The following is a 144,179-nucleotide window of genomic DNA, read 5'->3' as shown; positions in this document are numbered from 1 at the left end:
CCCTAGGTACTGGACCTTTGGTTTCAGCAGGTGACACTTCGATGGTTTCACCTTCAGGCCATAGCCTGCCAGGGCTTCGAACACCTCGGCCAGGTGTTTGAGATGGTCCTCGTAGGTCTTCGAATAGACGATCACGTCGTCCAGGTAAAGGAGGACCGTCTCGAAGTTTCGGTGCCCTAGACAGCATTCCATCAGCCGCTGGAAGGTCCCTGGTGCGTTGCAGAGCCCGAAAGGCATACAGTTGAACTCACTCAGTCCCATCGGGGTGGTGAAGGCGGTCTTCTCCTTGTCAGCTTCTGCCACAGGAACCTGCCAGTACCCGCTAGTAAGGTCCAAAGTAGAAAAGAAGTTAGCTGATTTTAGTGCGGCTAAAGACTCCACTATTCTAGGCAGCGGATATGCGTCTTTGTGGGTGATACGGTTGATTTGTCTATAGTCGACGCACATTCTCATGGTGCCGTCTTTCTTTTTCACCAGAACCAAGGGGGCTGTCCAGGGGCTACAGCTGTCTCTAATGACCCCAGCTTCTTTCATCTCTCTTAGCATGCCCTTTGCGTTCTGATAATGTGCAGGGGGTACAGGTCTGTGTCTTTCTTTTATTGGTGGGTGGCTCCCTGTGGGGATGTGGTGTTCTATCCCCTTTACTCTGCCGAAGTCTAGCGGGTGCTTACTAAAGACTCTCTCGTACTCCTGTACCACCCGGTAGACTCCTTGTTTTTGGTGCAGGGGAGTGGAGTCAGCACCCACATGGAGTTTCTGGCACCAGTCCTCCTTTTGTTTCTGGGAGCCATTACCCTCCGCCTGAGGAGATGGAGGCAAGGGTTCCACGGCCCTGATAGCTTTGTGTTCGACCACAAACAGCTTGGCGAGTGTAGCGTACCTGGGTAAGTGTACCTCCCTCTCCCCAATGTTGAGGATGCGGACGGGCACCCTCCCATGACGGACATCAACCACCCCCCGGGCTGTCAAAATGGTGGGCCTGTTGTCTGAGTACACGGGTTCTACCATGGCTTGGTAGTCTCTACCTCTCAACCCGATTGCAGTCCGACACCAGATCATCATTTCACTTTTGGGAGGCATGGAAATGGGGAATGGGTCACTCAGTCTTACGCTACCGATCTCACCACCAGACAGTTCTACCTGCTGCCGTCTAATCAGGGCTTTTATCTCCTTGTTGAGGACTCTCTGTTGGCTGGAACTAGCATTCACCGCCACCTGTTGTAAGATTACAATTACCTCTGAAATGCAATTTTCAATCACGTTAGTACCCACAGTTATTTTAGGGTGACTTTCACGACGGTCAATGTCCACAATAATTACTCCCTGTGCCGGCAGTTCAACTTTACCAATTTTAATGGTCATCTCCGTGAACCTCATCTGCGGCACGGGTAAGCCATTACTGGCGATGATGCTCAAGTTACTGTCTGGATACCGTGTGATATCAGCATCAGTCCAATACTGCTTAAAAAGTACATAAGGGATAGTGGTTACTTGTGACCCAGTATCCAGCAAAGCACTCATGGGGATACCGTCCAGCACCACGGGTAAAACCGGGCGCCCCCCAACGTACTTATTACGCCAATTGTAAGGGCCTGGTGATCTTATGCCTGGGGGTTGGCCCTCTGCCCCAGGTTGGACCCGTTTAAATTACAGTACCTGCAAATGTGTCCGGGCTGGTTGCATCGACGGCAAATGGGCTGTCCATCCTCTGCGTAGCGGTCTGTGGGCCTCCCTCGGAACGACGGGATCCTCCTCTGTCGACGCCACGGGACATCCTCCGGACTTGAAGCCAGCTCGATGGGTCTTGACGGGTCCACTTGCAACGCCTGGACGGTCCTGGTCAACGCCGCGACGCTCCTGGTCAGCTCCTGGACTTGATGGTGCAGGTCTTTCGACGGGGCTTGGTTCAGGGCCTGTGCATCAGCCCCCACGGGATCCATAGAGGAGGGCGCCGCCTCCTGGTGGTTGGTGAGAGCAGGGCGCCGGGGGTTTATAGCGCCACTGGTTGCAGATTCACGGAGCACCCTTATGGCCCTGTCCTTAAATTGGGCAAAGGTCAGGTCGGGGTTCTGAAAGAACATGAGGCGCAGTTGGGCCCTGTGGGCGCTAGACGGCAGACCTTCTATAAATTGTTCTGTTAGCAGCTTATCCGTTTCCTGCACACTGCCAGGGTCAGTTTGTTGAATAACCCTCAGGGCTTCCTGCAGATTTAGGGCATAGTCTCTGATGCTGTCCTGTGCCCGCTGCTTACATCCATAGAACCTCATTTTAATTTCAGCGGAGGTACGTGTGTCAGAGGTACCCCGCAGCCGGGCCAGAATACCCTTCACAGTCCTTTTCTCCTCAGTGGGCCATGATTTTACCTCCCTCTGGGCTGCGCCAGTTAACTGCCCTGTTAATATGCTGACCTTCTGTTCCTCTGTCAGGGGGTAAGCCTGGAACAAACTGTACAGCCTTTCCTTAAAGTCAGTTAGGGCATGGGGCTCCCCTGAGTACTTGGGCAGCCAGGCCGCTCCAGGGATGTAGGGCAGGGAAAAGGGCATCACGGCTGCTGCAGCTACGTTGGTGGTAGTGGGGGCCTCTGTGTCCGACATCTTCCTCCCCCCTAGTCAAGCGTGGCCTACCTTCCGACGATCCTCTTCTGTAGGCCGCGGCTCCGCTGCTGCTGCTCTGGACGAGGACCTTGCGTCGCGTCCTGATGACGTCAGCGTCGCTCTCTCCCTTCCAGGACCTTGCGCAGCGTCGGTGCATGGGGCGGAGCTTCGGATCTCGCGCGGTTTTGAAGTCCACGCCCCTCTTCTTCCCGCGCGGCGTCCTGAAGATGGCGTCCGATGGCGGGAAGCAGCTGCAGATGGCGGGAAGACAGCAGAAGACGGCAGGAAACGGTCCAAGATGGCGTCTGATGGCGGGAATCGGCTCCGGATGGCGAGAAACGACTCCGGACGGCGGGAAACTTCGCCACAGGTAAGTTACAAAAGTTTTTTCAGGCACGCAGTACCCGGTGGTTGCGGGCACGAAATCCTGCCGACTACGCCAAAGCTGACTCGCCCCCTGGGCCGTGGGGCACGCGGAACCGGCAATAGGGAACGATGGGGGTAGTAGTGGCAACCCGGTTCCGTGGCTCAGGGTGGTCAGGCCAGTGGTAGTCCGTTATGTGCTATTGATTATGTCCGACTACGCCACCCGTGGATTTGCGGTCATTAGGAACCGCCGCTGCAGGGCAGACCGCTGGGGCTGATGATATATGCAGCTGGGATGGTGTGACTCCCCACGGGAAGAGTGCGGCCCCAGGGCAGTGTGGTGGATGGTGGGAGTGATGGTAGTGAGAGTCCCGGTGCCGATAGTGCTGGAGGAGCAAGGAGCACACAGACAACAAGTTGCAGTCCAGGGTCTTTACTAAAATAGGTAAACTGACCCGTAAACAGTCCCAGCTAGGAGGGGACTTGGATGTCTGAGAGTAACGGGGAAATTGGCCCTGGTCAGGGTGAGGGTGTAGGCCTACCGTGCTTTCTGCGCTCCTTCTGGCTATCTCCTCGTTATAGGGTAACAGCCCACGTTTCCGAGCTTTCCGTGTATTCTCGCCTGTGTGGCCTGCGACGTGGGTTCCTTTCTGCTCCCAGCCTTGTACGGCTTTACTGGTCCCTTCGGTTGTGGCAGGGCCTCCAGGCTTCTTAGGCCAAGGAATATACAGTCCCTTGCGGACTGGTTATCTGCTGGAGGATGTAGAATCCTCTCGGCCTCAGACACCAAAGTCTGGTAAAGTCAGTCTCTTATCTGCCAAGACAGGCTTGCTTCGCCTCTTGTCTCTGGCTTGTGGCTCTCCTCCTGCCACACTCCCTCTTAGGTGCAGTGCAACTGTCTGTCCCTGCTCTGCTCTGGGACAAGTCTCAGTGCTGAGACAGGCCATCAAGTTCTCCCTAACCCTGCCCCCAGCACCAGCTTTTATAGGGGCAGCCTGCTCCCCCTACTGGCCTGAGACAGGAGGTACTGCATGCTAATGTTCCCCTGACTAGAGAACCTCCCCCTTGCTCTCAGACACAGCTTTACTTACACTTGTGGCATCCAGGCCAGGGTGACACAATAACAAATGTCCGACTACGCCACCCGTGGATTGCGGCCAGTGGGGACCGCCGCTGCGCTGCAGACCGCTGAGGCTGATGTTGTATGCGCAGCCAGTTATGGGATAACTCCCCACGGGAGAAGTATTGCCTCAGGGCAGCTTAGTGTAGATGATGGGAGTGATGGTGTGAGCGTCCCAGTACTGATGGTGCTGGTGCGGCGATGAAACACAGAGACGTGTGGTTGCAGTTTCCAATGCTTTACTCACAGTTGTTATTTGTGTCAATCCTGCAGGCGATGACAGCCCAAGCCGTGCTGCGTCCACCAGGCAAGGGGCTCGACCAACTCCCAGGCAATTCCAGAGCGTGGCACAGGGCTCCCTTCTCTTCCCTTCTCTTGCCGTCCTCACCAGTGACCCACCTTTGTCCAGCTCCCTCGGGCCTTCTCTTGGCGAAACCTATCTCCGGTTTCCCTGACCCTATGTGGTATGCTTTCCTGGTGGATGTAGTGAGGGGTCGCACCAAGATGTGGTCACAACCTCCGGTCTTTGGCTGAGGAATCTGTTGCCTCCACCAATTTGGGTTCCGGTACCCTGCTCTGCCAACCCTTCACCCGCAATCTCCTGGGCCTATGGGGTTCCTTCTTCTCTCGTGTCTCTGGGCCTTTCTTAATGTTTTGTTCCTTGTTTCCTTTCTCTTCTGTTCCTGTTCTCTCTGCTGTTTCTTGCCTCTACTCCAGGCCCGCCTCATGGAGCTGGGCCCAGACTGAGCCACAGCTCCCTGTCAGCCCTCTCTGGCTGAACTCCTCTCTGAACTGAACTGACTGACTCTAAGATGGTGCCCACCTTATATACCTCCCTCTATGTGTGAGCCCAGGTGACTAGCAACCAATGGGCTCCTACCTATGCCCAGAGACCCACCCCTATCTGCTCCTACACCACTGGGTTTTCCTCCCCCTCCCCACTCCAGCCAGGGACTCGTGCCTGCACTTCTGTCTAGTGGGAGCACCGTTGAGCTGTCTCTCGGAAATGGGGTGTGTGTGGTGCATGCAGCTAAACGAGTCCTGGTCCACACTCCATCCTTACCCGGGAGTGGAATATCATACCTCTGGTTTGAGGTGCAATACCCCTGTAGCAGCCGAGCCCTCGGGGTGCTACATTCCCCCCTGGTAAATCACAGCACGTCCTCGGGCTGGAAAAGAGCAAAATAATTTAAACATACAAAAATTTTAGAATGCATTCGTATATAAGACATCAACTATTAACCCATCCCTTTATGGGAGGTACTCTTTTCTTAGAACGTTACTGGCATAAAACATTATAAAATACCTGGCTAATGCCACCGGAACTCTTTTATGAAACAATATATAGAACTTTTGCATTACTGTTCTAGCAGCATATTAAACTTTTCACATTAAAGCATTTTCAAGTGAAACACATTCAAAACATATTCTTGAGTTCTGGCCGCGGTGCAACTTGCGACCAGGTAAAGGTGCAACAGTCTAGTTAATCTTGAGGTAGACGTTGCAGTTTTTGTATAAAACCAGTAGGGGGCGCTTTAAGAAGCGCAACTATTTACAAGGGTGGCCGCTCTCAGTCCTCGGCCAGTGGGGATAGGGGAATGGCTGCTCACAGTCCTCAGCCTGGTTAGGGATTAGGGGCACACAGGTAACAGTCCTTTAACAGTTCCACACTAGTCCCAACGGGGCCCACACTCCAATCAGTAACAGTTCCCATACCCCGACGGGTAACTATATACAGTTCCATTTACCATTCATTAGTAACGGTGTCCTCCTGATGCTCCTTCCTCGTAATCTTCAGACCCGTCCGGGCCCTCAGGGTAGTCCATGTCTGGGAGGTACCGCAGTTCCTCCTCCGTTAGACGGTGGACATGGATGGCGTACAGTCCCTTTGCGCCCTTGTGCAGCAGGCCTTGCGGCGGGGCCTGGAGAAGGCCGCTGTTGATGACGCCCGGGGTCAGAGGGTGCGACTTTGGGCCTGGGCGCGGGCTGGTGGTGGCAGTGCCCAGCGCTGGAGGGCTCGGTTGCAGGGCTTGTTGCGGGGTCTGGAGCAGGTCGGTGTCTGCAGCGCCCGGGATTGGCGGCTCCACCAGGGGGCCCGGGAGCAGGCTGACGCTGGTAGCGTCCGGGACAGGGAGACTCCTCTTACCTGCTCCCGCGACCGCTCCTGCATCACGCGTCTTCTCCTGGCGCTGGTCGGGGCCCGCGACGGCTGGGGCACTGCCGATGCTGGGCAGCTTAGTCTGCTGCCGGTCCGCCATCTTGCTCTCCGTTCCTGGTGTCCTCCTCCCCCTGGTGGACCGTGGCCTACCTTGCGTTGATCTTCCTCCGTAGGCCGCGGCTCCGCAGTCGATCGTCGGTGTTGAGGACCTTGCGTCGCGCTCCTGTGACGTCAGCGTCGCTCCCTCTCCCTTCCAGGACCTTACGCAGCGTCAGTGCGTGGGGCGGAGCTTCGGATCTCGCGCGCTTTTGGCGTCCACACCCCTCTTCTTCCCGCGCGGCGTCCCGAAGATGGCGTCCGATGGCGGGAAGCGGCTGCTTATGGCGGGAAGACGGCAGAAGATGGTGGGAAACGACCCAAGATGGCGTCCGATGGCGGGAAACGACTCCGGACGGCGGGAAACTTCGCCACAGGTAAGTACAAAAGTCTTTTTCAGGCACGCAGTACCCGGTGGTTGCGGGCACGAAATCCTGCCGACTACGCCAAAAGTTGACGCGCCCCCTGGGCCTGTGTTGCGCAGGGAATACCCGGAGCCAGATCGCTGGGGGTTGTAGTCTCCGTGGCGGTGACCCGGTCCGTGCCCAGGGCGGTCAAACCAGTGGCAGTCTGAGTGTGATAACAAATGTCCGACTACGCCACCCGTGGATTGCGGTCAGTGGGGACCGCCGCTGCGCTGCAGACCGCTGAGGCTGATGTTGTATGCGCAGCCAGGTATGGGATAACTCCCCACGGGAGAAGTATTGCTTCAGGGCAGCTTAGTGTAGATGATGGGAGTGATGGTGTGAGCGTCCCAGTACTGATGGTGATGGTGCGGCGATGAAACACAGAGACGTGTGGTTGCAGTTTCCAATGCTTTACTCACAGTTGTTATTCGTGTCAATCCTGCAGGCAATGACTGCCCAAGCCGTGCTGCGTCCACCAGGCAAGGGGCTCGACCAACTCCCAGGCAATTCCAGAGCGTGGCACAGGGCTCCCTTCTCTTCCCTTCTCTTGCCATCCTCACCAGTGACCCACCTTTGTCCAGCTCCCTCGGGCCTTCTCTTGGCGAAACCTATCTCCGGTTTCCCTGACCCTATGTGGTATGCTTTCCTGGTGGATGTAGTGAGGGGTCGCACCAAGATGTGGTTACAACCTCCGGTCTTTGGCTGAGGAATCTGTTGCCTCCACCAATTTGGGTTCCGGTACCCTGCTCTGCCAACCCTTCACCCGCAATCTCCTGGGCCTATGGGGTTCCTTCTTCTCTCGTGTCTCTGGGCCTTTCTTAATGTTCTGTTCCTTGTTTCCTTTCTCTTCTGTTCCTGTTCTCTCTGCTATTTGTTGCCTCTACTCCAGGCCCGCCTCATGGAGCTGAGCCCAGACTGAGCCACAGCTCCCTGTCAGCCCTCTCTGGCTGAACTCCTCTCTGAACTGAACTGACTGACTGACTCTAAGATGGTGCCCACCTTATATACCTCCCTCTATGTGTGAGCCCAGGTGACTTGCAACCAATGGGCTCCTACCTATGCCCAGAGACCCACCCCTATCTGCTCCTACACCACTGGGTTTTCCTCCCCCTCCCCACTCCAGCCAGGGACAGATGCTGTCGTGCCTGCACTTCTGTCTAGTGGGAGCACCGTTGAGCTGTCCCTCGGAAATGGGGTGTGTGTGGTGCATGCAGCTAAACGAGTCCTGGTCCACACTCCATCCTTACCCGGGAGTGGAATATCACACCTCTGGTTTGAGGTGCAATACCCCTGTAGCAGCCGAGCCCTCGGGGTGCTACACTTGCATTCTGGTGTGTGATTTTTTCAGGATAAATATGAGGGTGATGACATCGTTGATGCCTCAGATGTCTCTACTGACAAATTTTGTAGCCTATTCGAATGTTCGAATGACTTCAGTTGGCAAAACCTTTATCAGCTGCCAAAGGTGGATCTGATAGTAAATCACGCCCCAGTTTGGCTACTGCATAATATAGTTTGACACCACTGTATGCTGCTTGCACAGATGCGCTAATAAATGAAGTGTCAAACTCCAGTGGGCTGCGATATCACAAATCGCACAGTGACCCTTCTATTTTTGCAGAGTTCTCTCCTTGTTTGTAGTGTATCAAGAATGAAGAAAAAGTTGTGTTATTTTGTTGTTGTACTGTCATATATAAAGGATCAATAAATTCCCTGTCACACAGACTCTAAGTCCAGCACCTCCCTATTCTGTGTACACTGTGAATTAGCAGCAATCTGCCATTTAGTGGTGGGGTTGCACATCCTCTAGCGATAATCTTCTGCTTTTAAAACACTGATTGCATTGAAACTAAAGCACACAGTCTAATAAGTGATGCATCCCTGGAATAAAGCTCTCAGCTCCTACACTTTATGCTGTTCTCAGATTAAATAGCAAAAATTTGCTAACAGAATCCCTTTAAAGAAATGTTGCACAATTAAATTTAGAACATGTGCCATGCAGGAGGCATGAGTTACTTTGCCAACTGTAAGGTAGCCAAAATGTCCCGGGCATTGTCGCTCACAAAAATTCCTAGTTGCGGTTGAAATGGAGCAGTACAGCTGAAATTTGTCGATTGATACACAGCAGCAACTTATTTGCTGTATGTTTTTTTCCCCAATGCTTTCAAGCTATAAAACCACTTGACAGCATTTTACCTTGCATGAACAAAAAGAATGAGGGTGGCGTGTGAAATCAACTCTGTGCCCTATGGCTGTTGAGGATGGAGTCATAACTGTTGAGTAGGATGCAAAGTATGTGTAGGAGGAAACAGATAACTGCTGACTAGCGGTGGAAACAGACATAGCTTCTGGTTGCAAAGTCTTCACCACCTGTTCAGGTTGCTTTGGTACAGCTCTGATTGGGCTGTGAAATTCATGTAGTGCAGTGAACTTTGGAGCTCAAAGACAAGTAGAGAGAGGGGCCCACGATCTCCTGCACTTGAGAGAACAGAGCATACACCCCTTTCTGCTAGTAATAATGGTGGTCTATGCAATCATTTCTCGAAAGGAAGTCGACTCCACTATGTGGAACAGTGACGACTGGACCACCAAAATCTTGACCAGGAGAGATTTTATTGGCCCACAAGCAGATAACTGAGAGCCTATACCTGTTTACTTCACACACAATCAGGAATGGATAAATGACAGTGTGACAGAAAAGGAGGAGGAGTAGTAATCAGAGTATGACAAGCAATAGTGGAGGACGATGAGGATGATGATGACACCAATGAGGTAGTATTTGAAAATGTGGCATGGCTGACCGAAATAAAAGTGTAAGGAGAAATGGTAGTATGACAACTTCAGGCTTGCTCTGATTGCTGGACGGCTTGCGTTTCCTCAGCTGTAGTTCCTAATCTATATGCAAATTGCCTCTTCAGAGAGGAAGAGGACTTGACCTCTATAGCGCCACCTGTTGGAAGCAGCAATCCTACAAGTCACAATCAACCATTTAACGAGTCTTGCAATATGACTTAGGATAAAAGCCAAGCCAGAGCCGGTATGTCACTCTCCACAAGGAGAAACATTACCCCTTAGACCTCATTCCTAATCTATGAGTCAGGACGTCCAATGCTTATTTTCATCTCATAGAGCCTTCAGACTGCCAAAGAATCATCTGGCAGTAATGTGAAAAAGATCTCCGAAACACAAGATAACTGCAGGTACCACTTGCCACCACTACAACCAGAGTTTTCAAGAGCTGTAGAGGTGTCATTGATGAAATTGAAATCCTGCTATATACAACGTTAGGTGTTATGGAGGCAGAGGAGGTGGACTGAGCAGAACACTGACTCAAGCTTATGGTGTCACTGTCAGAGGGAACATCATCCTGCTGTGACTAAGATGAGAGATGTAAAATATATTCCATTACGCCCTCCACTTCTTCCCCACTAATACGCTTGCCAGAGGAAAAAGAGGCAAACTGTGACCTGGGTTTCATACTACTGGTGCTGCGATAGCTAGTGCCAGCAGTGCTGATGGTGCTGCTGCTAGCAGCTTCCACATTTTTTCATGTAGTAGGGTTTTTTCAATCACATAACCATGTCTGTTGCCAGTGCCACTTTTTTGTTTACCATACATTTTGGAAACAAGTATATAATTTACAAAAAAATGTAATCACACTTTTCCAACCCTGGAAAATATGGAATCAACCAGAAAAGCTAGGTAGGGTATATGTGACAAGCAAAAAAGGCTTATACAGCCAAAGCCTGTCAGTAATATCGATATAGCATGTACTTGCCTCCAATTTGACTACTTAAACAATTGAATGTCTCAATTTTGAGTATTATTTTTTTTTAACATTTTGGGTTCAACAGATTCATTTAACATGCCCAAAAAGGACAACCTAACAACAAAGGTAGGTATTCGGCTTCGAAAATGCAACCATAACCCACAGTATAGTTGTGGAGAGCACAGTGGCCAAATTGAACTAGTAAAAACAGTTGTATTTTCTTTTGCATTTATTTAACATATTTTTTGCTTCAAATCTGTTCCCCCATTATAAACATTCTGTAACCCTAAAAAGCTATGTTGCTTGGTATGTACCAGCAGCAGGATTGTGGTGACATGTACGGTTTTTAAATTAGACTAGTAAAACAGTTATGCAGAACAATAACTTTCTTTTGTAATATATTTTTTTTAGAAATTCTCCTCCCCTTGACAAAAAATGCTGTAACTCTAAATAGTTAGATTGCTAAGAAAGAACACGCCAAGAAAGGAACTTGCTGCAACAGGTATTGAGACGTGTACTGATGTTAAACTGAACCAATACGATACCAATACAATGTTAACTTTCTTTTTAAAATTCTCCCCCTCTCCATTTCTTTGCAAAAATTTTGTAACATTAAAAAGCTACATTGCTATGTAATTACACGCCAAGAAAGGAACATACGGCAACAGCAAGCAGTATTGTCATGCAAAAATTAAAATGCAAAGATTAAAATTAAAATTGAAAAAAAATATAACACCCCACAGGTGTTTAGTAATAAGCACATGACAAGAAAAGCTAGGTATATTCACGTCCCAAAACCAAGCACCTACAACAAGCCACTGTATACGGGTGGCATGTACAGGTGTGATATTGGACTTTTACAACAAGTGTGCAAAGAAATTTTTTAACTTTTTTTTTTTAAATATGCACACTCTGTGAGGAAGACTGTTGCATTTCAATTTCTGGAATGTTGAGATTTTTCTTTGATCACTAAATTCTATACAAAAAAAGCAAAAACCGATATTATTTACATAGTTACATAGTTACATAGTTTATAAGGCCGAAAAAAGACAAGTGTCCATCCAGTTCAGCCTATTTCTTGTGCACTGCAGCTATTCCGCAGCGTTGATCCAGGGGAAGGCAAAAAAAACATGCGGTATAGGCCAATTTACATCATTGAGGAAAAATTCACTTCCTGACACCAATCTGGCAGTCAGATTAAATCCCTGGATTAATTAACTAAGCATAAGATGTCATTTTATTGTTCTCAAGAAAGGCATCCAGGCCTCTCTTGAACTCATTAAGTGAGTTGGACATCATGGCTTGTCCGTTTCACAAGCCAGGAAGCACGTTTTCTCAGACAGACAAGCCTTGGTTTCAGTGTTTTTCTTCAATAGCAAAATTAGGACTGTCGGGATGTAAACTGCCCTCCTTATTTGTAGTGCATCAAGAATGAAAAAAAATTGTGTTATTTTGATGCTGTACTGTAGTATATGAAGAATCAATCAATTCCCTGTCATATAGACTCTGCAGGTCCAACAACTCCCTATCATTGGAAACTCTGTATTATTATTCTCTGACTGTGACTACTACTCTAATTTTCTTCACCGATTCAGTAGTACACCACATCACACTCTGATTTAGGCCATGAAATCCCTTATCTGTAATGACGAGCTGTCACCCTAATCTCCTATCTCTAGGTTGTAAAGTGCTAAAATGGCTACTTCTTCCCTGGCCGTATCTTTTATATTGCCTCTGATAGTCCACCCTGATTGCAGCTATCACATCAAATGGCCTAGGATAGCCAAAGTATTATGGGCAGGCCTGTGCAGCCGTGTCTGACGTCATGTGAGTCCGCTCAATGTATGAAATGGTGCCGGGCATTTTTAATTTCGTAATCCGCGCAAATCAAACTGTAAATTGTTCGAATTCACATAGACTTGTGAATTTCAGGAAATTCATTTCAAATGCTTTCTGCTTTATTCATAAGTGGTTGCTTATTGCAAAGCTTAATTCAAGGCTAAGAGCCTTTGGTCACCTATCAGCCAGGAAAGAGACCTGACCAATTTATAGCATAGTTTTGTAAAGTTGAGGCAGGGACTGACTTCAGATATGGTCGTGACTATATGAGTGAGGCTTGAACGTCTTGGGTATATTATATTTATGGCTCCATTACCTGAAATGTTATTAAAGAAAATATTTATATTAGATGTAGCAAATCTTCTCTGATCAAAGCGACAGTCCAGTCTACTGTGGTGAGAGCTGTTAGTGGTTCCAGCACCTTCAATCCTTTTTTCAATAAACAGTTGATGGTCAAAGTTTTATATATATATAGTGCACATGTTAACAGAAAAATATATCTGAGGATCACTTTTATCCATTGACTCACCAGATTCTTTCCAGCCGCGCATTCACAATTAACACTGCCGATCTGTTTATTGCACAAATAATAAGTTAGGCAGGGACATATTTAACAAGTGGTAATCACATCTCATTGCTCAGGTACTTATAAAGACTCCTGCTTTGCCTTGCGGGCTGTGATGAAGTCACACAAACCACTGTGCTGGAGAACCGCCATCCTGTCAGTGAGACACTACTTATTCATCCTGTGCTACTCGGTACACAGAGGAGTTATTGATCACCGTCACCAGTGTCACACAGAATGTGCTATCCAGAAAGGCTTGGACCTTACCTAAAAAGTAAACTCATTTTCAAACATGCTGTAAGGATATTATGTGTTAATAGTGAGAGGAACACAAAGAGCATGTCTTTCGTTGAGGACCTGGCACGTCTATACATTACATGGCAACATCAATAAAGGGGCTGTCCCCTTTCAACATACTGTTGCCCATAGGCTAAGTGATATGTTAAAAAACAAACTGAGCTTTACTTATCCTCCCTGTGTCAAGTGCTTTGTCAACTGAGCTCTCTAGCTCAATGATTGACTGCAGACATGTCAATGTGACATTACTGCTGCAGCCCGTTAATAGAAACCGGGGCAGCAGCAAAGACATAGTACTGGACCAAGGGAGGGTAAGTAAAGCTCAATTGTTTTTTTTTAACACTAATATTATTGTATTGTTGTATTGCAGTGTATGGAACAAGCAATCAGGTGCTCATAGGATCAAGTCCCAAGTGGAGACTAAAAAAGGTAAAAAGTAAAAAAAAAAGTTAAAAATCTAAAAATAAAATTACAAATTTAAATTACGCCATTTTTCCCCCTTTAAAAAAATGACATTAAAAAGAATAAATAAATAGTCTCTTATAAAGACCGTTGTGAATGGGCTTCACATGAATCCCAAAATGGTAACCATAGGAACTTTCTGTAGGCCTTTAGCTGCCATGTCAATCTATTGAGGACCCAAAACCACCAGGACATCAATTACTTTAGGTTAAGACTGGCACAATTGAATACTCCAAGAATGAAGTGTTCAAATATGGATGGGCATACTGCATGCCTCACTAGATGTCCTTACATCTTATTTATTCCAAAATACAGGAGCACATAAAATGTGTAACATTCAAGGCATACAACCTCTAAGACAAAAAGTTGGTCATGGCTTGAAAATATTGTTAATTTTACACAAATCGTCATGTTAAAATCATTAAAATAGCACATATAAAACTTTGGAGATACATCAAAATATTAAAGAGTTAAAGAGATAATAAAACAATATAGATGGAAAAATTAATGATTATTTTATTATGATGTTAATAAAAAAAAGTTGCACAGTTGATCTATGGAGGTGAAATTATCTCCCTCAAATCTTGTAACGTTAAAAGATTTTCATAGCTTACATGAGAGATCAGCAAGAACAATCTCAGCTAAGATGAGTTTTTGGAGCAGAAATTGAGCAGAAACTCTCCAAATCCTCTTCAAAAACTAAGAACTCCTCAAAAAATGTGGAGTTTCCACTCAGTTTTGACTCAAACAACTCATCAAAAAGTCTCAGTGCGAGCACACCATTAGGCAGGAGCGTACATAGAAATAAAAAAATATATATTTGGCAGACGAGCGTACATTACAATTTTGCAGTCCTTACAATGTAATTTAGCCCCATTTGAAGCCCCTTAGTGTTCTCACACACTATAATGGCCTCCATTAACACTCCACACAGTATAATGGCCTCCGACATAGCCCTCCAGATAGTATAATGGCCTCCACACATTCCTCTACACAGTGTAATGGCCCTCGCACAACCCTCCACACAGTATAATGGCCCTGCATAGCACTCCAAATAGTATGATGGCCCCCAAATAGCCCTCCAAATAGTGTGATGGCCCCCACAAATAACTCTTCAAATAGTATGATGGTCCCCACAAATAGTCCTTCACATAGCATGATGGCTTCCACAAATAGTCCTTCACATAGTATGGTGGCCCCCCAAAATAGTCTTCCACATAATATGATGGTCCAACAAATAGCCCTCCACACAGTATAATGGCCCCCACAAATAGCCCTACACATAGTATGATGGCCCTCACAAATAGCCCTACACATAGTATGATGGCCCTCACAAATAGCCCTATACATAGTATGATGGCCCTCACAAATAGCCCTACACATAGTATGATGGCCCTCACAAATAGCCCTACACATAGTATGATGGCCCTCACAAATAGCCCTACACATAGTATGATGGCCCTCACAAATAGTCCTCCACATAGTATGATGACCTCACAAATAGGCCTCCAAATAATATGATGGCCCCCAGAAATAGCCCTCCACATAGTATGATGACCCTCTCAAATAGCTCTTCATATAGTATGATGGCAGCACAAATAGTCCTCCACATAGTATGATGGCCCCACAAATAGTCCTCCACATAGTATGATGGTCCCAGAAATAGTCCTCCACATAGTATGGTGGCCTCACAAATAGCCTTCCATGTAGTATGATGGCTTCCACAAATAGCACTCTGCATAGTATGATGGCCCCACAAATAACCCTCCACATAGTATGATGGCCACCACAAAGTACTCATTGATTAAAAAAAAAAAAGAATGATGGAGGAGGGAATGTCAGCTGATGGCTCCCTCCTCCATCATTGCTTTCAGTTGAATCTGCATCCAGGATGTGGATACAGTTGAAAGTCGGGCGCTGGCACCATGCTCCCCAGACTCACGGGCCCCGTAGTGGCTGTGTAGTCTGCGCTATTAATGGTACGCCACTGCAATCAGGGTATGTTCAGCGGCGAAATTATTTCAGGTGAAGCAGCTTCAGGAAATTGCTGGCGGTTGTTTTCCTGAGGCAGTTTTTGCTGTTGTTTTCGCGGCCCACTCTCCTGCCAGCATCCTTCACTCTCTGTTGTTGAGTATAGAGAGCGTGTAGCTATCCTGCAGAAGCCGCCTGAAGAATGAGCATGTCGTTTCTTTTAACTGCTCCAGAATTTCTGAGCCCTGAAGTGGTTAAAAGAAGTGACATAGGGACACGTTCACACGCTCAGTATTTGGTCAGTATTTTACATCTGTATTTCTAAGCCAAAATCAGGAGCGGAACAATCAGAGGAAAAGTATAATAGAAACACATCACCACTTATGCATTTTTCCCCCACGCCTGGTTTTGGCTTACAAATACTGAGGTAAAATACTGACCGAATACTGAACATGTGAATGTAGCCTTAGGCTGAACATATGCACAGCAATGTCGTTTTAACATTACGGTGCATTATGTTCATTGCTAGCGGTGCTTTTTTAGGCTGAAAGAATCTGCCTGAAAAAGATATCATGTGCACACACCCGAAGGGCTCGCTCACATAACACGGCTGAGTGCTATCCGATATGTTACTGGATAGTACTTTGACCACTTTTATACTATGGGGCAGTGCAGATCTGTTCATTTTTTCTCATTCCGATTTGGCATGAAAAAAATTTGCAGCATGCTGTGAGTGGCTCTGCAAGTTGGACCATGCTCACCCATTTACCCAATTTACGCGAACACAGACAATGGAGAAGATGGAGAAGGTAAGGTCTCCGTCTTTCTCTCATGCTAGAGAAACGAATCACAGTAAACTGACACTCGGCTCAAACTCTGACTGCGTTTGAGCTGAGTGTCATTAGCACAATCAAGACAATTCTCTGGCATGAAAGCATGATCGCTCGTGTGACCCTGGCCTAAGGCTATGTTCACATGAAGTTTTATGAAGATTTGAGGATCTGCTAAAAAATCTTCCATAATAACTGTTTCAAAACCACATAGAAAACTCTTGTTATTCATTTTTATATGGGAAATCCACTTTGCTGTCCATATGAGGAATTTTTTTTAGCATTTTTTGTTACCAAAGAGGTTTTGAATAGCATTTGCATGTAACTTCTTAGCATATCCTGATGGACTGCACTCCAAACTAGGCATTGCTAAATCAAAAGGCTGCAAAAAATACATCAGCAAACTCTTTAAAAACCTCTTCAGGAAGACAAAAACTCCTCCAAAAACTTCCAAATGGGCATATGCATACAGCGTCTTTAAGTCACTTCTGGAAATAGCCGCTGGTCTTTTCACTGAATCAGCTTATCTTGTGGTCTTGTCATCGCTTTTGCTGCGATTTAAACTAAAATTAGTGAGAAGCTTCTCTAGCAGAAGTTGCCCAAAGAACAAACATGCTACTTTTTTACCCACTATAAGGTTTTCGAACTTTGAAGCGGTTAAACAAAATAATAAAAGATGGAACAAATGCACAGCAATGACATTTTACTTTGCTGTGCACAATGTTCATTTTTTCAGTCGATTTGAGACAATTTTTTCAGGGTGAATGGTGCTGAAAAAACATTTTGTGCACATTCCCAAAAAGGAGAATTTCTTGAAGCTGTTACCACTTGAAAAATCATCGTTTCAATGTATTTTTTCAGGGGGAATCCCACTGAAAAAGATGTTGTATACATATTCCCAGAAAAGAGACTTTCCTGAAGCAGTTATCAATTGAAAACTCAGCGTTTTTGAACATCTAAAAACCGTGTGAGCAGTCTTAGCCTAAAGCTATCTTCACACTGATTTTTTTTTTCAGGAGTTCCAAACCACAAGTTTTTAAGCAGAAACCACTTTAGGAAACTATGCTTTTTTGGTGAGATTTTGGAGTAGTTTTCCTTTTAAGGCATGTTTATACGGCATCTTTTCAAGCGGATTACACCCTGAATCCACCTGAAAAAGCACTGCAAAAACTTCCCATAAAACGAACATATTGCACATAGTACTTAACAGTATAGAGTAAAAGACTCCAGCAAAGACACCTCTGGAAAATGACAGCTGGTATTTTCCTCAAATGGCTTCTCCTGGAAAAAAACAGTGGCTGCACCAACATCTAAATGACACCATGTGCACATACCTCTATTGCGTTTCCTGAAATTGTTTCGCCTAGGAAAACATAGTGGCTGCACCAACATCTAAATGATGCTCCGTGCGCTTACCCATATTGTGTTTCCTGAAATTATTTCGCCTAGGAAAGCACAGTGGCTGCGCCAACATCTAAATGACACCATGTGCACATACCCCTGTTGTGTTTCCTGAAATTGTTTCGCCTAAGAAAGCACAGTGGCTGCACCAACATCTAAGTGACGCCGTGTGCGCTTACCCATATTGTGTTTCCTGAAATTATTTTGAACTATGTTGGAAGAGTTTTTTTTCCTGATTCTTTTTTTTAAGGCTTTTGATTGGTCAGTTCCTAGTTGGCAGTAGATTCTTTCAGGAATTTTATTTTTCCACTAGGCATTTTTCAAAACATTTTCAGGAAAAGTATTATATATTTTAGAATGTCCATCAACTGATGTTCTGGTAGTCTGATAAGTTGGTATCATCTATACAACCAAATTCCATTTTCCGTGTATTATTGTGATACTTAAGGACTCTTAGAATTGGTTCTTGTCACCCTTTTAGCGGAAAGAAGAACCAAGTGCTTCCCCAATGTATTTATACCCTGTGTCAGGCCAGTTTCACACATCATTTTTTTAATTTAGAAGTAAAAAAGGATCCGTGTTCCTGGGTACCACTGCTGTTCCTACGGAGAAAGGGTTCACTTTGGGATAAACAAGGTGCGTTAACTTGATCTTAGCTCCCACTCTCCATGGCTCCCACAGCAGCCGCATGGTTACGTCTATCATACACACACATGTGGATGCTTATCTAGCAGTTTAATAAGAAGTACATTGCAAAGTACATTTCATAATATTTATGTTACAGTGTAATTTCTAATTGATTACGAAAGAACCTCACCTTAGCCTATATGTGTTTCCTTTTTATTCCAAATTATCTCTCATATTGAATGTACTACCTTGCAACAACATGTTCCAATGTTTTTTTTTATAAGACCTGCTATGCCAATCCTTATAAAACACTAAACAAATGTCAGAATCACTTAAATTCTATGGGCCATATGAAAAAGCCATGTTGATGGAATATGTAAGGGTAAATAAATGATATGACAGCTTGTGGAAGAACTACATTTTTGAAGAATCACAGTGAAACCTTAATCTGACAAATTATGAAAAGCAGATGGGAGACTGGAAGCTGGAATGTACACATAGAGAGTGGTTTATTAGCAAGAATTGGGAACAGAGGGATGGGGTGAAGAATCTGGAGTCACAGCTCTCCATTCTGCATACATTTAAATCATTTAGAAAAATCAGGTGGTGTACCATAAGCGTAAAATCAGACATTATAATATTAGTAATCAATACATTATCTAAATTATTAGGAGAATCAGGATATACATGTTTTTTAATGTGTAAGAATTTTATTTTCTGTGTGTCTGTTGGGGATAGACAAGCGGTTAGGATAAGCATCAGCACTCAACAATTGAGCCACTAAACGAAACATTGTACGGTTGGCCATATACATTCTGTAGCTGTCACATGAATAGTCATTTCCAGTACTGATATCTCTCCCAACTTTCTAATGAGCATGCAATCTCAGTTTGGCCCAGTAAACATGTTTCAATGGGGAGAGAGAAAGGCAGTAGTTTATATCCTATGGCAACGAAGGATCAGACATGTTAAAATCCATCATGTTTGATCAGGGGCGTACATAGAAATCCTGGGGCCACAGAGAAGAAGTTCTAATGACTCCCCCCCAAAAAAATATATATATATAATAAATATTCTACAGTGTCACAGAAGAGCATATATCACAACTTTTCAGCCTTTACAAAGTAATTTTCCTCCTATTGAAGCCCTAGATTCCCTTTATATTGCACTCATATAGTATGATACAAAAGTGCCTAACAAACACAGTATGATACCCCCACAGTGAATTCCTCCACAGTACTCTCCACATGCACAGTATGATGACCCTACTGTACCCCACTCCAACTCCCCCAGTAAAGTATGGTGACCCCCAACACAGTATAATCCCCCAACGGTGACCCCCACACAGCCCTCATGCAGTCTAATGGGTTTACATACAGTAGAATGGCCCCACACCTTTTCACACTGTATAAGGCCCCCACATAGCGCTCCACACAGTATGATGGACCCCACACAAACCTTCACACTGTATAATTTCTTGCATACAGTATAACGGTCCCAACATAGCCCTTGATAAAGTATAAAGGCTTCCACACAGCCCTCCAAATATTATAATGGCCCCAACATAGCCCTCCAAATATTTTAATTGACCCCACATAGCCTTCCATATAATATAATGTGCCCCACATAGCCCTCCATATAGTATAATTCACCCCATAGTCCTCCATATAGTATAATGCACTTGCCATGGTCTTTTATATAACTTAATGCACTCCCCATAGTCCTCCATATAGTATACTGCACCCCACAGTCATCTATTTAGTATAATGGACCCCCATAGTCCTCTATATAGTATAATACACTCCATATAGTCCTCCATATAGCATAATGCACCTCATAGTCCTCTATATATTATAATGCACTCCCCATAGTTATTCATACAGTATTATGGCTACCACAATGTACTCATTGTTTTAAAAAAAATACTCACCTCTCCTCCTCAAGCGCCATGCAGTGATGTCATCGTGCCCGCTGCACTGAGGCATCAGATGCAGAGGAAGAATGATGACAGATGAGGGGGGGGGACGGTGCCACCGCTGGCAATGCTCCCTCCAACTCACGGGCCCCATAGCAGCCGCGTGGCCTCTTGCCATTGGCGGTACACCATCACTGTGTTTGATACTTCCTCCAACATTTCTCATCTAGGTTCTGGCAGGCTTCTTCACACATGTTAAATCATCAATTAATTTTCAGATTTAGGAAATTTTAATCTAATGATCTAATCCTTCTGGCTGCATCTGTAGGTTAAATTTAATAATCGATCAGTAGCGCTACAAAAAGTCTAGGTCTAGGTGTGGCCAATGCCTAAGCCTAATGGATGAATTACTATGACAATGGACTGCTAGTGCATGCAATGTCCAACTGTCCCTAATATAAAACTGCAAGTGGTCATACAACTATAGGGCCCTATGGAAAAATTTGTAATAGGGTCCCACTATGTCATGACCAGCATCATTTCAGTAAACTAAGTTCAGGAAATGGACAGGGGCTGGATAACAGCTGCTAAATCTGGTATTCCAATTCTCGCGATAAGTATTTGGTGGAATTTTTGCTATTATAACCGAAAAAGAGATAAATGGCAGACCGAAAAACATTAAAGTAAAAATATATCCTTTATTGAATATAGTATTAAAAGCCGAAAAGCAGGCACAATGCTAAAAAGGTATCAGGAAAAACACATACAGTGCTGGCCAAAAGTATTGGCACCCCTGCAATTCTGTCAGATAATACTCAGTTTCTTCCTGAAAATGATTGCAATCACAAATTCTTTGGTTTTATTATCTTCATTTAATTTGCTTGCAAGGCAAAAACACAAAAGAGAATGAAGCAAAAATCAAATCATTGATCGTTTCACACAAAACTCCAAAAAAGGGCCGGACAAAAGTATTGGCACCCTCAGCCTAATACTTGGTTGCACAACCTTTAGCCAAAATAACTGCGAACAACCGCTTCCGGTAACCATCAATGAGTTTCTTACAATGCTCTGCTGGAATTGTAGACCATTCTTCTTTGGCAAACTGCTCCAGGTCCCTGATATTTGAAGGGTGCCTTCTCCAAACTGCCATTTTGAGATCTCTCCACAGGTGTTCTATGGGATTCAGATCTGGACTCATTGCTGGCCACCTTAGAAGTCTCCAGTGCTTTCTTTAAAACCATTTTATAGTGCTTTTGGAAGTGTGTTTTGGGTCATTGTCCTGCTGGAAGACCCATGACCTCTGAGGGAGACCCAGCTTTCTCACACTGGGCCCTACATTATGCTGCAAAATTTGTTGGTAGTCTTCAGACCTCATAATGCCATGCACACAGTCAAGCAGTCCAGTGCCAGAGGCAGCAAAGCAACCCCAAAACATCAGGGAACCTCCGCCATGTTTGACTGTAGGGACCGTGTTCTTTTCTTTGAATGTCTCTTTTTTTTTTCTGTACACTCTATGTTGATGCTTTTTCCCAAAAAGCTCTACTTTTGTCTCATCTGACAGAGAACATTCTTCCAAAACGTTTTAGGCTTTCTCAGGTAAGTTTTGGCAAACTCCAGCCTGGCTTTTTTATGACTCGGGGTAAGAAGTGGGGTCTTCCTGGGTATCCTACCATACAGTCCCTTTTCATTCAGACGCCGACGGATAGTAGGGGTTGACACTGTTGCACCCTCGGACTGCAGGGCAGCTTGAACTTGTTTGGATGTTAGTCGAGGTTCTCTATCCACCATCCGCACAATCTTGCGTTGAAATCTCTCGTCAATTTTTCTTTTCCGTCCACATCTAGGGAGGTTAGCCACAGTGCCATGGGCTTTAAACTTCTTGATGACACTGCGCACAACTTGTAGCCTTGAGATTGCTCATGCTTCCTCACAATTTGGTTTCTCAAGTCCTCAGACAGTTCTTTGGTCTTCTTTCTTTTCTCCATGCTCAATGTGGTACACACAAGGACACAGGACAGAGGTTGAGTCAACTTTAATCCATGTTAACTGGCTGCAAGTGTGATTTAGTTATTGCCAACACCGGTTAGGTGCCACAGGTAAGTTACAGGTGCTGTTAATTACATGAATTAGAGAAGAATCACATGATTTTTCAAAGGGTGCCAATACTTTTGTCCACCCCCTTTTTTAGGTTTGGTGTGGAATTATATCCAATTTGGCTTTAGGACAATTCTTTTTGTATTTTTTTCATTGAAGACAAATTAAATGAAGATAATAATACCAAAGAATTTGTGATTGCAATCATTTTCAGGAAGAAACTGAGTATTATCTGACAGAATTGCAGGGGTGCCAATACTTTTGGCCAGCACTGTATATAAATATATAGTTAAATACATACAGTAGTAAGAATGGCCATAATTATGTTGGTTCAAAATACAGAGTATAAAGATACCGAGTTAGGTAAAACTCCATAGGAAGGCAACAGGGGACAGGCAATGTGTCTATCCATGTAGAGTGCATAGGGGTAATAGTAATGACAAAAAGGTTTTGAAAAAAATGGGAGATAGTGATAAAATACATAGGGATGCAAAAAAAGCAAAAGGAATACTAATGAGGTATAACCCATGAAGTGATAGCTAACTCAGCAACAAAAGGGTAAAGACATACAGTGAAGGAAATACAGTGGGTATGAAAAGTATTCAGACCCCTTTAAATTTTTCACTTTTTGTTTCATTGCAACCATTTGGTAAATTCTAAAAAATTCATTTTTTTTTCTCATGAAAGTACACTCTGCACCCGATCTTGACTGAAAATAAATAGAAATGTAGACATTTGTGCAAATTTATTAAAAAAGAAAAACTGAAATATCACACGGTCATAAGTATTCAGACCCTTTGCTCAGACACTCATATTTAATTCACATGCTGTCCATTTCCTTGTGATCCTCCTTGAGATGGTTCTACTCCTTCATTGGAGTCCAGCTGTGTTTAATTAAACTGATAGGACTTGATTTGGAAAGGCACACACTTGTCTATATAAAACCTCACAGCCCACAGTGCATGTCAGACCAAATGAGAATCATGAGTTCAAAAGGAACTGCCCAAGGAGCTCAGAGACAGAATTGTGGCAAGGCTCAGATCTGGTCAAGGTTCCAAAATAATTTCTGCATTACTCAAGGTTCCTAAGTGCACAGTGGCCTCCATAATCCTTAAATGGAAGAAGTTTGAGACCACCAGAAGTCTTCCTAGACCTGGCCGTCCAGCCAAACTGAGCAATCGTAGGAGAAGAGCCTTGGTGAGAGAGGTAAAGAAGAACCCCAAGATCACCGTGGCTGAGCTCCAGAGATGCAGTAGGGAGATGGGAAAAAGTTCCACAAAGTCAACTATCACTGCAGCCCTTCACCAGTCGGGCCTTTATGGCAGAGTGGCCTGATGGAAGCTTCTCCTCAGTGCAAGACATATGAAAGCCTGCATAGAGTTTGCTCAAAAACACAACAAGGACTCTCAGACTATGAGAAATAAAATTCTCTGGTCTGATGAGAGGAAGATAGAACTTTTGGTGATAATTCTAAGCGGTATGTGTGGAGAAAACCAGGCACTGCTCATCACCTGCCCGATACAATCCTAAATTGAAACATGGTGGTGGCAGCATCATGATATGGAAGTGTTTTTCAACTGCAGGGACAGGACCTGCAGGGACAGTACCTCAGACTTTGCCAAAGGTTCACCTTCCAACAAGACAATGACCCTAAGCACACAGCTAAAATAGCAAAGGAGTGGCTTCAGAACAACTCTGTGACCATTCTTGACTGGCCCAGCCAATGCCCTGACCTAAACCCAATTGAGCATCTCTGGAGAGACCTGAAAATGGCTCTCCACCAACATTCACCATCCAACCTGAAGGAACTGGAGAGGATCTGCAAGGAAGAATGGCATAACATCCCCAAATCCAGGCGTGAAAAACTTTGTTGCATTATTCCCAAGAAGACTCATGGCTGTACTAGCTCAAAAGGGTGCTTCTACTCAGTACTGAGCAAAGGGTCTGAATATGTATGACCATGTGATACTTCAGTTTTTCTTTTTTAATAGATTCGCATAAATTTCTACTTTTCTTTTTTTTCAGTCAAGATGGGGTGCAGAATGTATTTTAATGAGAAAAAAATGAACTTTTTATAATTTACCAAATGGCTGCAATGAAACAAAGAGTGAAAAATTTAAAGGGGTCTGAATAATTTCCGTACCCACTGTAAATATTTGATTCCTTTCTGTTTTTGTAAGTTTGCCCACTGACAAAGACATGAACAGTCTATAATTTTAAGGGTAGGTTAATTTAAACATTGAGAGATAGAATATCCCCTCAAAAAATCAAGAAAATCACATTGTATAAATTAGATACATTTATTTGCATTTTGCAGTGAAAAATAAGTATTACTTGATGGCAAAACCCTTGTTGGCAAATGTGGCACCCCAGAGGGTCTGGTTGCCACAGTGGTAGTAATACCATGTCTGGGAGCAAAGCAGGAGTTTCCTGGTCAGGAACACATTACATGCAACACCTCCTGCCCCAGACCAGAAAGGGGAGGATCCTGCCCTTTATAACTGGATCTGGAGGCGGGGTTAGGGAGTCTGAGTCTAGAGTTCAGTGTGTGGAGTCAAGTAGGACACGAAGGAGTAAAGAGCCAGGGACTGGAGCTGGATTTAGCTCGTCCTGGATAGTATCCACAGAGGACCGGACGCCGGAGTCCGAGGCTGTGGGGACTGCATACCCAGCAGCAGATACCGCAGGGCAGGAGATTGCAGGTCTCCTGGCCCAACAGAAGCCTGGAGGCTCAGCCACACGAAAGGACCCGTACCGCCACAGAGGAGCGAGGAATACACAAGGCCCGAGTCGCCAGCCATACGGGTGAGCGCAGCACGTTGCACTCAGGAACGTGGGCTACAACACGACTATAAGCGGGATAGCCTAAAGAGTATAGTCAGAACGGCAGGCCTACAACTTCACCTGGCCAGGAGGACTCTAGGATTGTTCCCAGACTGATCAGGCCCTCATCACTAGCCGGTACTCCCGTTGGGGCCCATATACTTGCCAACAGTAAAGACCCTGGGACTGCACTGCAAAGACTCCGTGTTGTCACTACTGATACCTTGCACTACCACCACCATCGTCCATTCACGCTGCCCTGAAGCTCCACTCTTCCTGTGTGGAGTTACATTACCTTGCTGCACATACCACCAGCTTCAGCGGACTGCTCCGCAGCAGCGGTTTCCAATACCCGCATTCCACAGGTGGCGTAGTCGGACTATACATAACAGATATACATAAACTACCCTTAGATTGACCACCTGGGTCACGGACCGGGTCAACGCCACGGTGACTACAACCCCCAGCATCTACAGGCCCGGCTCCGGGTACCCCATGGCCCAGGGGGCGCGTCACAAGCACAGCAGTCAGACGTTTTTTGTAGTTGATGATGAGGATTGCGCAGATGTCAGGAGGAATTTTGGTCCACTCCTCTTTGCAGATCATCTCTAAATCATTACGATTTTGAGGCTGTCATTTGGCTTTAACTTCCTCCATAAGTTTTCTATGGGATTAAGGTCTTGAGACTGGCTAGGCCACTCCATGACCTTAATGTGCTTCTTTTTGACCCACTACTTTGTTGCCTTGGCTGTATGTTTTGGGTCATTGTCTTGCTGGAAGACCCAGCCACGACCCATTTTTAATGTCCTGCCGGAGGGAGGTGGTTGTCACTCAGGATTTTACGGTACATGGCTCCATCCATTCTCCCACTGATGCGGTGAAGTAGTCCTGTGCCCTTAGCAGAGAAACACCCCAAAAACATAATGTTTCCACCTCCATGCTTGACAGTAGGGATGGTGTTCTTTTGGTCATAGGCAGCATTTCTCTTCCTCCAAACACGGCGAGTTGAGTTAATGCTAAAGAGCTCAATTTTTGTCTCATCTGACCACAGCACCTTCTCCCAATAGCTCACAGAATCATCCAGGTGTTCATTGGCAAACTTCAGATGGGCCTGCACTTGTGCCTTCTTGAGCAGGGGGACCTTGCGGCCACTGCAGGATTTTAAATCTTTAAGGCATAATGTGTTACCAATGGTTTTCTTGTTGACTGTGGTCCCAGCTGCCTTGAGATCATTAACAAGTTCCCCCCGTGTAGTTTTAGGCTGATCTCTCACCTTCCTCATGATCAAGGATACCCCACGAGGTGAGATTTTGCATGGTGCACCAGATCGATGTCGATTGACAGTCATTTTGTATTTCTTCCATTTTCTTACTATTGCACCAACAGTTGTCTCCTTCTCACCCAGCATCTTACTTATGGTTTCGTAGCCCATTCCAGCTTTGTGCAGGTCTATGATCTTGTCCCTGACATCTTTACAAAGCTCTTTGGTCTTGCCCATGTTGTAGAGGTTAGAGTCTGACTGATTAATTGAGTCTGTGGACAGGAGCCTTTTATACAGGTGATTATGTAAGACAGCTGTCTTTAATGCAGGTAACGAGTTGATTAGGAGCATCTAACTGGTCTGTAGGAGCCAGAACTCATAATGGTTTGTAGGGGATCAAATACTTATTTCTCACTGCAAAATGCAAATAAATGTATCTAATTTATACAATGTGATTTTCTTGTTTTTGTTTTGCATATTCTTTCTCTCAATGTTAAAATTAACCTACCCTTAAAATTATAGACTGTTCATGTCTTTGTCAGTGGGCAAACTTACAAAAACAGCAAGGGATCAAATAATTATTTTCTTCACTGTAGTCATAGTAAACAGTTAGTACAAACCAAAATGCAACCATCTAAGAGGCAAATAATATTCACAAAACACACTCGACACGTGTTTTGCTGAGGCTTCGTCTGGGACATGAAGCCTTTTTATTGAGTTTTCAATATTTCAGAATTTCTGTAGTATTTCTGCACCTATTAGGTAAATTAGGTTACTTGGGTTTTTTTTATTTTTCATTTTGTTTTTGAGTGCGCTTTTTACAAGCGTTTTTTACTCTTTTGTTTTTGCCTCTTGTTGATATGTCATGTTTTAAATAAAGCTACTTTGCTTTTGATGTTTCCTGGTGTTTGGCTTTGACAACACTTTATTGACACAGTCATGTGTGTATTACATGCTTTTTTATTTTGTTTCCACAATGGAAACACTCTAAAAACGCATATGCATTTTTTACCTGTGGATTTTCACTAACTAATGCAATTGTACGGGTAAAATCTGCACGTAAAACTTAGCGTTCCTGCAAGAGAAATTCACATATTGTGGATTTGAAACACACACCGCAGGTCACTGTAACACTGGTGGGTGTGGACCCACTGTGCCACGGGCCGGGCTTGCACTGGAGGGACGTGACTAGGTACCTACCCGGTCTTCACTAGAGCCCCTGGCAGTGAGGATAGGCTGGTAGACACCAGGTATCACTCCAGGACAGTCCTCGGGACCGCAGCAGATGACCGGAGAATACGGGGTACAGGAGGGTAAAGACAAAGATGTGGTCAGACGGTCCGAGGTCGGGGCAGGTAGCACAGGTTCAGGATACCTAGCTTAGGTAAGGAGCAGAGAGGTCAGACAGGAAGGGTATACAAGTCGGGTCAATAATGGGAGAAACAAGGGGTGGACACTGACTGCTTGGGGCCCCTGTGCAAGAAATGTGTCTGGGCCCCCCACCTTTTATGGCGACAAAGCTACAGATGTATATATAGCCACACACACATATATACCTCTTACATAGTCTTTTTTATTATGTATATTGCCATCCCTTATTACACAGTGCCCTCTCTCGTTATGTACAGCACCGTCCCTTACATATTGGATTATCTATAGCGTCCTGTTCTTTATTACATAGCATAGTCCTCTCTTGTTAGATATATAATGCAATGACTTCTGATGTAGTATGGGTAAGCTTATTTTCTAATGGAGGAGCTTATGGACTGGTCTTCTGGTCACCGGCTGCTCCATCAGCAGTCATTTTATATCTAACAAGAGACGACTATGTAATAAAAGAGGGCACTGTGACAGTCAGAAATAACAAGAATATGCTATGTAAGGGACAGCACTGTACATAACAGCAGAGGAAGCTATAGAATAAGAGACGGCACCATATATAGCTAGAGAGGATGGTACGTAACAAAGGAGGGTGTTATACATAAAAGTTGAAACTATATAAGTAAGGATGGCGCTATACATAATAAGTGAGTACACTATATACTAAGGGACTGTGCTATACATAATAAGTGAGTACATTATATTCTAAGGGACTGTGCTATACATAGTAAGGCTACATTCCTGCATCTGTGTGCAGCGTCGGTGTGCTGCCCACTTTTACAGACGCATTCAGGATGTCCTATTCTAATCCTCAAAATCGGATCAGAACAGGACATTCTCTGACCCTCACAGATCTCATTCTCAGATCCGTGATTTTCATGGATGTGTGAATGCATCTATAAAGCTCTACGAGTTCCTGGACCATCCCATAAAAAATTCTGGCAGCACATGGACATTTCACACAAATGTGAGAATGCAGCCTAAGGGATTTTACAGATAACATTATCACTCCAAGTCACACAGTGCAGATACAGAATAATATTTACATCCAGGCACTTACCGATGACGTCTCGTCTGATCATGGGGGTGATCATTGGTCTCTCCCAGCACCCCCATCATTGCTCTCTTCCAGCATTGCTCTCTCACACACACCCATCATTGCTCTCTCCCAGCATTGCTCTCTCACAGCACACCCATCATTGCTCTCTCCCACCACCCCTATAATTGTTCTCTCCCAGCCCCATCATTGCTCTCCCCATCCCCACCATCCCCATCATTGCTCTCCCCAGCCCCACCATCCTCATCATTGCTCTCCCCATCTCCATCATTGCTCTCCCCATTCTCATCATTGCTCTTCCCATCCCCACCATAGCTCTCCCCAGCCCCATCATTGCTCTCCCCAGCCCCACTATCCTCATCATTGCTCTCCCCATCCCCACCATCCTCATCATTGCTCTCCCCAGCTCCATCATTGCTCTCCCCAGACCATCATTGCTCTCCCCAGCCCCATAATTGCTCTCCCCAGCCCCACCATCCTCATCATTGCTCTCCCCATCCCCATCATCCCCATCATTGCTCTCCCCATCCTCACCATCTTCATAATTGCTCTCCCCATCCCCACCATTGCTCTCCAGAGCCCCATCATTGCTCTCCTCATCCCCACCATCCCCATCATTGCTCTCCTCATTCCCAGCATTGCTCTCCCCAGCCCCATCATTGCTCTCCCCAGCCACACCATCCTCATCATTGCTCTCCCCATCTCCACCATCCTCATCATTGCGCTCCCCAGCCCCATCATTGCTCTCCCAAGCCCCACCATCCTCATCATTGCTCTCCCCACCTCCACCATCCTCATCATTGCTCTCCCCATCCCCACCATCCCCATCATTGCGCTCCCCAGCCCCATCATTTCTCTCCCCAGCCCCATCATTGCTCTCCCCATCATTGCTTTTCCCAGCCCCATCATTGCTCTCCCCATAATTGCTCTCTCCAGCCCCATCATTGCTATCCCCATCATTGCTCTCCCCAGCCCCATCATTGCTCTCCTCATCATTGCTCCCCTCATTATTGCTCTCCCAATCATTGCTCTCCCCATCATAATCATTGCTCTCCATCATTGCTCTCCCCAGCCCCATCATTGCTCTTCCCATCATTTCTCTCCCCATCATTGCTCTTCCCAGCCCCATCATTGCTCTCCCCAACCCCATCATTGCTCTCCTCATAATTGCTCTCCCCCACTTCCCCTCATTCTCTTGTTCCTCTCCCAGTGTATCAGTATAAAAAAAAAAACACAACTTACCTCTCACCCCGTTCCCCTGCAGCAGCATCCTCCTCATCTCCGGTAACTTTCTCCCTGACACAGGCCCGCGCTGCCTAATGACGTCATCAAGCAGCACGAGCCTGTGTCTGGGAGAAAGTGCCGGGCAGGAAGTAGAGGAGAGGACGGATCCCTCCCGCTCCGCTGCAATTTTCCTCTGGATGGCAGCGGAGCCGCATATGATGAGGGCAATCTGGCCATGGGCCCGCAGAGCCTGGGACTCCAAGAAGCAGGCCAGATTGCCCTCATCATTAGCCACCCGTCAAGGGCCCCCCTGCACCGCCGAGCCACGGTGCAGTTGCACCGGCTGCACCGGCGGTAGGTCCGCCCCTGGGAAAAACCAAACACACATGCACAAACAGGACACTAGCAGACAAACTAACTAGGAACCAACGTTCACGCCAGAAGTGGAAGGAGGGGCTGCCTAATAAAGAGCCTGCTGGCACGGTATAGGCCAGGGAGCCTAATCTCTACAGGAATCAACAGGGTTAAATTCCAGCAGAGACCGGCAATGCCCCCCTAAAGCCAAATGGAAACACATCAAGATGTAGCAGTGCTGAGTAGTGCTGCAAGAGGCAAAACTCAGTGAATCGGCCTGACATTAGGAGAAGCCACGTGGTGACCACAGTGAGTAGGAAGGTGCTGAGGAGGCTTGCGAATTACCACCATGACAGTCAGATTACTCTGAGTAAAATAGAAGTACAGTGGGCATAAGGTTTCTATTAATCCCATCCACTTTGTTGGAACAGGAAGAAAATATGTAATGTCAAAAACTCACCAAAAACTGATCATGGGCACTTAACGTTACATAACCTTACTAGAGATGAGCGGTGTTCGACTCGAACTGTTCGCCAATCTCAAATTCGAGCTGTTTTGGGCGGTGTTCGAGTCCTTTGACGAACTCGAACGATTTGCAAAAAATTCGGCTGTTCGAGGTTATGCTCGATAACTGTTCGTGCACCAAAAGCGTAACTGGATTTTTTCACAGTAATACTGTTAATCAATGTTAATAGACAGTTTCAGTGTAGAGTGGGCGGGGGGAGGGGCAGGGGATGGATCTCTGCAGAAATAATGCCGATCTCCAATTTTTTTTTCTTTCCTGCATTTACAGTGGGGAGGTGCAGTCTGTCAGCCTATGAGCAGCGCACACAAACAGCGAAGTGCTTTTTTTTCACATAAGCAAGGGCATGTGTCATTGGCTGTGTATGTCACATGTCCTTGCCCTATAAGACCCAGCCATTTTCCCCATCGCCACCATTTTCTCACTGCTGCAGCTGAGTGTTAGACGGCACCGCTGCTGCTGTGGGCGCTATACAGTATAACTGTGTGAATTGCGAGCGAATTTCCAGTTACATAGAGAGATAGGTTTAGGGAGTAGGGACTAGTTCTAATTGCAGCCCTTTTGAGGGCTAGGTTACAGCAGTTCATAGCACTTTTTGCCAGGCAGGTCTGTGCCAGTGCTGTGCAAGTGTTTTTCACAGCATTTGTCGAAATGTAGCTCAGCCAATCCTTTAGGGCCTGTAGCAGTGTCTGTTAGTCATTGGAGTAGCCTATCTGTGTTACACGCTACACACACCACCTGTGTATCTAATACCATTTTTTTACTGCATCTAAGCCAGCCAATCCTTTTGGGCCTGTAGCAGTGTCTGGTAGTCAGTGGAGTAGCCCATCTGAAGCAAGCTACACCACCTGTGTATCTAATAACAATTTTTTACTGCATCTAAGCCAGCCAATCCTTTTGGGCCTAGTAGCAGTGTCTGGTAGTCAGTGGAGTAGCCCATCTGAAGCAAGTTACACCACCTGTGTATCTAATAACAATTTTTTACTGCATCTAACCCAGTAAATCCTTTTGGGCATAGTAGCAGTGTCTCGTAGTCAGCGGAGTAGCCCACCTGTGAAGGAAGCTACACCGCCTGTGTATCTAATTCTAATTTTTTACTGCATCTAGCCCAGGCAATACTTTGGGCCTAGTAGCAGTGTCTGCTAGTCAGCAGAGTAGCCCAGCTGTTAAGCAAGCTACACCGCCTGTAGATCTAATTACAAATTTTTAACTGCATCTAGCCCAGGCAATACTTTGGGCCTAGTAGCAGTGTCTGCTAGTCAGCGGAGTATCCCAGCTGTTAAGCAAGCTACACCACCTGTGCTTTGGACACTTAATTTTTTCAAAGGAAACGCTTCGGGCCCCCAGGACACTCAGTCATGAGCATCGGGGAGGCGCCCCAAGGCAAAGGGGCTGGGACTGGGGTAGCACGCCTTGCGGCGGACCGCCAAGCTCGATCCTTATAAAAGCTTTTTAACTGCAGCAGCTTTGGTGGACGCTACTGGAGCTGGAATTACCACGGCTGCTGGAACCAGACTTGCCCTCCAATAGATCCTTGTAAAAGGATTTAAAGTGTACTCATTCAAATTACAGAGCCAATTTAAATTACAGAGCTTAGACCTGCCTCCACCGCGGGGGGTCTCAACCCACCAGCGGACAGGCACCAGTATTGGGAGAGGGGGGCTGGCCGTTAGGGTCCACCAAGGCTCTGGCACAAACCCGGCGACACGGAGGTCGCACGGGCAGGAACGGCCTGGCCGTGTCGGCTTCGCACTCCAGCGTAGTCCCTCTGCCCACTCGCACCCGTAACCTCAAAGGGATGCGCAAGCGACTTTTCTTCCCAGGGCTGTTCCCCACCCAGCAGGAACGTGGGGGAGCTCAGGTCGGCCTTCCACCGTACTCCCTTACCTCCCTCACCCTCTTTCCTTCTTCCCTTCTCCATCTAACCCCTCGGCTCTGTGGTGTCCGCTCTCCCTCCAGCTCTCTCCTTCTCACAGGTGGACTACCGCGTGTATTCACACTGTGGCGAATCTTTTGGGCCCAGGCATAAGAAGTTGTTGAGGTAATGGATAATATGTGACCCCTAAGAAACGTCCATGATGACCCATTCGAGGAAGCAACTAAACGCCTCAAATATTGAGCAGGATATGGAGCACCCCATGGGCAAACAGCGATCTATATAGTATGCTCCTTCCCAGAAGCAGCCCAATAGGCGGACACTATTCGGAGGCACAGGTAATAAGTAACCGGAACGTCCCCTCAATGTCTGTTTTGGCCATTAGGGTGCCCCTTCCCAACTTCTTGACCCGCCTAATTGCCTTGTCAAAGGAGGTACAGTATATACTACCACTATGTCTTGAAAGGAAAGTGTTCTGAATGGAATCGCCATTCTACCTAAAGATATTTCTTTTTTTAATTTTCTTGTTACGACATCTGGGTGTTGGTAGGCTGATTTTAGATTTTTACTCCAGCCTTTCTTGATTTTAGAAGGGCATGACATGCCTATATCTGTGTCTCCTCCTCCTTTTACTCCTGCACCTCTTTTCTTTTCGCATGACTATATGTACTTGTCACTTTTCTATGTGTTAGTTGTGTCTTCTGAGCAGTTTGTCAGCTTTTGGACACCTTTGAAGGTGTTTTCTATGTGTTTGCCTGCCATTGGTTTTAATGGTATTCAACGAACCATTCGACGAACTCTTTGGCGAACATGCCGGTATTCGACGAACCGAACCCAAACACTACGAGGGTGGCTCAACACTAAACCTTTCATGACTGCATGTAGCACTGTAGTGTAGACAACGGATGTTGATGTATATGATCTATGAGTCCAAAGATGTTAGTTACATTTAAAAAAAACTGCTAACTGAAAGCTAAAAAAATCGAATCATTAATTTTTATAAATAAGGAATATTTTTAATCTACAGAAAAGTTTTAGAGCAATTTTCCTAGAAAGTTAAAAATTATCTTTGGTGCCTGGAATGCAAGGTCCAGTACACAAATGTAATAATGCCAGCACTAACACTGAACCTCAGGTCACGATGGAATTTTCCATTATTGTTACATGTAATCACTGATGTAATCTTTCACAGTACCAAGCACTGTAGATTCTTATTACGTAGTTTTAGGCAAACCGGCAAATGATGGATCCAAAATTCCACTTATGACTAAGATGACACAATGACGCCAAGAGCAAGTAAAGTACAGACAGTGTCCTGGAAAATGTTAATAGATTTCATTTATTTTATTTATTACAAGAACTAATTCATACTTAATAGTAACAGGTCTATTTGGTATATAAACACACTTATGTTCCAGTGGTCATCATGGAGCAAAATAATTAAGAGTAAAATATGGATAATTGTTAATAAATAAGAATTTAGGTGTAGTAAAAAAAAATGTTAAAAAAATCAGTGGCGGATGCACTATATCAACAAAACTGTTGGAACACCTACACATTACATCTATAGGAGCTTTTCAACTTCCCTTTTTAAATTCATACACATTAATATGTACTTGGCTTCCCATATGCAGCCATAACAACTTCCACTCTTGTGGGAAGACCATCTTCAAGATTTTGGAGAGGGTCTGTGGCAATTTTTAGACATTCATCAAGAAGAGCACTTGTGAAGTCAGACTATGATGTTTGATGAGAGGGCCTGGCTCACAATTTTAGTTTTGGTTCATCCAAAATGTGTTCAATGGCGTGAGGTCAAGGCTCTGTGCAGCCAGTCAAGTTTTTCCACTTTAAACTCACCCAAACATGCCTTTATGGACCTTGCTTTGTGCACTGGGGCACCGTCATGCTGGAACAGAAGAGGCCTTCCCCAAACTATTCTCATAAAGTGGGAAGCAATAATTGTCCAAAATGACTTGGTATGCTGAAGCTTTAAGATTTAATGGATATAATTAATTGGCCTAGACAAATCCCTCAAAAACAACCCCATAGCATTGTCCCTCTTCCACTAAACTTTACTTTTGGCACAATGCAGTCAGGCAGGTAATGTTCTCTTGGCATTTACCAAATCCAAACTCATCCATCAGACTGCCATACGGAGAAGACTGGTTCATCACGCCGCAGAACATGGAAGTATGAGTTAGACAACTTCAATCATCGCCTGGCATTATGCTTGGTGATGTAAGGCCTGCATGCTGCTACTCGGCCATGAAACCCCATGCCATGAAGCTGCCAACACATAATTTTTATGCTCATTTTAATGCCAGAGGAAGTTTGGTGCTTCACAGTTATAGAGTCAGCTGAGCGTTGGTGAGTTTTATGCACTATGAGCCTCAGAACTCATCTACCCAGATCTGACATTACTTGGTCTGCTACATTGTGGCTGAATTGTTTTGGCTCCTAAACACTTACACTTTTCTTGACAGGTGATAGAAATAGGGCATATTAGGGTCTTGTGGTGTTTTCCTGACAATTTTCACTTGACATCATTATCTATTGTCAATAGAGGGATTTATCCCCCTCTCTTTTGTAGACTTTATTGACTTTCTGCTACCTATAAATTATCTCCAATAATATATTTTTATTGTTATACAGTCCTTCTGTCTGTCTCATGGGGCCACCTTACTATGTCCTTTTTAATGCATATCTAATATACTTTGTTTTTGGGAGGCGTTCTTACTGTAAGAAATTTTTTAATATGGGAACCCCATTAATCAAATGTTATGGTGAGCCCCTATTCTGCCCCTGTTCTGCCCATTTTCACTGAGCTGACTGAAACTGGCGGAAAACTCCAAATGTCACAAAATGTTTGCACAACTCCATGTTGAACAAAAATGTTGTGACTTTTCAAATCAATTTACACCAAAATTCTGGCATAATCACTTTGATGACTGAGGGCCATTGATTTCAGTGGACATTGTGCTGTGCTAAATACCCCAAGAGGTGGTGTTGTAGAATAATCAAGCACATCACGTTTCCTTATAAATAACTGATTGCTGAAGGACCAACAGGGGCTACTTTATGATCTGCCTATTGCTTACAGTGGCTGTCACTAGATTTCATAGTACAAACTGTATGCATAATTAAATACAGTCATGGCTGAAAGTGTTGGCACCCTTGAAATTGTTCCAGAAAATGAAGTATTTCTCCCAGAAAATTATTGCAATTAGATGTTTAGTTATGCACAAGTTTATTTCCTTTGTGTGTATTGGAACAATACAAAAAACTGAGGGAAAAAAGGCAAATTGGACATAATTTCACACAAAACACCCAAAATGGACAGAACAAAATTAGTGAAAAGAAAAAAAAGACGTTGAAGCTGGTGGTAGGAAGCGCTGGGATGTCAAAATGAGGGGCAAACAGTCCATGAGCTAAAATTAAAAAGTAAGCCAAAGCAGCTCACCAGTAACCCCAAAAGGGGTGAAATGTGTAAAACGCAACAGGTAAAAGAACAAAATTATTGGCACCTTTCCAAAATTGTGGGTAAACAACTTTGTTTCAAGCATGTGATGCTCATTCAAACTCAACCGTGGCAAGTAACAGATGTGGACAATATGAAAATCACACCTGCAACCAGATTAAAAGGTTAGAAATTGACTCAATCTTTGCATTGTGTGTCTGTGTCTGCCACACTAAGCATGGAGAACAGAAAGAGGAGAAGAGACCTGTCTGAGGACTTGAAAATGATCAACAATCTCAAGGTTATAAGTCCATCTCCAGAGATCCTGATGTTCCTTTGTCCACGGTGCTCAACATAATCAAAAAGTTTTACAACCCTTGACTCTGTAGCTAATCTCCCTGGATGTGAATGGCAGAAAAATGCTGACAGTTTACAACGCAGGATAGTCTAGATGGTGGATAAGAATCCCCAATCAAGTTCCAAAGAAATTCAAGCTATCCTGCAAGCTCAGAGTGCATCAGTGTCAGCACAAACTATCCATCGACATTTAATTGAAATTAAACGCTATGGCAGGAGACCCAGGAGGACCCCACTGCACACACAAAGACATAAAAAAGCTAAACTGCAGTTTGCCTAAATTTATGTGAGTAAGCCAAAATTCTTTTGGGAAAGCATCTTGTGGACAGATGAGACCAAAATAGAGCTTTTTGATAAAGCACTTCATTCTACTGTTTACTGAAAACGGAATGGGGCCTACAAAGAAAAGAACACAGTACCTACAGTTAAATATGGTGGAGGTTCAAAGATGTTTTCGGGTTGTTTTGCTGCCTCTGGCACTGGGTACCTTGACTGTTTGCACGGCATCATGAAATCTGAAGATTGCCAAAGGATTTGGGATCGTAATGTAGTGCTCAGTGTCAAAAGCTGTGTTTGCATTCAATGTCATGGGTCTTCCAGAAGGACAATGACCCCAAGCATACTTTAAGAAGCACCAAGAAATGGATGGAAGCAAAGCGGTGGAAAGTTCTGAACTAGCAAGCAATGAGTCTAGACCTAAATTTCATTGAACACCTTTGGATAAATCTTAAAATTGCTGTTGGGGGAAGGCACCCTTCAAATATGAGAGACCTGGAGCAGTTTGAAAAGAAGAGTTGTCCAAAATTCCAGTTGAGAGAAGCTTGTTGATGGTTATAGGGAGCGACTGATTGCAGTTATTTATTCCAAAGGGTGTGCAACCAAATATTAAGTTGAGGATGCCAACAATTGTGTCCAGCCCATTTTTGATGTTTTGTGTGAAATTATGTCCAATTTGCCCTTTTTCCTCTGTCTTTTGTGTTGTTCCAATACACACAAAGGAAATAAACGTGTAATTGCAATCATTTTCTGGGAGAAATACTTCATTTTCTGGAACAATTTCAAGGGAGCCAACACTTTTGCCATGACTGTAGATGTCTTAGACCTGATGAAGCTACCCCATTTACTTTGAAATTTCATGTCAGTATGGCTGGATAATCCTCTTCGAAAGTTGATAGTCTGATATTAAAATTAGCAGTTTATGGCTCCACTTAAGGCCACCTAACAGACGTCAGTTTTTCTCATGTATTATTTTGATCAAACTTTGATCAGAGTGTGGTGCGAGTGTCATCAGGTCTTCTCATACATGGAGAAAAAAAAAATCTCTCCACCTTCTATTATGTGACAGTCCATGAAAATTGGACCGCACTTGGATGGGGTCTGATCTTTTCACAGACCCATAGACTTGCATTGCCAATTTTGATCCGATCAAAATCAGACAAGTAGCCGCGATTTTCCACGGACTGCTAAGTCAGTGAAAAATCATGGAATGGAATATATACTATCATAGGTACAAATACTATCCGTGAAAACCACGGACAGCACTCGTGTGAGAACATGGGACATTTGAATGGGACCTAAATCTGGAGTCATAAAATGCCCAATGCTGATTGTATTATCAGATGTGAAGACTTTAAAAAGGGAATAGTCAACATTTCGGACATGGATTGTCAAAGTAAGTATACCAGCCTCATCGGGTCTAAAGATCTATGTAATAATATATGCAGTTTATTGTGAAATCTGATGCCATATTCCATTTAATAAGTAGATATTCTCTAAAGCAGTGAAAAACAGAAACTAAGTTTGCTGTGTTTCTTGTATTATTATTATTAGTAGTAGTAGTAGTATTAAGGAACTTTATTTTTCAAGTAACTTTTCAGAATAAGCTGTGATGTACAGTATATGTACAGTCATAACAAACTATTTCTGGCCATTTTATTACTTGTATCCTGAAATCTCAACAATTTTCCACTCTGCAGGTGCAAAATTTGTAGAGATTGTAATTTGTAGAGATGAGTCAAATTTGCATCAAATTTTTGAGAACTCCCTAAACCCAGTGAATTTGAACAATTTTTGATTCACTTTGCACGAATTGCCTTAAATGGCCACTGCCATTTATACATTGCAAAAGAATTACTTTGGGCATGGCTGAGCTGTCTTAACCATAATGCCGTGTGGCTATTACATCCCTTGGTGTATCACAACTAATCAGGAGATACTATCATATACTTCACAATTGTTTTGGGAACCTTACTATTGACAAAAATATATATATTTTTTTATTTCATCGAAGCTGGCAAAATTGAATTTCAAAACATTCACTTAGCTCTGCTAATTTGCAGTTGATTCAGAGCAAGTGGGTGGAGACTTGCTTCTATAATGATTCTTATGAATTGAACACAGAAAAAAAGGGATTCCTCCTGTTTGTGTTTGGTAGAGAAAAAATAGAAGCAGCAAAGACATGAAGGAAATTAAACACCAGTACTGAGCAGTATAGCTGTGAATCCAACGTTTGGATAAGCTAGCTAGAATTTATACTATCTCTGCCTCTCAATGTGCTCATCATTCTTCTCCTATCACCTTCTCCTCTATCCCCTCTCTGTAGACGGCAATATGCTATGTAACCTGATACAACTCATTGTTCAGGCAGTCTGTCTTGTCCTGAGCAAGACTGATTTGAGCTGTTTTTTTCAAAATGGATGGCGAGTTTAGGTGCTAGGAAGGAGGGAAAAATGGCTCATAGAGTAAGAAGCGTATTTCTCTGATAAGATATATATTGCAGTTTTGTGCATTCTCTTGCACTTTTGTATAACTGATTCATTCAAAGTTTGTTGAAAGTACAGATCACATTTAAAGGGGTTGTCAGTTCCTGAGTGAATTTTTGGCAGCTTGCTGAATCCTTAAAGTGTATAACATACACATCATTGGGATTTGGCTCTACTTGATTTTAGTGGTCACCTGGAAGAATTGGATTTGCATACTTGCAGTCATGTGCTGACTAGAGTGTCAGCCGCCTCTCTCAATGCTCTGTTGAGTGAAGCAGCCAAAACTCTAGTCGGCATATGACTACAAGTATGCAAATCGCCTTCTTCTGTTCGCATGATGACCACTAGAATCAACAAGTTGAGCTGAATCCTAACATTGATTACATTACATGCTAATAGGATTCAGACAGCTGCTCAGCGTGAGAAAGCTTACTCAAGAGTGAAGAATCCTTGGTACATTTCAACTCTGAAATCGAAGGTAAAGCCGTCCCTTGAATCATATCATTATTCCTCATGAAATGTGTACAAAGAGGTGACGAGCCCCGCAGAAAAAAAAAAAAAAAATTGTGTCTCCTTCTAGTACCCGAGAAGTATTTTGTGCATCTCCCCCCCCTCCTTTGCTTCATTCCATACATGTTGAGAAGAGTTCCTTGCATGTGATGTCTTATTCTAAGAGCTCATCCGTCATCTAGTAGAACATGTGCACATCCATTGACATTGTAACTTTGTTCTACACAGAATCAATAACATTCTATAGGTTATTTGTGAATCAGCATATAGGAATCAGACTTGGAGTTTTACCTATGAAAGATGCTTTAGGAGAACGCCAGTGTTGTTTTTCTTTAAGGATCTTTTTTTACCTCTTCTCTGACTTCTTTTGACGCTGGCATTTTTTCTCATATTGTATATACTAATATTGAGCGGCTTCTAAGTGGAAGCCACCCGAAGAATGGTCAGATCACTTCTGTTACCCGCTTTGTGACTTTAGAAGCCTGACACGGTTACAAGAAGTTCAAATGGCTTGAACAACATATGAACAGCAAGTCATTTTTACATTGTTGTGCATATGTTCATTATTTGTAGTGTCTTTTAAGGGCTTTTTTAGGTGGGTTCCAGGCAGAATCTACCTGAAAAAGACATACAGTAGTGTGCACATACCCTTATTGTGTCAACGCAGGGCACAGGATGATCGTCTCGTTCCATGATGGTGAGCTTGCACCACAGCATGCAGTATAAATAGTACATTTGTCATCCAAATAAGTTGCACTATTTAAAAAAGCACCCTCATCAAAGTTTTTATCCTCTTCATATATTGCAGTCATCATATTATATAGCTCTGTGTACTTACAATTGCTCATTTTACCCTTCTAGCCCCTTATATCCTGTTTTCCATTAGGTCTATGACATCACGTGATTAAAAACTGACTAGCTAAATCCTTCTAAGCTCTATGTAGAAATAGGAAGTCAGTTTTCACTGTATGACTCATCAGTCAGTGCAAAAGTCCCTGGCAGGTGGAAGGGCAGAGCAACCGAGTCAGGAGTTGAAGAGGGGAATGAGTCATACAGGAACAAGAGATTTCCTGTTTCTACATAGAGCTGAGAAAAGAGAAGAATTAGCTGGGTAGAAAGACAAAATGAGCAATTGTAAGTACACAGTGTGATATAATATGATGACTGCAATATATTAAGAGGATAAAAACTTTGATGGGAGGAGGAGTGCTTCTTTAAAGAGGATCTATCACCAGGTTAAAAGTGGCCAGTGTTTGCTCATATTTTATGACATAAAAAATGAAAAAATGTTGCTTCACTTTTGGTTGATAACCTAAACCAGGGTTCCCCAACTCCAGTCCTCAAGGCCCACCAACAGGTCATGTTTTCAGGATTTCCTTAGTATTGCACAGGTGATAATTCCATCATCAGCACAGGCAATAGTTACATCACCTGTGCAATACTAAGGAAATCCTGAAAACATGACCTGTTGGTGGGCCTTGAGGACTGGAGTTGGGGAACCCTGACCTAAACAAAAAAATACAGCCAACTCACGAAAAAAGAAGTTCACCTGCTTCACACAAACCATAAAGCAGAAAATATATTTTTCAGGAGATTAATTTTGTCAACATGTAGCAACCTGCACAGCAGCCTTTCCCAACTGCCGAGCGCTAATGGCCGAGCTCTGTACTTGGGTATCTCCAGGAGTTCCACAGAAAATGAATGGAGCAGAGTCTCACAAGCATAGCCACTGCTCCATTCTAGCGAGGCCCTTCAGAGTCCTGTCCTTATAATGGTGAGGGTCCTGGTGGTTGGACCCCACCAACCTGCAAGTTACAACCTTTTCTTTGCATAGGTTAAAACTTTTTAAGATGAGAATAACCTATTAAAGTGTGAACTTGGACTTTAACTGTTGCTGCCCTTTTAAGCTTAATTCCAGTTTCTGGTCATAGCACAAAGATCCAGCAGGCATATTGCATGTTCCCAGCCTTGGGAACAGGTGGAGATCCATAAAAAGTAAAGGCATAGCAGCCACAAGAACTCATGGAGGCCCCTGCCCCCTGTTCAGTTACAAAATGCACCCTTATAAGTGGCATATAGGAGGACGGGCTGTAGTAGAACGTGGAACCTTGGAGACCCACAGTGCATGGTCTACAGTTACTTTGGTGCAACTCAACCTGGTGGAGTATCTCCCAATATGGTCCGCACTGAAATTATTAAGAACTACAAATTAATAACTCCATTGAGTGATGATGTCTCTGTTCTACAAACAGAATCTAAAAAGTACATATGTTATACTGTTTACAGTAACACATTTTTTCAACATCAGATCAGATTTTTGCGACATTACAAATATTATGGTGAATTAGAACACACTGCAATGAATTTTGGCTTGGACAGTGATTTTGCAATGATTTACTAATTTATATCACATTTTCAACAGGAGCAAGCGAGATATATAGTAAAAAATGATATTGTGGTACCGTGTCAGCCAGAAAAATCTATGCATATACATTTATCCCCAAAAAAGACAAAAGTATTTTAAATATTCACATGTTGGATTTTCATGTATGATAGCTATCCGTGGTTTTCACAGATAGTACTCATACCCATGATATTCTATGGGGCTGTGCACATATCTGTTTTTTTTCTCGGACCGAGTGGTCAGCAGAAATTATCAGAGACATGTCCGAATTTGATCCAGGGCTCGTATCGAATTCGGCATGTCAATGCGTTCGTGAAAAAATTGGACTGCACTCAGAGTGTAGTCTAATTTTCACTGACTGTTAAAATGGAGAAGGTGGAGAAACTTTTAATTATTTTTTATTTCTCCATCTACAAGAAAAGTGAATGACACCCGGACCACACTCTGATCAAACTCTGATCAAAGTCTGTTCAGAATAATCGGTCCATTTTTCTCGTACGTGCTAAAATCAAACGTGTGAATGAGTCCTACAAGAGATACCTTTATTGGTTAGCCAGAAAAATTATATTTGCAGCTTTCAGAGCACCAAGGCACCTTCATCAGGCAAGTTTACAAATGAGACAAAAGCACAACATTTAAGAGATATTACTACAGAAAATTTGTGCATGGGGTGGATGGTGTGATGCCTCCTAAAGATAAGCCAAGTTTATAAACCAGATCACTAAACTCCTAAGCCATTACTCCACCACATCTCCATTTGTAATAAAAATCTTAAAGGGGTTGTCAAGTCTAAAATGAACATTCTGCAGTCACTCTGTGTGACTGCAGACTTATGAATCCCCCCAGTGCATGCACTGTGTGCTGCGGGGTGTGACTGCAGACTTATGAATCCCCCCAGTGCATGCACTGTGTGCTGCGGGGTTTCAGAGCTGGGAACGTCGGTGCGGTATGCCATATACATACTCCCATCTAGAGCCCGACTAGTGGGCGCGACCTGGCTCTATACACTTGTATTGATCAAGGCCATGCCCCGTCTAGTGATGCCTCCGTCCAGTGGACGCGGAGTCACTCAATACAAATGTATGGAGTAAGGCCGCACCAACTATTCGGGCTCTGGACGGGAGTATGTATATCGCATACGTACCCTCTGATCCCGGCTCAGAAACCAGCGAATCCTCGCAGCGCCCAGTGCATGCACTGGAGAGATTCATTTTAGACCGGACACCCCTTTAGTTTTATAACATCAGCTTATCTTCAGGAGGTATCACCCCATTCACCCCATGCACCAATGCCTTGTTGTAACATCTCTTAAATGTTATGTCTTAGTCGTTCATTTGTAAACCCGCCTGAAAAAGGAGCCTCTGTGCTTTGATTATAATTTTTCTGGTTAGTCAATAAAGGTATCACTCCTAGAATACTTTTTTGGTCATACAAGTATTTACAAGCGGAGCTTATAATAATGGACTGAAAAGGTTTGCACACAAAATTCCAATATAAGAGCAGAATGGACAAAGTGTAAAAGTTTGACATCACTTGTCAATGTCACATTCCTATTTGTAGGTATAGGTGAGGATACTAGTGGTCCTGATTTACTTCTCCACAGTATAACAGCAAGTCTAGTATTCCCAAGCAGGAAAACCCCTGTGCAACCGGACTGTGACAGCTTTAGTGCTAATCTGTGTTGTTCTTTAGGCTGGCTGCAGCAGTTCCAATTTCATGATGGGAGGGGCCCCCTTTTTACCTCCCAGAATTAAAAACCTGCACGGACCTCAGTGCTCTTCAAACCAAGGCTAGAAAAGAGAAGGTGGACAGACTTTACAGTAAGGAACCCCTTATTTGCACTTATGTTGGTGGCTGCAGTATGACTTTGTAGGATGACATATGTATCAGATGCCTGGTGCTGGATGCAGGGACACTACTGATGGCTTTTAATTTTGGGGGACAATGTCTAATGCATGTATGAATGATTCCACAGTCATTTATTATTGATCTAGCGGTGACATATTCCATAGCGCTGTACATAGATTGCATTCATTTACAGAGGTGAAGTCTTAGGGCATGTGTATAATCCAGTGCACTGATGGGGGCTAGGATTGCACAGTCTGCCCCAGCAGGATGCTGCGACTCTCACTAATTTCTCATTGGTCCAGGCGTAATAACCGCTCAGATAGGAAGCATTTAAATACATGGAGATGCTTTGGAAACATTACTTCATTAAAGAGGCTTTGATCAGCCGTTCTTGGCAGGCAGCATGACATTATTTGCCACTGTTTTCCTTGTACTAGTAAGAACCTGTGAACCTGCAACAATGTATAATTATTTTAGGACATTGTTTTAGGAACTTGTCATTAAGCAAATAAGGAAAACATAAAGGCTTTTGTATTTTGTTGGATTAGAAATCCCAGCAGATTAATATTTAGAAATCCAATTAATGGTTCCAAGAATGTGGGAATCAAACTGTTCTTAGCCAGTTATAGGACTACAAATCCCAGAAAGTACAAATTTCTTGAGATTCTTAGGTTGCCGTTCTCCAGTATGTGATTGCTGACTTGACCTAACAGACTGCGTTCTTTGGACTGGCAGATTGGATACAGTAGATATGGAACATTTTTTACCCCTTTTTATTAGGTATTTTACCCAAATGAATGACTGCACAATGAATGCAAATAGTTTTCTATCAAATGGAATTGCTTATTTAATCTTAGAGGTACATATATTAAAAAACTATATCCAGTTGTCAGACGCAATGCCATATACACTGGCAGCATTGTGTAGCATTATTAATGAGCTGTGCCTTCTACACCTTTGTAGTCTTCCATCTCTGTTTACTTTCGTGATTGAAATGCTACTTTAATACATCATAACCTGAAGCTTTGGGGTAATTACATGTGACACATGACTTTCCGTGACATAAGAGAAGATAATTGTTTCCTTATGATGAACATATACACTTTATGCAGCTATTGGTGGCTATAGTCATTGAATCTGCAGTAAAATCACATTTCTACTACATTTGTATATATATATATATATATATATATATATATATATATATATATATATATATATCTTAAAGGGAAAGTTTAAATTCTGCATCCCCTTACTATTTCTGGAATGTTGACCCTCTGGGCTGTCCCAGCAGTTTTACAGACAATTTTAACACCCCAGCTGTCTGTTCTTCTTAGGTATATAGACAGTTCACCCAAACAAGAGTGATTTATCTGCATCGGTTTGAATAGGTTCTATTACCAGCAGGGCTTTGTAAATAGATGGCTAAGACTGGAAACACTTTAAAGACAAAATTTGAAAAGAGGTGTTACCATGGTAACCACTAATTTGCATTATAACTTTCATTAGCTAGTAATAATATTTGTAACTTTTACCAGGATGTAGTGTTAGCATTGGTGGGGATGATTGGCTAATAATTCACAGAAGAATAGTTATCACTTTGATTAATAGACCTAAAAAAAGGTAGATAATCCATCAATGTAGCATACGCATCATGCATACCTCATGTCTTTGCTAAATTTAATTGCTTACTATAATTTCAACAAACTTTCCATGAATCAATAGTACAAGTGGAGATAAGAAAAAAAGATTTTTCTCCACTTATCAGCCACTTTTTTGCCTCCCAAACTCATTACTTGCATAAAAACACATCTAAAATTCATAGTTTGACTAGACAGATTTTCATCTAACTGAGGGATCAGGTTACATTCTGTCTTCTCAAGAAGAGAAGGGAGGAAGAGGAAGCCGCCATAGAGTGATTCAGAGTGAGAGAGATACATGAAAAGGTGCTACTTTTTCCTAGTAAGTTTTCTTTCTACTGCTAGTATAAACATTGTTAAGGTAGGGCAATAACCCTTCACGGTTGACCAAGTGAGTGTCAAATTATTATGTTGATTGCAATCCACAGAAAACCAAACTGAAACAATGTTCTGTATTGGGAGGATTCAAAGAATCTCTGATCCCATTTATTTTGCTTAGCATTTTATATTGTTTTGAGTATATCAAATAGCCAATCAACTCTACAGCCATACTACAATACTATAGGCTAACTGATGTGAGTACAATTATTATGGAAACACATATATGGTCATATTATCATTGTTAGTTTGAAGCACTATGGAAATTTTACAAGGTCAAACCTGGCCTAAACAAGTTAGATAAGAGTGTCTGACAAAATGTTCTCTTGAGAAAAGGTTAGTGTGAGATAAGTTCTATGGGAAGAGAAAGAAAGAATGTATGTTATGCAAGGAGTGATAATAACATGATTTTAAAGCGAGCAGACAAAATGGAGTTTCTCTAGCATGAGTATCAATATGTCCTTTACAACATGATGATACTGTTGTTTCTCACAGTGTGCTATAGAGAGATAGAGGAGCAGGATCTCCTCTTCTCTTTGTGTACTGTCTATGGGAGCCATTATAACAGCTAGTCTCCATTCACTGGATCAGGGTAAACTCACAATTATGGATCTACAGGGAAAAAGTGGTGTAAAATTTAAGCTGCAAAGCATGTAATGGCCCCAGTAGTCCTAATCCTCATGTCCAAACTTTCTCCTCCAATCCATCCTGAATGCGACAGTCAGGATCGTACTTCTGTCCAGCCGCTACACTGATTCCTCCATCTTGTGCCAGTCATTGCACTGGTTACCCATCCACTACAGAATGTAATACAAACTTATCTCTCTCATTCACAAAGCTCTCCACAGTTCAGCACGACCATACATCCCCTCCTTCATCTCTGTCTCCACGTTCTGCAACTGACCTAAGACTAACATCCTCCATAATCTGAACCTTCCACTTCCGTCTCCAAGACATCTCTCGTGTTGTGCCAGTTTCCTGGAATGCACCACCCCGGAAGATCTGATTAATACCTAGCCCCCACATTTTTAAGCGTGTTTTAAAAACACATCTCTTTAGACATAATTATTACCTCACTTCATTAATCTAACTCTCCCCTGAACCCCCTTCCAATTTTTCCTCAGAATCTGGTCCTTTTTATTCATCTGTCTCCACATACCCCATGCACCCACTAGCACTTGGTAATTGTACTTACACAGATACTGCCTGATGACTGGATCATGCAGCTTTATATCTTAACCCCTATTTATTGTAATGATGGTTGGACCATACATGACAAGCACATTCTATCTTTTGTGTCCCCCCCCTATTTCTTTATAGATTGTAAGATTGCGAGCAGTACCCTGACTTCTCCTGTAACTGTAGAACTATGAACTATGCTTTACTTTGTATTGTTTTTATTGTTTTTACATGTTCAATTGTAAAGTGCTGCAGAATATGTTGTCGCTATATAAATAAAATTATTATTGGCATTATTTATGTACACACACGATAATTTATTCTGAGAAGTCATCTGAAATGACAAGTACGCTGCAGAAGTGTAACTTTATTATGAGGTACACTTCTATCAAAAACATTTATGAAATATAAAGCATTTTAAATTAGTATGTGCTAAGATCTCCTATACAACTGCTAAAATTAGAGTTTGAGGGCTTGGATTTATAGTCAGTGTTTGGCATCCAACTTAAATGGACTTAAAGGAGGAGCATTTTGAGCCGTACTTTGTAAGCGAGCCAACAATGCTGATTAGCTGAGAGCAGTTAACAAACAGAACTCTGTATACAATGCTTCTCCCAAATGTCCTACTTAAGATGCCAGGAATAGTAGACTGGTCCCAAAATTCTGGTTTGGTTTTCTGAGCAAAGGGGAATATTAGGAACTTTGCAAGAGAGGTTTCTGGTTTCACTTCACATTTTCTGAATAATAGAGCTGTTGTTTAAAGAGTGACAACCATTATTCTGAGCATGAAGTGTGCTCCGAGTTGTTTTTGGTGCCCATTTGTACCCATATATAAATATACCATGAATGATTTAAAGAAAATCTGTAAGTAAACTCCATCCTTCCTTCAACTCCCCAAACTGGGCACTAGCATGCAGGTATTTCATATGTAAATCCATAGAAACCTTTATATCTTCTATCTGTTGCTGCATTGTCGAGAAGTTAACCTCTTTAGCTTGATTGATGATTCACTGATTTCCTTGCCTTGTGCCTGATGTCACACAGAGAGTCAAGTGGTCAGTCAAGGTAAAAAGGCTGCTGCTTGTTGGTGCAACAATCTCCAAAGGCAGAGGTTTGGGAACTGCTCTGTCACACCCAGAGTACTTTACACCTCATTTGATTATAAATGAAAATGTGTATTACTCAGGAATGCAGCTACAGATAGAAGATGAAAAGGTGTCAGTGGATTTACATTTCAAAGACATGCATGTCCATATATGCTGTTTTGAAATTTTGGATAAATTTTGAGGTTTGGAAATCTTATGGTAGTATTAAAAAAGTTTTGGATGCAATACTGAGCTTTTTCCATTTAAGGCATCCGCAGTGATCCCAACTATAGCTGTATAGGCCCTTGTATAAAAATAAATGTCATACCTGTCTTGTAGTAATCCTATGTGTCAGTGCTGAGATATCAAGTTTTCAATCCACATGGACATTAGCCTAAAAGTTCATTGGAGACATGTCAATCCAATTGACATCCAGGCTAATTTACATGTGGTTTCACAGCTCAGTTTCTTAACAATAGCATATCAGATTACTACAAAACAGATTTCATTTTTCTTGTTGTACTAGGTCCTATATATCCATTTCAGTAGTAAAATTGTCTAAACAGGTCCCTTTCACTCTCATCCTTTCCATTGATCCTATATTACAATTAAAGGGAGTTTGTCACCCCCAAAATCAATATTGAACAATCTATACAATGATATAGAGAACTTACTGTATCTCCTATAAACAATCATACTAACACTGCACCTGTTGGTAGAGTGCCTGAGAAAAACATTTTTAATATGCATCAAATGGGCGGGGGGGGGCTTTGGTGCGCCATTGGTGTAGCCAAGAGTTCACTACCTTCACGAAGGTGTGGACCCTCAGCCATTCACCCTACGAAGATGAACTGATTACCAATAAATTAATAAATGTGGTTTTGGCAGTATTTCTAGAAGACTGACTGTTTTGGGGAACATGCAGAAAATGCTACAGGCTAAAAAATATTGCAGCCAACTTAATTTCTTGCTATATTTAACGATTTTTCTAAGTTGCACAACTTTTCAATATACAGGGTGGGCCATTTATATGGATACACCTAAATTAAATGGAAATGGTTGGTGATATCAACTTCCTATTTGTGGCACATTAGTATATGGTAGGGTGAAAACTTTTCCAGATGGGTGGTGAACATGGCAGCCATTTTGAAGTTGGCCATTTTGGATCCAACTTAATTTTTTTCCTGTGCCACAAACAGGAAATTGATATCACCTACCATTCCCATTTAATTTAGGTGTATCCATATAAATGGCCCACCCTGTACACTGATTAGGCTTTACTTACAGATCACCAGAAAATTCTATGATAATGAATAGACCCCAGGGAAAACACACTATAAAACAGAAATCAACAATTTGAGCCTACAAATTGAGCCTGGTAAATCCAGTTTCTATTTTTGGAACAGATTACTGTAAATGTGCTTTAAAGGGGTATTCCCATCTGCAAGACCCTATCCCAATATGCAGTAGGTGTAATAATAATAATATTAGCAAATATCTCCAATTAGAAATGTAGTATAGTTTTTCTGATTCGCTATGTCTCTTTCCTCATGTGCAGGCATTGCAGAACCTTGGGTATCCATGGTTACGACCACTGATATAGTGACAGTTAGTTTGCTATTTGCTAGTGGTCGTAACGATGGATACCTAAGGTCCTGCAATGCCTGCACATGAGGAAAGAGACATAGCGAATAAGAAAAACTATACTACATTTCTAATTGGAGGTATTTGCTAATATTATTATTATTACACCTACTACATATTGGGAGAGGATCTTAGAGATGGGAATATCCCATTAACATTTCCAGAAGTTTGTGTACAATTGTTCAAGGGAGTTTACTATTTTCCTATATTAGATCTACATCTTCATTGTGGCATACCACGCTTGTCAATAAGACCCTTGTGCAAGTTAACAAGCAGCTCATGTCAGCTGTAAACTAGGGGACACCGTTTAAAAAGGGAGCAATTCCCTGCAGCGCCACCATAGGAAAAATGAAGCATTGCACATATCACTTTAAAATGAATGGGCTGTTTATGTAATAAATGGATGTGTAGGGTACTTTGGAGCAAGAACCACTCTTTGTAGCTCTCTACCAGGTAAAGGTTCTCAGCAGGTTAGATTTCTCTATATTCAAATTCAAAGAAGCTTTATTGGCAGGACCAAATACACATTAGTTTTGTCAAAGCAAGAGTACAATAGGGAATAGTGATAGGGACTGTAGGAATGATGGATTGGGCACATCCAAGGTGGTGGCTATGGAAGTCTATGGCATATTATATTTCTCTTTCTGGAAGTCTATGGTATGCGCTCACATATTATGCTGCTATCTCCACCGTGCTCCCTTCTTCCCCCCGTAGGATATATGTTTTCTCTTCCTCCTCCATGGAGCTTAAATTCAGGAAGAGATCAGAAAATCTCCTGTAGTGAGTGTAGGATTTGATGGCAAGACTGTGGGCACTGAGTCTATACTGGCTCAGGATCTGGCGGTCTCTGGGGTTCTGGAGTTTCTCCAGATTCTGAAAGATGATGATATCGTTCCTCCAGTCACTGACATACCTCTCCTGGCCCTCCTCTTCCATCTTCTTGATTCTGACTTTCGTCAGCCTGCTGTTATTGGTGATTCAGTCAGGTTGGGTTTGGATGAGCTGTTCCGGGGGTCTTGTTTTGTGTGGACCACCTAGTTGTAGCAGGGCTTTATGGTAATGAGCGCTTGGACTGCTACCATGTAGTTGAGCCGGAATGACCATGCCCTCTTCAGAACTGCAATGTGTAGAGGGAATCTGCCCAGCTCAGCCTGACAGGCACTGTTGGAGGTGCTCCGATGGACCTGGAGAAGGTGCTTACAGCATTTCAAGTGTAATATTTCTGTTGGGCTGGAATCCCAACTTGACCAGTTTGGGTATGTTAACCTAGGTTTTCGTAAAAAGGTATTTGAAACAGGGCTTCCTTATCCAGAAAACTCTTTTAATAAATCAGACAGATGTTAATCTGGTCACTTTTTATTTGCATAGCTAATGACTTGTTGGAAACTATGTGTCACTACTGTTCACTGCACATTTGCACTTTTGCCCTCTGTTACTAAATAGTCACCTGTGTTTGACAATTGTCACTGAACATGTTTGTCATCTATCATGTAAACACTCAGCATGCCATCCATTATGTTATTTACTACTTGTCGTAGAGAAAAATTTTAAAATCCATAAAGATCTCTTCAGAGAGAGGACATATCACCCTCACATTCAACATATTATTATTATTATTTATTATTATAGCACCATTTATTCCATGGCGCTTTACATGTGAAAACATATAGGATTAATTATAACTGGGGAAGTGAGAAAGAGCTGACACTTCAACCTCCATTGAAGGAGAACATCCTGCTGTGAATAGGTAATTACATCAGAGATCTGCTGAAAACCAGCCAACAAGTCTAGGATTCGTATACTCAGAAGTGGAGAAATACAAGGGCTTCCTCTGTTCAAAGGAATTATCTCAGACTCTCTGGAGCTAGTGGTCAGTTAGCTAGGGGTTTGCACCGTTTCAATATTTATGGGAGATATATTTTCAGCCTAATAGCGAAGGGACGAGCATATGAATTCACACACATCACCGTAAGGCCAAGGGAACACTTCCAACTTAATATTGATCATGCCATGTGTCATCTCTATAGAAAGGTAAAATCGAGATAGAAAATATGACAACAACATCTCCCTCCTGGGACCTCCAGGGACAAAGATATTCTGAAAGTTGGGGATCTCATAAACTTCAAAAAGACCTAGCACATTGCACAACCAGCCACCTATATGAGCTCACCAAGGGAAGTATGTGGGCATTACCTTTATCTGATAAAAAGCAGAGTTTGGGTTTTTGTCAGTTGTCAGTTCTGGAAGACACAGTACTCTGTGATTCTGTCCGTTGCTCTAAGGAGTTGTTCTAAGGAGTGCTTCCCTCCGCTAAGTTCTGAGTCATTTTTGTGACACAGGTTTAGTACTTTTTCCTTTCTTATCCCTTTTATTTTATGTTTTGTTCCCATTTTGCAACATCTTTGTATATTTTTTATAAACACTGCCTACCTTTTCTGATTAAATATATAAAATGTAATAGCTTTGTTCCTCTTGCTCTGTAAACTGCACCCCTGAAGCCATACGCTACATGTAATGGGTATCCAAGCAGCCTGTATAAACGTTTGGTGGTGGCAGCTAGTTCCTTTTGTTAATGTGGATTTGGCAGTGATTGCATCTGGGTATATACTGTATATATATATATATATATATATATATATATATATATATACAGTATAGACCAAAAGTTTGGACACACCTTATCATTTAAAGATTTTTATGTATTTTCATGACTATGAAAATTGTACATTCACACTGAAGGCATCAAAACTATGAATTAACACATGTGGAATTATATACTTAACAAAAAAGTGTGAAACAACTGAAACTATGTCTTATATTCTAGGTTCCTCAAAGTAGCCACCTTTTGCTTTGATAACTGCTTTGCACACTCTTGGCATTCTCTTGATGAGCTTCAAGAGGTAGTCACCGGAAATGGTTTTCACTTCACAGGTGTGCCCTGTCAGGTTTAATAAGTGGGATTTCTTGCCTTATAAATGGGGTTGGGACCATCAATTGTGTTGTGTAGAAGTCTGGTGGATACACAGCTGATAGTCCTACTGAATAGACTGTTAGAATTTGTATTATGGCAAGAAAAAAGCAGCTAAGTAAAGAAAAATGAGTGGCCATCATTACTTTAAGAAATGAAGGTCAGTCAGTGCGAAAAATTGGGAAAACTTTGAAAGTGTCCCCAAGTGCAGTTGCAAAAACCATCAAGCGCTACAAAGAAACTGGCTCACATGAGGACCGCCCCAGGAAAGGAAGGCCAAGAGTCACCTGTGCTTCTGAGGATAGGTTTATCCGAGTCATCAGCCTCAGAAATCTCAGGTTAACAGCAGTTCAGATTAGAGACCAGGTCAATGCCACACAGAGTTCTAGCAGCAGACACATCTCTTCAACAACTGTTAAGAGGAGACTTTGTGCAGCAGGCCTTCATGGTAAAATAGCTGCTAGGAAACCACTGCTAAGGACAGGCAACAAGCAGAAGAGACTTGTTTGGGATAAAGAACACAAGGAATGGACATTAGACCAGTAGAAATCTGTGCTTTGGTCTGATGAGTCCAAATTTAAGATCTTTGGTTCCAATCACCGTGTCTTTGTGCGACGCAGAAAAGGTGAATGGATGGACTCTACATGCCTGGTTCCCACCATGAAGCATGGAGGAGGAGGTGTGATGGTATGGGGGTGCTTTGCTGGTGACACTGTTGGGGATTTATTCAAAATTGAAGGCATACTGAACCAGCATGGCTACCACAGCATCTTGCAGCGGCATGCTATTCCATCCGGTTTGCGTTTAGTTGGACCATCATTTATTTTTCAACAGGGCAATGACCCAAACACACCTCCAGGCTGTGTAAGGGCTATTTGACCAAGAAGGAGTGTGATGGGGTGCTACGCCAGATGACCAGCCTCCACAGTCACCAGACCTGAACCCAATCGAGATGGTTTGGGGTGAGCTGGACCGCAGAGTGAAGGCAAAAGGGCCAACAAGTGCTAAGCATCTCTGGGAACTCCTTCAAGCTTGTTGGAAGACCATTTCCGGTGACTGCCTCTTGAAGCTCATCAAGAGAATGCCATGAGTGTGCAAAGCAGTCATCAAAGCAAAAGGTGGCTACTTTGAAGAACCTAGAATATAAGACATATTTTCAGTTGTTTCACACTTTTTTGTTAAGTATATAATTCCACATGTGTTAATTCATAGTTTTGATGCCTTCAGTGTGAATGTACAATTTTCATAGTCATGAAAATACAGAAAAATCTTTAAATGAGAAGGTGTGTCCAAACGTTTGGTCTGTGCTGTATATATATATATATATATATATATATATATATATATATTTATATTTATTCCATACGCTGGAATTGGAGGTGTATATGACGCACCCCCTGGGCCATATTCTTTAGGGGAATACCCGGAGCCGGATCAGATGGGGGTTGTAGTATTCCGAGTGGCTGTGACCCGGTCCGTGCCAGGGTGTCAAGCTCAGTTGTATGTGGCAGTCCTACAGATGTTATTAAGTTCTTTATTGTCGACTACGCCACCCGTTGTATTGCGGTCACTATGGCCGCCGCTGCAGCAGGGTCCGCTGAGGCTGATGGTGTTGGTGCAGCTTTTGGTAGTATAACCCCCAACGGGTGGGGTATAGCCTCAGGGGGTCAGGTGCAGAGGATGGGGGTTGTGGTGGTGCAGCATAGATGTTAAGTGAAGACAGAGTCGGGTTGTGCAGTTTAGGGTATTTACTCACTGCTGATGTTCCGGTCACTCCAGCTTCAAGTGACCACCCGAGCCGTGCTGCGTCCACCAGGTCCTGGATTCAGCAAACCCCCAAACAAGTCCGGAGCGTGACCCTGAGCTCTCCTTCTGTCCTTTCCTCTGGCCGTCCCCACTAGTGATCCACCTAGGTCCAGCTCCCTCGGGCCTTCTGTTGGGAGACCCTTGGCCTTGGGTTCCCTGACCCTCCACGTGGTTTGCCTTCGGGGTGGATGTGGTGGGTGGCCGTGGCAGACGCTGCCCACGGCCTCCGGTCTCTGGCTAGGGTGTGCTTTTGCCCCCACCAGTTTGGGATCCGGTACCCTATTGCCGACTCTTCACCCGGGGATTGAATTTGGGTTCTCAGAGTCCTTGCTTTGTCCCCTCTGGGTCTTTCCTTCTTTGCTCCACTCTCTCTCTCTGCAGGCTCATCTGGACCTCTGCTTCCTACTGACTCTGACAGACTGACCCTGATCTTTGATGGTGCCCACCTTATATACACCCTCTATGTGTGAGCTCAGGTGACCAGCACCCAATGAGCTCCTAACTTTACCCAGGCTGCTCCCCCTATCTGCCCCTACACTACTTGGGATGTACCACCCCCCTCCCACTCCAGCCAGGAACAGACTCGGTCGTACCTGCACATTTCTAAGTGGGAGTACCGTCGGCCTGCCCCTCGGAAATGGGATGTGTGTAGTGCATGCAGCCTACCGAGCTCAGGTCCACACTCCATCCTTACCCGGGAGTGGAATATCACACCTCTGGGTTGAGGTGCAATACCCCTGTAGCAGCCGAATCCTCAGGGTGCTACATTCCCCCCTGGTAAATCACAGCACGTCCTCGGGCTGTAAGAACAAAACACCACAAAACATACAAATTTTTTTGCATAAACATATAAAACCTCATACAAAACATTATATATATATATATATCAATAAAACTTTTCATATAAAACATTCTTGTAGACTTTTCTTCGCTTCTAGCTCCTCCTCCGGTCACTGTGCAACGCGTGACCGGGTAAAGTGCGACAGTCTTTTCTTGAAAAATGGTTTTCCTATAAAACCGGTAGGGGGCGCTTTAGGACGCGCAACTATATACAAAAGGGAAGGTGGCCGCTCTCAGTCCTCGGCCAGGTATTAGGGAGGAATGACCGCTCTCAGTCCTCGGTCAGTGGGATTTAAGGGTTAAACGGGTAAACAGTTCACACTTGCTGGTCCCAACGGGGACTATGATAGCAGCAGTAACAGTTCACGGTGCCCCGACGGGCAACTATATACAGCTTCTGCTTCGCTGTACTTAACGACGACGTCCTCCTGCTCTTTCTTTATGGTTTCCTTTAACTTCAGACCCGTCCGGGTCCTCTTGTTCTTCCTCCTCACACCGCAGCTCTTCCTCCGTCAGGCGATGCACATGGAGGGCGTAGGGTCCTTTGGCACACTTGTGCCGGGTGAAGGTGACCTCGTCCCCGATGTAAAGGTCACGACCTCTGTGTCCCTCCGGTAGGTGGGACTCAACGTCTCTCCTGGTCACGAAGACGTCGCCTGGGGTGCGGTGGTCTCGGATGAAGCCCCACCCATGCTGCATGTTAAACTTGATCACAGTCCCGGTGGTGCGGGGACTATGCGCTGCACGGGGGTCTCTCCTGGCCCGGCTCTTCTGCTCCGCGCTCCTTATTTGAGCTTGCTGTTCCCGGACCCGCCTCTCTCTCCGCTCCCTCTCAAAGACCTCGAGTTGTTGGCGGCAGCACTCAGCACGCTCCGCTGCAGCTGCCCGAGTCTCCTGAGTGAACCCCATGAGATCTTCTCCGGTAGGGTCCCACTCAAATTGGGCCTCTTCTAGCGGGGGCGAGATCCTCTTTACGGGCTTTGGAGCCGGGATCAGGGGTGCACACATGGCCCCAGCCTTCCTCTGCCGTTCCAGTTCATGATATTCCTGGGGCCAGATGAAAGGCTGCCCATCCGGGCACGTGTGTTGGGTAAACAGGTCCTCTCCCAGATGTGGCACTCTTGGTCTTATGGGCGCAGTGGTGTTAGCGCCCGGGTTGCCCGGGCCTTGCGGCCAGGCCTGGGGTATCTGGAAGGTGAAGGGCACCGTAAGGACGGCGGCACCCTGGGCTACTTGGCCCTGCGACCAGACTGGGGGCTCCGCGGAGGTAGGGGGCGCTGTTGGTATTGCGGCGCCCGGGGGTACTAGGCCTTGCGACCAGGCTGGTGGTACTTCCTGCTTGGTCACGCTCGGGGTCGAGGCGTGTGACGTCACAGGGGTCGCGGCTCCCGTTTGAGGCCTAGTCTGCGGCGGTGACGTTGCAGCGACGGGCACGGCAGGATAGACTTCGGGCTCTGCGACGGGGAGCTGGGGCAGGTACGCGGTTTCCCGGTTTGGGGTATAGACGTCCCCTTTACCTGCCTCCACTCGTTCGGCTCCCTTCTCGGCGCCGTCTCCGGCCTTCAGTCCTCCCGCGCCATCCTCAGAGGCAGTCTGTCTCCTCGTCTTGGGTGGCGTGCTCCGCTGACAGGTCTCGGTCTGCTGGGCCATCTCACGGCTCCACTCCGCCAACGTCTCTCGCTGCACCCGGGCCATCCTCCTTGCGAGGCCCTCCAGAGCGGTCTGTGCACACTCCCGGTCTCGGGGGAGCTGTGCTAGGACCTCCACTAGGCCTAGTGGGGTCGTTGTTTCCAGCAGGCTCCTGACCAACGGGTCGGTGCTGCTCTGCTCTCCTTCCGTTGTCTCCAGCAGGCTCCTGGCCAGCGGGCCGGTGCTGCTCTGCTCTCCCTCTTCTGTTTCTAGCAGGCTCCTGGCCAACGGGCCGGTGCTGCTCTGCTTTCTCGCCATCTCCGGGTAAGCTCCTCCGATACTCTTCTCCAGGCTTCTTGCCTCCGGGTGCGCTCTCTCCAGACTGCTCCAAGCGACACCCATCTTTGCTCTCTTCTTCTCAGTCCTCCCACTTCGAGGGCGGTCCCGGGGCCACTTGGTGATTGTCAGCTCCAGGGGCAGTTCTTTCACGCTGACAGACACCTCTAGCATCACAGTCTCTGTTGGTGGGGGCGGTTTCCACTTTTGGCGCCATTTTCGGTCCTGGCCCACGATGGGAGGTGGCCTCTCACCACCCTCTGGCACGCCCATAATGGCGTCCGCTCTTCCAAGGCGGGAAACCTTCGGAAATGGCGGGAATCGCTTCCCAGTGGCGGGAAACTCTGCAGATGGCGGGAAAACGCTGTTAATGGCGGACAACCGGCTGGAATCGACCTGTGATGGAGTCCGATGGCGGGGACCCTCCGGAACCGGCAGGAGACTTCTTTTTGAGGTAAACTCGTTCTTTTCTTCAGGCACGCAGTACCCGGTTGTTGTGGGCACGTAATCCTGCCGACTACGCCAAAGTTGACGCACCCCCTGGGCCATATTCTTTAGGGGAATACCCGGAGCCGGATCAGATGGGGGTTGTAGTCTTCCGAGTGGCTGTGACCCGGTCCGTGCCCAGGGTGTCAAGCTCAGTTGTATGTGGCAGTCCTACAGATGTTATTAAGTTCTTTATTGTCGACTACGCCACCCGTTGTATTGCGGTCACTATGGCCGCCGCTGCAGCAGGGTCCGCTGAGGCTGATGGTGTTGGTGCAGCTTTTGGTAGTATAACCCCCAACGGGTGGGGTATAGCCTCAGGGGGTCAGGTGCAGAGGATGGGGGTTGTGGTGGTGCAGCATAGATGTTAAGTGAAGACAGAGTCGGGTTGTGCAGTTTAGGGTATTTACTCACTGCTGATGTTCCGGTCACTCCAGCTTCAAGTGACCACCCGAGCCGTGCTGCGTCCACCAGGTCCTGGATTCAGCAAACCCCCAAACAAGTCCGGAGCGTGACCCTGAGCTCTCCTTCTGTCCTTTCCTCTGGCCGTCCCCACTAGTGATCCACCTAGGTCCAGCTCCCTCGGGCCTTCTGTTGGGAGACCCTTGGCCTTGGGTTCCCTGACCCTCCACGTGGTTTGCCTTCGGGGTGGATGTGGTGGGTGGCCGTGGCAGACGCTGCCCACGGCCTCCGGTCTCTGGCTAGGGTGTGCTTTTGCCCCCACCAGTTTGGGATCCGGTACCCTATTGCCGACTCTTCACCCGGGGATTGAATTTGGGTTCTCAGAGTCCTTGCTTTGTCCCCTCTGGGTCTTTCCTTCTTTGCTCCACTCTCTCTCTGCAGGCTCATCTGGACCTCTGCTTCCTACTGACTCTGACAGACTGACCCTGATCTTTGATGGTGCCCACCTTATATACACCCTCTATGTGTGAGCTCAGGTGACCAGCACCCAATGAGCTCCTAACTTTACCCAGGCTGCTCCCCCTATCTGCCCCTACACTACTTGGGATGTACCACCCCCCTCCCACTCCAGCCAGGAACAGACTCGGTCGTACCTGCACATTTCTAAGTGGGAGTACCGTCGGCCTGCCCCTCGGAAATGGGATGTGTGTAGTGCATGCAGCCTACCGAGCTCAGGTCCACACTCCATCCTTACCCGGGAGTGGAATATCACACCTCTGGGTTGAGGTGCAATACCCCTGTAGCAGCCGAATCCTCAGGGTGCTACATATATACCATACGTTCACTGTGAATTACCTAATAACCGGCTTAGTAGTGAAAACAGCCACGGTGTCGTACATCACTCATCAGTCAATTGCATAATTGTCCTGATGATTGAAGGCAGCGAAGTTGCATTCCCTGACAAATTGGTGGCAGCGGTGGGATCTGCATGATCTCTCCGGTGCCCTCCCTGACACTACTGTACGTACAGCAGGAATTATTGAATCAGTATGGAATGCATCCTATATATTGTGATGATGATAGTGATGAGGAGGGCAATGATGATGATGGTAGTGAAACCTAAGAAATTGAGAAAATATCAGCAGAGTTATATGGGCATTAATAAAATAAGAATAACTTTCATACAATGCAGTGAATTTTAAAATGAACAAAAAATCCTTTTTGAAATTAAACCTTGGAAAAAAAACAAAAAGTGACATTCAATCTATTTGTTCAGGTGTCTTTCATGGCCTGAATTATTTTCTCATATGGAGCAGTGGAGATTTAGTGAACAGTTGAATTTTATGGTCTCGGGTAAAAATAGCCGTCAGTGTTGGTGTGGTTAGAAAGGGCGATTGTTCGATCGGATTGGAATGTAGGTTTTGTAGAGCTATTTTACTAGGGCAGAGAAGATGCTTGAATGCAGGTATTCAGGAGATGTCTGTGCACTGGTAGGTCCACCACAGTGCCTCCTCTGTTACATGACCTCTATGATTCGCCTTTGTAGAAGAATTTTGACTTGTGGTCTAATTGATTTAAATGTATAGTTTCTCCTGCAGAATAATATTTGGCTTCAGGCAACTGTAAAACGTGCAAAATGTTTCTTATTGGAGGTCAACAGCCAAGGTGATAGACTGCTGAAAAGCACAAGTCACTCCCATAGGAAATAATGGTGTGCGAGACTTGTATTTTATTATTCCAGAAAGGCTGTTCTGTTCATTCCCCAAAACCAGATGGAGTCGCAACACTTTGCTATTTCTCAATCAATCAATGCCATTTTTCAATCAAGGAGAGTCGAGTCCATTTTATTAAAACTGTCTAAAAAATCCTATCCTCGTTGCAACTGATCAGAGCTCAGCTTTAATTTCATAAAACGTTCTGATAAAATGAAAACGGCATTGTGATTGGTTGCCAGTGACAATTTTCTTTTGGATAGTTTCATGAATATCCCCCATTGAATTTCACATAATGAAGAAGATCCATGAAATGTGTCTAAAAGAAAAACTGACCTGGTTGTCCATTGCAACCTATCATAGTGCAGCTTTCATTTTTTGACAAGCAGAGTACAAAGGGAAAACTGTCCTGTGATTGGTTGCTCAATACAGAGCTCCTCACCTAACCTTCTTCCTAGAGCAATATTGTTTTTTTGTGGGACAAGTTGTAGTTTTAAATGGCCCCATTCATTTTACCATTCAATGTAATTTAGTACATTGAATGGTAAAACATTTGCAGCCTTCCACCAGTCGGGCCTTTATGGCAGAGTGGCCTGACGGAAACCTCTCCTCAGTGCAAGACATATGAAAGCCCGCATAGAGTTTGCTCAAAAACACATGAAGGACTCCCAGACTATGAGAAATAAGATTCTCTGGTCTGATGAGACAAAGATAGAACTTTTTGGTGATAATTCTAAGTGGTATGTGTGGAGAAAACCAGGCACTGCTCATCACCTACCCAATACAATCCCAACAATGAAACATGGTGGTGGCAGCATCATGCTATGGGGGTGTTTTTCAGCTGCAGGGACAGGACGACTTGTTGCAATTGACAGAAACATGAATGCGGCCAAGTACAGAGATATCCTGGATGAAAACCTCTTCCAGAGTGCTCTGGACCTCAGACTTGGCCGAAGGTTCACCTTCCAACAAGACAATGACCCTAAGCACACAGCTAAAATAACGAAGGAATGGCTTCAGAACAACTCTATGACCATTCTTGACTGGCCCAGCCAGAGCCCTGACCTAAACCCAATTGAGCATCTCTGGAGAGACCTGAAAATGGCTGCCACCAACGTTCACCATCCAACCTGACGGAACTGGAGAGGATCTGCAAGGAAGAATGGCAGAGGATCCCCAAATACTGGAGTGAAAAACTTGTTGCATCATTCCCAAGAAGACTTATGGATGTACTAGCTCAAAAGGGTGCTTCTACTCAATACTGAGCAATGGGTCTGAATACTTATGACCATGTAATATTTCAGTTTTTCTTTTTTAATAAATTTGCAAAACTTTCTACATTTCTGTTTTTTTTCAGTCAAGATGGGGTGCAGAGTGTACTTTAATGAGAAAAAAAATGAACTTTTTACAATTTACCAAATGGCTGCAATGAAACAAAGAATGAAAAATTTAAAGGCGTCTCAATACTTTCAGCACCCACTGTATGATCCTTGAATAAATTTTTCCAACAACTCGCCTCAGAATACAAATATGCACCACACCATTAACTTGTAATTAGCCACTGTGCATCTCCCATTGTAAACATAACTTAATAAGCCATCACCATAGGTCACCCTTTTAACTACAAATTAATTATCCAATTTTTCCCAACCCCCCCAAAAAATAAATTACGTAGCCACTATGCAATCCCCATTTAAATACACATTCACTAGCCACTATGTTCCCTCTTTGAATATATATAGTTCTATTACTCACACTAAACCCCCAATTCATTAATCTCTACCCTCTAATTCATTACCCACTACGTTCCCTCAATTCATTACTCCCCAATATATTTCACCATATGAATCGCTCATCCCAATTCATTACCGCTATAACTTGCTCCCCACCTTCATCATCCACTCACCCTTGAATAAATTAAAATAAAAAAATGATTTACCTGCCTATGATCTCCTGCACACCCGCTTCTGTGAGCGGCATAGGCCTCTTTTGACCAGGATCCTGCTGAATGACACATGTGGTTAAATGACATCATGGTGCTACCTTTGTCATAGAGAAAGTGCTTGACAAGGAGCCTTCTTATATGCAGATATAATTGTATATTGCACGCAACAGAGTTGCAGGAAACCATCATTGGATCCCTGCCTTGCAACCCGTGACAGTGGTGGCACTTCAGATTATAATGGGAGCAATGGGGCCAAATTAAGTGATTTCTCAATTTGCTCTTATTAAAGAGAAGCCACTTAAAGGGGTTGTCCACTACTTGGAAAACCTCTTCTCATTCCCTATGTTTGGCCCTGTCAAAATATAAACACCTATGCTCACCCCCGATGCCGGCACCATTCCAGCAATGTTGGCACTCGCTCTACCAGGGCTCATGGGGGAAAATGAAAGATGGGGAATGATAAGGGGTTATCCTAGTAGTGAACAACTCCTTTAATGTGCATGTTATTTATTTTACATAAAAAGTAGCTGGACATTGAGAATAGGCTAGTCGTTAGATGTAATGTAGTCAAAATGGCAGCAGTTACTGGTGTTGTCTATGATATTGTGCCCGAGTAATATTTGGTGATTGAATAACATGAGCCATCTCAGTACAGTCCTGTAGATTATTATTATTATTACATTTATTCCATGCCGCTTTACATGTGAAAAGGGGTATACATAGCAAAAACTATTACAATAATCCTGAACAATGCAAGTCAGCGACTGGTACAGGAGGAGCGAGGACCCTGCCCGCAAGGGCTGACAATCTACAAGGGATGGGTGAGGATACAGTAGGTGAGGGTAGAGCTGGTTGTGTAAATCAATGTAGTTACAAAAAAAATGCCTATTATGTAAAAAAAAATTGCGTAACATGTATTTTTTAAAAAAAGAAAAATGTCACCAAAGGTTTTTTTTTCATATCACGATCTGTAGTTAAAAAATAAATTAGTAATCTTGCAATTTACACACTTGCCCCTTGGGCTCATACATCCTGTCCTTTCAGGAAAAGTTTTCACCTGGCTACTTATCAGTAGAGGCAGGATTACAATGAGAGGTAGCACCTCTATATACACCTGATAACAGAGGCATATGCTATTTCTGACCTCAGGGCCGTCAAAGTTTTAAATACCTTTTGTTTTTGTCTTATTATACTTAGTACTGTCCTATTTAACCATAATGGTTTGTTTTTATTCGTAGACATTTTATTACCAGAAGGTATAAACATTCTCCAGAATTTTAGTAATATACCAATAAACATGCCCCATTTATTTTCGATATCCCCAGTTATTAGGACATGATCGCAGACTACAAAACTGAGCTCTTCCCTTAGTCAATGGAATTTAACTTTCCTAAAGTTGCAGGTTTTTGTGTTCCCCCTTTGTAATGTTTTAGTAAATATTACTTTGAAACTTACCATATTATGGTCATTGCTGTCCAAATGCTCCCGGACCTGGAGATCTGATATTGTATCTGGTCTATTTGACAGGACCAGACCCATCCAATTCTCTCTTCTGGTTGGTTCATCAACCAACTGAGAAAGGAAAATTTTACAGCTTTTAGCACAACTAGCAGACTAGTCTCACTGAAAGAAGTTAGTGGCTTCCAGCTTTCAGCTCGAGATAAAAACATTTTATTTTATTGAAAAATATTAAAATGACAACTCCATGAAGAGAAGGATGGTGAAGGTTTCAAAAACAAATGCAACGCATTTTGGACTCGGTTCCGGCATCCGGACATCTTGCAATCACCAGCAGACACATTTATTATTCCTATTCACCTCCTTTTTTTATTTTATGGCTCAGCATTCCCTATAAGTCCTCATTAACCTCCAGTATATCCCACTCTCTATCTGCTCTATCTCTCTCTCTGTTTTTGTACTACCCACCTTCCCCCAAGATCCTAGATAAAAAACAACAAAAGGCGATGTCACAGCTGACCCTTCTCCCCCTCCCTTCACAATAACTTTTCCACATACTCATTAGATCCTTTAATAAAAAAAATAGGATCAGAGTTTGTGCATTCTGGCTATGTACATGTGTTGTTTCCAGAAACAGCAAGTTGGATTCTAAAAAAGTCCCAGTAGCCAGTGTGAAAATTGCAAGGTATTTTTTATTATTAAAACAAAATGTGATATGGAAAAAAAGAACATTGCCCAATATGCAAACAAAATGCATAAATTAGAGACTAATTTCGACCATAGAATATGATGTGATGGACATGACAGAGACCGAGACTGGGTGAGAGCCATGACTGTTTGACAGATGTGGAGGGTTACACCACATTCAGAAAGGAAAGTAAATATCAAAAAAGATGGAATTCCTTGGAGTGTATATATAAAGTGCCTTGAAAAACTATTTATGGTCTAAATACTTTCAAGTTTAAAGGAAATTATACGATACATGGTTTTCCAATTATTTTAAAAATATAAATTTGAAAATTGTGACATGCATTTGTATTCAGCCACCTGTAGTCTGATACTGCTAAATAAAATCCTGAGTGACCAATTGCCTCAAGAAGTCACATAATTAGTAAATTTAGATCAACTGTGTAATTTATTCTCATATTCTCACTATAACTACATCTGTTCTGTGAAGGCCTCAGATATTTGTTTAAGAAAATTAGGAATCAAAGAACATCTTGAAAACCAAGGAACAAACCAGACAGGTCAGGAATAAAGTTGTGGAAAAAAGTAAAATAGGTTTGGTTCATTCCATCATCTAAAAATGGAAGGATTATGGCACAACTGCAAACCTACCAAGACATGGCCGTCCACCTAAACTGACATCCCAAGCAAGGAAAACACTAATTAGAGAAGCAGACAAGAAGCCCATAGTCTCTTTGGAGGAGCTGCAGAGATCCACAGCTCAGGTGGGAGAATCTGTCCACAGGACAAATATTAGTCGTATACTCCACAAATCAGGCCTTTATGCAAGAGTAGCAAGAAGAAATCCATTATTTAAAGAAATCCAAAGGAAGTCCAGTTTGATGTTTACAAAAAGCCATATAGGGGACACAGCCAGCATGTCGAAGAAGTTGATCTAGTCAGATGAGACCAAAGTAAAACTTTAGGCTAAATGCAAAATGCTATGTGTTGTGGAAAAGTACACATCACCCAGAAAACACTATCCCTACCTTCAACCATGGTGGTGGCAGCATCATGCTATGGGGATGTTTTTCTTCAGCAGGGACCAATAAGCTGATCAGAGTTGATGGGAAGATGGATGGAGCTAAATACAGGGCAATCCTGGAGGAAAACCTGTTAGAGGCAGCAAAAGACTTGAGACTGAGGCATAGGTTCACCTTTCAGCAGGACAATGACCCTAAGCATACTGCCAGAGCTGCAATGGAATGGCTGACATCAAAGCATAGAGTAGTCATGTGTTTGAATGGCCCAGTCAAAGTCCTGACCTAAATCCCATTGATAATAAAGACTTGAAAATTGCTGTTCGCAGACGCCTCCATCCAATATCATTGACCTAGAGCTTGTTTGCAAAGAAGAATGGGCAAAAAAAAATCAGCCTTTTGATGTGCAAAGCTGGTGGAGACATACCCCAAAAGACTTGCAGTAGTAATTTCATTGAAAGGTGGTCATACAAAGCATTGACTGAAGGGGGCTTAATACAAATGTGATGCGCCCCATGGGCCGTGGGGTACTCGGTGCCGGGCCGGTCATTGCTTGGGGAGATGTCACAGTGGCGGTGACCCAGTCCATGACCCAGGGCGGTCAGTAAAAAAGGGGATTTTATAATTTTTATGTACAAAGTTTGTGACGCCACCTGTGGTATGCGGCTAAAGGGAGCCGCCGCTGCGGAACAGGTCCTCTGGAGCTGATGTTAGTGCAGCAAAGCTGGTGTGGCTCTCCACAGGTAAAGCTTAGCTCCAGGGCAGTATAGATGTTATAGGTGATGCTGGGCGTTGTAGTGCAGGGTTTGATGGCGCAGCAATAATCAGTCCACAACTTAATGGCGGTTTGCTCTTATCTTAACTGGCGGTGATTAGACAAGCCGGGACTAGGGTACTGGCTAGAAGTGGAAGTCCGGGCAGCCTGGAAGCAAGTAAGGAATCCACCTCACCAGGTGAAGTTGGAGGCCTTTCCTTTCCACTAATCTCTTTGGACCTGCTGCTTGTAGCTGTGCGGTGGCCCTCGTCCCTGAGTACAACATCCTTGTGCTCACCCGTATGGCAGGCAGCTCCGGCCTTGTTCATGCGTCGCTCCCACGTGGCGGTGCTGGGCCCTGCGGTGCTGCTGAGCCTCCGAGCGTCTGATGGTGCCAGAAGACCTGCAGTCTCCTGCCCTCCGGTTTCTGCTGCTGGGCCTTCAGTGCCCCACAGCCTCGGACTCCCGTGTCCGTTTTTTCTGTGTTGGTTCCTTCTGGAGTGAGCTGCCGCGCAGCTCCAGTCCCCAGCTCCTTTCTCGTCGACGTCCTCACTTCAACTCCTCACACTAAGTCTAACTAACCCCGCCCCCAGATCCCAGTTGCCAAGGGGAGGGACTCCCCTTGCTGGTCTGGAGCCAGGACAGTGTAGCATGCTTAGGAAAACCTGATTAGGGGACCCCTGCTTGCTTCCAGGCATGGCATCACCTCTTGTGAGGGAGGCAATGCCACTGTGGCAACCGGACCCCTGGGGTGCCACAAATGCACTTCACAATTTTCAGATTTACTTATTTAAAATGTTTAGAAAACCATGTATCATTTCCTTTACACTTTAGAAATACTAGCCACTTTGTGCTGGTATATCACATAAAATCCTAATAAAATATACTTAGGTTTGTGGGTGTAATATGAAAAAGTATGGAAAGGTTCATGGGGTATGAATACTTTTTTCAAGGCACTGTATATATATTTCATTTTTCGATTATGGCTTCCATGTAAAGGGATTTTGGCATGGATTGCTGAAATTAAATTGGTGTTGCATCCCTTTCTATTTCATGGGTGTATATAACTGCTAATCTAAAGCATTGGAGCTTTGGCAATATTCATATTGATCCTCTTGAAAGTTTACTTTAAAGGAAAATGTAGAATCAGAAAATGATCCATGTTTTAAACCAGATCTTCTTTTTTTCTTTCAATTTTCTATATTACTAATTAAAAGACAATTCCGAAATCTTACAATCCTCTCACAGACCACAAAATCTAATACTATACTCACACTTTCTATGCTATAGAGATAATCTTTCAGCACTTTCGTAATCATTACAGGCAAAATTGCAATGAAAGATCACACCTCTATATACAGTCGATAACACCGGATCTACCTTTCACAATTATTGCCCTCCTCCCCTTCCTTTTATAATGACCCTTTATAGATTAGAGCAGTGCTGGCGAACCTATGGCATGCATGCTAGAGGGGGCACGCAGAGCCCTCCCTAAGGGCATGTGTACCACCCCGAGGGCTCGGCTGCTACAGGGGTATTGCACCTCAAACCAGAGGTGTGATATTCCACTCCCGGGTAAGGATGGAGTGTGGACTAGGGCTCGTTAGGCTGCATGCACCACACACACCCCATTTCCGAGGGACAGCTCAACGGTGCTCTCACGAGACAGGAGTGCAGGCACGACAGAATCTGTCCCTGGCTGGAGTGGGGAGGGAAAAGTACACCCAGTGGTGTAGGAGCAGATAGGGGTGGGTCTCTGGGCAAAGGTAGGAGCCCATTGGTTGCTAGTCACCTGGGCTCACACATAGAGGGAGGTATAAAAGGTGGGCACCATCTTAGAAGTGCAGACAGTCTGAGGAGAGAAGGAGTTCAGCCAGAGAGGGCTGACAGGGAGCTGTGGCTCAGTCTGGGCCCAGCTCCACGAGGCAGGCCTAGGGTGAAGGCCGGAGCCAGAGAGAACGGAAACAGAAAGGAACAGAAAGGAAAGAAGAAAAGGAACTTTAAGAGAGGCCCAGAGACACGAAGGCAGAAGGAACCCCATAGGCCCAGGAGACTGCGGGTGACGGGTTGGCAGAACTGGGTACCGGAACCCAAATTGGTGGAGGCAATAAATTCCTCAGCCAAAGACCGGAGGTTGTGACCACAACTTGGTGCGACCCCTCACTACATCCACCAGGAAAGCATACCACATAGGGTCAGGGAAACCGGAGATAGGTTTCGCCAAGAGAAGGCCCGAGGAAGCTGGACAAAGGTGGGTCACTGGTGGGGACGGCCAGAGAAAGGAAGAGAAGGGAGCCCTGTGCCACGCTCTGGAATTGCCTGGGAGTTGGTCGAGCCCCTTGCCTGGTGGACGCAGCACGGCTTGGGCAGTCACCGCCGGTACCGAGGTGACTAGGACCAGTAAAGAACTGTGAGTAAAGCATTGGAAACTGCAACCACACGTCTCTGTGTTTCATCGCCGCACCAGCACCATCAGTACTGGGACGCTCACACCATCACTCTCATCATCCACACTAGCTGCCCTGAGGCAATACTTCTCCCGTGGGGAGTTATCCCATACTTGGCTGCGCATACAGCATCAGCCTCAGCGGTCTGCAGCACAGCGGCGGTCCCCACTGACCGCAATACACGGGTGGCGTAGTCGGACACTTGTTATTACACTAAGACTGCCACTGAATTGACCACCCTGGGCACGGACCGGGTCAGCGCCACGGAGACTGCAACCCCCAGCGATCCGGCTCCGGGTATTCCCTGCACAACACAGGCCCAGGGAGCGCGTCACATGCGCGCCTCGCCGCAGCACCAGCACTCTTGGACCTGGACCGGGCCGGCGGGTGAGTACTCAGAGCCCACCGACGCCAGCCCCTACTTCAGCTAGATGTGCGTTCTCTGACACACATCTAGCTGAAGTGTATTGCAGTGCACGAACTTGCCAGGCCCGTGCACCACAATACATGCTGCCAGCAGCCGGCATCAGCCTACACGCGACTGGGCGCAGGGCAGTGACGTCATGCGTCCCATCACTAGGACGCTGGAGTCAGCTGCCGGCTACAGGAGAGGACGCAGCGCGGGAGAGGAAGGAAGGTGAGTAGGAGTGTTAATTATGTTTTTTTTATGTTGTTTTTTTTTGTATGCGATGAACAGCCAGCAGGATGGGGGGAGGCAGCATATATACATGGAATGGGGAGGGGGGGAGGAAAAGGCAGCATATATAAATGGATTGGGGAGGGAGGCAGCATATATACAAGGATTGGGGGGAAAGGCAGCATATACACATGGATTGGGGGGGAGGCAGCATATATACATGGATTGGGGGGGAGACAGCATATATACATGGATTGGAGGGGAGGCAGCATATCTACATTGATTGGTGGGGGGAGGCAGCATATATACATGGATTGAAGGGTGGAGGCAGCATATATACATGGATTGAGGGGGGGCAGCATATATACATGGAATGGGAAGGGGGGGAGGAAAAGGCAGCATATATAAATGGATTGGGGAGGGAGGCAGCATATATACAAGGATTGGGGGGAAAGGCAGCATATACACATGGATTGGGGGGGAGGCAGCATATATACATGGATTGGGGGGGAGGCAGCATATATACATGGATTGGAGGGGAGGCAGCATATCTACATTGATTGGTGGGGGGAGGCAGCATATATACATGGTTTGAAGGGTGGAGGCAGCATATATACATGGATTGAGGGGGGGCAGCATATATACATGGATTGGGGAGGAGGCAGATTGGCAGCATATATACATGGATGGGGAAGGCGGCATTTATACATGGACTGGGGGGGAAAGGCAGCATATATACATGGACTGGGGGGAGGCAGCATATATACATGGATTGGGGGGAAGGCAGCATATATACATGGATTGGGGGGGAAAGGTAGCATGTATACATGGATTGGGGGGAGGCAGCATATATACATGGATTGGGGGAGGCAGCATATATACATGGATTGGGGGGTAAAGGCAGCATATATACATGGATCGGGGGAAAGGCAGCATATATACATTGATTGGGGGGGAGGCAGCATATATACATGGATTGGGGGGAGGCAGCATATATATGTAGCACCCTGAGGATTCGGCTGCTACAGGGGTATTGCACCTCAACCCAGAGGTGTGATATTCCACTCCCGGGTAAGGAAGGAGTGTGGAACTGAGCTCAGATAGACTGCATGCACTACACACATCCCACTTCAGAGGAGCAGGCCGACGGTACTCCCACTTAGAAATGTGCAGGTACAACCGAGCCTGTTCCTGGCTGGAGTGGGAGGGGGGTGGTACATCCCATGTAGTGTAGGGGCAGATAGGGGGAGCAGTCTGGGTAGTGATAGGAGCTCATTGGGTGCTGGTCACCTGAGCTCACACATAGAGGGATATATAAGGAGGGCACCAACTTAGATCAGGGTCAGACGCTGAGAACAAGTCAGTTGGAGAGGAGAGAGAAGGAAACAGCAGCCCTGGAGAGAGAGAGAGTGGAGCAGAGAAAGACCCAGAGGGGGAAGACTGAAGGGACCCAAGAACCCAAATTAGAGCACCGGGTGAGGAGTCAGCAAGAGGGTACCGGAACCCAAGCTGGTGGGGGCAAAAACATCCCTAGCCAGAGACCGGAGGCTGTGGGCAGCATCTGCCACGGCCACCCACTACATCCACCCTGAAGGCATACCACATGGAGGGTCAGGGAACCTAAGGCCAAGGGTTGCCCAACGGAAGGCCCGAGGGAGCTGGACCTAGGTGGATCACTGGTGGGGACGGCTGAAGAAAGGACAGAGGGAGAGCTCAGGGCCACGCTCCGGACTTGTTTGGGGGTTGGCCGGATCCAGGACCTGGTGGACGCAGCACGGCTCGGGTGGTCACTAACAGCTGGAGTGACCGAAACATCCGCAGTAAGTAAACTCCCTTAACTGCACAACCCGAGTCTGTCTTCATTGCCGGCTGCACCGCACCACCACAACCCCCATCCTCGGCGCCTGTCCCCTCTGAGGCTATACCCCTCCCGTTGGGGGTTATCCCACCAAGCTGCACATCCACCATCAGCCTCAGCGGACCCTGCTGCAGCGGCGGCCACAGTGACCGCATTACAACGGGTGGCGTAGTCGACACAAAAGAACTCTTATAACATCAGTAAGGACTGCCACATAACACTTAGCTTGACGCCCTGGGCACGGGACCGGGTCACAGCCGCTCGGAGACTACAACCCCCCATCTGATCCGGTGCCGGGTATTCCCCTCAAAAAGGAATATGTCCCAGGGGGCGCGTCAGCTTTGGCGTAGTCGGCAGGATTACGTGCCCGCAACACCCGGGTACTGCGTGCCTGAAGAAAAGTGCAAGTTTACCTCAGAAAGAAGTCTCCCGCCGGTTCCGGAGGGTCCACGCCATCGGACTCCATCACCAGTCGTTTCCCGCCGATTGTCCGCCATTTCCAGCTTGTTCCCGCCATCTGCAGAGTTTCCCGCCACTGGGAAGCGATTCCCGCCAAAACCGCAGATTTCCCGCCTTGGAAGAGCAGCGGACGCCATTATGGGCGTGCCAAAGGAGGGCAAGAGGCCACATCCCATCGTGGGCCGGGACAGAAAATGGCGCCAAAAGTGGAAACCGCCCCCACCAACAGAGACTGTGATGCTGGAGGTGTCTGTCAGCGTGAAGGAACTCCCCCTGGAGCTGACAGTCACCGAGTTGCCCCGGGACCGCCCTCTAAGTGGGAGGAGACGAAAGAAAAGAACAAAGATGGGTGCCGCCTGGAGCAGTCTGGAGCGAGCGCACCCGGAGGCAAGAGGTCTAACAAGGAGTAGCGGAGAAGCTCACCCGGAGATGTCCAGAGAGCAGAACAGCACCGGCCCGCTGGCCAGGAGTCTGCTAGAGACCGAGGAAGGAGGGCAGAGCAGCACCGGCCCGCTGGCCAGGAGCCTGCCGGAAGCAGAGCAGAGCAGCACCGACCCGATGGTCAGGAGCCTGCTAGAGTCCACAACCCCGCTAGGTCTAGCGGAGATCCTAGCGCAGCTCCCCCGAGACCGGGAGTGTGCACAAACTGCCCTGGAGGGCCTCGCAAGGAGGATGGCCCGGGTACAGCGCGAGATACTGGCGGAGTGGAGCCGGGAGATGGCTCAGCACGCAGAGACCAGTCAACGGAGCACGCTACCCTGGAAGAGGAAGCAGACCGCCTCTGAGGATGGCGCGGGAGGACCCAAGGCCGGAGACGGCGCCGAGGAGGGAGCCGAACGCATGGAGGCAGGTAAAGGGGACGCCTATACCCCAAGCCGAGAAACCGCCCACCTGCCCCAGCTCCCCGTCGCAGAGCCCGAAAGTCCCCCTGCTGTGCCCGTAGCCGCCAGGTCACCGCCATGGACTAGGCCCCGACCGGAAGCCGCCGCAGCGACCCCTGTGACGTCACGCGCCCCGACCCGGAGCGTGACAAAGCAGGAAGTACCACCAGCCTGGTCGCAAGGCCTAGTACCCCCGGGCGCCGCACCACCAACAGCGCCCCCTACCTCCGCGGAGCCTCCGGCCTGGCCGCAAGGCCAGGTAGCCCAGGGCGCCGCCGTATTAACGGTGCCCTTCACCTTCCAGGTGCCCCAGGCCTGGCCGCAAGGCCTGGGCAACCCGGGCGCCACCACCACCGCGCCCGCGCCCGTAAAACCAAGGGTGCCACACCTGGGGAAGGACTTGTTCAGCCAGCTCACATGGCCGGACGGGTCTGAAGTTACCACCAGCTATAAGCAAAGAGCAGGAGGAAGACGCCGTTGAGTGCGGCAGAGCAGGTGTTGTAAATAGTTACCCAATCAGGGTATAAAGGAACTGGAACTGTTGTTGCTGCTAAAATAGTCCCCGTTGGGACCAGTGAACTGTTTTACCCGTTAACCCCTTCATCCTACAGGCTGAGGACTGTGAGCAGCCATTCCCTTCCCTCTACCTGGCCGAGGACTGAGAGCGGCCAACTTCCAACTTCCCTGTATATAGTTGCGCGTCCTAAAGCGCCCCCTACCGGTTTTATAAGAAAACCATTTTTCTAGAAAGACTGTCGCACTTTTCCCGGACACACGTTGCACAGTGTCCGGAGGAGGAACCTGAAACCAGAGACGACGAGAATGTTTATATGAAAAAGTTTTATATATATATAATGTTTTACATGTTTTATATGTTGATATAAAAATTTTGTATGTTTTTGGTGTTTTATGTCTTACAGCCCGAGGACGTGCTGTGATTTACCAGGGGGGAATGTAGCACCCTGAGGATTCGGCTGCTACAGGGGTATTGCACCTCAACCCAGAGGTGTGATATTCCACTCCCGGGTAAGGAAGGAGTGTGGAACTGAGCTCAGATAGACTGCATGCACTACACACATCCCACTTCAGAGGAGCAGGCCGACGGTACTCCCACTTAGAAATGTGCAGGTACAACCGAGCCTGTTCCTGGCTGGAGTGGGAGGGGGGTGGTACATCCCATGTAGTGTAGGGGCAGATAGGGGGAGCAGTCTGGGTAGTGATAGGAGCTCATTGGGTGCTGGTCACCTGAGCTCACACATAGAGGGATATATAAGGAGGGCACCAACTTAGATCAGGGTCAGACGCTGAGAACAAGTCAGTTGGAGAGGAGAGAGAAGGAAACAGCAGCCCTGGAGAGAGAGAGAGTGGAGCAGAGAAAGACCCAGAGGGGGAAGACTGAAGGGACCCAAGAACCCAAATTAGAGCACCGGGTGAGGAGTCAGCAAGAGGGTACCGGAACCCAAGCTGGTGGGGGCAAAAACATCCCTAGCCAGAGACCAGAGGCTGTGGGCAGCATCTGCCACGGCCACCCACTACATCCACCCTGAAGGCATACCACATGGAGGGTCAGGGAACCTAAGGCCAAGGGTTGCCCAACGGAAGGCCCGAGGGAGCTGGACCTAGGTGGATCACTGGTGGGGACGGCTGAAGAAAGGACAGAGGGAGAGCTCAGGGCCACGCTCCGGACTTGTTTGGGGGTTGGCCGGATCCAGGACCTGGTGGACGCAGCACGGCTCGGGTGGTCACTAACAGCTGGAGTGACCGAAACATCCGCAGTAAGTAAACTCCCTTAACTGCACAACCCGAGTCTGTCTTCATTGCCGGCTGCACCGCACCACCACAACCCCCATCCTCGGCGCCTGTCCCCTCTGAGGCTATACCCCTCCCGTTGGGGGTTATCCCACCAAGCTGCACATCCACCATCAGCCTCAGCGGACCCTGCTGCAGCGGCGGCCACAGTGACCGCATTACAACGGGTGGCGTAGTCGACACAAAAGAACTCTTATAACATCAGTAAGGACTGCCACATAACACTTAGCTTGACGCCCTGGGCACGGGACCGGGTCACAGCCGCTCGGAGACTACAACCCCCCATCTGATCCGGTGCCGGGTATTCCCCTCAAAAAGGAATATGTCCCAGGGGGCGCGTCATATACATTGATTGGGGGGAGGCAGCATATATACATGGATTGGGGGGAGGCAGCATATATACATGGATTGGGGGGAAAGGCAGCATATATACATGGATTGGGGGGAAAGGCAGCATATATACATGGATTGGTGGGGGGGCAGCATATATACATGGATTGGGGGAGGCAGCATATATACATGGATTGGTGGGGGGGAGGCAGCATATATACATGGTTTGGTGGGGGGGGCAACATATATACGTGGATTGGGGGGGAGGCAGCATATATACATGGATTGGAGGCATATTCCAAGATGGGGGTGAGCACATTCTCTATTTCTGCAGTCTCAGACCCCTGCTCCTTTCTGTGGCTGCTCTATGCTGCCCTCGCCTGCTCTCTATATGAGTTGTTTTTCCTAATCTAAAACCTCAGTATTCGGGTTAATTTGCCGTGTTGGCACTTAACGATAAATAAGTGGCTTTTGGGTTGCAGTTTGTGCACTCGGTCTGTAAAAGGTTTGCCATCACTGGATTAGAGCGTACCTAGAAAATATCATATATACAAAAGAATGAGTCAGAGTCAATCACTTGCTGCCTATGTCCATGTGACTGATGAAAAGGAAAGGAAGTACAGTATAAGTCAGTGTGAAAATTGCAAGATTTCTGAATTTTTTAAAAATTGATTTGGAAAATTGAAAACATATATAAAAAAATACATTTACTAAAAAAGAAAACGATTAAAACATTTGGTCTCATTTTACTGGCACATTCCTTTTAAGTCTCTTGTATTTTGTACCTTGAAACCAAACACATTTTTGCTATTTTAGCGAGTTTTAGCATGGTACCTTTTTTATTTTTTAGGCTTTATTTTTGCCATCTATTTTTACTCATAGCATTTTTTAGAAATTTTAAGCTCATAGTTTGTGCAATAGTTAAGAGACTATGATTTTCTAAAAATATTAGAAACAGAGCAACCCAGAAAAGGAAGAGCTGCTCTGTCGACGTGAGGTCAAATAAAGCAGCAGGATTGCCGGCAAGAGTGGTCTGTGACATGTTAGCAACTACCTGACTGTCAGTTCTTAGCCCCATGAGAAAAAAAAATAAAATTGTCCTGGATAATCCCTTTAAATGAGGACTACACTATACAAGCCCATCTTTTCTAATAGGGTACTTGATCATGGATTTTCTAACCCTGACAAGCCATTTAAGAATAAGAAAAAATTGCCTATTTAATGCAACAAGTATTCACTGACAACTTAATCATATAGACCTGTAGGTTGCTATGTTTCTTTCTGCATGTTCCCATTTGTTCCTTACCACAAAAGTCAACAGACGTCATGTGCACTCACAGAGAACAGAGCTTTTTGCCTTCAGAAATGCTCTCGGCGTATTTACTACCAGTAAACCTCAACATGTCTTTGTAGCTGCTGTCTTCCTTTAGAAGAATTGGCTCTTTGTCTTTGATGGAAGGAACAGACATTTCTTTTAAGTGTCATGTAACATTTTTCACCATTGTGCCATGCTAAATTAAACCACATATAACTCCAGGCGTCTTTAATCTATGGGGTTTCTTGTCTTTGTATTATTACATATTAGGACGCGTAGGGTTTGGAAGTGGGCATTATAGTAAAAGATCGTATTGTATACTGTGGATAGGAAGCCAGGGATGTAGAGAAATACACAGCTTTCAAGGTGTGACTTATAAAATCTGGTTCCTTCTCTATGAAATATAGCAACAAAGTACAGAGCAGCGATTTTCTACTCCACATGCCCACAGATTCCCCCCGACAGTTGCCTTATTTGTGGTGTTTAACGGACTGTGCAATAATACTGTTCTTGTTACCAACAAGCTGCTGGACATAAGAGGAAAGAAGTAATTTACTTCCAAACCTGTAAAGTAGCCAAAGTATAAAGAGCCAACTATAATTTCCATCATTAGGGTGCACTTACTTTACTGTTCTTAGACTGAGTCTATATATTGTACTCTATTGCTTACTTTGCTCACTCAAAACTTTGTGACTAAACAGTTAGATAAATTGTAGCTCCTGGACCAAGGAGAGAAAAATGTACCCAGGACCACCATCTAACTGGTGTTGATGCCTACTGCGCAGGACCGATATCCACATTATAAATTGTTCCTATAAGTGTACAGTGATCTAGCTCCTTCTAGTGTGATATCATCATCATTCAAATAGCGAAAGGGCAAAAGTGTTGTGAGGGATTTGTATGGACCAGTCTAGTTTTTTCACAACAAACTCACCCAACCATGTCTTTACCGACCTTGCTTTGTGCACTGGGGCACAGTCATGCTAAAACATAAAAGGGCCTTCCCCAAACTGTTTCCACCAAGTTGAAAGCATACAATTGTCCAAATTGTCTTGACATTCTGAAGCATTAATGGAGTATTTTCATGTTATTAAATTGCTTTATTTAGCTAGACAGCTTGCAATTGACTTTCTTCTTCTATTTGCTGTCATTCTCATGCAATGAAAGACCCTGGCCTAGTGCACGCAGTAGTTACATTCCAGGAGAGAAGCTAACTGCTAGGATCCAAAACATCTGGGCAGCCCATTGATTTCTATACAGCAGTTAGTGGCTCACCTCCTTCCCTCTCAGCTCCTGACAAGCTGCTGTTAATAATATTGCAAAATCCCCACCATTGACTGTTTCTAGAGCAGGTCTCTTAATCGTGGCACTCACTTTCCATAGCAACGTGCTTGTTTAAATGCGCTATTTTCTATATGTGTAAATATATCGTACACTCCAGAACAAACCACTGATAGCTGAAGGTGTTACAACAGAACTTGTGCTGAGCTTTATAGTTCTACTAATACTACAGTTCTGCTACTCACCAGAACTGTCAAGGAGAAGAGACTGCTCTGCCAGAAACCAAGAAATAAAGAGACCGCAGAGTTGTGAGCTGCTAAAGAGTGAACTTGAAATAACCCTTTGAGATTTCCCTTCACTGGAACTAAGGGGTCTAGGCCAAACCCTGAAAATCAATACAATAACATTATCCCTCCTCAATGAAACTTGACAGGTGGCACAATGCAGTCAGGCAAGTAAAGTTCTTCTGACATTTGCCAAACCTAGACTCATTCATCAGACTGCCCGATAGAGAAACATGTTTCATCACTCTATAGAAAACATTTCCACTACTCAAGAGCCTATTGGCTTTGTGCTTCACAGCATTTCAAGTGATGCTTGGCATTGTGCTTAGTGATATAAAGCTTTCAAGCAGCTGCTTGACTATGGAAACCCAAGCCATAATGCTACCAGCACACAGTTTTTGTGGCGATGTTAAAGAGGTTGTCCAGTACTTTAGCACTGATGACCTATCCATGGCTATGTCATCAATGTCTGATTGGTCTGGGTCCGACACCCAGCACCCTCGCTGATCAGATGTGGAGCTGCTCCGTCTTCTGGTAGTGGCAGAGGCTTGGTACTCCACATCTTCCTCCTATTCAAATCAATAGGATGCGGATGTGAAGTACCCTGCGGTGGCCACTATCAGAAGACAGCCAGCTTCGCAAGGGAGTATTTCCTGCCGGCGGCCATCACCGCCGACACAAATACTAGCTGATCGGCGGGGGTGCCGAGTGTTAAAGTAGTGGACAACCTCTTAAAGATAGAGGAGTTTTGGATCTCTGCAGTTGTTGAGTCTGCAGAGTGTAGGTGACTTTTATGCACTATGCAGCAGCATCCAGCACTCAGAGACCCACTCTGACTTACATATGTGACGGAGGTGCTGTGATTCCTTCCATTTTTCAATAATATCACTCACAGTTCATTGTGGAATATTTAGGAGGGAAGAAATTTCATGACTGACTTGTTCCACCGCTCGTGATGTCCTATTTTAATACCACATTGGTATCAGTGAGATCTTTAGAATAACTCATTCTTTCTCACATGTCTGTAAAGGCAGACTACTTGGCGAGGGGCCGGATTTCATATACTTGTGCCAATGGGACTGAATGACAAACCTGAATTCAATGATTAAGAGGTGTGTCCTATTACTTTTGTCTATATGGTGTATGTTATAGCTGCATTTCCCTACTTTTCCAGTGGTGCCGCTACCTAATGTTATAGGGGGCAAAACAGATGCATGGTTAGTTATAAGACCTGATAACTGTTAAAGGGGATATCTGGAATTTTATAAAAAAAATATGGCTAAGCACTATCAGGCAGGTAATTGCAACTTACCTGTCTGTTGTGCACGTTTGCCATCAGCTGTCTCTGCGACACCACATGGCATGACTTCCAACGTCATTCTGACTGACCGCCCGCTCCTCCACTTAGGCAGCTGGGATCCGGTTGTCAATCAGAATGATGTCAGAAGTCCCGCCCTGTTGACAGAGCGAAGTGGAAAAGAATCCTTCGCTCTGTAGACGTGACGTCAGCAGATGCTTCAGAATCCTGGCAGGAGCAGTCTGTGACTGCTGTGTGCCAGGGAAGAACGGCGCCGTGCACAACAGACAGGTAAAGTTGCAATTACCTGCGTGTTAGTGCTTAGTGCATTTTTTGTTTTTCATAAAGTCCCAGATATCCCCTTTAACTGTACAGTAACAAGCTTTGCATCTATGTGATCATCACATGACCAGAACATATTTTCAGCCCCTGGAAGTGAACTATAACAGTTCTTATTAAAGGGGTTGTCCAGTACTTTATATTGATGGCCTAGGGTATCAGATTAGTGGGGTTTGACACCCGGCACCTACGCCAATCGGCTGTTCTCACTGCTGATTGTGGCTAGATGTGCTCTGTTGCAGAGTGGAACTACATAGCTCCGTCAACTGTATAGTGTCCATTCATGTTCATCTGAATAGGTGTGGATCTGTAGTACCCTGCTAAGGCCACTACACAGTTGATGGTCTGTCCCGAGTAGGGTCACCGTGCCGTGGTGGGATGGCTTTTATGCTATTTTTGATCAAAAAGAGTGTTACTAAGAACCCTATGTTATTTAAATGCACCTTTTTTTTTTTTTTACTTATTTAGTTACAGCAGGGTTTATGTTCATTTTTTTTCTAGTAGGTTTTGTCTTACTTATGGCCATTGTGAACATGCGTTTAAGTGCTGAATGCATACCAACCTAAACCAAGCTCAATTTTTGTGTTTTTACATTTGAGGTTTTTTATACTACTCAGTGCTTTGTATACTATACAGTTGAAGCTGTTCACTTCTGTCAGCACCGAGAACAGCTGATAAGCGAGGGTGCCGGGTGTCGCACCCCTATCAATCTGATATTGATGACCTATCCTAAGAATAGCTCATCAATATAAAATACTGGACAACCCCTTTAAATGTTTGCAAACACAGATCTTTAAAATTATGGGGCACTGTACTTCTCTTCTTTTAGATGTGTGGAAATACTGGGAACTTTGATTGACCCGTCAGAAGTTCTACTTTGGTTCTACAAGCAGTTTCCCATGAACCTATACTTTACTTTAGTGTCCCATCTTGTAGGACAGAACAAAGATCTTTTCATCAGGTGCTATCAAAGATGGTTCCATGTGAATGGTGTCTGTTAACATGTGAGCATCAGGTCACTTGTAGTAAAATTGCTGTGAATCCTCTCTTCTGTACTTCTTACATAATGGGACATACTCAGATCTTTGAACTGTGTTCATATTTGCCATGTTATTTTCAAAACTACTAATAAAAAGCAGCAATGAATGACATGGATTGTGAGATGTATAATATTTAATTACTCTATAGTAATGATTGCAGCATTTAAGAGATTCCTTCAGCATCAACAATAGTACAAGTCAAATATACAAAATGTCAGAAAGAGCTGTGTGACCATGAATAAAAGGCAAAAAACTCCTATAGTATGACTGAGTCAGCGTGTCTGATTCTTACTTGTGTGGTGCTGTCACCGAGGCCATGGCAGCAGCACGTTCCTCAACCGGAAATAGTTGTTCAATGTAATAATATATTAAAATACTTTCCAAGAACAATGCTTTAAAGTAGATCTGTCACCAGATTCCACAATACAAACTGTAAAAATAATTAAATAGAACTTTCAGTCCTGTTGAGACTGATGTAATTACTGATGTAATTAAAAATGCACCGCAGAATGACTGCATAATCCTTGTTAAAGGATTTATCAAAATTACCATTTTACGTGTAGAGCTTTAGTTGAATTTAATATAAAGAGAGGAAATTTTTGAAAAAGAATATGCAGACATTCTGACTTGGATTTTCAAAGTAAGCACACCAGCCCTATCAGTTCTAAGAGATCTATTTAATAATGTATGCTGCATATAATATGAAATCTGGTGACCAATTCAAAAATATGATTTTAGTTGCTGGTGTTTATTGAAGTACTTCAATTCTACATCTAGGTTTGAAAAATGATCCTTTCCTTTATGACTTAAAAACAGCTAGCATAAAGAATATGGTATTTTTTACATAGGCATATTTAAGGTGTAATTTACCTTTTAGACTCTTCCATTAGATGGACCACGCGATTATTGTCTCTTCCTTAAAGGGATTATACATTTAGAAAAACTCTTGATGGAAGAGAACGAATATTTCCACCTAGGGGCTAACTCTTCTAGCCAGAGCACAGAGACCTGATAAGAGAAGGAATGGAAGACTTAGTATGACCATAATTTTCATGGTTGCCCATTGACTTCAATGGCCGTAGCTGTGTAAGTATCCTTTTAAGTATTCTATAAAAACAGTGATGCTTGAAAGTGTGTGAACCCCTTCAGAATTTTCAAATGACTGCATGAATTAGACTTAAAATTATGTCTGATTGTGACTTCAAAGTAGATAAAAAGAACCAAATCAAACTAATCAAAAATATTAGACTTTTTTATATGAGGAAAATAATCCAATATTACATGTGAGTGGCACAAGTATGTAAACCTTTGGTTTTATTATCTGGAGTGACCCAATTGTGCAGCATCTAAATATTTTTGGTAATTGTTGATCAGTCCTACATATCGACTTTTAGCCCATTCCTCCCTAAAAAAAAATAGCTTCAACTTTGGTATTTTGGTGGGTTTTCTCCCAGGAACTGCCTACTTCTAGTCCTTCCACAACACTACAATAAAATTAAGGTCAGGACTTAGACTTGACCATCGCAAAAGTTTAAAGGGGTTGTCCGGTACTTTTAAAAAAATGCCAGTGTGTTTTAATGATAAATACAAGCTTCTTTCTAATTATCTTGCGCTGCTGATACTACCTGTGAGCGGCGCTATCGGTGGCCGCCCACAGGCAGCACGTGACCCCCCGCTGATGTCATGACAAGTGAGGCGTGACTCAGCGCTGGGGTCCCCGCGGTGGCTGCTGGGTTGTGGGCGGGGTTATTCCCTGCATCACACCCAGCATCCACCGCGCACTTTCCCAGTGAATGAGGAGAGGCAGAGCGCGCGGTGGAACGCGGAAGAGGGACCCCCGGCTGCAGCTGCAACTTGTCGTGACATCAGCGTATGTCAGAGCCAGCTGCAGCCGGGGGTAACGTGCTGCCTGTGAGCGGCCAGCGATAGCGCCGCTCACAGGTAGTATCAGCAGCACAAGGTAATTAGAAAGAAGCTTGGATGTATTATTAAAACACACTGGCATTTTTTTAAAAGTACCGGACAACCCCTTTAACTTTATTCTTCTTTAGTCATTCTTTTGTAGAATGACTTTTGTGCTTTGGGTCATTGTATTGCTACATGGTCCTTGTTCTTTTTAGATTCAGCTGATGGACAGATGTCCTGACATTTTCCTTTAGAATTTGTTGGTATAATTAAGAAATTATTGTTCCATCAATGATGACAAGCCATCCTGGCCTAGTTACAGCAAAACAGGCCCTAACTACATTATGATGCATGGTGTTTCACAGATGGTATGAGGTTTTTATGCTGTAGTGCATTGTTTTTCTCTTTCAAACATAACACTTCTCATTTAATCCCTTAATGACCGCCGTAACGCATTTTTACGGCAGAAGTTAAGGGTACTTATGCCTCAGCGTAAGGAATAAGTGAATAGCGCCGCCTGGCGGCGGCGATTCCCGTAGGTGTCAGCCTGCAGTATCGGCCCCAGCTAGTTTCGATGCCGATCGATCCGATTAACCCCTTAAATACCACTGTCAATCGTGACAGCGTTATTTAAGTGGTTACAAGGGGGTCACAAGACCCCCTTACCAACCATGGGACCCTGTGGGTCCCGATGGTTGCCATGGTACCCTGAGATCATGTGATGATCCCAGTGTATCGTGGCCTGTGAGATCCAGCAATAAGAGTCAGGCTGAGTCAGTGACTCACTGACAGGTCTCATACACTGCAGTACAGGAGTACTGCAGTGTATGAGACAAGCTATCAAAGTGAAAATTATACATGTCCCACAGTGGGACTTGGTGAAAAAGTAAACAAAAGTGTAATAAAATATGTAAAAAAGTAAAAAAAACCACTAAAAAAAGCACACAAATTGCTAAAATCAGTTTCGCAGCTCAAAATGCCGCGTTTGTGATTCAATGTGGGTTCAAAATGCTCACTATACCCCTGGATAAAATCCTTGAGGGGTAAGTTTCCAAAATAGGGTAACTTGTCAGGGTTTTCCACTGTTTAGGCATATCAGGGGCTCTCCAAGCACAACATGATGACCGTAGACCATTCCTTCAAAGTCTGCATTCTAAATGTCACTCCTTCCTTTCCAAGCTAGTTTTCCCCTATGTATGGGGTATATTCGTACTCAGAAGCAATTGCACAACAAATTTTGGGGTCCATTTTCTCCTGTTATCCTTGTGAAATTAAAAAAATTGGGTCTAAAAATACATTTTTCTGGAAAAAAAATAGATTTTGTATTTTCACAGCTCTACATTATAAACTTCTGTGAAGCACCTGGGAGTTCAAGGTGCTCAACACACATCTAGATAAGTTCCTTGAGGGGTCTAGTTTTCAAAATGGGGTCACTTGTGGGGGTTTCCACTGTTTAGGCATATCAGGGGCTCTCCTAACACAACATGGCGTCTGCTCTCAATTCCAGCCAATTTTGCATTCAAAAAGTCAAACGGTACTCCTTCCCTTCCAAGCTCTACCATGCGCCCAAACAGTAGTTTTCCCCCACATATGGGGTATTGGAATGCTCAGGATAAATTGCACAACAAATTCTGTGATTCATTTTCTCTCGTTACCCTTGTGAAAATGAGAAAAAATTGGGTCTGAAGTAAATATTTTATGAACAAAAAGTTAAACATTCATTCTTTCCTTCGACATTGCTTTAATTCCTATGAAGCACGTGAAGGGTTAATAAACTTCTTGAATGTATTTTTGAGCAGTTTTTATAATGGCGTCATTTTTGGGTATTTTCTGTCATATAGGCCCCATAAAGTCACTTCAAATGTCATGTGGTCACTTAAAAAAATGGTTTTATAAATTTTGTTGGAAAAATGAGAAATCGCTGGTCAACTTTTAACCCTTATAACTTCCTCACAAAAAAAAATTGTTTAAAAAATTGTGCTGATGTAAATTAGACTTGTGGGAACTGTTATTTGTTAACTATTTTGTGTGTCATAACTCTGATTTAAAGGCATAAGAGTTCAAAGTTTGAAAATTGCAAAATTTTCCAAATTTTGGCCAAATTTCCATTTTTTTCACAAATAAATGCAAGTCTTATCAAAGAAACCACTTTTACCGCTATCATGAAGTGAAATATGTCACGAAAAAACAGTCTCATAATCAGTGAGATTCGTTGAAGCGTTCCAGAGTTATTACCTCAAAAATCGACAGCAGTCAGAATTGTAAAATTTGGCTTGGTCATTAAGGACATAATTAGCTCCGTCACTAAGGGGTTAAAACAAAAGGCTTTATTTTGGTCTCATCTATCCACAAAACATCCAATAGCTTTCTGGCTTGTCCAGGTAATCTTTAGCAAACTGCAGACGAGCAGCAATGTTCATTTTGGAGGGCAGTAGCTTTCTCATTACAATTCTGCCTTGCATAATATTGTGGTCAATATCTTCCTCATGGTAGACTCATGAACATTAACATTAGCTAATATGAGAGAGGCCTTTAGCTGCTTAGAAGTTACCTTGTGTTATTTTGTGATCTTGTGGATGTATGTCTTGCTCTTGGAGTGATTTTTGCTGGTCAACCAAGGGATTGGAATAATGGTCACAAATTCACTCCATTTGAACACAATCTGTCTATATGCATAAATTGGTGGAATCTAATATCTTTAGAAATATTTTTGGAACTTTTTCCCACCTGGTAAACATCAACAAATCTTCTTCTGATGTCCTCAGAAATCTCCTTTGTTTGTGCAATAATACTTTTCCACAACTATGTGTTGTGAAAATCAGACTTTTATCTCTGTTCTTTAAATAAAACATGTCACCCACTCACACTTGATTGTCATCCCATTGATTGAAAGCACCAGATTCTAATCTCACCTTCAAATTATCTGCTAATCCTAAAGGTTCACATACTTTTGACATGCATAGACATGTGCTATTGGATAATTTTCCTCATTTAAAAATGGCAAAGTCTAATATTTTTGACTCATTTGTTTTATTTGGTTCTTTTTATCTACATTTAAGAAGTGTGTGAAAATCTGATGCTTTAAGTAAAATTTATACAGAAATATGGAAAATTCTGAAGGGTTCACAACTTCCAAGTGCCACTGTATATATATCTCCCACTGATGCCATAAGAATTAGAGGCTTTTCAAGAAAGGGATTCTCTTACTTAGTCCAGAGAATGATTCTCATGCAATATTGGTGACTCCGTACTGACTCGGTAAGACCCCTCATAAGGTCCAAGGCAACAGACAATCCATAACAAATTCGAAGGAACCAGAGAACAAAAGGGATAAAACGTAGCGTTTATTCCATCCTTAAAATCGCATCTTAAAATACAAAACTAAGGTAGACGAAGCCACGTTTCGTCCAAAATGGGCCTTTTTCAAGCCAGAGTTACAAGCCAAGTTACAGTCATAAAGGGTTGAGTACTCGATTGAGATTTTTTATACATCAGGCAAAACGGGCTCCACCTCTTCCTCCTATTCCAAGCCCCTCCCGGCAATCATGACAACCATTATTCACCAGAACAAACAAAACATTAAAACAACTTAAAAACAAGTGCACTTACAAAAACATAATTGCTGTATTTGAAGAGAATGGAGTTATGTTCATACCAATATAACAGTTCTTTGTAGTAAAAAAAAAAAAAAGTAAACACATTTAAACACATCTGGAGGAGCCCTACTGTTATAGATCATCCAGTCACATCCCCAAGGAGAGGCCCCCATGGTCCACTTCTCAGACCTTGCTGATGTATAATAATAATAATCTTTTTATTTATATAGTGCCAACACATTCCATAGCGCTTTACAATTCAGACAATTTACAGACATTATCAGCACTGTCCTCATTGGGGCTCACAATCTACATTCCTTATCATTATGTCTTTGGAGTGTGGGAGGAAACCAGAGAACCCAGGGGAAACCCACACAAACACAGGGAGAACATACAAACTCCTTGCAGATGTTGTCCTTGGTGGGATTTGAACTCAGGACCCCAGTGCTGCAAGGCTGCAGTGCTAACCACAGCGCCACCATGCTGCCCTGGGATGTATAGGTACCAGATCCCCGTATTTGTGCAGTAACTCTGTCAGGAGGGACTAAAATTTAAATTAATATCGGTCAATGGGACAGGATAAGAGGCCGCTCAACATAATGTTAAATATCCTAAATACAAGGAGGGATTGGTGATATATTATCGCATATACAGAGGGGAAAATAAGTATTTGATGCACTACCAATTTCTCAAGTTTTCCCCTACAAAGAATGGAGAGGTCTGTAATTTTTATAATAGGTACACTTCAACTGTGAGAGACAGAATCTAAAAAATCCAGAAAATCACATTGTATGATTTTTACATAATTAATTTGCATTTTATTGCATGAAATTAGTATTTGATACAATAGAGAAAAAAATTAATATTTGGTACAGAAACCTTTGTTTGCAATTACAAAGGTCAGAGACTTCCTGTAGTTCTTGACCAAGTTTGCACACACTGCTGCAGGGATTTTAGCCCACTCCTCCATACAGATCTCCATATCCTACAAATTTCGGGGCTGTCGCTCGGTAACATTGAGTTTCTGCTCCCTCCAAAGATTTTCTATTGGGTTCAGGTCTGGAGCCAGGCTAGGCCACTCCAGCACCTTGAAATGCTTTTTACGCAGTCACTCCTCAGTTGCCCTGGCTGTGTGTTTCGGGTCATTGTCATGTTGGAAGACCCAGCAACAACCCATCTTCAATGCTCTTACTGAGGGAAGGAGGTTGTTGGCCAAAATCTCGCGATACATGACCCCATCCATCCTCCCTTCAATACGGTGCAGTCGTCCTGTCCCCTTTGCAGAAAATCACCCCCAAAGTATGATGTTTCTCCCACCATGCTTCACGGTTGGGACAGTGTTCTTGGGATTGTACTCATTCTTCTTTTTCCTTCAAACACGGCAAGTAGAGTTGATGCCAAAAAGTTCTATTATGGTCTCATTTGACCACATGACCTTCTCCCATGCCTCCTCTGGATCATCCAGATGGTCATTAGTGAACTTCAAATGGGCCTAGACATGTGTTGGCGTGAGCAGGGTGACCTTGCATGCCCTGTAGGATTTTAATTCATGACGATGTAGTGTGTTACTAACGGTAATGTTTGAGACTGTGGTCCCAGCTCTCTTCTGGTCATTGACCAGGTCCTCCTGTGTAGTTGTGGGCTGATTCCTGCCCTTTTTCAGAATCATCCTTACCCCACCAGGCGAGATCTTGCATGGAGCCCCAGACCGAGGAAGATTGACAGTCATCTTGTGTTTCTTACATTTTCTACTAATTGTGCCAACTGTTGTTGCCTTCTCAACAAGCTGCTTGCCTATTGTCCTGTAGCCCATCCCAGCCTTGTACAGGTCTACAATTTTGTCCCTGGTGTCCTTAGACAGCTCTTTGGTCATGACCATGGTGGAGAGGTTGAAGTGTGATTGAGTGTGTGGACAGGTGTCTTTTATACAGGTAACGAGTTCAAACAGGTGCAATTAATACAGGTAATGAGTGCAGAGTAGGAGGACTCCTTAAAGAAAAACTAACAGGTCTGTGAGAGCCAGAACTATTGCTGGTTGGTAGGTGATCAAATACTTATTTCATGCAAAAAAAATGCAATTTAATTATTTAAAAATATACAATGTGGTTTTCTAGATTATTTTTTTAGATTCTGTCTCTCACAGTTGAAGTGTACCTACGATAAAAATTACAGACCTCTCCATTCTTTGTAGGTGGGAAAACTTGCAAAATCGTCAGTGTAAGAAATACTTATTTTCCCCAATGTACAAGTAAAATGTGATACGTCATCGTACCACTTGACCATAGTCACGTGACTGCATAGGACTGCATCGGAAGGTCCTCATCTATGGGGAAACAAAGAGAGGCGTATCATTGTACCATGTGACTGCAGTCACGTGATATTGCCGGGTTTCATCAGTAAGTCATATGATCTTATCAGCACACTGTCACATGACATATGGCCGCACAATACCATAGCATACATATAGCCGCAGTATCTACAAGGCATGCCCTCCTGCAGGTCCTGTTCTGCAGTTAAAACAACTAGACTCCCCCTCTCTCCATTGCTATGATATAAGAATTTTTTAATATGGATTTTTTATCAAGGATTTTTTTATCATTATAAACTGTAAATTATTTTTAATCCAAGGTAGTTATAACAATCCATATCACTATTGCAGAAACAAGGCCCATAATGTAATATCCTGATGTGAAAAAAATGAGACACCTACAAAACTTGAGGCATTTTTCAAAAAGGACCTTTTTTCATCTTTTAATAAAAGGATTTTTTTACGGAGAAATTTTTTTTTCTTTTCATATTTTTTTATTCTTTTTTTGGCACATTGTCATCTCTTTGCCCCCTAAGAGTGCTGTGTAAAGGTTTATGTAATCAATATATATACACTATGTACCCTAAACATAGTAACATAGTAACGTAGGTTGAATAAAGACCTAGGTCCATCCAGTTCAACCTTTCTCCCCCAAGTGTACTCCCCCTAGTTTTTTGTGGTTTAACGGATATTCTTAAACTGTTCTACTTAAGAAATTAAATATCTTTCAAGTCATCTGCCAAAAGATGGAACTGATGAAGATAAATCCAACTTCAATAGGTTTAACAAGACGCCTTTCACTTAACGCCAAAGACACATGAGAACTATGTCCTTTGGTGACTCTTCTAAGGCAATTATTGTTCCACCTTGCTCATAACTAAAGTAATACACCAAACTAGAATATCTAATCTACATTGCTTTATTACAGCTGAGCACAACTTCTCAGTTGAATGGAGACTTGATCAAGTACCCCAAAACTTATTTAGGGCTCTGATGTCCCCCAATGCTTTATGAGAACAAAAAAAAACTATTTTTTAAGTATTTAGGAAAAGTTAACCTGCTTTCCTTAATTCAATTTGATGTTATTTGGCACAAATTTCTTGGACTTTATATGAACTACAAATATAGTAATGAGTTTAGGTAGGTTTGAGCTAAAATACTAAAATACCAGAGACAGTAGGCCTACAAAATAATTTAGTCTGGTTGACCTAAATCCTCCATTCTGATACTTGTTACGCTCTCTTACATATATCTGTTATTTCCCCGGCTTAGATAAAGGTCAGAATATTTTTTATATACAAGAACTTAAAAGGAAACAAGGTGTTGGCTCCAAGACTCCTTAGAATAATATACTCTTGTAAGAATAAAAACTAAGAAGTGGAGGTGGAATTAAAAAGATGAGAGATTTGTACAGTTGGTCGTTCTTCCATAGCTTGGGGTTTTATGGTTGTTTTGGTGTTGGAGAGGAAATATAATACACACCATTAATATTCTATTGTGTTTGTATACTCTGCTCCGAATAATATCCTCTGTGATCCCATCAAATCCATACTGGGCCATTCAATTCACCTTACATAAACCAAGTGAGCTGGAAATGTGTTTTTTATTTCCTTTTGAGGGGCTCTCACGACTTTCTTGCAGTGTTTAGTCTCAGGAGCAAGCTAACCTTATTACAGCTCTTTCATATGTGTCAGATTACCGAAAACTAAGTTGCGCAACCGTAAATTGTCTTCCTGAAAGAGCCCAGTATTTGGTTTTCTGCACTAAAAACACAGGAAACCAGGTGATACTATCTTAGTCTTCTATGCTGCATCTTATTCTAAAATAAATGCTATAACTAAGATTATTTTGCATTTATAAATTTACCCCTGCATCGGATACAGCGGGTGAAATAAGTATTGCACATGTCACCAATTTTCTAAGTAAATATATTTCTAAAGTTGCTATTAACATGAAATACTCACCAGATGTCAGTAGCAACCCATCCAATTAATACAGGCAAAGGAATCAAACCATAGGTGTCCATAAATTAAGTTATCTGTAATAATGAGAAATGACACAAGAAAAAAGACTTTGAACACATGAAGACAGAAAGGTGCAAAGAGCCATGAAAAGTCACGACACCTGCTGAAATCTATCAGCATTTGATCCCTTTCCCCCATATCTCACTTCTTCTGTTCTTTGATAAAATTTGAATTCTAGACCTCAAGGCACTGGCAATTCTACAATTATCTGTATGGGTGACTGAACTGCTAACTTACGATTATATTGTGGAACATACAGTACAGACCAAAAGTTTGGACACACCTTCTCATTTAAAGATTTTTCTGTATTTTCATGACTATGAAAATTGTACATTCACACTGAAGGCATCAAAACTATGAATTAACACATGTGGAATTATATACTTAACAAAAAAGTGTGAAACAACTGAAAATATGTCTTATATTCTAGGTTCTTCAAAGTAGCCACCTTTTGCTTTGATGACTGCTTTGCACACTCTTGGCATTCTCTTGATGAGCCTCAAGAGGTAGTCACCGGATATGGTTTTCACTTCACAGGTGTGTCCTGTGTCCTGTCAGGTTTAATAAGTGAGATTTCTTGCCTTATAAATGGGGTAAGGACAGGCAACAAGCAGAAGAGACTTGTTTGGGCTAAAGAACACAAGGAATGGACATTAGACCAGTGGAGATATGTGCTTTGGTCTGATGAGTCCAAATTTGAGATCTTTGGTTCCAACCACCGTGTCTTTGTGCGACGCAGAAAAGATGAACAGATGGACTCTACATGCCTGGTTCCCACCGTGAAGCATGGAGGAGGAGGTGTGATGGTGTGGGAGTGCTTTGCTGGTGACACTGTTGGGGATATATTCAAAATTGAAGGAATACTGAACCAGCATGGCTACCACAGCATCTTGCAGCGGCATGCTATTCCATCCGGTTTGCGTTTAGTTGGACGATCATTTATTTTTCAACAGGACAATGACCCCAAACACACCTCCAGGCTGGGCAAGGGCTATTTGACCAAGAAGGGGAGTGATGGGGTGCTACGCCAGATGACCTGGCCTCCACAGTCACCAGTCCTGAACCCAATCGAGATGGTTTGGGGTGAGCTGGACCACAGAGTGAAGGCAAAAGGGCCAACAAGTGCTAAGCATCTCTGGGAATTCCTTCAAGATTGTTGGAAGACCATTTCCGGTGACTACCTCTTGAAGCTCATCAAGAGAATGCCAAGAGTGTGCAAAGCAGTCATCAAAGCAAAAGGTGGCTACTTTGAAGAACCTAGAATATAAGACATATTTTCAGCTGTTTCACACTTTTTTGTTAAGTATATAATTCCACATGTGTTAATTCATAGTTGTGATGCCTTCAGTGTGAATGTACAATAGTCATGAAAATACAGAAAAATCTTTAAATGAGAAGGTGTGTCCAAACTTTTGGTCTGTACTGTACATATATCTTAAAGGGATTGTCTGGTCTTAAACTACAAGTCTATAGTCACTCTATGTGACTGCAGACTTGTGAATCCTCACATCGCGCACACACTCTGGAGATTCTTCAGTGCCTATGCCGGGAGAGGAGGGGGCGTAACCACAAGCCACAAGAACACGAGTTGCATACATGTGGTCATATGCTGACTAGACTGTATCCGACTGTATCTGAGGGAGGTCAGATACAGTCTAGTCAGAAAGTAGCCAAGAGTATTCAAATCGCATACTTATGGCCACATGACTACTCACTGCCTGCCTCACTCAATACACTTGCATTAAGCACTGAAAAATCCTCACAGCACTCAGTGCACACGATCTGAGGATTCACAAGTCTGCAGTCACATAAAGTGACTGCAGACTCATAGTTTAAGACCAGACAACTCTTTTAAATGTTTATATTTCTAACTTTATTGATGGCATATGTATGAACCATATCCTTATGGCTAATAATGAAATACTACAGGGAATCTAGTTGTCATTTTTAGATATTTTACAAAGTAATAATATGTCCAAGTACACTGAATCTTCTGTGCAAGTAAAATAAATTTTTCACAACGAATATATTAATAAGACCTACACTCACTGGCACTTGGCCAGTCAAAATGGAAAGCTGACTTTGCTGAGAGATCTTATCCAAAAAATTGGGCAGAAGTCCAAACACTATTTAATGTGCTCAAACTTATTACTAGAAAGAGTACTGCATAATATTTCAATTTTTAGTGGAAAACCGACTCTTTTTACTTTATTTTAGGAAAATATTTTTGTGAAATATACAGAATTTATTAGTGTACATATATATGAAATCTATAAGAAAAAACTTTGAATACCAATGTCATATTGGTATCAGCTGATTTTTTATAATCAACAATAACAATGACATCTGTCCCTGATGATACTGATCAACTGCAATTTGGTGCCTCAACTAAAGGAATTCCATGGCATACCTGTACATCATAGTGCATTGAAGGGTTAAAGGGAGTTTGTCAGCACAACATAACTGGTCAAACCAAGTATTGGCGCTCTGTGCATCCTTGGTGTGGCCAAACATGTAATTGCACCTTCCTATCTACTTGTTGTCCATCTATCTTCCACCCTTCTCTGGATCTATAAAGCCTGACCTGTCAAAGCAGAGGGGGGTTGGAGATAGAGGAATAACAAATAAGTGGGAAGGTGCATTTAGATGTTTGGCCACACCGACGGTGCACTGTACTTGGTTTGAGCAGTCATTTTGTGCTGACAGACAAGGCAGAACAATAAATAATTCAGTGTAGGAGTTGTCCACATTGACAACGCCTTTTTTCATTATAATGATACCTTGTCGATCAGCTGATCACATCAATGGACCATATCAATCAGTTGTAATTTTTAAAGGAGCACAGAAGCAATTCTCCTGCCGCTCTGCTGTAGGGGAAATTAAAAATTACATGTGCCCATTGAAATCATTTGGCTGTTCATGTAATAAAGGGACATTCTAACCCCTCCAAAGTGATAGATGCTCATTGTAAATGCTTTTTTTCTGACTAATGGATGAAGGTTCTTAAATCCAATTGCTTAATCTTCATCATTGACTTCTGCTGACCAGGAAGAGTCGAAGACCCCAATGCACATTAGATGGTCGGCCGGTTTGGTTAATATGCATCAAATATGTATGGCCAGCATCAGGCTGGTACAGATCAGGCAACGATACTTAAATATGTGCCCAAACACTAAGAAACTTTCTAAAATGCATCTATTGTGGTTTAGATTCCTTCTTATAGTTGTTCATTGCTTATGTGATCTCTCTTGAATTTGTGTAGGTTTAGATATTTTATGAGGTGTTCTAAAGGTTTAATTGAAATCTGTCTGTAGGATCAGCCCTCTTAAGCTGTCAATATGGGCATGCAGGTTGTAGGAAGAGAAGTAAAATGATACCTTGATATCTGAAATCTGATGTCTTATTCCAGAGAAATCCATGTTTTTCTTAATATGTAAATGAGCTGTTAAGATTTATGGGCTGGACATAGATCTCCCTGAGAATTGGGCTCCAGAGCTTATTTTAAATGCAAGGAGGCTTACCAGTGTGAGACATGAAGATCAGGAGAGCAGACTGTCAGTCATTATATGTCTCACACTAGTAACGCCCACTTTCATTTAAAATAAGCTCTGGAGGCAGATCCTCAGGAAGACCCGTGTCTGGCCCATAGATAATGGGACTGTTCCTTCTTATCCCAATGCATTTGGCAAACATATCCAGGAGGCCCTGTCAAGCATTTAGAACTGTTATTGCACAATACATGAAGACCTGGAAAATCTTGGAAAGCATAAGAGAAAAGTAACAATGAATTTCGTCTTGACATTTTTCCAGTATGACTATCAGCTCATTTACATATTAAGAAAAACATGGGTTTCTCTAGAATAAGAGATCAGATTGCAAATATCAAGGTATCATGTTATTCAGCTTCCAATGACCTACATGCCCATATAGACGGCTTGGGAGGGTTGATCCTACTGACAGATTCCCTTTAAGCATTGATGAACTGCAGCAATCATAAAGATCCACTCATGTCTTTCCCTGACTAAAGATGGGAGATGTTCTTGGTCACCAAACATAAACTGAATTAAAAATAAATCGAGCTGTTTCTCTTAACTAATAGAAATGGTTTAATACCATATTTCACATCTTAATCATGTTGTTTCCTGCAGCAAATCATTTTCAGATCTCCAAACTGTAAGATGAAGCTGCTGTATTTATCGACACTACTCCTCGTCCTCTGGACACAGCTGGAAGCAAGGCCAAAAGTTGAAGGTAAGAAGATTTCTAGAGGGGGTTAAGGGATGATCATCATTCTGCTGCATTACATTTACCATTTGTATGTACAGAAAAGTCTATCCAATAGCTAAGTTTTCCAAAGGCAAAATATAAATTTGGACATCCATCCTTACTAGTTGTCAAGTAGGACCAAACACTGCATATCGTCACCAAGCCAAGTAAAGCACAAACTAGATCCAATGACAATACTAGGTCAACTTATTGCTTTGGCACAACTTATCCATCCACTTATAAGAAGTCATTTGAATGGAAATATAAGACACATTTTTTGTCATATGGTTCAAAATACTAGTTTAGACACTGCCAGAAGTTCAATACAGAATTAATGTATGTTAATCCTATAGTCACTTTATTTAAAATAATAAATTACATGTTTCCTATTCTTAAAATCAAATAATATGCCAGAGGCTGACCATGGCATGAGCCTAAGTGTCACTTTGGTAGACAGTAAAAAGTTTCCCAATCTAAGTTCCAACCTTTTATGAACTATTATAATCCAGTATAAGACCCCTTTAACTGAGCTTTCAGTTCTCCAAAATAATTTTATGAAGTTACTCTATGTGGCTGCAGATTGATGTATCTTGACAGGGTGTGAATTTGCAAAAAAACAAAATATTAAATGTGTGCAAGCCCTATTTTTTCTTTTTTTGTAGTACATATCAGGATGTGTGCCCCCTCCAGGGCTCAGCACCCTTATCCACCCAGCCACCCATCTTTCCCATACAGGGTTTTAATTGCAAGCGTTGCCTGGTCTCCTCTTCCCTCCCCATTCAGATGATGCCTAGTTTGGAACATGGAGAAGCAGGAGTAGCTCCCACTCCTGAAAAAAAATACCGACCAAATACCGATAGTGGGGCCGTGGCCTTATATATTCACTAGGTTTTGAATTTTCCTTTTCACTGTGTGTAAAGTCAGGAAATTACTCTTTTTTTTTTACATACATTTACAAAGTAACTTCTTTGAGACCATGACCCATAATTGCTGTAAAAATTGCTTGGGTTTTCGACTCAAGGAAGATACAGGAAAAAAGCTGATCTAGATTTGCTTTGGTCTTCTCAAAGAAGTGGAGTTTTTTTTCTGTACTGTATTATCTTATATAAAAAGTCCTGCCACCTCAAAATTTTGTTAAAAGTTTTTTTTTAAAGCAAGATTTGTATTGACTGCAAAGTAGAACATTAGCATTACTGAGAGTTGTATTAAGTGTTTAATGCGTGCAGTGCAAGACAAAACTCTGTAGACCCATGCAACCCTTCCCATCAGAATAATTCATTTTGCTTACATGTAGGTTACTAGAAGCTGTTCATTCTGTAACTTGACAATTTTGCCGCTATGGTAGTGTTTCCTTCTACAATATGACTCCGATATGTTCAAATAAAGAGGTCATTATGTGGCATCAAGTGAATTCCTGTTAATCCAGCAGAGACGTGGTCTCAGCAGCACAGAGGAGCCTGCAGGCTGCAGATAGATCTATCAAGCCTCAGGAGATGCCATTCACTGCGCTGTGTGAGACACTGCAAGCAAAGGTCTGTAGCCTCAACCCACTTATTTATAGAGAAGGCTTTTGTTAACAGTATCCACACTCCAGCTAAAAGCAAACATTGGATAAGGCCAAGTTTATGTCAATAAAGCACATTGGACTTCCTTCCCCGATGTGGTTACATTTTGATGTCTGAGCTAAGCTAAGTTACCCAGAACTGTTCCACAAGGCAGAAAAAAATGTGAATATTGTCAAAAAAGTGAGAAAGTTTCAATCAATGGTCCATTGAAGCAGTGCTGTCTCCAATACTCTGGAGTACTCTGCTGAAGAGTGGCTAGACATATGTGGGTTGTGTAGAAATATACGCATACGTAGGATATTTCCCTGGGGATTTATTTACAATTTGTGTGTAGACAATGTTAAAAAAAAGAGAATTATTTTAATTTGTCCTATCAGAAAGCTCTTCCTAGTTGAGATAACCTTTCTTCTGCACTGCTGCACCCATGATCCAGCCAGAGAGAAAGAATAAGGTCTATGTGAATATTAGAAGGATGCAACCCATCCTATCGGTCAAGTTTTTATCAATGTGTCATCTTCATCTTTACCCCCATTTTTTGTTTTAATTGCCTCGATAATGTTAGACTTCTCTTCTTTGTTCCAGACCAACCATGTAAAACGGGTCCTATGGATCTGGTCTTCATTATTGACAGCTCAAGAAGTGTTCGACCATTTGAGTTTGAAAACATGAGAAAGTTTATGATTGATATGGTTAATTCACTCGAGATTGGACCTACTCACACAAGGGTCGGTGTGGTGCAATACTCTAGCCAGGTGCAAAATGTATATTCTCTCAAGTCATACTTTACAAAGACTGAGATGCACAAGGCCATCAATGATATTATCCCTCTAGCACAAGGGACCATGACAGGTCTGGCAATACAGTATGCCATGAATGTTGCATTTACTGTTGAAGAAGGAGCCCGACCACTTTCTAAAAGGATTCCCAGGGTCGCCGTTATTGTGACTGATGGCAGACCTCAGGATCGCGTTACAGAAGTGGCTGCACAAGCCCGCGAAGCTCAAATTGAGATCTATGCTGTTGGTGTACAGAGAGCAGATGTGAACTCTCTCCGTGCAATGGCATCACCTCCAATTGATGACCACGTGTTTTATGTAGAGTCATTTGATCTAATTCAGCACTTTGCAATCCAGTTCCAAGATAAGCTATGTGGTGAGTAATGCTACGTTTTCTAATATTGACTGTATATGGTTCTTCTGGATAAATTGATGTTGTTGAGATGCTGTTATAACATAATCTCTGTAAAAGCAATTTTCCAGTTCTGATCTCAAATATGTTATGGCAAGTCAGAACCTACAGGGACTTCTTGCCCCTTTTTACTTCCTCAGATCTGGCTTCTTGTCTACTTTTCAGTTGCATTTGGGCTGATCTATGATCTGTGAGTACAACTTAGAAACTGTTCCTACCAGGAGTCTGGGGTAGTCTGAGACCTACCTCCTGCTTTATCATTGGTCCAGGCTGCTGCTCTCAACTCCCCCTGCAGCTTTGTCTCCTCTGATTGGCTGCAGTGTACAAACAAACATCTATCACAGGCCCACAAGTAAGTCAGTGCACAGAAAGCTGGTTTCCAGTGTAGCAAGAGCAGAATGAGTATAAAATATATATTTCACCAGGGTTTTGCTATGAAATCTGAAAGCAGCATGATGTATGGGCAGAGACCCTAATTCCAGCAACGTGTCACATACTAGGCTTTGTTTTACTGTCTCAATAAAATCACTGTTTTATCAGCAGGAGATTATCAATACAGGATTAGGTGTCTCATGCCTCCTTGTCCAACCACCCAGAAAGCTGCTTAACAACTTTCTGTCAATATACATTGTACAGAGAAAGCTGCCAATCAGTGGTGTGGGTGAGGTTATACAGAGCTCAGCATTCCGAGCTCTGCTAGATCTGCAGCAGAGAAAACTGTGCCACTATCACAACTGCTGCACCCAATAAACTAACTGATACATCACTGGAATCAGGATCTCAGTCCCTACATAATGCTGCTGTCAGATTACATATAAAACATGCTGACGGATTCTGTTTAAATCCAGTGGGTGGTAATGCGAATGCCAACATTCTTTAAATTCAAGTATAATATTGGTTTTTGCCAGAGGCAGCAACTTTAAAGTATATTTCTCACCCCACTTAAACCTTACATAAGCACCCGATATTGCATAATATAAAATATAAGTGCTGTTTTATTAATGCATATGTTTCAGAACACAAGAAGTCCATTAAAACATTCAGAATTAATTTATTTAAAGTACATAACTCATTTTCTTTTCAGGTGTGGACATGTGCACTGAAATGGACCATGGATGTCAACATACCTGTGTCAGTGTTCCCAGCTCCTACTATTGTGAATGTAAACCAGGCTACAAACTTAATGCAGATGGAAAGACATGTTCTAGTAGGTTCATTCACCAAAGAAACTTTATTATTACTTTATTATTTACTGCAGCTATACTGGGGAAATTATCAGGGCAATTGAAGGATATTATTTAATGTATCTTACCCACCAAAGCTTTGACAATCATTCTCCTGGGTCCATATGAAAGCTTATTTTTTATTTCGCACACTGCACTGGACTTTTTCTCTAGTGGAAAATTGTCTGCCTCAGACCCCAACATCTGGTAGTCATGTGCATGGGTACATACAGTTGAAACCAGAAGTTTCCATACACTATATAAAAAGACACATACTGTATGAATGTTTTTCTCAATATCTGATATGAAATCAGAATAAATCTTTCCCGTTTTAGGTCAATTAGGATTACCATCATTTTTAATATTTGCCAAATGCCAGAATAATGAGAGAGAGAGAATGTTTTAAGGCATTTTTATTACTTACTGCAAAGTCAAAAGTTTAGATACATTTCATTAGTATTTGGTACCATTACCCTTAAACTGAATGACTTGAGTCAGACGTTTGGGATATCCTTCCACAAGTTTCTCACAATAGTTGGTCGGAATTTGGGCCCATTCCTCCTGACAAAACTGGTGTAACTGATCCAGGTTTGTAGGTCGCCTTGCTCGCACCTGCCTTTTCAGCTTTGCTCATAAATTTTCAATAGGATTGAGATCAGGGCTTTGTGATGGCCACTCCAAAACATTAACTTTGTTATCCTTAAGCCACTTTGTTACCATTTTGGCAGTATGCTTCAGGTCATTGTCCTTTTGGAAGACCCATTTCCTCCCAAGCTTTAACTTCTTGGCTGATGTCTTGAGATGTTGCTTCAGTATTGCCACATAATCTTCTTTTCTCATGATTCCAACTATTTTGTGAAGTGCACCAGTCCCTCCTGCAGCAAAACAACCCCACAACATGATGCTGCCACCCTCGTGTTTCACAGTTGGGATGGTGTTCTTAGGCTTCCAAGCACTTCTCCCTTTTTCCTCCAAACGTAACGATGGTCATTATGCCCAAAAAGTTAAAAAGTTTAGTTTCATCAGACCACAGGACATGTCTCCAAAAGTAGGTCTTTGTTCCTGTGTGCATTTGCAAACATTAATCTGGCTTTTTTATATTTCTTTTGGTGTAATGGCTTCTTCCTGGCAGAGTGGGCTTTCAGCCTATGTTGATACAGTACTCATTTCACATTTCACTGTGGATATTGACACAATCTTACCAGTTTCCGCCTTCCGCCATCATCTTCACAAGGTCTTTTGCTTTTTTCCTTGGGTTGATCTGAACATGTCGGACCAAAGCACATTCATCTCTGGGACCCAGAACCCTTCTCCTTCCTGAGTGGTATGATGGCTGGACATTCCCATCTTGTTTGTACTTGCATATAATTGTTTGTACAGATGACAGAGGCACCTTCAGGTATCTTCAAGTTCACAATTTTCTTCCTAATATCTTGGCTGATTTCTTTAGACTTTCCAATGGTGCTACACAAGAAGCAGTGTGTTTCAGGTGTGCATTAAAATACATCCACAGGTGTGTCTCTAATTAACTCAGATGTTGTCAAAAACCATCAGAAGCTTCCAAACACATGACATCATCATATGGACAGTCCAGAATTGTTTAAAGGCATAGCAATCTTAGTGTATGTAAACTTTTGACTTTGCAGTAATAAAAATGCCTTAAAACATTCTCTCTGTCTCTCATTATTGTGGCATTTGGCAAATATTAAAAATTATGGTAATCCTAATTGACCTAAAACGGGAAAGGTTTATTCTGATTATATGTCAGAGATTGAGAAAAACATGCATATGTGTCTTTTTATATAGTGTATGCAAACTTCTGGTTTCAACTGTACATCGTGGCTGAAAGCGTTACACCCAGACTTTGCAAACAGACCTTTTCTGCACTTTTTATGGCAATGAATGAGATATGGACATAACTTTCCACATCAATGAGTGTTGGTTACATTGGAATCAATAGGATCCACCGATTATTTTGCTACAAAAGCAAATATGTACTAAAAAAAAAACCAAAATAAAGAAAACTTTGCTTTGCAGTAATTGACCTGTGTGCCCAAGGAAATCATGGCTGTGAGCAGCTCTGCGTCAGCTCTCCTGGATCTTATTCCTGCGCCTGTAGAGCAGGTTACAAGCTAAATAATGATAAGAAGACTTGTTCAGGTAAGTACTAAGACCTAAAAATATTTCAGGGACTTGTGGTTTCATGTAAACCAAGACCGATTTTATGAAAAATGGTACACTGGGCATCAAGAAATGTTTTGCCCTCTACATGTCAAAATTAGACATTTTTTTCCCTCTTATTGCTTATTGTGGAGTATATTGTGAAACATTTTGATTACAATACCATGTGAAATGCATAGAACTCCTAATTATGATATTGGAATTTTTTTCTACTAATTTAACTTTTTGAAAATGAATAAAATATATGTTAAAAGATGTTGTTTTTTTCCTAACTTCTGCTCACATAATATCCATCTACAGTGCCAAGATATGCTGTATCCAAACAATATTCTTTTTTAGGTAGCCCACATAAAACTGACATATAGTTCCTCCTTAGGGCCAGGCTTGGACTGGCCCACAGGAGAACAGGAGAATTCTCTGATGGGCCCCTGTGCAGAAGTGCGTCTCCACCCTCTTATCTGAGAAGTACTTGCCACTATATACTTGAGTCACTATGTACAGATAAAGGCAGCATCTTATTCATTTCATTTAACAATCTACCCAGTTCATTTGTGATTGAGGATAATGTCACATTTGTATGTAGCTGAAAAGTGGGGCTCTGGAGTTGGTTACTGGTGGGTCCTTGGCACTCCAGTCCGACACTGTGTAGGGCTGTAATGGCTAATTACGGTGTATACCAAACATTGCTTAATAATGCTAGGTACTTTGGTAATATGCCCTCAATTAAACATGATAATAAAAATATGGCAAAACACAGACACATCTAGTATATCAGTAAACTATAAGTTCATCTCATAGAAGCACTCCAATTAAACTTGTTATTGGATAAACCTGTGTATATTTACACACTATGCTCACAATTTTTAGGCAAGTGAGTATTTTGACCATGTCGTCATTTATATGCAGATTTCCCAGCTCCAAACTGTATAAACTTGAATGCTTATTGGATGAAGCAGATCAGGTGATGGATATTTGTGTAATAAGGAGGGTGCGGCCTAATGATACAACACTCTTTATCAAGATGTGCAGAAATATTAGGCAACTTGTCTTCCTAAGGCAAAATAGACAAAAATTGAGATTAAAGTGACTCTGAGAAGTCAAAAATTGTCTTACAGAGGGATGCATCAGTCAAGAAGTTGCTAAGATATTGGCGCAAGATCACAGAACAATCAAAAGTTTTGTTGCAAATAGTCAACAGGGTCGCAAAAAATGTGTTGTGAATAAAAAACACAGAATAACTGCCAAAAGTTTGAGAAGAATTGAATGTGAAGTGAGCAGGAACACATTATCCTCCAGTGCTGTCATATTCCGTAGCTACAACCTCCCTGGAGGGCCCAGAAGTACAAGGTGTTCATTGCTTAGAGACATGGCCGAGGTAAGGGAGGCTGAAACCCGACCACCACTGAACAAGACACAGAAGTTTGAACATAAAGACTGGGCCAAGAAATATCTGAAAACAGATTTTTCAAAGGTTTTATGGACTGATGAGATGAGAGTGACTCTTGATCGACCTGAAGGATGGGCCTGTGGCTGGATCATTAACGGGCACAGAGCTCCACTTCGATTAAGATGAAATGTCAAGACTGGGCTAAAAAATGGTTAACCAAGAAGTGGAGTACTTCGATGCATGCAATAGAGCATTGTCCTGCAGAAAAATAATGGTTTTCTTGAGAGATGCAGACTTTTTCCTGTACCACTGCTTGAAAAAAGTGTCTTCTTAAAACTGGCAGTAGGTTTGGGAGTTGATTTTGAGTCCATCTTAACCCTTAAAAAGGCCCAACTAGTTCATCTTTAATAAAACCAACCCATAGCAGTACTCAACCTCCACCTTACTGGCATCTGAGTCGAATTGGAGCTCTATGCCCGTTAATGATTCAGCCACAGGCTATCCATCAGGTCCATCAAGAGTCACTCTCATCTCATCAGTTCCTAAAACCTTTGAAAAACCTGTCTTCAGATATTTCTTGGCCCAGTCTTGACATTCCAACTTCTGTGTATTGTTCAGTGGTGGTCGGATTTCAGCCTCCCTTACCTCGGCCATGTCTCTAAGCACTGAACACCTTCTACTTCTGGGCCCTCCAGGGAGGTTGTAGTTTTGGAATATGATAGCACTGGAGGATAATGGCATCCTGTTCGCTTCATGTTTGATTTTTCTCAAATCTTTGGCAGCTAATGTGCGTCTGTTCTTCTCAATGTGTTTTTGCAAACCTGTTAACTATGTGCAGCAAAACTTTTGATGGATCTGGGATCACACCCCAATATCTTCGCAATTTCAGTAATACGGCATCCAACTGTAAGACTTGTAACAATTTTTTACTTTTCAGAATCAGTTAAATCAATTTTTTGGGCCATTTTCCCTGAAGAAAACAAGCTACCTAATAAGTCTGCAATCCCTTATAAAGGGTGGTGATATCCTTAGGCCGCACTCTTCCTTATTACACAAATACATATCACCTGAACTGCTTCACCCAATAAGCATTCAATTTTATATAGCTTGGAGTTGGAAAATCTGTATAAAAACGATGATATGGTCAAAATACTCACTTGTCTAATAATTGTGCATGCAGTATATGTATTTTAATGTAGGTGCATTAACATACTGATTGCCGTCTTCAATGGTGTGTTTTATGGTCTAATACACACAAGTATTTCTTTTTTTCAGCTATAGACCTGTGTTCTTTGGGGAATCATGGCTGTGAGCATATTTGTGTCAGTTCCCCTGGATCCTACTCATGCGCATGTCGTACAAATTACAAACTCAACAATGACAAGAAGACTTGTTCAAGTAAGAACATATTCTCATATTCTTATTGCATAGAAAAATTAGTTATCCCTAGATGCATGGGCTGACTTAGCGTTTAAAGGGGTTGTCTATTATAAACTATTCTTGGGTAATAGAGTGAAGTCTCCGGCTAGAACGCTTATTTATTAGCTAGAGCGGAGAGCCGCCTCAAATATTATAGGTCACAAAAAGGGGGTAAATGAACTCACCAGCGTCAAGTGATTAATGGTTTCACATCACATGCGGGACCCGCTTGAACTGCTCAGCAGTTTTATGGGAGAAACTTGATGGAAAAGCAGGTACATCCAGTTATAAAACATAATTGATTTTAGAAGAACACTGTAATGCTTCTTATAAACTGTGGTGGTGCTGGTGGGAAATTGAACACTTGATGCCAGGTTCACCTGACAGATTACAGCTGATTGCTGGAGGTGTTAGCTGCAGTATACAGTACAGACCAAAAGTTTGGACACACCTTCTCATTTAAAGATTTTTCTGTATTTTCATGACTTTGAAAATTGTACATTCACACTGAAGGCATCAAAACTATGAATTAACACATGTGGAATTATATACTTAGCAAAAAAGTGTGAAACAACTGAAAATATGTCTTATATTCTAGGTTCTTCAAAGTAGCCACCTTTTGCTTTGTTGACTGCTTTGCACACTTTTGGCATTCTCTTGATGAGCTTCAAGAGGTGGTAACGGGAAATGGTTTTCACTTTACAGGTGTGCCCTGTCAGGTTTAATAAGTGGGATTTCTTGCCTTATAAATGGGGTTGGGACCATCAGTTGTGTTGTGCAGAAGTCAGGTGGATACACAGCTGATAGTCCTACTGAATAGACTGTTAGAATTTGTATTATGGCAAGAAAAAAGCAGCTTAGTAAAGAAAATCGAGTAGCCATCATTATTTTAAGAAATGAAGGTCAGTCAGTGCGAAAAATTGGGAAAACTTTGAAAGTGACCACAAGTGCAGTTGCAAAAACCATCAAGCGCTACAACGAAACTGGCTCACATGAGGACCGCCCCAGGAAAGGAAGACCAAGAGTCACCTCTGCTTCTGAGGATAAGTTTATCCGAGTCACCAGTCTCAGAAATCGCAGGTTAACAGCAGCTCAGATTAGAGACCAGGTCAATGCCACACAGAGTTCTAGCAGCAGACACATCTGTACAACAACTGTTAAGAGGAGACTTTGTGCAGCTGGCCTTCATGGTAAAATAGCTGCTAGGAAACCACTGCTAAGGACAGGCAACAAGCAGAAGAGACAAGTTTGGACTAAAGAACACAAGGAATGGACATTAGACCAGTGGAAATCTGTGCTTTGGTCTGATGAGTCCAAATTTGAAATCTTTGGTTCCAACCACCGTGTCTTTGTGCAACGCAGAAAAGATGAACGGATGGACTCTACATGCCTGGTATCCACCGTGAAGCATGGAGGAGAGGTGTGATGGTGTGGGGGTGCTTTGTTGGTGACACTGTTGGGGATTTATTCAAAATTGAAGGCATACTGAACCAGCATGGCTACCACAGCATCTTGCAGCGGCATGCTATTCCATCCGGTTTGCGTTTAGTTGGACCATCATTTATTTTTCAACAGGACAATGACCCCAAACACACCTCCAGGCTGTGTAAGGGCTATTTGACCAAGAAGCAGAGTGATGGGGTGCTACGCCAGAAGACCTGGCCTCCACAGTCACCAGTCCTGAACCCAATCGAGATGGTTTGGGGTGAGCTGGACCGCAGAGTGAAGGCAAAAGGGCCAACAAGTGCTAAGCATCTCTGGGAACTCCTTCAAGATTGTTGGAAGACCATTTCCGGTGACTACCTCTTGAAGCTCATCAAGAGAATGCCAAGAGTGTGCAAAGAAGTCATCAATGCAAAAGGTGGCTACTTTGAAGAACCTAGAATATAAGACATATTTTCAGTTGTTTCACACTTTTTTGTTAAGTATATAATTCCACATTCATAGTTTTGATGCCTTCAGTGTGAATGTACAATTTTCATAGTCATGAAAATACAGAAAAATCTTTAAATGAGAAGGTGTGTCCAAACTTTTGGTCTGTACTGTATGTAGTGCTAAACTTTTACTAAAAGGGAAATGCTTCAAAAATACAGCCCCTTTAAAGTGGTTGTACAATTCTCCGAAAACCCCTTCTTAAATGCTGTACTCTTCAGTGTAAAATAAAAAAAAATACTCCACTCCATTTTAGTGATGCCAGTGCTGGTCCATAGTAATAGGCTGCAGTTCTCACTCTACTCTTGGACGTCCAAGCCTCCTCTGAGGGAAGTGTGAGTGAAGCCGCCCATTAGTGGCTTCTGATTGGCTGCAGCACTCATGTAGCTCAACAATGTCATGCAAGCACTTGGAGACCTGGCGTCAACATCACTGTAACCGCACCGTAACGGGAGGTTGAATATCTGTTTTTTTTACAGTATTTAAGATATGGTTGTCCAATTAATGTACAACGCATGTAAGGTCTTAATTATAATTATAGGAACTGCAATGGATGAGATTCTTATTTCTGTTGTGATTATATTTACATGTCAATCTAGGTACAGACATACAGACAGTGATGTGCACCACTAACACATCCACATTATCCAGACTAATGTACAGTGTAGTGTAAGTGGATTGATTTGTGCTAATGGTGTATTTTATACAGAGGATTACCAAACCAAATAGATTTGCAGCAAACCTTAATTTTTTAGAAGTATAGATATTTTAATTTCTCAAACTAAATGGGTTTTCCTGGATTTGAATATTGATGAGCTATCCTTAGAATATGTCATCAATATCAAATAGGTGGGGGTCCAACACCCAGCACCCCCACAGATTGGCGGTTTGCAGCTCCATGGATTTAGACAGCTAAAATACCACAGCTCCGTGCCCTGTGTGCTGACCGTTCTCGGGCACTTCTACTCTTATGAGATGAATGGGATTGGTTTTAATTTGGAATCATCTCTTCCTAGTGGTAGACCTGTGTGCTCAAGGCAATCATGGCTGTGAACAGCTCTGTGTTAGCTCCCCTGGCTCATATTCCTGTGCCTGCCGTACAGGCTTCCAGCTAAACAATGACAAAAAGACCTGTACAAGTAAGTAGACCATTTTATAAATATTATATGTATATTCAGCAAATTTGTGGCATCCATTGGCTTCTGCTCCTTCTACATCCACCTTCTAGCTTAAAAGTATAAAGATAAAAAGGGTACAACTAATTGCCACACACTTTACTTTTTGCTCTGTAAATTATTTTGTAAAGGCTATGCGTTTCAGGAGTAATGTACAGTATTACAGAGTCTATTTTCGGAAATTAATTTTCATTGGGAAATAGTGTACAGTGTAGATGGCAGAAAAAGCATGGAAGACATTGACGGTGTGGCCTTACACACTTACATTAGTAGACTGATCATTATAAAACCATGGAGATCATTTTTAGACCAAGTTACAAAGATCTGGATCAGATATAACAATACTTTGATTGACTCTATGATTGGTTATTGTGAACTATTTGAATGATGACTCAAAAACATGGAATAATATAACACATCCATTAAAGGGGTGTCTGGTCTAAAATGAAAAGTCTGCAGTCACTCGGTGTGACTGCAGATTTATGAATTGACCGAGCGCAGGCACTGTGATCTGCGAGGATTAGGCGGTGTCTGCATCGGGAACGGTGGTGATGTATGCGATATATACTCCAGGCCAGAGCCAGTCTAGTGGGTGCGGCCTCGTTCCATACACTTGCCTTGAGCCAGGCCATGCCCCGTCTATTGCCGCTGCTGTCCAGAGGGCGCAGCCAGACTTGTCATTTTAGATCTGACAACCCCTTTAATAAAAGGAAACACAAGTACAATAATAGCAACAAAATTTTTTTCCTTCCGAAATATGGACTTGCTTTTGCTAGTAATTGAACAATAATTAGGCCTCATGTACCTTCTACCATGTCCACCTATGTAGTCAACTCTGGGTGGTCTACCTGAAGTCATCTCTAAAGATGGCTAAACATATAAAATAACTTTTAGGCAAATGTTCCTTTAACCTCTGAAAAAAAAATACACTCAGCTTTACCCAATAGGGAGAGCGAGACAAGCCAATGCCCAACATTGCTAATAATGGCTTGTCTTCCAAAAAACGAAGAATTGATCCTAGCCTCCCTGATACCTGCCAATGGAAGACTGCCAGGATACCCCTGCATGTAATAGATTATTGTTATCATTTGCCTAATTTGTATGGACAGCTTTAGATTGTTTCATCCTGAGTCTGTCAATGCTGAGTAGGAGACAAACAAAAAGAATGGAAATTTTTTATCTAAAATACAAATAAATTCACAAAGTGGTATGACCTCAATCCCAATCCTGGCAAGTGCTCTGGTTCTCTGCTGTAAACCTTGCCTATTGCCTCTCCTTTACCTTTGATTCATAGTTTAACTTTATTGCAACATTACTATATGCTGTGCTAAAATCTCACATGTACACCTTGAGTTTCAAGTTCAGTGGATTTATGGTACTTTTCCTGCTGTCGGCAAAGGCCTTACTCATGTACTCCGCATGCCAATAAGACTGTTGCCTAAGCAAGGAAGATCCATCCATCAATCTAGAGCAAGGGGAAAGGTGTAGACCAGGTTCCATGAAAAATCAAAGCACTTGCTGGAAATGGGATTGCTTTCATAGCATGTATAATTGTATATTGGATTCAAATTTGTTTTCTCTTCAATGGTAAGTCAAAGGGTATGGTACTTGAGGCTTTATCCCTTACCCAGGCCTCTCTTTGCTTTAGTCCCCATAAAATTCAAACAGCCTTTAAGCACTATCTTTTATAACACTGGAGACTTACATAGAGGAGCAAATCAGTAGACAACCCTATCTGACAGAACCAGCCTTCGTGTGACCACCATAATGCTTCCACTTAATTAAGTCATACCTGAGAAACGAGCCCCCCAAATAATTCTGATTCTTTTCTCAATCCCAATGTTATTGCTGATACACTTTTATGTTGTGCTTTTGATTAGAAAAGTAGATGTTATAGTCAAGTGACTCCTCACAGACAACATTTTTCTGGTCTTGATTAGGAGACTGAAGAAATCCCATAAAGACAACAAGGGGCTTTTATTTCAATCCTGCATGAAAGATCTGTCTGAACTAGATACCAGCGCTTGTGTCATTAAAACAATAATGAAATCAACTTTCATGTTGATCCAACTGGAGCTAAAACTACCTCATTTTACTGACCTTTTTCCACAAAGATTCCTTTCTGAAACATCAAATAATCTAAAATGTCTTACATTCCCGCAGATACTGTGAAGACATTATTACAAATAATTTGATGGGGTTTGAGGGATCCAAGTCACATAACTGTGTATTATTAATATCTGTCTTCTGGATTGTAGTGATTGACTACTGTTCATATGGGAATCACAGCTGTCAGCATGAGTGTGTGGGTATCCTGAATGGCTATTACTGCCGCTGTAATGAGGGCTACACTCTTCAGAGCGATGGCAAGACATGTCTGTGTAAGTGGAATGTAAAGTCCCGTCACATTATGGGTGTTCCCAAATGGGTCACCTTTGTTGATTCCATATGTGTCCTTGATTCATTTCTTCATTAATAATTACATGGTGGAAAATAGCCATAAGGGTGGTTGATAAATGGGTGAATGATAGAATATCAACCACTTATCAAAAAAGCTGTTAAATTTACTGCAGCCTAACTAAAAAATTTCCCAACGACTTCTTCTGTTCATGCAGGTGCAGTACGTAGATTAATTACGGTGAATCAGTTTTTCAGAGTGGTTTGGAGTCCATATTATTGGTGGAACCATTCACATATAGGACATGTGTTACTCCATGGGAAGGGATGCCTATTTTACAGCTTCTGTCGTAGAACACAAGGGTTCACAAAATTACTATTTCATTTATCATTTGTACTCACCTAACATTATCATTGTATTATCATTCCAGGAAGAAAATAAATTCTGTATTGACTTCTTCAATATATTAATATGTTCATTTCAGGTTTCATGATAAAAAAAATAAATTGTCTGGGAATAGGATTTAGGAGGACATCATCCCCATGGGGCCTTTGTTCATTTTAGAGTTCATGGTGAATTATGAGCAGTAGCCATGACTGTCTTAAAGATGGAAATATTTCTCAATTACGCCATACCGGTCAACTGCTTGAAATGGTCTTGTGGGAGATTCTGCGCACCATACAAAAATATTTTTTTATACATCATCCCTTTTACAGGCCTTGCCCCCTGTGCTTATTGGCAACAGGGTTAGTCTAATGGCGCAGTATCCTGGCACGAGGCACGAGAAACCTTTAGGAAGCACTGGTTCTCGGGAGGTTCTGTGAGGCTCCTGTGATTTGTAGGTGATTTGCCAACTCCTTTCATTGTCCAGAAGGTCTCCCATTTTTTCCAGGTGTTTGAGCAGAGTTTCTAAGTTTGATTTTTACCTTGGAACATGTAAGGTGTTTACAATAATCTTCAACTTTCTATATTGCAATGGCTGGCAGTCAATAGAGGCATTATTAAAGGTGTTTCCCAACTATGATATCTAACCTGGTTGGGTGATCCTCAGAAAAAGCATTAGCAAGAGATGCCACTTTTACTATATGGTTGGTATTGTAGTACGGGTTCCACACAAAAAGCAGTTTCCTGTGAGGAGAACATTTTTGGCAGTGGTTTATCTGCGGTGAAGATTTGGGGAATTATTTCTCTATGGCCATCTAGAGATCTTAAGGCCATACTGTGCACACAGATATTTCATTGACTCCATCATTTTCAATTTCTTTAAGCATCTTAACTCTTCATCGCCTCAAATATCAAAGTTGCTTCTTGTTTATATAATCCAAGTACAGAGAGTCAATGACACATTAGAATAAATATAATTTGATTAATACTTATTTCATTTAGAAGCTACTTTGGAGGTTAAAAAAAAGATGTTCAGGAGTTTCCTATAACCTACGATAGTAATTTGTTAAATTGCTTAATCATGATCTTAGACCCTGGAAAATCTGTTTTTCAAAAACCTCATTCAGTCAATCGATAGCGAGATTATCATTAGCCATCATATGTTTATACAGAAATTCCCATACTGTTTCATTATGTCCCACTCCAGTTGTGAGACCTTATGGCTTTGATGAGTACTCAATGTAATTTTTCTTGGCAGGATTTACAGTCTAGGGCCCTTCGGGGCAGGAAATCACAAGAACAGTAGTTAAAGTTCCATATTTAATTTCAGACTGGAGACGATACAGAAGTTAATACACTCCATGAACAGAATGGTTTGCTCCAATAAGAAAAAGTTTCAATGCGAAGAATGCAAAATAATTGTTTTAGCCTCTGTTTTCATTTCTCCAGTTTATGAATATCATCCTTCACGTTCATGGTCTGCAAGCCTGGTATTTCCTGTTTAGTCACTTCTGAAAGAGAGTAACCACTTCTGTAGACATCTTAGCCAACTTTCCTTAATAATAAATGACACACTGCAATAACAATGCAAGGAGAATCATTCACACTGGTTCAAAGGATGATTAGTCTTCCATATTTCTAGAAACCCAATGTAAAATCTCCTCTTTATCCATGAAGACCACCTTATATTGAAACATGTACAGGACAAGAAGACAACATTCTGAACATTTTACATATATACCAATGTGCCCACAGACTGTCATTACCAATCATATTTGACCACTATATGTCAGAATACCTTTTTAACTGTATCGAAAAGTGTAGATAACTTGTATGCTTTTCAATACAAGGGGATCCCATGAAAAATGTACAGTATTATACTGGACTATGTTATTTTTAACACTAAGACTCAATGGCAGACCTATGCGACTTTGAATACATTTATGACTTAGGTCTAATGTCAGTTTGTAAACATGGATGCCAAATGTAAGCCATGAATATAATTGATCAGAGCGTTACTATGATAATCTACCTGGTGAGACTGAACACATGACCACTATGCATAATTATTATACAATCTTGATTTTTCAAAAGGGCTCAGGTCAAAAAAGCAATATTGCTTGCCAAGAAAATAACATCAATGTTTTTCTCTTCTCCATGGACAATTACAATCTGTATTGTAATTAATAATATACTTTCAGCTAATGACATGTGCAAGATTGTGGCTCACGGATGTGAATTTAAGTGTGTCAGCACTCCTGGATCATACCACTGCATTTGCCCAGATGGACAAGAACTGCAAGCAGATGGAAAAACCTGCAATAGTGAGTATTCATCTGCCAGGTGTATGTTGTAATGATATATATACTTTGCAAAGATAGACTAAAAAGTCATTGTGACACTATATATATAGCTATGTAGCTAACTCTTCCTCCACCAAAGAGAGTCATTTATATATAATCCATACTAGAAATGTAATTTTCCCAACAGGATTTAAGGGTGTTAGCTAAATTACTCTCTTCGGTAGATGAAGAGTTAACTATACATATGCACAGTATAACTATTGTCACTTTTATTATATATACTTGTATATACTTTATATATAGAGAGAGAGAGAAAGAGAGAGATCTAGAGAGAGATCTAGAGAGAGATAGAGAGAGAGAGATTAAGAGGGAGAGAGGTCGAGAGAGATAAAGAGATATTGAGAAAGACCAAGAGAGAGATTCATCCCACTTTCCTTTGGAGTGATGCAGTCTTGGGGGACTCTTGGCATTAAAAGGTAGCTCTAATAGGAATCTGGCCTCGGCTTCATATGCTCACTGCGAATGCACTGGAGCTGCATTGTAATGGTAGGAACATATGGCTCTGAAGAAGACCAGGATCCCCTCTTGACTCTTTGGAGGTAGTTCTCGCTACTTATATAGCAATTTTTACTTTATGCTCTAAGGCCCATTTCAGAGAGGGAGACATGTAGACATCTATTGCTATATTTAGAGGTGGTATATTTGATGACAGGTTCATTTTAAGAGTCTCCTGTTTCAAAACAAACTGATTAATATTTCCAGTTATTCCAAATGTATAAGTGTGCATAACAAAATTTGCAAAATTCTCCTTTTGTCAACTATCTGTATGTCTTACATTACACATTCATGAAGTGGTTAGTAAACATGCTCCTTTATCTCTTATTTCTCCTAAATTGCTCAGAGGAGTTTATTATAGCCCTCCTTTCCCTCAACCCAACAATTCCAATACACTCCGAACATGATAGGTCACCCACCTGACACCAGATGATGCATTCACGTCCGCAGTGTTACATCCACACACTCTTTTTTACTCACTATCTTCAGGATGCTCCGCTCATGTGCTGCCGCGCGGCCCGGGCGTCGTAGGCGTTTCCACGGTTGCCTTGACAGCAGGAGGGATGACGTGTTCCTCCTTCCTGTTGTTCTCGGTGCGGTCGGACCCGCCCAGACGCCTGAGGGGGTGTGGCGCCACGATCGGAGACGCGCTTACTGGATAGACATTGCTGCCTCTTCATATAAGAATACCCATCTACTCACTTAAGCCACGCCTCCTGACGAAGCCACGCAGGCAAAACGCGCGTTGAGGCGCGCTTTCTTTTCACTCACAGCAGATCTCCCACACTCCTGACTATTATGTCTCAAGGTAATTCTTTGCAGTACTACATTTGTATATATTGAACCCAGTTTAGATGTTACTTACATGTTCTGCAAAGACTATGCTTACTCGCCTTTGTAGCCCCTTTTTTGAGCTTCATGTACAGTATATAGCTCTGGTGTCCTCCTAACAAGCAGGACACAGCTGTATGCTTGAACATACACTCGGGAATATAGAGTGTGGATCATTCTGCAGCTGGTGAATATGGTCTCTTTCTTCTTTGGGTAATTCCATCTTATCCTTAATTTGGCCCCTCACCTCAGTCTCCCACAATATGTCTCCAATTGTTGTTCATTATATGGAATATTTTGTATAATAAAATTTACTGATTTGTTGCACTAATAGCTATATCTTTGGCTGTTTTTGTTAGAGAATGGTGTCCTCCACATATATTTTAGTGGATCTTGGCTACATCTTTCTATCCCCTTTTTGGTGTTAGATTATGATATGGAGCTATCCTTATAGGTTTAAATAGGTCTTTTTTGAAGGCTCCCTTTGGGTAATGTAATAATGGTATGATTTTCTGTTTCCTAGAATGCTCCACTGGATACGTCGATTTGGTATTTGTGATTGATGGTTCTAAAAGTGTCAGACCCCAGAACTTCGAGCTTGTGAAGCAGTTTGTGATTAAGATCGTAGATACCTTGGATGTTTCTGCCCATGGCACACATGTTGGCCTTGTTCAGTATTCTAGCCGTGTGCGCACTGAGTTTTCATTGAACCAGTTTAAAACTGCTAAGGATATCAAGAATGCTGTAAATAACATTGCTTACATGGAGAAAGGCACCATGACTGGGCTGGCTTTGAAACATATGGTTGAGCACAGCTTCTCTCAGCAGGAAGGTGCCAGGCCAAATGTCCCTAAAATAGGTTTGGTGTTCACTGATGGACGTTCCCAAGATGACATCTCTGAATGGGCCAAAAAGGCCAAGGAAGCAGGTAAGAGAAGACAAAATATTTGGGAAAAATAATCTGTGTCCTATTTTATATACAATATATTTGACTTATTTGTCAGTACTAAGAAGTTTTAACTGACACTAAATCAATCAAGACTGAATCACATGGATTTGCAAAATTTCACATGGAGCAGGGACCGGGCTACTGTAGGTGTTTGTACATTTTCTACATTCTGGGTTGCAGGAATTACTATGTACGCTGTGGGTGTTGGGAAAGCAGTTGAAGATGAACTCAATGAAATTGCATCAGATCCTGTGAACAAGCATTCCTTCTACACAGCCGACTTTACCACGATGAATTTAATTGCTGAAGACCTAAAACTTAATGTTTGTCCAGGTAAGATGTACTGACTAGGGAGGGTTCTCTTCCTATGGCTTGTAAAATGTAAATTATGATTATCAAACTGCTGCCACCAACTAACATTTGAGCTTTCCTTCACCTGGAATAAATGTTCAATTTGTTGCCCAACTCTAGTATAGTGGCTTATTAGTGCCCTTTCCTGACACCCATCACGTGGGGTATATGCCCTGCCAGCTCCCCTTGCTAATTTCATGCACTGGCCTTTCCTGTACCTTAATATAAGAAAGTTCCTGAGACGTGGACAGAATCATAGAAGTATTTAGTGAGCAACCGTTGAACGAGAAAAAATGTGAGATCTTTGGTGCGCCATTGAAAAATTAGGTAATTTCATATTGACTAGTGATGAGCGAGCATGATCGTTTAACCCTTTAATCGAGCATGCTCGGGTGCTCGCCAAGTATTTGCGGCATGCTCGGCAGCTATGTTTGATCCGCTGCGGCTGCATGTATCATGGCTGTTAGACAGCTGCGACACATGCAGGGATTGCCTGTTTGTTAGCTGTCTAACAGCCGTGATACATGCAGCCGTGACGGATCAAACATAGATGCTGAGCACGCCGCAAATACTCGGCGAGCACCCGAGTACACACACTCGCGCATGACTAATATTGATAGATCTATGAAGAAAGAGCTACACCAGCCTATTTATCATAAGGTGAGAATTGTCACTTGATACAACATCGGTTAAAGGACAGCCCACTTTCTAATTACCATTTATAATACTTATGTCATCTTATGTGTCAAAGAAGCTTATGGTTCCTCTCTCACATGGAAACGACACTATTGTACATAGGCTACATTCATACTTATTCACTTAATGGGAGTCTGTCAGCACAAAATGATGTGCAAACCAAAACAGGAGCTTGGTGTACCCTTGGTGTGACCAAACAATTCAGTGCACCTTCCCACCTACTAGTTTTGAATCTCCGCACTCCTCTTTCTTGATTGACAGCTCTGGCTTTAAAGTTGCTCTGAACTGCTCGGCCAGGGTGCACTGAACCCCTGTACTTAGCTTCGACGGTCATTTTGTGCTGACATAGTCCCTCTAAATTAAGATAAGTTGCAATACCAGACACGGCATATTGACAAGACAGATGCTGTTTATGGAAAAAAAAGCACAACCCCTTTCTACTCTTGGACAATGCTTTTAGTATATTGGCCTGTACCAGAAAATCTATATTGACAGAATACATATCAGTAATAAGTAATATATTATGCCTATAATAATATCCTTATCATACTGGATCTATTTCTCAAGGTGAACATCTCTAGCCCAGGCACACAGACAACACAATGTCTGCCTGAGGTGATTTGGCCTAATTGCAACAAGACCGACTTTTTGATAAGATTTACTTAGACAGGAATATGTCTAAGGATTCCTTTTATAATACCAGTGTTCTCCTTAGGAGCTGAGAAGAAGTTTTCTGCAAGCAATTTGTTTTATTAATGAAGCATAATAGTAAAGAAATTATACTTTGTATTTGCAGAAGAGATAAAAGGAGAGACAGAGTTTAAGAACCCCTGTGACTGCGAACATCTCGTCAGCTTCCAGACAAATACCCTCACAACGCTAGGAAACCTGGCAGACAAACATATCCTTTCTATGTTCTGGTATTATATTATTCATTCTAAATACAAGTGAAGGTGAGCATATAGGAAACAACATTTTAACGTACCCAAACTTTGTACTTCCACGCAGTGTGACTGACTGGCTGTAATGTGGCTCATCAGTGGTCACCTGGCAGCTCGAGAAATGTCTTTGTTTCCCTGGCCTTCACCTTTTAACCCCTATATAGGGATCTGGACTTACAAAGGGTTCCCTGGGCAAGGGCCACAGAGGCAGCTTCTGTTCGATGGTGCAGGCAGGCAGGAGTGCTCAGGTCAAGTACGAACCGAGAGAGCAGAGAAGGTGCAAAATCATAAGACGCAAGAATAGTTAGTGAAACAAGCTGAGGTCAAAACAGGAAACAAATATACTAGACAGGAACTGAACAGACAGGACTAAACCAGAGGAGCACAAAGCTATATCTGGCAGCTTCCAGCAGTAAGCTGGGAGCTGAAGTAGGGTGTGGTGTTTTCCAATAGGGTGAAGAAGAGAGCTGATAACTCCAGCTGGACAGCACACACACATACTGCCAGACTGGACAGCACTGCAGGTTCCACCCACCCTAATCTTAGTGGCTTGGCAGAGCTATGCCATCCAGAGCCTCTGGTTTTGATGCCATTTTATCACCAGCGCTTCCTGCAGAATGAATACGGTGGAGCCTGGTGGCAGAAGCACAGGTCGCAGGAGCAGGTCCTAGCGGAGATGTGACACTGGCATGGTGTGATGCTTCAGCACAATGGGTGGGGCAGGTGCTATAGCAATCGCTTCACGCCTGGAGACTATATTGCATAGATCCAATTGGACCCATGTAACGGCTCAGATTGGCCTACATAGAACAGGTGAATTCCCCGGTGGGCCCCTGTGCAGGAGTGGTCAATCCCACCCCACACACACACAAATGAGCAGTAGTTGGCACAATACACTTGATTCACTGTATACAGATAAAGGCAGCCTCTTATCATTCATTTAGAAAGCTACCAACCGTATTATTACATAAAAGCAGAGGGGAATTTGCTAGTGAGGGGAATGTAAAATGTGCATCTAACTGAACAGTGGTCCTCAGAGTCAATATTACTGGTGCGTCCTTTGTGCCCTAGTCCGGCATTGCCCATGCACAATACTCTTTTAGCAATGTAAAATCGGTACAACAACTCTCAGGTAAATTTGAGAATGTAGTTTATTTCTCTTTATCCATTGAAAAAACAGACAAACTCAAGGACTTGGGAGAAAAAGATGTTGACAGATATCTTAAAGTGGTTATTCCACGAAGATGTTTATTTCACATATTTATTTCAGTGAATCCGCAGGATAGGTGATTAATATATGGTCGATGGGGGTCCAACTACATGCAGATAGGTGATAAATGTTGTTCTTGGCATAACCCATTTACGTGTAGGGTCAGCATAGACCCTCAACTTGAAGATTTTCATCTTTGTTTTCCATTCGTTAACTGTTCACATGGATGTTCTGCACAGATTGGTCATGGGCGGACACCAACAGCACCCACAGACCCCATTCATAATGTGGGTCAGGTTCCTCCATGGTATGTGTCATTTTAGTGAAAAAGAGATTGATGTATGCTGTAACAAGGCGGGTGGTGGAACTACTGTGCCTTGGTGCGAGGAGAACCCGGAGGGATGTGACTAGGAGCCTCACCTAATCTGACCTCAGATGTACGGTGGCTTGACGACTCCGTGATCCAAGGAGGGACGAAGGAGGTAGCCCAGGTGCAACTCCGGGCTCACCCTGGGTTGATGGCAGGTGACCCCCAAGGAACAGGAGGGAGGCACAGGCGGGCATGGCTGATGGACAGGCAGGCTGGCACGACTGGAAGACAGGCAGGCTGGCACGGCTGGTAGACAGGCAGGCATGACTACTAGACATGCGGGCATGGCTGACAGGCAGGCTGGCATGACTGGTAGACAGGCGGGCACGGCTGATAGACAGGCAGGTGGGCACGGCTGATAGGCAGGCGGGCACGGCTGGTAGACAGATAGGCCGGCACGGCTGGTAGACAGGCTGGCTGGCACGACTGGTAGACAGACAGGTGGACACGGCTGGTAGACAGATAGGCAGTCATGGCTGGTAGACAGGCGGGCTGGCATGGCTGGTAGACAGACAGGCGAGCACGGTTGGTAGACAGGCAGGTAAATGGTGATACATGCACTGGGACCTGAGAACTGACAAGAGTGTTTAAGCAACAAACTTTCTACATTGCACAGGCACCTCCATGTTGGAAGAGGTGCCTTAACCACTTCGCACCAGAGCCTGTTTTTGCCTTCGTGACCGGGCCAATTTTTTCAATTCTGACCACTGTCACTTTATGAAGTAATTACTCTGGAACGCTTCAACGTATTCCCCTGATTCTGAGAGTGTTTTTTCATGACATATTGTACTTCATGATACTGGTAAAATTTCTTCGATATAACTTGCGTTTATTTGTGAAAAAATCGGAAATTTGGCAAAAATTTTGAAAATTTTGCAATTTTCTAACTTTGAATTTTCATGCCCTTAAATCAGAGAGATGTGTCACACAAAATAGTTAATAAATAACATTTCCCACATGTCTACTTTACATCAGCACAATTTTGGAACCAAAATTTTTTTTTGTTAGGGAGCTATAAGGGTTAAAAGTTGACCAGCGATTTCTCATTTTTCCAACAAAATTTACAAAAACATTTTTTTAGGGACCACATCATATTTGAAGTCACTTTGAGGGGTCTTTATGACAGAAAATACCAAAAAGTGACACCATTCTAAAAACTGCACCCCTCAAGGTGCTCAAAACCACATTCAAGAACTTTATTAACCCTTCAGGTGCTTCACAGGAATTTTTGGAATTTGGAAGAAAAAAATTAACATTTAACTTTTTTCACAAAAATGTTACTTTAGACCCAATTTTTTCTATTTTCACGGGGGTAACAGGAAAAAATGGACCCCAAATTTTTTTGTGCAATTTCTCTTGAGCGTGCTGATACCCCATATGTGAGGGAAAACCACTGTTTGGGCGCACTGCAGGGTTCGGAAGGGAAGGAGCGCCATTAGACTTTTTGAATATAAAATTTGTCTGAATAATTAGCAGACTCCATGTTGCGTTTGGAGAGCTCCTGATGTGCCAAAACAGTGGAAACCCCCCACAAGTTACACCATTTTGGAAACTAGACCCCTTAGGGAACTTATCTAGATGTGCGGTGAGCACCTTGAACCCCAAGGTTCTTCACAGAAGTTTATAATATTGAGCTGTAAAAATAAAATTTTCACATTTTTCCCACAAAAACGTTTTTCATCCCTTAATTTTGCATTATCATAAGGGTAATAGGAAAAATTGCACCATGAAATTTGTTGTACATTTTCTCCTGAACACGCTGATACCCCATATGTGGGGGAAAACCACTGCTTTGGTGTACGGCAGGGTTCGGAAGAGAAAGGAGCGCTATGTTGGCTGGGATAGGCAGCAGACACCATGTCACATTTGAAGAGTCGCTGACATGCCAAAACAGCAGAAACCCCCACAAGTGACCCCATTTTGTAAACTACACCTCTCAAGGAATTCATCTAGGGAAGTAGTGAGTATTTTTTAATTTTTAAATTTATACCATTGGACAGTGAAAAAAGCATAATTATATTTTTACCCTCAGATTTTACATTTTCACTCAGGGCAATGGGTAAAAATGGTGCCGAAATGTGTCACACAATTTCTTCTAAAAGTGGCAATACCCCATATGTGGCTGTATCGTACCGCTCAGCCATACGGCGAGATCTGGGGGGGACGGAGTGCTATTTGACAATTGGAGAACAAATTATTGTAGAATAGGCATTTGGATTTGGGAGCACAAAATTTTCTGAATTTCTTTTGGGGGGCAAGGGCCATTTCACTTTTCCAGAGCCTTTCTGCTACCAGTAACTTGGAAGTCCCTTATATTTTTAACAGATGACAGACCTGAGTGGGGACTAGCTTTTTTTGAGGACTGAGTTGAAGCTTTTATTGGGAACATTTTATGTAACATTTATCCGGCGCTCTAGGCTGAGCACTTACATCGGGGTTTCCATCTAAATTTCCAAGTGATGTAATTCAGATGAAACCCCTGCGGGATCCATTCACTGTAATGAGGCAGCAGAGTTACTCTGGACTCCGTCTGGCCTCTGTTTAGCGGTGTCCTTTTTTTCAGAAGTGCACAAAACTGGCCAACCGCACTTTTATGCACACCTAAAACAAATGACACCGTGGGATCCCAGGCTAGACGGCGTCCACAGTGGTCTATATCTGCCTCATTACAGGGAATCTTCCGTCATGGGTTCTGGCTGAATCACGTATTTCAGAGATTTACACGGAAACTCTGGTGTAAGTGCTCAGCGCAGAGCGCAGGATAAATGTGAGCAGAGCCTTACTGCGATCTTTCGGAGACATAATAAACAAATCAGTAGCAGGTGAAGAATTGGTTTTATTTATTTTTTACGCCGCTCCTCGTGAGGTATAAGTGATGAGATTACTTTATTCTTCAGGTCGGTGCTATTACAGAGATACCAGATTTATATCGGGTTTTTATGACTGACAGCTGTCACACACTAAAAGACGCTTTTTTTTGCAAAATCTAGTTTTTGCATCACCATATTTTGAGAGCTATAATTTTTCCATATTTCGGCCGACAGAGTGATGTGACGGCTTGTTTTTTGCGGGACGAGTTGACATTTTTATTGGTACCATTTTTGGGTACGTGACATTTTTTGATTGCTTTCTATTCCGTTTTTTGGGAGGTAAAATTAACAAAAACCAATTCAGGAATTGTTCTTTGAGGTATTTTTTTATGCCGTTCTGCGTGTGGTAAAAGTGATCAGGCAGCGTTATTCTTTGGGTCAGTACATTTACAGCGATACTACACTTACTGTATATTTTTTTAATGTTTTGGCGCTTTTACACAATAAAACAAATTTATAGAAAAAAATATTTTTTTTGCATTGCTTTATTCTGAGCACTATAACTTTTTTCTTTTTCGACTGATGGAGCTGTATGGCGGCTTGTTTTTTGCGGAACAAGATGACGTTTTCAGCACCACCATTTTTATTTCTATTTTGCTTTTTGATCGCATTTTTTTCCACTTTTTGTTTGGCGATATGATGAAAAAGCATATTTTTTTGCTCTGTTTTTTTATTTATTTTTATTACGGTGTGCACAGAAGGAGTTAATTAGTGTGACAGTTTTATAGCTCGGGTTGTTTTGGATGCGGCGATACCAAATATGTGTTCTTTTTTTGGTTTTGTAAAAATATACGGATTTATTGGTTTAATATTTTATTTATTTATTTTTATTTATTTTGTTATTTTTTTTAACAGTTTAAAAACTTTTTTTTTTACTTTTTTTACATTTTTACTTAGTCCCTGTATGGGACATTAATTTTTATTTTTCTGATCACTGATCTCATGTAATGTAATAGACATATATTACATTACATTACATTACATGAGATCTTCCCTGTTTCAGTCAGAGTCACCATATATGGCAGAGCTGGAGGCGGTTGTAGCACCCTGAGGATTCGGCTGCTACAGGGGTATTGCACCTCAACCAGAGGTGTGGTATTCCACTCCCGGGTAAGGATGGAGTGTGGAACTGAGCTCAGTAAGCTGCATGCACTACACACATCCCATTTCCGAGGAACAGACCAACGGTACTCCCACTTGGAAATGTGCAGGTACGACCGAGTCTGTTCCTGGCTGGAGTGGGAGGGGGGTGGTACATCCCAGTAGTGTAGGGGCAGATAGGGGGAGCAGTCTGGGTAGTGCTAGGAGCTCATTGGGTGCTGGTCACCTGAGCTCACACATAGAGGGAGTATATAAGGTGGGCACCATCTAAGATCAGGGTCAGTCAGCCACAGTCAGTCAGCCACAGTCAGTCAGTCTGTGAGTCTTTGCAGAGGAAGAGAGCAGAAGAGCAGAGCAGCCCCAGGCCCAAAAGAGAGAGAGGAGAAAACGAAAGACCCAGAGGGGGAGAAAGAAGGAACTCTGAGAGCCCAAATATAATCACAGGGTGAAGAGTTGGCAACAGGGTACCGGATCCCAAACTGGTGGGGGCTACAGCATACCTCAGCCAGAGACCGGAGGCCGTGGGCAGCATCTGCCACGGCCACCCACCATATCCACCCAGAAGGCAGACCACGCATAGGGTCAGGGAACCCAGAGGCAAGGGTTCGCCAACAAGAGGCCCGAGGGAGCCGGACTTAGGTGGATCCCTGGTGGGGAAGGCCAGAGACGAGGACAGGACAGAACGGGAGCTCAGAACCACGCTCCAGAACTACTTGGGGGTTGGCCGAGTCCAGGACCTGGTGGACGCAGCACGGCTCGGGTGGTCACTTAAGGCCGGAGTGACCGGAACATCTGCAGTAAGTAAAGAACCCTGAACTGCACAACCCGACTCTGACTCTCATTACCATCATCCCTGCACTTCCACAACCACCATCCTCTGCACCTGACCCCCTGAGGCTATACCCCTCCCGTTGGGGGTTATACCACCTAAGCTGCACAAACACCATCAGCCTCAGCGGACCCTGCTGCAGCGGCGGCCGTAGTGACCGCAATTCAACGGGTGGCGTAGTCGACATAAAGAACTTTAGTAACATCAGTAAGGACTGCCACACACTGAGCTTGACACCCTGGGCACGGACCGGGTCACAGCCACTCGGAGACTACAACCCCCATCTGATCCGGCTCCGGGTATTCCCCTAAAGAATATGGCCCAGGGGGTGCGTCACGGTCATGTGACCTCCAGCTGCCATAGCAACCCCAGGTCATGGAAGGAATTGGAGGTCTTCGGAGAGGTAAGTAAGACGACCCCCTCTCCTCCTGCTGTCTCCTATATGCCGCAATCACTATAGATCGCAGCATATAGAAGGCAGCTAAGGGTTAACATCACTGGGACCTGATCCAATCAGGTCCCGATGATGTTCCCTGTCAGAGCTAACGCTCTGCACCGGAATCGCAGCGCTTGCAGGACCCTGGGGGTCCTGAGCGCTGCGAGACCACCCACCGTTTTTAAACGTCCGCGCTGCACAGAGCCCAGGCAGCGCGGACGTTTATGTACAGTGGGCAGTCGGGAACCGGTTAAGCTGCTAATGTCCTCCAGCCATTGGCCGGGGACACTTTAGGACGGCGTGCGTGGCCCTTTTAAGAGGCAGGGAGCGCGCGCCCTAAGCACAGTGCCCGGGGATCTGCATGCAGTGCGTGTAGCCCAGTCACAGTCAGCGTGGAGGGAGGACGGAGGAGCGGGACACCCCCGCTGGGAGCCACAGCGGTAAGTGGTTCAGGTCTCTGCCGGGGGAGAGGGGCAGGAGGCAGAGATGCCGATGCTACATATGCATTTCCTTTTAAATATGATGCAATCTAAAACCCTTCTAACCAATGGTCCAATATCCTATAAATTTCCCTTAACAGTCTTTACTAGCTCAACTCACAGCAAGACTTGAATCCCTGGAAAACCAGCTGGCTGATAAGAAATGAAGATTCTTATTGTAAAAAAAAACTGAAGAAGCTATGAAGAGATCTATGTGACTTTTTGATGTCACGTGGTATTATTTTGTAATCCCTTTCTGGAGGCATAGACTGACATGCCAAGCAGAGCTGTAAAACTATCTATATATAAATAAATGTGAATAGATTGTTGTTTATTATTATAAGGATTTTACTGTTTTCTTCTGTAGGAAATGGAAACCATGTTAGTGGTATAGAGCGTTAGAAGATATTTTTTATTTAATTTTTTGTTTAACTTTTTAATAAAACTTAACAAAATGAATCATATCTCATGGTAACAGTACTTTATTTTAGCATGTATACACGTGCTCCAAGTTTCTCTAAAAGCTGTTGGTTTAATGTAATATTAGATACATTACATAATCTATAGCTGCACAACTCCTCCATAAAAAGACAAGGAAAATAAAGAAGTGGATTCTGCCAACATCAATACCAATGTGAACCTAGCTACCATATAAAACAGCATTGTGATTCAGCCAGATAGAATTAATTTCCATCATTGAGGTAGAAATGTTAGACGTGCCACATGCTTTGTAAAATGTCATAAGGTATCTCTATTCTTTTCAGTGCAAAGACCACCCGACACAGGGTTTAACCTGCGGCTATATCATGCTTTATGGTCAGAGTTTAGCTACTTATCTCTCTTGCCAGGTCTAAATTTGAAGATTTATTGCATATAATAGGAATAAATGGCAGATAAACAGGCAAACACATTGCCCATAACTAATGACAATCAGCAGTATAGCAAATGAAGAAGTACTCGTCCACTTGCCTTTATATGTTTCAGCGATCATTTATGTGTTGGTCCATTTTCCCCTATACAGATTCCATTGCAAGTGACATAGATTAGAAAAGAAGATGTCAGTATGCAAACAACAAATGAGCGAATCATCATTCTAGATTTGATCTCTGGGCATGTTCACACTAAGCAATGATTCTAATCGATTAATGAAGCCCTCCCACAAAGTTTTTCTTTTCCATTAAATCTGTGTATATATGAATGTAGTGTAGTGTTAGTATCAATATATTCACCTACAGCCTCCTTCTCCAGTATCCAATGTCGTTCTGCTCCTCTTCTCAGTGATGTCTCCGCTCTTCAGACTTTCCGGGTCACATTGCGCTCGTGTGACATGGATGTGGCTTTTACAATGTTAGCCTATGGAGTGTCAGAACAAGGTAACTTGGTCTGGTTTATATACAAGGGGTAGCGGGTACAAAGTTTTATGGACGTTTCCTTCGCAGTGTAAAGCATTTTCACACACATAGTTTCTTTCCACTGTAGTCTACTCTAGGGCCGGTGAAGCACACTGTTTCACCCTACTTTGTCCCAGCCTAACTTGTCACAACAGTCCTGATGAACAAGTCTCTCTACCTGCTCAGCGGTTCCGCATCCCATTTCTTCCACTACTAGCGCCCTGGATCTACCACTCAGGACCACCCACTAGTCCCATGAACTCAGTCCTGTTTAGGTACGGTGCCTTCGGCATTTAGTAAGCTCAAGGTTTCTCGTGAAACGTTATCCTATCCAAAGACCCTTTTAAGGTGGAAGGCCACTCTGTCTCGTCTTCAGTCAGTTCCAGGTCGCACTACTCCCTTGTCCCTTAGTCTCCTTTGTTGTAGTTCACCCACAACGGCAGCACTGCTCACAGTCACTTCCTACTACTACTTGAATTTGCCTCTATCTGTCTAACTACAGGAAGTCGTCTCGTTACCTAACAATAAGCCCCTCCCACTATGGGCTAGTCCCGAACATTAACTCTATCTTACCCTAACGTCACCAACTACAGTCACTAACTTCACTAACTTATCCTACCGATCTTGTGTCCTGAGTCCTCATCTATGTCTTACCCTATTCTATCCTATACTGTACACGACCAACATTATGCATTACCTTTACCTTACAACACAATTCACATGACATAATATATACAAAGACACAGGACATAATACACATTATAACGTGATTGGTTTCTCAAGGGATAGGAACGTGGCAGTTCAGTCCACACCTCTTACATACAGTATACACAGATTTATAAAAAAAACTTCATGGGAGGGCTTCTTGAAAGAGAATCTGTCACAAGATTTTTGCTACCCCATCTGAGAGCAGCATGATGCAGGGGCAAAGAACCTAATTCCAGTGATGTATAATTTACTTTACTGGGTGCTGCCATTTTTATTTTTTCTCACTGCTAAGCTGTATATAACCTCATCCACACCACTGATTGACATCTTTCTGTGTACACTGTGCATAGGCAGAAAGCTGCCTATCAGTGGTGGGGTGTAGTTGGACTACATGGTAGCAGGACAGGTAGTCCTCTAGTGATAATCCCATTCTGATAAAACAATGATTTTATCAAAACTGCAGCAAGCAGCCTAGTAAGTGATACATCGCTGGAATCAGGGTCTCTATCTCTACATTATACTGCTCTCAGATTAGGTAGAAAAAAACTGGTCACAGATTCCCTTTAATCATAAGAGTGTGAAGAGCCCCATGCCCTTCACTAGTTTTTAAACCCTCCTACAGTCAAGTGGTACCAAGCCATTCAACAAGACATTCTGTAAAGGTCATGCCTAATCTCTCTACGTAACAGCGAAAGGTAGGGGAGAAGGTCACCTGTTTGAACATGTTACCTGTATAAAAGACACCTGTCCACATACTCAATCAATCACACTCTAACCTCTCATCCATGGCCAAGATAAAAGAGCTGTTTAAGGACACCAGGGACAAAATTGTAGACCTGCACAAGGCTGCAATGAGCTATAGGACAATAGGCAAGCAGCTTGGTGAGAAGGCAACAACTGTTGGCACAATTATTAGTAAATGGAAGAAACACAAGATGACTGTCAATCCTCCGCGGTCTGGGGCTCCATGCGAGATCTCGCCTCGTGGGGTAAGGATGATTCTGAGAAAGGTCAGGAATCAGCCCAGAACTACATGGGAGGACCTGGTCAATGACCTGAAGAGAGCTGGGACCACAGTCTCAAACATTACCATTAGTAACACACTACACCGCCATCGATTAAAATCCTGCAGGGCACGCAAGGACCCCCTGCTCATGTCTGCTCTGACCCGTTTGAGGTCCACCAATGACCATCTGGATGATCCAGAGAAGGCATGGGAGAAGGTCATGTGGTCAGATGAGACCAAAATACGGTTTTGAATTCACAGAATACAAAGAGCATGTAAACCAAGGACTCCCAAAAGGTAATACAGGTAACAATGAGTGCAGAGTAGGAGGGCTTCTTAAAGAAAAACGAATAGGTCTGTGAGAGCCAGAATTCTTGCTGGTTGGTAGGTAATCAAATACTTATTTCATGCAATAAAATGCAAATTAATTATTTAAAAATCATAAAATGTGATTTTCTGTTTTTTTCCTTTTAGATTCCGTCTCTCACAGGTGAAGTGCACCTACGATAAAAATTGCAGACCTCTCCATTCTTTGTAGGTGGGAACACTTGCAAAATCAGCAGTGTATCAAATACTTATTTTCCCCACTGTATATAAAGATAAGTAGATAGACAGAGAGACAGATAGCTAGCTAGATAGATAGATGATAGATAGATAGATAGATAGATAGATAGATAGATAGATAGATAGATAGATAGATAGATGGATAGATAGATAGATGGATGATAGATAGATTTCTACTCTGCCGCCTGCAGTATAACACTTACCGCAGACTGACAGGCGAATCATTTAGCTCTCAGTTTGTATTTCCTAAATACAGACATTTTTGGAGCCAACTACCACAATGTAATTAATACCATATTTCTAACACTATTAGCAGGAAAACTTGGCAATATAAAGTGCACATTCTGAGGTGTGTAATAACTGGCTTCTTACTGATATGGCAATCCAACTCCAGAATATTATAGAGAGTCCTTTATGTGAGGCACAAATACAATCCTGCTGATCCAGCACAAGAGGTGTCTCTGCAGAGCAACGAAGCTTGCAAGCAGCTGATAGAACTATTAAGCCTTGAAAGATGCCTTTCATCTTATGCTGAGTGTGTCACAGTTCAAATATGGACCATGCCATTATGCACGGACTGTCCATGGGTCTCCCGACCCGAACTTGACAGCCTAATATATGCCTATGAGGCTGTCAAGTTGGGGTCAGGAGAACCATGGACATTCCATGCACCACGTTCTGCACTCTCACCATGACACACAGTATGCGGCATAAGGCTGTATTCACACATCAGTGTAAAATGTCCACGCTGTTCGATTTTCTTATCTGACAGCTCACAGATCCATAGAGTTAAATGGCTGTATTAACACATTTATGAAAATCGTGAATCCCTAGCCAAGATTTTTAAGACTCAGAGCAGATTCTATGCTGATTCATGTTTCGGCCTTACATGTAAATCGGTTCCATGAAATACAGTTGGAAATCAGAATACTTCAGTTTTTACCGCTGTGTCTGTGGCGCCCCTGAGGGTTCAGTCGCCACAGAGGTACTGCACTTCACCCAGAGGTGTGGTGTCTCTCTTCTCTCTGGTAAGGAGGGAGTGCTGCACGGAACCCCAAACACCTGCATCCAACACTACACTGCTCCAGGCCGGCAGGAGGGGCAACATGCAGAGCGCAGCTGCTGAGCCCTGACCCTGGCTGCAGTGGGGGGGAACCCAAAGGTAGGGGGAACCAGTAGTGGGTGTGGGAGGAGGAAGTAGTTAGAGGAAGCACTTTGGTAGGAGTATAAAATAGGGAAGCCATCTTAGGGTGGCAGTTCAGAAGAGGGAGATCAGAATAGGAGAGCAGTTCAGAAGAACAGTCCGGGAGCAGAGTCTCATTAGGAGCTCTGCTCCACAAGTAGGGCCAAGTCTGGAGGCCCAGGAGGGGAGCAGAGGAGTAGGCTCCGTTCTAAGAAGGGATCCTAGGGGGTACGGCGAGTGCAGGAAGGCACCCGTACGCCCCGCGCCTGTCAGAAGACAGGGGGATCGTAAGCCGCATTCTAATCCCCAGGACGGTCGAGCAGGTCCGGGATCCAACGTACAGGAAGGACTTCAGAGCACCCGAGCTGGATTGAGAGTGGGCAGCGCAGGGCAGGAGGGAGAAAGACCCAGTGTGAAGTCAGTCTAGAGAGGAACACGAGAAAGTGGGGTTCTGTCAGGCATTCCTGAATCCCCTGAGGAAGAGCTGGACCCCTGTCTGGTGAACGCAGCGCGACGTGGGAGGCTGTAAGCTGACAGTGCACCCTGTGGAACTAAAGAACTGTGAGTAAAGACACGGATGACTGCACTGCACCGCCTCTGTCCAGTTATTTCGTCCGCGCCATCATTCCCTCCCTGCACTACAACGCCCAGCGCAACCACCACACCATCTTACACTGCCCTGGAGGTAGCTCTACCCGTGGAGAGCCACACCATCCCTGCTGCCGTAACACCAGCTCCAGAGGACTGCTCCGCAGCGGCGGCTCTCTCTAGCCGCGATCCACGGGTGGCGTCACGAACACTTAAATCCCTTATAAAAATCCCCCTTTTTACTGACCGCCCTGGGTCACGGATCGGGCCAGCCACCATGATATCCCCCGGCAACCAGAGGCCCGGCTGCCGAGTACCCCACGGCCCTGGGGGAGCGTCATGTCTCGCAGTTGTTGCTTAGTGATACATTTGAATAAAAACGTGATCCTCGAGGGATTTTTATATTGGTTTAGGAACAAATACACCTCTTGAGTGAAAAAATAAATGGATGAGAAAAACCGGATGCCACACATATGCCATTAAGATAACACCTGAGAAAAAACTATCCATTTCTCAAGTATGGCAAAATTCACATGGATGTGTAAACAAACCTCAAAGGGGTATTGAATCTTAAACAGAAGGGGTTAAAACACGTGATTAAAGTAGGACAAGGGGAACACAAGAATAAAACATCAAACTGTCTGTCCAGAACAATATACTAATTAAGAAATTACATCTAATATTTTATAACCCGGCTGAGGAGCAATTAATCAAATAGATCCAGAAAATCTTCAAAATATGTATAAACTCCAATACAAATAGAAATACACAACAGCACAATTTATGACCAATGATACATCCAGCTTAGTATATGTCATGTCCAACGACTTGGGAATCATACAGTATTGTATTGTCATGGTATTGTTGCTGTTACAAAGCTATGCAATCAGGTTTGCCTTTTAGGAGTTTGTCCTCCCTCTCTCCCTGTAGTCCAGCTCTAATGTAAATAACCCCTCCCTTCTTAAAATCATAGAATGTTAGAGTTGGAAGGGATCTCCAGGATCATCGTGTTCAACTCCCTGCTCAATGCAGAATTCACTAAACCATCTCTGTCCAGCCTCTTTTTGAAGACTTCCATTGAAGAAGAACTCAACACCTCTCGTGGCAGCCTGTTCCACTTATTGATCACTCTTAAACTCAATTTCTTTTTCTAATATCTAATCTGACAGTTAGGGTGATCAATGAGTGGAACAGGCTGCCACAAGAGGTGGTGAATTCTCCTTCAATGGAAGTCTTCAAACAGAGGCTGGACAGACATCTGTCTGAGATGGTTTAGTGAATCCTGCATTGAGCAGTGTTTCTCATCCATATTCATCTGAGGTTGCTCTCTACACATCTCTGCTTCAGAATTGTCTTTTTACCTACTGCTGCTGTTGCAGCTACTGATATTGTGCATAATTCAAGAGTTCCGATTGAAATTAAACCTTCTTATGGAATCTTCATATGTGCCTCTGCAGTCGAGTTGAAGCTATCTGATGAAATCACTTTGTGTGAGTACTGGTTCAATACAGACATCCACAGAAACGCTGTCTCAAGAGCCTCACACTCGCAGCCTAGTTAAAGAGTCAGAATAGTATATATACCAACCACATAGGAACAGTTTAACCCGCAAAAGGGAAAATGAAGAGGAATGCTATCACTAAAAAAGAGACCTGGAATAGATACTACTGTAAAAAGGGTGTGCAAGGCAGAGAAATTTAAGGTACAAGAGTATGTGCACAAGATTTCTATTTCAGGTGTGTCCATCTGCATTGAACCCACTGAGTATTTCAACACAAAAATGCTTCAATTCTGCATTTTTTTTCATTGAAGAAAGTGCCCTTGTTTATTATTATGCTCATCCAAGCATATCTCTCACTCTGGAAGATCTGTCCTTTCCTGCATTGGTTTGATTCAGCATTGTTTAATACATCATTTTCTCTTTGGTGGCACTTTCAGGGATTATTAGATTTCTAGCCACTATATATGTATAAACCAACATTCGTCCAACTGCCTATATATGTAAAAACAAACATTCATCCATCTGTCTATCTAAATCTGTTTAGGTCTTGTTCACACTTGTCAGTTCTTTATGTCCCTTCCTATCAACTTCAGTGCTTCAATGTTTGACTTCAATGTCTCGTCCATTTTCATTATAATCAGTAGGATAACAGGAAAAAAACTGACAGATGACAGGTTTTTCATTAGTTGCTTCTCTTTTCACTCAAATGTCTGCCGATACCAGTGATAAGTGAAAAAGAGGGAGCTCAATAAGAAAGATCAAAATTGGCCCCCCCTTTGCAAATACTTGCAATCCGATAGGAAAGACCCATTTAGTTGGTCCTATTTTAGCCTGTTAACAAGCACTAATTAACTATCTACAAGATGATTGTCATTTATTTACTTTTATGTATCGCCAATTTTATATGCTTCATTACATGATATATTCCTAAAAAGTACTCAACAAAAGGAAATGCCTCTGGGATTAAATGGGTTGTGCCATAAACAACATATCTCACCTATCCACAGGCTTATCCCTCTCCTGAATTATCTCCAACCTCACCAACTGCCCATTTAGTGTCTCCCATTCTCACACTACAGCCCACTATCAGTATTTGGTCAGTATTCGGTCAGTAATTTTTCCAAGGAGTGGGGGCCAAAACCAGGTGAGGACCAATCAGAGAAAAGGTATAATAGAAACAAGTCACCAATTCTGCATTTCTCACCCACTCCTGGTTTTGGCTCCCACTCCTGAGAAAAAATACTGACTGAATACTGACCAAATTTCGACAGTGAGGCCGTGGCCTACCTTTTCATCTCGCCTCCTCTTTATGGTGTTCCTCAAGGCTTTGTCCTGGGACCTTATTCTTCTCCATCTAAAACTTTGCAGCCAACTCATAGAATCCCATGGCTTACAGTACTACTTCTATGCTGATGATACTCAAATGTACCGCTCTGGTCCAGAATTCTCTCTACTGCCCAGAATTCCAGAGTGTTATTTGGCTATACCCACCTTCTTTTCCTGTTTACCTAAAAAGGATCTGTCATGTGCCATGAAGATGTCAATTTTTTACACAGTGTAAATGGTGCTCTTCTTCTGAATCAATGTTTTTTTTTTGCACCTCTACATTCCTGATATTGGCCCCCTCTTGCGTGTATGCAGGTCTAGTCTTGTTAGCTAATGTGGCATGATCCTCAACTCAAAGAGGATATTTCTCCAGTTTTAGCATGTTAAACTGTCCACATCATCGAATAATGGCTGCAGAGATGAATATAACCTAGACCATGATTCTGATTCACCAAAGTAATTTTGGCAGAATTCTTGTGTAAATTTCTTTGAAAACTGCAAGTTGCTCAAAAATTTTAAAACTTTTGGTATTTTCACACCGATTTCTCCTAGCTGTGCCAAACTGGGAGGACACCACTCATCAGATGCTCCATTTTCATGAAGAGGAGTGGACCTTTTCATGAATCAGGAGCATCTGGCTCTACCATGCCCCTTTAACAAAACCATCAAGATTCATGAAGAGCAGCAGGAAAATTGTCAGTCTTAGCCTTCGTTTTTATTTTTTCATTTCTCATTTCCTTAACAAATGCTAATGCACCCTCGGTTGAAGGGGAAGTTAGCCTATAAACTTTACAAACTATTATTTAAAGGAGATGAGAAATAAAAAAAAATATTAAAAAAATACTCAGCTTTGCAGCGACTATTCCATGATGTGGTCAGTTTAACATGCTCATACTGGTGAAAGGTCCTCTTTAAAAAGACTATGTTTATAAAGAGGAAGAGGGCCATATCTTAGTGACGGAGAGGCGTAGGAAGAAAAAAATGCCAGATTCAGGAGAATAGCAGTATTTACAATAGGTAAACAAAAATTACATACAGTTATATGAAAAAGTTTGGGCACCCCTATTAATCTTAAGCTTAATGTTTTCTTAAAATTGGTGTTTTTGCAACAGCTATTTCAGTTTGATATATGTAATAACTGTTGGACACAGTAATGTTTCTGCCTTGAAATGAGGTTTATTGTACTAACAGAAAATGTGTAATCTGCATTCAAACAAAATTTGACAGGTACATAAGTATGGGCACCCTTATCATTTTCTTGTTTTAAATACTCCTACCTACTTTTACTGACTTACTAAAGCACTTTTTTTCGTTTGTAACCTCATTGAGCTTTGAACTTCATAGCCAGGGGTATGCAATCATGAGAAAAGCTACTTAAAGTGGCCACTTGCAAGTTGTTCTCCTGTTTGAATCTCCTCTGAAGAGTGGCATCATGGGCTCCTCAAAACAACTGTCAAATGATCTGAAAACAAAGATTATTCAACATAGTTTTTCAGGGGAAGGATACAAAAAGCTGTCTCAGAGATTTAACCTGTCAGTTTCCACTGTGAGGAACATAGTAAGGAAATGGAAGAACACAGGGACAGTTCTTGTTAAGGCCAGAAGTGGCAGGCCAAGAAAAACATCAGAAAGGCAGAGAAGAAGAATGGTGAGATCAGTCAAGGACAATCCTCAGACCACCTCCAGAGAGCTGCAGCATCAACTTGCTGCAGATGGTGTCACTGTGCATCAGTCAACTATACAACGCACTTTGCACAAGGAGAAGCTGTATGGGAGAGTGATGCGAAAGAAGCCGTTTCTGCAAGCACGCCACAAACAGAGTCGGCTGAGGTATGCAAAAGCACATTTGGAGAAGCCAATTTCTTTTTGGAAGAAAGTCCTGTGGACTGATGAAACCAAGATTGAATTGTTTAGTCATACAAAAAGGCGTTATGCATGGCATCAAAAAAACACAGCATTCCAAGAAAAACACTTGCTACCCACAGTAAAATTTGGTGGAGGTTCCATCATGCTTTGGGGCTGTGTGGCCAATGCCGGCACTGGGAATCTTGTTAAAGTTGAGGGACGCATGGATTCCACTCAGTATCAGCAGATTCTTGACAATAATGTTCAAGAATCAGTGATAAAGTTGAAGTTACGCAGGGGATGGATCTTTCAGCAAGACAATGATCCAAAACACCGCTCCAAATCTACTCAGGCATTCATGCAGAGGAACAATTACAATGTTCTGGAATGGCCATCCCAGTCCCCAGGCCTGAATATCATTGAACATCTGTGGGATCTTTTGAAGAGGGCTGTCCATGCTCGGCGACCATCAAACTTAACTGAACTGGAATTGTTTTGTAATGAGGAATGGTCAAAAATACCTTCATCCAGGAAATCATTAAAAGCTACAGGAAGCGACTAGAGGCTGTTATTTTTGCAAAAGGAGGATCTACTAAATATTAATGTCACTTTTCTGGTGAGGTGCCCATACTTATGCACCTGTCAAATTTTGTTTGAATGCAGATTGCACATTTTCTGTTAGTACAATAAACCTCATTTCAAGGCAGAAACATTACTGTGTTCAACAGTTATTACATATATCAAACTGAAATAGCTGTTGCAAAAACACCAATTTTAAGAAAACATTAAGCTTAAGATTAATAGGGGTGCCCAAACTTTTTCATATAACTGTATTTATGGCAAGTGACATGTCTTCTTTAAACTCAACATGGAGAAAGCTGAATTCTTGATATTGCCTTCAAACTACACATTCAAGCTTTGCATAATTGAGTGCGTCTTTATCGCATTTTTTACATTGCGTTTTTTGTCTGCTTTTGAGGTGTCATGTTTTAAGTAAAATGGCTTTGTTTTGAATACTCTCCTGTTACTTATCTTTAATAAAACTTTATTGAAAAAGTCATGTGCAAATTACATGTGTTTTTAGTGCAGAATTCCTCTGTTGGAACCGTAATACACTGTGTTATTTTGAGAGAGCGATATAGAGAGAGAGAACTTTTTTTTTCTGATTCGCCATAGAAGCCTATAGAGAAAAATTGCACCAAGTACGCAGAGGTCAACAGAATCCTTAGCTGCACTTTGGGCAGTTTTCATGAAATCACATCCACTTTGCTTGAATAGTTAAATTTATGGCCTTAGCAAACTGGGTAATAAACACCCCAATTCAACTCTGATGACTAGTATAATTCTGCCACCCCACCCCCCAATCACTGACAAGTTCATTGAAGCACTAGTACCCTAACGCCAGACTTGGTGGGGAATTGGTGCAAATAAAGCATGTGCAGACTCTAAGCTGGCTGACTGGCCACCACTCCTCACTCTGGGATGCTGTGGCCCCAGCACTTGTAAGTTTTGCCTAGTGTCCTCTGTGCGAGACTGACACAACCTGAAAGCCCACCTCTGTAAGAAAGCCTATAACCTGCAACAACACAACGAGTGGCCTGTAATCACTTCCCCTGCACCTTGACAGACAGCCTGCTCTACGCACGCTCCTCCAAGAGTTCTGATAATATTCTACCAACAAAGTTGTGAGATCTCTCAGTGTTTGCTCATTTATATCTCATAATACACTTCATAAAATACTTCTTCAAATAATTGTTAAAGGGAACCTGACAGCTGATATATGCTGCACGATGTCAGTCAGATATGTTTAACTCTGAAAAGCCACACGGCATATTAGTCAGATAGGCGGGTCTCAGCGGCTTCTCCCCACCCACTGCCTTGGAGTGACAGGTCTCTCTATGTACACACACGCAGGGAGAGACCTATCAGTCACTGGCAGCGGCCAACAAGAAGCCGCCAGAGACCCACCTACCCGAGTAGTCTACAAAGTGGCTTGGTCCCCAGTTGCTTTTATACCATGTTCTCCTTCTGAGACGCCACAATGTTTCAGAGTTAAACATTAGTGATGGGCGAGCACTAAAATGCTCGACCCGAGCAACGAGCCCAATGTAAGTCTATGGGAAACTCGAACATTTTTCAGATGGCTACCCCCCGGCCCAAATTGATGGGAACAGTGCTCAAATGACATGGAAACAGCATGAGGAAGACCCCTGGAAGCATTTCTGACTCCCAGTTCACTTCTGTCAACAACGTTGTCAGAGATATTATGCCACTTTTACGGACTCACAATAAAACATACAAAAACTAAACCAAAATGGATTTTCCTGGGAAATATGTTAAGGAACTTCCTTTCCAGGGTAATGACTTGTATATAAAGCAAAATAAATAACCAAAAACAAAAATCCTCCTCCTTGGGCTATGTTCACACTTAGCGTTTTTGATGCGTTTTTGCACTTTTGCATTGCTTTCAACCGTGACAAATGCATTCACCAGGAAATGTTATTTTAACATTTAACAACCTTATCTGGCCATGTGGTATGTGAGATATCATCAGACACATTGTGTTTCATTTATGAAGGAGGAACTCTGAAAGTCGCAAAGCCTATTTTTATAGGGCCATCAGGCGGCCTTTACTATTCTTAAAGGGCCAGCAGTCGGCCCTCACTATTCTTAGAGAGCCATCAGCCGGCTATGTTTTATTGTTCCCATTACTAAAGAGTGGGTCTCCTATACTGTTATTGTGAATGCAGTGAGTGATAGAGCTGCCCAAAATTTGGACACACCCCAATACCACTATGAAAATTTGGAGGCACTCCAATACCCCTTTGAAGAGACTTAGAGGAGGGCCTCCTGAAAACAATATTTCCATTATTAGGAAGTGAGTCTCCATTGTGTTTGCCTATGCAATGAATGCAAGGGTTCCAAAAATTTGGAGGCACTCCAATGCCCCTTGGAAGAGACGTGGAGGTCAGAGGGCCTCCTGAAAACAATTTTCCCTTTATTTGGAAGTGGGTCTCCCATTGTGTTAGCCTATGCAGTGAATGCAAGGGTTGCCAAAAATTTGGAGGCACTCTAATGCACCTTGGAAAAGATGTGGAGGTCAGAGGGCAGCCTGAAAAAAATGTTCCCATTATTAGGAAGTGGGTCTCCCATTGTGTTTGCCTATACAGTGAATGCTAGGGTTGCCAAAAATTTGGAGGCACTCCAATGCCCCTTGGAAGAGACGTGGAGTTCAGAGGGCCTCCTGAAAACAATGTTCCCATTATTAGGAAGTGGGTCATCCATTGTGTTTGCCCATGCAGTGAATGCAAGGGTTGCCAAAAAATTGGAGGCACTCCAATGCTACTTGGAAGAGACGTAGAGGGCCTCATGAAAAAATGTTCCTATTATTAGGAAGTGGGTCTCCCATAGTGTTGGCCTATGCAGTGAATGCAAGGGCTGCCAAAAATTGGTAGGCACTCCAATGCCCCTTGAAAGAGATGTAGAGGGCCTCATGAAAAATTTTTCCCATTATTAGGAAGTGGGTCTCCCATAGAGTTGGCCTATGCAGTGAATGCAAGGGCTGCCAAAAATTGGGAGGCACTCCAATGCCCCTTGGAAGAGACATGGACGATGGCCTCATAAAAAATGTTCCCATTAGAAAGGAGCGGGTCTCCTATACTTGTAATGTCCATGCACTAAGTGTATGGGCTGACAAACATTTATATTTATATATGCATGAACATACTGCATAAAAAAAAAATTTTACAGGCATCATAAACACCCTTTGAAAAAATTATGTGGGTGTTGCATCACGGACCATGGTCACCCTGGTGATATGGTGGTGGAGGATGAGGATGAGGAGAAGGAGGAGGACAAGAACAAATAGCTAAAATCAGGAAGCGTATACCAATGCGTGGGTGTGAAGAGGTGCATGGGAATACACCTCCCAAAAAAAGACACTGGATTTGAGTTTATGTTACGTTGCTATCATTCGGTGGTGTTGAGACGTCTGGCCCAATCCAGCCCTTGTTCATTTTTATGAGAGTCAGCCTGTCAGCATTTTCAGTTGACAGGCGGATGCGCTTATCAGTTATAATTCCACCAGCATCACTAAAAACTCGCTCTGATAAAACGCTAGCGGCAGGGTAGGCCAGGACCTCCAAGGTGTAGAGAGCCAGTTCATTCCACGTATCCAGCTTGGATACCCAATAATTATAAGGCACAGAGGAATCACGGAGGACGTTGGTACGGTTGGCAAGGTACTCCCTCAGCATCTTCCCAAACTTTGCACTCCTTGTACCCCGCGCCTCAGGGCCTGGGAGGGGCTGAGAAAATTCTCCTAGAACTTTGACAGTGTTCCCCTGCCTCTGCTGGATTGAAGTTGTGTCTCTTTCGCCTGTACTCCTTGGTTGTCCAACGAACTGACCTCTGCCGCCAGCGTTTTCAGAAGAGAATTTTTTTAATAGTTCCGCAACAAGGGCCTTCTGGTACTGCCCCATTTTTGTAGACCAGTCCGCCTTAGGAACAAGAGATATAAAGTTCTCCTTATAGAGTAGGTCTAGAAGTGTCACCAACCAGTAATGACTGTCATTTAAAATTTTGAGAACGCGAGGGTCATGGGAAAGGCAGCGTAACATAAACTTAGCCATGTGTGCCAGACTGCTAACAGGAAAGACTTCCGTGTCCTCACCAAGAGGACGACTGACCATGCTCTCCTCCTCCTTCTCTCTATCCTCAGGCCATCCACGCTGAATACACGGTATGACAGATGTGCAGGTAGTACCCTCTATAGCGCATGAAACTAACCCCTGTTCTTCCTCTTCCCTCTTCTTCCTCATTGTCACCCAATCCACGTTGGGATGAGATGAGATGAGGCTGGGCTGTGTGTAATCACCCTGTATGGTTCCTTGTTCCATCTCATTGTGCTCCACCTGCAATGCATCCTCTTTGATTGTGAGCAGAGAGCGTTTCAGAAGACAGAAAAGCGGGATAGTGACACTAATTATGGCGTCATCACTGCTCACCATCTTGGTGAAGTCCTCAAAGTTTTGGAGAATGGTACATATGTCTAACATCCATGTCCACTCCTGAAGTCTTATGTGTGGAGTCTGAACTGAATACCGACGGCTTTGTTGATGCTGGTACTCAACAACTGCCCTCTTCTGCTCACAAATCCTTCCCAACATCTGCAGTGTAGAGTTCCAACGCGTGGGGACATCACACACCAGTCTGTGAGCTGGAAGCTGCAATCGCTGCTGAAACACGGCAAGGGCGGCGGAAGCTGTAGGGGACTTTCTAAAATGGGCACACAGGCGGCATACTTTAACAAGCAGATCCGGCAGCTCGGGTAGGATTTGAGAAACCGCTGAACCACGAGGTTAAGCACATGGGCCAGGCATGGTATGTGTGTGAGCTCGCCTCACCTCAGAGCTGCCACCAGGTGTCGGCCATTGTCACACACGACCATGCCTGGCTGTGGGTTCAGCGGTGTGAGACACAGATCTGCCTGCTCTTTCAGAGCTGTCCACAACTCTTCAGCATTGTGCGGTTTGTCACCGAAGCATATTAGCTTCTACACAGCCTGTTGCCGCTTGGCCAAGGCAGTCCTGCAGTGCTTCCAGCTTGTGACTGATGTGGTCATTTCGGAGATGGAGGCTGAAGAGGAGGAGGCTGAGGAGGATGAGGTGCAGGAGCTGTAGACTGTGGGGGCAACCCTGATTGACCTAGGGCCCACAATCCTTGGCGTCGGGAGGACGTGTTCCGTCCTAAGGTCCAACTGGGTCCCGGGTTCCACTATGTTAACCCCGTGTGCCGTCAGCGAGATGTACCGTCCCTGCCCACAAGCACTTGTCCATTGTGTCCGTGGTTAGGTGGACATTCCTGGTAACTGCTTTGTTGAGGGCACGGCTTATGTTTTGGGACACGTGCTTGGGTAATGCGGGGATGGCACACCGGGAGAAATAGTGGCGGCTGGGGACCGAGTACCGAGGGACGACCGCCGCCATCAGGTTGCGGAATGCTTCCGTCTCCACGAGCCTAAAGGGCAATATTTCAAGCGCAAGCAGCCGTGAAATGTGGGAATTTAGCAGTGTGGCCTGTGGGGCGTTGGCTGCGTATTTGCACTTGCTTTCCAAGGACTGGGGTATGGACAACTGAACGCTGCGCTAGGACAAGGACGTGGACGTGCTTCCTGATGCTACTACTTGAGAGTGTGCAACGACACGTGCAGGGCAGGAGGCATCTTCGCATGCACCATGGACAGGGGATTGGCTTGCATGCACCACAGCCGAAGAAGCAGTGGTGCCACCCACAGACACTGTTCCTGGACCCTGGGGTTCGGACCACAAATTCGGGTGCTTTTCTGCCATGTGGCTGATCATGCTGGTGGTGGTCAGGCTGGTAGTTTTGCCACCCCTGCTGATGCTGGCCTGGCAGGTGGTGCAAATGGCCTTTTTGGGGTTATCGGCAGAGTCTTTAAAAAACAACCAGACTCGGGAAGACCTAACAGTTGTACTGGCAACTTCCTTCGTGTTGGTGTTACGGGGAACAGTTGCCAGCCTTCTGTCTGAGGCCACCACACTGCTTCTTCCTGCCTGTTTGGGTGCTCTGCCTCCCTCCCCCTGTGTGCTGCTGTCCTCGCTCTGCATGTCCTCCTGCCAGGTTGGGTCAGTTACTATATCATCCACCACCTCGTCTTCCACTTCCACACTCTGATCCTCCTCCTGACTTTCTGACAATTATGTCTCATCATCGTCCAACTCTTGTGACACTTTTCCATCGTCGCCTTCATGTGACTGTGACTGTTCCAATATTTGGGCATCGCTACAAGCGTTCGCCTCTTGCCCAGCTTCAAGTGGACCGGGCGAGAGTCCCGAATCTATAAATGGAAAAGTGAACAGCTCTTCGGAGTGTCCAAGTGTGGGATCAGGGTGAGGAAAATGCAGTCCAGACTCACGGCTACTGAGACTTGACCGTATGGAAGACAGGGTGGTGGTGGCAAAGTGACTGGAAGCATTATCCGCTATCCAACCAACAACCTTTTGACACTGCTCTGGGTTCAATAATGGTGTGCTGTGGTCCCCTAGGAATTGGGACAGGAAGGTCGGGCGAGAAGATGTGGATGTTTGTTGTGGCACAATTTCAGCTTGCCCACGGCCTCGGCCTCTGCATGCACCATCACCATCACGTCCAGTTCCCCATCCCTTGACACGCGCCTAAATGGAGGACAATATCTTCCACGCTCACTACAAATGGCTGAATTTGGAGCAAAGTTATATGTAATCCGTGTGACGGAGAAACCACAGTTTTAAATACCTGGCCTGTAGGTAACTATTTTGAACAGCAAACCGGTGTCAAAAACTTTGCTGACACACTGAAAAAAATTTGAATGGAGGCCAAAAATGGCAGTATTTTCAGCGCAATTATATGTGATCCGTGTGACAGAGAAACCACAGTTTTAAATAGTTGAATTTTTAGCGCTGTAATATGGAAAGGACCTGGCTGTATTATGCAGTGCCAACAAGCAAATGGCGCAGAAAAACAGTGTTCTCTGGATTGCTTTTTAAGCAACTAATGAGGATTAAGATCCAAAAAAAATTATTCCTGGCCCCTGAGAGCTGGGCCTTTGTCTAGAAATATCTAACAGCAGCAGAAGGCAGAACTGGAATGGAGCCTCTTGTGCTATATATGACGCGCCCCCTGGGCCGTGGGGTACTCGGTGCCGGGCCGGTTGGTGCAGGGGATGTCACAGTGGCTGTGACCCAGTCCGTGACCCAGGGCAGTCAATAAAAGGGGATTTATAGTTTTTATAGTTTAATGTTCGTGACGCCACCTGTGGTATGCGGCTATATGGAGCCGCCGCTGCGGTGCAGATCCCCTGGAGTTGATGGTGACGCAGCAGAGTTGGTTCAGCTCTCCACAGGTAGAGCTATGCTCCAGGGCAAGTAATAGTGATGTTATGAGGTAGATGCTGCTAGTGCTGTGTAGTGCAGGGCTGGTGATGGCGCGGCAATTATTCAAGGACACAGTGGGGTGCAGTCTTCAGATTTTACTCACAGTTATCACACTGCTCCTGGTTACAACTGCCAGCTTATAACCACCCACGTCGTCCTGCGTTCACCAAGGAAGGGGTTCAGCAATCCCTCAGGTATTTCAGGAGTACTTAAACGGGACCCCGTTCTATGTGCCTTCCTCGGTGGTCTTCCTGCGCTGGCTCTCACCCTCCTGCCCTGCACCTCACAATTAGTGTCCCAAGCCGGTAACCTTGGGTCTTGTCGGGCGACCTGCAGTCCCCTGGACCCTCTGTGGCCAGCTTTTCGACGATGTAATTGTGGTGATTGGCAGCTGCACCTTGCTAGTACAGCAGCCTCCGGTTTCTAGCTGAGCCTTGTAGTTCTACACTAGTTAGGGGCCGATCCCCTCTGCGGCCTGATCCCTCCACGTCCTGGTAGACTCAGGAGCACGGGTGGCATCTGCACTTCCCGTGCCCCTGGGATCCCCTCTGTTCCTCCTGGAGCCCTCCCTCTGCTCCTGTCCTCTTCCAGCTTTTCCTCCTGGGCCTCTCAACTCAGGCCCGCTCCTCTGAGCAGAGCTCCTACAGAGCTCCTGCTCCCACTACTTCTCCTTAGACTGAACACGCTCTATCAAGATGGCTCCCCTTTTTATTCACCTACTAAAGTGCTCCCCTAAACTACTTCCTCCACCCACACCCACTACCTGGTTCCAGCCAGGGACCAGGGACTGTGCTCTCCCTTAGGAGCAATCTCACCTTTCCCTACTGGGGTGGAGTGTGTTGGATGCAGGTGTGTGGGTCCCGGGCAGCACTCCATCCTTACCTCAGAGTGGGATACCACACCTCTGGGTGAGATGCAGTACCTCTGTGGCGACTGAACCCGCAGGGGTGCCACATATGCACTGCAGTCTGCTATATACCCTGCCTGCTTGCCTATATACACTGCCTGCCTGATATCTCTGCAGATGGATTAGGCCTCAGAAGGACTGCTTGTTGAGATGGATATGTGTAATGTACTTGTTTTCTCCCTACACTACCTAATACACAACCAAATCTCTTCCTAGCTCAGCAGCACCTCTCCCTACTCTGCCTTATTCCGGAGTGACTGCGATGAGCACAGCGGCGCCAGGTCTGATATAGACCCGATGACGCTATGCGGCCAGCCAATCACTGTAATGCCACAACCAACATGGCTATGGCATTACAGTGAGTGACAGGCAATCCCTGCATGTTGATTGGTGCTCTAAAGAGCGCCAAACATGCAGAGAGGGAACCCAAGCATCCGCCCGAGCATCTCGCAAGTACTTGGCGAGCTCTAAGCATCTTGATTACTGAGTTTCTTTGGGCGAATACCGAGTACTTGCGAGTATGCTCGCTCATCACTATTAAACATACCGTATATATCTGAAATCATATAGTTACAGTTTGATATATGCTGCCTGTGGATTGGGCAACATGTAACAGCTTTCAGTTTCCCTTTAAATACTTATTCAATTTCTGTATGGCTGTGTAACATTGGAAAATAATAATAATTTTACTTCTATCGCGCCATCATATTCTGCAGCACTTTACAATTAAGCAGGGACTTGTACAGATAATAAAGACATCACAGAGTAATACATAGTTCACCAGTTACAGGAGGAGTGAGGGTCCTGATCACAAGCTTTCAATCTATAAGAAAAGGGGCCTAATCTATTTTTTCAGAAATAGCCTCATCCTGTTTTATAGGCTGTGTCAAGGAATGCAACCCAGCTCCATTCCAGTGACTAGGGTTGAGTTCAGACTCAGACATGAATGGCGTTTTTTAATATCAGATGCTTGACACTAAACAGGGTATGTAATTAATTAACCAAGACAAAGCCAACAATGGAAACATCCGCCTGATGTGACAACTAAATGTTCAATGAAATAAAATTGTATCTAAGACAATGACAGGTCACACAGTATGTCAGCACTTTTATAATATGATAAAAAAATATACATACAGTGGGGAAAAAAAGTATGTAGTCAGCCACCAATTGTGCAAGTTCTCCCACTTAAAAAGATGAGAGAGGCCTGTAATTGACATCATAAGTAGATCTCAATTATGAGAGACACAATGAGAAAACAAATCCTGAAAATCACATTGTCTGATTTCGAAATATTTTTTTTTCAAATTTTGGAGGAAAATAAGTATTTGGTCAATTACAAACAAGGTCTCACAGACCTGTAACATCTTCTTTAAGAGGCTCCTCTGTCCTCCACTCATTACCTGTAGTACCGGCACCTGTTTGAACTTGTTATCAGTATAAAAGACACCTGTCCGCAACCTCAAACAGTCACACTCCAAACTCCACTATGGTGAAGACCAAAGAGCTGTCGAAGGACAGCAGAAACAAAATTATAGCCCTGCATCAGGCTAGGAAGACTGAATCTGCAATAGGCAAGCAGCTTGGTGTTAAGAAATCAACTGTGGGAGCATTAATTAGAAAATGGAAGACATACAAGACCACTGATAATCTCCCTCGATCTGGGGCTCCACACAAGATCTCACCCCATGGGGTAAAAATGATCTCAAGAGCGGTGAGAAAAAATCCCAGAACCACATGAGGGACCTAGTAAATAACCTGCAGAGAGCTGGGACCAACGTTACAGAGGCTACCATCAGTAACACACTACGCCACCAGGGACTCAGATCCTGCAGTGCCAGACGTGTCCCCTGCTTAAGCCATTACATGTCCGGGCCCGTCTGGAGTTTGCTAGAGAGCATTTGGATGATCCAGAAGAGTATTGGGAGAATGTCATATGGTCAGATGAAACCAAAGTAGAACTGTTTGGTAGAAAAACAACTCGTCGTGTTTGGAGGAGAAAGAATGTCGAGTTGCATCCAAAGAACATCATACCTACTGTGAAGCATGGGGGTGGCAACAT

At 43.5% G+C, this 144,179-nt stretch overlaps 1 protein-coding gene across 2 annotated transcripts; it reads left to right on the top strand.

Annotated features, from left to right (window-relative positions):
- The first annotated feature begins 44,235 nt into the window (after positions 1 to 44,235).
- Positions 44,236 to 123,566, top strand: MATN4 (matrilin 4). Of its 2 annotated transcripts, XM_073681131.1 has the most exons (13): positions 44,236 to 44,319; positions 94,274 to 94,376; positions 96,539 to 97,108; positions 98,229 to 98,351; positions 100,405 to 100,527; positions 103,211 to 103,333; positions 106,303 to 106,425; positions 108,720 to 108,842; positions 111,445 to 111,567; positions 113,456 to 113,860; positions 114,062 to 114,214; positions 115,725 to 115,829; positions 123,273 to 123,566. In XM_073681131.1, exons 2-13 carry the CDS (start codon positions 94,304 to 94,306, stop codon positions 123,329 to 123,331), a joined length of 2,103 nt encoding a protein of 700 aa, XP_073537232.1. In that variant the 5' UTR covers positions 44,236 to 44,319; positions 94,274 to 94,303; the 3' UTR covers positions 123,332 to 123,566. The 2 variants fall into 2 exon arrangements, with proteins under 2 accessions (XP_073537232.1, XP_073537233.1); XM_073681132.1 differs by lacking the exon at positions 108,720 to 108,842.
- Positions 123,567 to 144,179: the final 20,613 nt, after the last annotated feature.

Source organism: Phyllobates terribilis, unplaced genomic scaffold (assembly GCF_046119375.1).
Source record: "Phyllobates terribilis strain yellow unplaced genomic scaffold, ASM4611937v1 Scaffold_5__5_contigs__length_657084704, whole genome shotgun sequence".
In the NCBI taxonomy this organism is placed as follows: Eukaryota; Metazoa; Chordata; class Amphibia; order Anura; family Dendrobatidae; genus Phyllobates; species Phyllobates terribilis.
Note: the sequence above shows the minus strand (reverse complement) of the source record. Positions and strands in the feature narration are given on the sequence as shown.

Bases quoted from the DNA above. Each gene is read 5' to 3' on its own strand.
- MATN4 (XM_073681131.1), top strand. From the start codon at position 94,304: ATGAAGCTGCTGTATTTATCGACACTACTCCTCGTCCTCTGGACACAG. The intron at 94,377-96,538 runs GTAAGAAGATTT...TCTTTGTTCCAG, and splicing joins AGCAAGGCCAAAAGTTGAAG to ACCAACCATGTAAAACGGGT. The intron at 103,334-106,302 runs GTAAGAACATAT...ATCTCTTCCTAG, and splicing joins TGACAAGAAGACTTGTTCAA to TGGTAGACCTGTGTGCTCAA.